This window comes from Oryza brachyantha, chromosome 1 (genome assembly GCF_000231095.2).
Source record: "Oryza brachyantha chromosome 1, ObraRS2, whole genome shotgun sequence".
NCBI classification, from domain to species: domain Eukaryota; kingdom Viridiplantae; phylum Streptophyta; class Magnoliopsida; order Poales; family Poaceae; genus Oryza; species Oryza brachyantha.
Genome location: NC_023163.2, coordinates 10156989 through 10301167, shown reverse-complemented (window position 1 = coordinate 10301167; position 144179 = coordinate 10156989). Strand labels below are relative to the sequence as shown.

At 41.5% G+C, this 144179-nt stretch overlaps 6 protein-coding genes and 1 long non-coding RNA gene across 14 annotated transcripts; 2 read left to right on the top strand and 5 right to left on the bottom strand.

Annotated features, from left to right (window-relative positions):
* Positions 1-3980: 3980 nt before the first annotated feature.
* On the bottom strand, positions 3981-6139 carry LOC102717857. 2 transcript variants are annotated; one of them, XM_006645805.3, is made up of 2 exons: positions 5918-6139; positions 3981-5666 (listed from the first exon to the last, which is right to left on the bottom strand). In XM_006645805.3, the coding sequence occupies exons 1-2, from the start codon at positions 5995-5997 to the stop codon at positions 4265-4267; spliced, it is 1482 nt and encodes a 493-aa protein (XP_006645868.1). In that variant the 5' UTR covers positions 5998-6139; the 3' UTR covers positions 3981-4264. The 2 variants fall into 2 exon arrangements, with proteins under 2 accessions (XP_006645868.1, XP_040385725.1); XM_040529791.1 differs by having other exon boundaries at positions 3981-5663.
* Positions 6140-41295: 35156 nt separating this feature from the next.
* LOC121053295 lies at positions 41296-42729 on the bottom strand. Its single transcript, XM_040520047.1, has 2 exons — positions 42649-42729; positions 41296-42435 (listed from the first exon to the last, which is right to left on the bottom strand). The coding sequence occupies exons 1-2, from the start codon at positions 42727-42729 to the stop codon at positions 41296-41298; spliced, it is 1221 nt and encodes a 406-aa protein (XP_040375981.1).
* A 6471-nt stretch (positions 42730-49200) lies between these two features.
* Positions 49201-50889, top strand: LOC121053294. The gene is made up of 3 exons (XM_040520045.1): positions 49201-49831; positions 50066-50512; positions 50576-50889. The coding sequence occupies exons 1-3, from the start codon at positions 49201-49203 to the stop codon at positions 50887-50889; spliced, it is 1392 nt and encodes a 463-aa protein (XP_040375979.1).
* A 16381-nt stretch (positions 50890-67270) lies between these two features.
* LOC107304988 lies at positions 67271-68626 on the bottom strand. Its single transcript, XM_015841184.2, has 3 exons — positions 68426-68626; positions 68083-68175; positions 67271-67782 (listed from the first exon to the last, which is right to left on the bottom strand). The coding sequence occupies exons 1-3, from the start codon at positions 68573-68575 to the stop codon at positions 67651-67653; spliced, it is 375 nt and encodes a 124-aa protein (XP_015696670.1). The 5' UTR covers positions 68576-68626; the 3' UTR covers positions 67271-67650.
* Positions 68627-91894: 23268 nt separating this feature from the next.
* On the bottom strand, positions 91895-92822 carry LOC107305037. The gene is made up of 3 exons (XR_001551154.1): positions 92572-92822; positions 92325-92472; positions 91895-92222 (listed from the first exon to the last, which is right to left on the bottom strand). It is a non-coding gene; the product is annotated as an uncharacterized LOC107305037 (long non-coding RNA).
* Positions 92823-95742: 2920 nt separating this feature from the next.
* On the top strand, positions 95743-106972 carry LOC107305604. Of its 6 annotated transcripts, XM_015843851.2 has the most exons (6): positions 95743-95869; positions 95951-96087; positions 97894-97982; positions 98070-98188; positions 104121-104197; positions 106377-106972. In XM_015843851.2, the coding sequence occupies exons 2-6, from the start codon at positions 96027-96029 to the stop codon at positions 106496-106498; spliced, it is 468 nt and encodes a 155-aa protein (XP_015699337.1). In that variant the 5' UTR covers positions 95743-95869; positions 95951-96026; the 3' UTR covers positions 106499-106972. The 6 variants fall into 6 exon arrangements, with proteins under 6 accessions (XP_015699337.1, XP_015699335.1, XP_015699336.1 ...); XM_015843849.2 differs by having other exon boundaries at positions 95743-96087; XM_015843850.2 differs by lacking the exon at positions 106377-106972 and adding an exon at positions 105996-106330 and having other exon boundaries at positions 95743-96087.
* On the bottom strand, positions 104966-109015 carry LOC102713129. Of its 2 annotated transcripts, none has more exons than XM_006644085.2 (5): positions 108981-109015; positions 108738-108911; positions 106293-106387; positions 105627-105730; positions 104966-105454 (listed from the first exon to the last, which is right to left on the bottom strand). In XM_006644085.2, the coding sequence occupies exons 1-5, from the start codon at positions 109006-109008 to the stop codon at positions 105277-105279; spliced, it is 579 nt and encodes a 192-aa protein (XP_006644148.2). In that variant the 5' UTR covers positions 109009-109015; the 3' UTR covers positions 104966-105276. The 2 variants fall into 2 exon arrangements, with proteins under 2 accessions (XP_006644148.2, XP_015699341.1); XM_015843855.1 differs by having other exon boundaries at positions 104966-105413.
* Positions 109016-144179: the final 35164 nt, after the last annotated feature.

The window sequence follows — 144179 nt, the reverse complement described above, 5'->3', positions numbered from 1 at the left end:
GATATATTAATAGAAAGATTACATAATTTTCTCTGGAATACTAATATATGCACTAAAAAAAAACCTATGGTCAGGGTAACTGTGAGGTAGTATATCATATATTGTGGACAGGCCGGTTAATCGGACGGAAAGAAACTGGCTACTTATATACAGGACTATGCATAATCAAACATCCTAAACAGGGGGCATATATAGATCATTAACTGTGGACTTCAGCTGAACGCGGTTCCAGCGGTACGACGAAGGTTTAAGGCCATTTTCATCATAATCATTAAGCAAAGTTGTGAACATGTTATCGGACCAAATTTTTGGACAACATATATATTATTCTAATCTAGACTTATGAAAAAATATGGCCTAGACTTAACACATGTAGTTAACTTAAATGAAACTATGTTCAACAAATTGGATCGTGAAACAGCATTTCTATGGACGCACATAATATAATTCATTTGAGACACATTAAAGACGGAGCTAATCTATGAAATTTATTAATACTAATGTTGACTGAACAAGATCAAACAAACGTAACAGAGAGCAGTAAATGATAAGAAAAAACCAAAATCCAAAATATTTTGCAGAATAAAAGATTATCAATATGTACCGATGAAGTTGACGGAACTTTGGTACCTCGAGTCACACCGCTCTTGTGCCACCCGATCGGACTGTCGGGACCCAGAAAAACAACGATAGATGAAAACAGACCATGTAGATTAAACAATATCAACTTAATTGCATCAAAAAGTGTTTACACAGTGCACCAACGACACTCCTTTTAAAATTTTTGATCTAAAATCAAAATCTAGTCTAAAACTCTAATTTTCTCTCATGTATGGTCGCGTTCTTTTGAGGGGTGGTAGGTTAAATTACCCCAGTACGGAAAACATATTAATAGATTAGTACATGATTAATTAATTATGAATTACTAAAAATATAAAATAGATTAATATGATTTTTTTAAAACAGGTTTCTTATAGAATTTTTTTATAAAATATACACCGTTTAACAGTTCAAGAAACGTACGGACAAAAAATGAGAGAGATTAGTTAATTTACCAGGGCAGCCGAACGCAACCTATGTCTAAAAAAACAAACTGGAAGTATACCTCTCGATACCTATTTATATAGAAAAAAAGTCCATTACCAATGAGAAATAGGACTCGTCGTCTTCGTGGGACTCATCTCTTAATTCCCAACAGTAATTAATTTTCTTTTCTTCCAAAAAAAGATCGGAGCTAACCTTGGCCAGGTCCGGCCCCCGCTCGATCGCATATACCAGCCACCATTCAACCTTCTACTTTGAGATATATTTGTTGCACGTTGACTCCGGTCAACAATACAAACACGGAGTACAGTCCGATGAAGCGAGATAGCTATTTGGGCCTTCGATCAACCACGTGACACCTGCACAGCCCAACTTCCAAGCAGAATAAACTACCTGCATGCTAAAGTACATGTCTACGGTAGCACTGCATATTTTTTCCCTTTTCATCCGGTTTTTGATCCGATTTACTTCGCTATTTATGGAATATAATATTTATGAAATATAATAATGTAAGGAAAATATTGTGGTTTCAGTGGGAATAGAGGGGAACCAATATTTAATGCCCCAAATGCGTGCACTTGAGTTCCATTATAGCAATTTTAGTGGCACATAGAGTGCTCCAGTTGAGAAAACAAATAAATCCATGGCAAATTACATATGACCAGAAGTATATATACTCCCTCTGTTTCACAATGTAAGTCTTTCTAGCATTGTCTAGATTCATATGGATGCTAATGAATTTAGACACATATATAAATTATATACATTCATCCATGAATGAATTTAGGCAAGACTAGAAAGACTTACACTATGAAACGGATGTCGTATTTATTATCAGCGTAACAAAATTAACGACTGATGGAGAAATATAGCTCCAGTCACTAATTGGAATCATACATATACTGATTTTTTTAATAAGATTGGTATGTCCGTGTGTAGCTATTTAAACAAATAGATAATGGAAGGTACATCTAAAACTACAGGAAGAAAGTTCTTGGTATAGAAGGTACATCTAAATGACTAAATCTGGATCAACAGATCAACAAACAATTTCTCAAGTATTCACAGCTGCACTAATTTGTATTCACATGACTGATTGCTACATAAGACCCAGGTTTCAAGATGTATCCACCTCAGAGCCACATGAAATAAAAAATTGATTAATAATTCTCTGGGCAAACAATATCCGATGAAACTAAAAGCCAAGGCACTGACTCAGTTCTGCACTTCTGCCCACAGTGACAAGCAACAAACATAGTTGATTACTAGACATTTGGATGCATGCAACCATTTGAGTTGCAACAAACATGGATTCTGAATTGTTTGACAGGAAAATCACCATCAACATTTGCAACAACATGCAAGCTGATTATGAGATAATTTGTACCTGCACCTATAATATAATAAGAGGAAGAACCACACCACAACATGTTAGCCCTATACAGACAGTCAAAACGGGCCTATGCAGGTGGTTGGATGGTCCACCTAGCACTTTTCACCTATACAAATACTTGTAAATAGTAGTTTTATTTTCGGTATTTATTCTATTAGGAAAGATAAGTGTTTGTATCTGTTTGGGTCGAATGTAGGGGTATAAATACAAAGCTCGTAGTTTGTCAATAAACTCGTTTAGGTGCATCACCACCTACTTTGACGGAGCAAGCTCTCAGCGCAATGTAAGTTCGTATTTGTCAACCCATCGAATTGATTAGATGTGACTTTCTCAGTTTGGTCCAATATTCTATCTAATTTATTTGGGGTTGGCGGTTGTTTTGATCTATATTCTAGTTTGGAGCAATAACTTATCCTTGATCATTGCTTATACTTGAATTTGGTTGGGTTTATTAATATGAATTGAGTAGATACGATTCTGTCTCGGTTTAGTCTGATTATTATTTGTGTTTATCTTAGTACATGCTCATACGTTAGATTGAATACTTGCACATTCATTTTGCCGGAGCTCTAGCCAGTAGAATCTTAGTGTTTCATCGGCTAGTCTATTAGGCTTACAGATTATTAATTCGTCTATGATTATATCGATTTTGATTGCTTACTATCTTGGTTAAGTCCGATCTATATTAATTTGGTCTAATCTAGTCATAGAAACAGTCCTGACATGTGTGGTCCAAAGAAACACTCTTGAACTATCTCGGTTGAGTCCAATCTTTTAGGTTGATTGGCTATCAATCAGTAGTTTGATTATTATATCAACTACTCAGACGATAGAGTACTTTTATATTTGTATATCATGAAATTCCTGTAAAGTTTATCGATACAATCTATCGGCTAGGGTCAAACTGACCCTACCCGATAGAGTACTAAAACGATATTGGCTATCTGACCGATAGAGTATTTAGGGTTAATATTTTTTACTATGTTTTCATATCTTGTCAGTCGTAGGGTCAAACTGACTGACACAATTCTTTCCATTTGAAAGAATCTAACAATTTAGGTCCTGCACCGAAGTGATTTAGGTCCTTCATGTGTAACATATTAACTTTTGACATTGTTTACGTTAAAAGTGGACCCGATGACATGTCACACATGAAGGCCTGGGGTCTCTTCTTAAATCGCTCCAGTGCCGGACCTAAATTCTTAAAATGCGTGGGCGTGCCAGTCAGTTTGATCTTGCAATTGACAAGATGAAGAATAAAACAAGTCAATCGGTTATCGAGCCGATAGGTAACAAATCTAGCCGATCGGATGTTGATGTAGTAGTGTTTATCCGATAGGCTGAACAATCGGCTGTTGAAAAGTTGGATCGACTACAAATCCGATACGGATATACTTGAATAACAATTAAAAAAACAATGAATCCTTTACTACGATTGGCCAAAACAACTAATATGTAAATCTCATAAGCCGATGCAGCATAAAATAATCATTGGTCGAAATAAAGTGTAAACATAATGCAGTAATGCAATCGGTTACTTCATTGATATAAATATAATGACTATGCAGGTTGACAAAGATCATCGGCTATGAACGACTGAAGATCTATCATGATCTATAAAATATCTAGCCCAACATACTAGGAATAATCTTAGAAGATTATACCTAGCAATGTCAGGGAAGATACTAAACAAATCTAGATTGCTATCAAGGCTTCTAGAAAAATAAAATAATAACCGATGTCTTCAGCCATCTGTATGATTAATATTCAATTCAAATATTTACGTAATAATAGCTCAAGCAACGTACAGGACGACAACCATTTGACTTAATTTGTAATGCCGAATATACTGTCAATATAGTCTCCAAGAGATTGAAAGGCAGGCGCAAAAAACCCCGTGGACGGCCGAGCTTCGTTTGAAAAACTTTCCGGAGGTGAACTTTGATCCTTGGGTACAAATCTGTCAGGGTTTCTCCTAGTCCTACCAACATTGTCACGAGGCTCCGGCTTACGATTCATGTTTACGGAAAGCGCGAATCCCACCAACACTGAAGCAATGGCAATGAAGGTGGCAATTAGATTACGAACCCATCCACCGATCAACATCAGAGCCAGCACAAGTGTTGCACTGAAGTAAATTCTGAATATCTTCAGCAACTCCTCCAAGTGGAGTGTTCTTTCGGGCCATTGCTGAAGCATCCACAAGTTGGCGTACGCAAGAACGGAGGAGGAGCTAGCCATACACAAGCAGCGCTTTCGCCAAGAGTCTACATGATCTCTCCCATACGAGCGTGAGACTATCAGGTATCCAAGAAGCCCGACAGCTGTGCTGAGAATGGCGACGGCTTCTGATCTGAAAGACAGGAAGAAATTGTCGGTGCTAACTGCAGTTGCAGGCCTGTCATGGTCGAAATGTGCAGTGAACCAGGCGAGCACTGCAGTGAGACCCGGGATGCAGGCTACGACGACATCTTCCCCCAGCCACTCTGCACCCATGGTGTGAGCTGTTACCAGTAGCAGAACAACGCAGGTCTTTTGCAGGACTGGAAGAACCTGAGCTGAACCGGGGCTGACTCCAGCAGCAGGCCATGCGGCAACCATCAGTGAGAGGGCGCCGACCGCGGAACTGAAGAACAGGAGGAACGGTGAGAAGACAATAGCGCGGTCTTGCTGCCAGTGCCCGTTGTCTGGATGCAGCGTTCTGCACGACAACAACTGCAACCAACACGGCAGCGTTGCCAACTTCAGAAGCTTCTCGGTGCTGTCAGCATTTAGCAGTAGCAGGGAAACTCTGCTGCTTCTTCTGTTCTGCTGCTGAAAGCAAGGACGGCTAAACCTCTCCAATGATTTGGCGCAGAGCACTGCGATAAAACCAAGCAGGATGGCTGGAATGATGAATACCCCGATGTACCTTCCGTTGATCAGAAGTAGGAGTGCATAATCTGCCATCAGTAGGGCAGCAGCGGTGAAGTAGATCTCCAAACCAACGAACTTGCTCATGGTAGAACGCAGCATCCGTAGGTACATGTTAGTGACAAACAAAAGGATGCTGAAATTGGCAAGGCACATAGAAATTGTACTCGCTGCAGCTTCAGAAGAGCGATTTGTCAACTTCGGATCTGCTTGTGAAATCATACAGTTAACGCCAATCGCTGATATCAAAAGCTGCTGGTAATCATGTAATGTTTTTGCCTGCCCTTCGAGCCACAGCAGATGGTCTGAGGAGCTGCTGTTGAGCCAAAGGAAACCGAATTACATCCGTTGTTAAAAATTTGGATTACAATAATCTTTCTAGCCTTGATAAGTAGCAGGTAATTATATGAAGGTTAGTTACCGATCGCTAATCACAAAGGAAATTCAATTGAAAGACAAATTAGATTGATAATTCAGAGTTTCAGACCATTCCTGTAGCTCGCAACAGAGCAACCACAAAACATAGATTTAACTTCAAATTAATTGGACATAAGTTTCAGTGTTTACCGTGTTGGAGTCCTTGCTGACTGCCTCATCGCTCTAGGTTGTTGGATCGTCGGTCTCTTCTTGGGCAAGAACACACTCATCCTCTAGCTTCAAGGAATTGATACATCTACAAGGCCAATCGAGACAGGAAGATGCAGTGGAAGGGAAGGGGCGGGGAGACTTAATTATTGATTTCTAAGTCTATCGTCAGTCGTAGATAATTGTGTTGGCTCATGGCTTCCCTTTTTGACTTTCCCTCGCTAGAGCTTGCTTTTGCGTTATCTTCACCATACGAAAACAAAATCACATCTACACCCTGTGCTACCACAAAATTAAGAATCGCCTGTCGAATACGAGAAGGGCTTTTTATTTGACCTCTTCCACCGTAGTACCCAAAATCACTTGTTCACCTTGTCTTTTTTTTATGCTTATAAATTTAAATTTAAATTCATACCATAAAATTTAAAGTTGATTTTGGATTTTTTCACTGAAATTTAATTTGTAACCTTAGCTTTTAGATCCTACTACCAGGTGTAGCTACTCCCTGTACGCTCATGATGAAAAATATTTTCATAACTATTTCTGTTCCCACCAAACAGAAAGTATGAACACTATTAAATCTCATGTGAATGATATAACTACATGTATAGAGTTTGTACTTTCTGTTGGAAGAGATAAGAAATATGTATAGAGGTGTTTCTGCACCTTAGACGTGAAGGGAGTAGCTATACCTGATAGTAGGATAGAGGCTTCCTATATATATATATATATATAAATATAAATTTTATTCACATATTATTTTCCATCTAAAAATATTAATACATTGAATTTTTCCATGAAAAAACAAAACGATCATACCCATTGTTACTTCGAACAACCTGGTTTTGCGGACATGTTGAATCTGTGTATATCCACATGGTCAGAACTAACATGCAAGATTTACCCATTCATATTATTTTATCTTAGAATTGTAGCTGTAGAATACATGTCCTAGGGGTATCCGTAGACTACATGTATACATACAGACGTAGGGGTGCTAAATAGGAATAAGATTATATCTGCATGGTATCAATTGGTGTTTAGTAATTGTCAGATTGCATGCCGCATATACCATATCCGAGTTATAACCAAATTATGATAGATCATAATGTTATCAGATTAGGACTCTACCTGTAGGCCCTATCCCCCACTATAAGGGGGACAGGGGCATCCCTTAGGGGATGACATATTCAGATCGACTATTGTGTGGTGATCTGGACAAAATCAAATACAATCGCCAAGCAGGAGTAGGGTATTGCAGGAGTAGGGTATTATCTCGTATACTGAAAGCCTGAATCTGGATAATCCTGTGGCTTCATCCTAACAATTGATCTTTGCGCTCGCTAGCCACCCTATATATATTATCAACGTCTAAATCGTCGACAATAGCAAATCAGTTCTTTTATATAAGAGTGAGTATAAGTGAGCTCTTCAAACTATCCACATCAGCTTTGTGGTTAGATAGAGGAGGGAGAAGAAATGTATGATACATAAACATTGTGCATATATGATAGGTGGGCAGGGATCAATGGTGTAATAATGGAACTATTTATGGGTAGGCTATTAGATTGCTAGTAGACGACGTGCACATTATTAAATTTTCCCTAATATATTTAGTCACTGATATCAAACTACTTTCAATTCAAACTTCCATTTAAACTTTTGATATTTTTTTTGAAATCATGTTAACTTGTCTTATCTGGCTCAAAAAATTTCAACTGATAGGCAAATAAGAATAATAGTGCTAGGGATGAGCCGTCTTTTACAAGTATAGGGGATAAATGGTCGTAATAAATTTGTTAGGGTTTAAGTGCTCTGAATATAATAGTTTTAGGGAGTAAAACGAAATATTTCCTTCATGTGATTGATGTAGAAGTGTATTTATTTCGTAGTATTAATTTTCTCTATGATAGCAATCCATCCATAGCTTATTCCTAACCCATTTCTAATTGAATTTGTCTTTGCAAGGTCACTGAAGTATATATGTGTACTACTCTCTTCACCTTTTTCATTTGACTGTTGATTTTCGAATCTAACCATTTATCTTATTAAAAATAGCATAATTATTAATTATTTATTATGAATCGATTATTACTGAAGATACTTTAAACATTACTTACAATTTTCTGTTTTTACAAAAAAAGTCTGATAAGATGAATGATCAAATAGATCTAAAAGTAAACGTCATAAATAAAAAAAAAAGAGAGAAGAAGTTTAGAACGTTTCTATAGCTTTGTTTACCATATTGGTTGATGTACCAGCCGAACCAACAACGGTTAGTATATTACAATTGAAAATAATTACTCATGAAAAGTCTTGACAGCAATGAATGGTCAACAAGACCCAATTTCATACTGAAACTGTTGATGCGTAAGGAGTAAACCAGTGTGCTACCGTAAAGCTACTAGAATCACAAATTGACCACAGGATCGTAAGCTAGCTAATTATCATGCTGATCCTCCTTCAGTCCTTCTAGTCAAACTGGAGCTTAAGAAAAGAAACAGAACGGGTTTCTTGATGAAGTCTAGCATGTCCAGTCAACCAACCAATCTACTGCAGATGGACGCCATGAGGAAGAGAATACAAGCTTTCACAGAAGGTGTCGTGCTAATGGTGTGCCCGGTTCTTCTGGCCGTCGCACTCAAGAAAGCCGACATGAAGGGCAAGGGCGGCGGATCGATCGTTGCTGGCAGCATCACCCCTCTCGCCGCCCTCACTCTCGAAGCCGGCCTGCTCCCGTTCCTCGGCCAGATCATAATCGTCTCCAGCCCACCGGCGGCGGCTGACGGACTCAGGGGCCTCCTGTTGCGCGCCTCGAAGCTCCTCCTCCACCTCTGTGCTCTCCTCCTCATGGCTCTCGCCTACGGCATCGTCCTTCTCATCGGCTTGGACAAGTACGTGAACTGCCTTGCCGGTCTGATTCTTGCGCCGTTGGTGCCTCTCACCCTGCGGCGCGGTTACCTGTGCACGCTCGACGAAGACGACGGCGGCGCGCGCGAACTCGAGAGCTCGGTGGATTTCTCGGCCACCGTCACGACGCTTCTGTTTCTGGGGCTGGAAGGGCTGGCGTTAGAGGGGCAGAGCAGCGCCGCGTGCCACGGGCTGGAGCGCCTGTTCGCGGCGTCCCTGGGCGTCACGTACCTTACCTGCGCGCTCGGCGTGTTCATCATGCTGCGAGGGACGGTGCCTCCGGCTGTCACCGGCGGAGACAGCGCCGCCAAGCCGTGGATCGTCGTTGAGTTGCTGAACATCGTGCTGGCCGCCGCCATCGCCTTGGTCGTCGTCCTCGTAACGGCGGCCTCGCTGAGGGAGCAGGCGTGGCTGGTGTTCGTCCCGCTAATACTGTCGTTCGTGACGTGGATGTACCGAGCTCTACTCTGCGGTGATGGCGGTGGCCCGGCGGTCGGCCGCACTGACGGCGCCGAGAAGCCTGATCCGGCTTCGCTGGAGCTGACCAAGGTCACGTTCACAGGGTTCTTGGCCGTCGCGGTGCCGACCTTCAGCAACACTCCGGTTGGCATCCCTACCCGAGGCTTCGTTGTCCTCAGTGCTGCGGCCGTAATATCGAGCCTTGGATGGAGGCTCCTCACGCACAACACGGCACCGCCGCCGGCCGTGGTCACCGCCGCCAATGTCGCGTCTTTCTTTGCTCATCTTTGCGTCGCCGCCGCCGTGGTCCCGTTTGCCACGCTGGCTGTCAACGCCATCAACTCAAGTGAGCCAGGTAGTTGTCGCCACTAATTATGCATGCAAGAGTACGCCAAAGCCGAACTGCTGAACAAATTCGTAGCTAAGCATTTGCCAATGATTTATCCTTTTCGTTCTGGGTGGGTTTGGTCGTATTTAAATTTCAAATTTCCGTCCTCGCGATCCAGTGGCACAGCTTCTTATGGCAGGTGCAAACACATACATACTCATGTGTGTAGTGTACTGTAGTGTGTAGTACTGTATAGTGTGTATGTGTACCTGTGTATACGCGTTCGTAAACCCAAAAAAAAAAAAACATTGGTTACACGATAGTAACACAATTGATTGTAATTAAAAATGTTATACACACTCACTAAGTACTATGATCATGTTGCAAACATAACAGTAAAAAAATAAAACAAAGACCGGGTCAATCAGCGTTGTATATTCAGAATACTAGGGATAACAAACAAGATGATATCATATTTCATACAAGACGATCGACATGAAGATCATACCGCCAAAACTAAAAGTCGATCTGAAAAGGTGTGACTGGTTTCATGGCCAGCTAGCTTAGCTACTCAGCGCGCCTTAAAAAGGTCACTTGCTCAGCCCGCGCCGGGGAAGCCATGCCGCAACGTATTCTGGGCCATCAACACGAAGGGAATTGCGGCGGCTGCGACGAACAGGTGTGCGAAAAAACTTGCGACCTTGGCAGAGGCAACGGCCGGAAGCTTGGTTCTGCACTCGGGAATAACGTGGGTCAGAAACCTCCACTCCACAGGATCCCCCAGATCGTACCGCAGCTGCCGTCAGGACAATGAACGCGTCGCTCGTGTGCCCTCTGACCGGGTAGCTACTACACCGTTAGGAAGCCCGTGAACGTGACCTTGGTCAGCTAGCTCCAGGGACGCCGACGGCTTACGTTGTTCTCCAGCATTGCCATCGCCAGCTGCAGCGCCCTCGCCATCATCATGCTGCCCCTCTGCGGCTGGCTTACGTCCTTGACTTGAGTACCGCCGCGCTAGCTGCTCCGACCTGTCGCCGGGTCCGACTTTAGCTAGAAAGATGGCGTACACGAGCAGCCTGACGAGCCACGGGGCAACCACCACCGCCACTGCGGCCTCTTCGGGCACCGGGAGCGCCATGACGACAATGGTGAACACGACGACGGCGACGAACGTGGCCAGCACGAAGCACGCCGCGTTGAGGATGCTTAAGGAGCTTGTTTCGGACCATATAAAGTTCTATCTAATATGCATAAGTATCCTGATTTAGTATAATCTTCAATTCTATGAGGCGGCTGCATATATATACTTCTTACTCTAAGGCAGCGTTCGAACCGGCCGGTTGGAAAAGCTACTTAGCCACACCGAAAACGATAAACGTAATTAGTATATGATTAATTAAGTATTACTTATTAAAAATTTGAAGAATGGATTTATTTGATCTTCTAAAATAATTTTTATATAGAAAATTTTTATACGAAATATACCATTTAGTAGTTTGAAAAGCGTGCTAACGAAAAGCCAGCCTTAGTTTATTTCAAGTGGATAAAACGAACGCACACTAAGTAAGACATTTTGGATGTCTAGTTGTCTTAGACTCCATCCTTTCGATACTGCTAAGGACAACAATTAGGAGTGACCACGGGACTAAATGTGTCCTCGTAGTCTTACCGTATCTCTGTTTAAAGCCTTTTGCAACTAGACGAGTCTTTTCCACGGATAGGAGGGCGACTCGTGTCAGGAGGCAGTGCAGCAGTGGAGACGGCTCCAGATCTTCTGTGCCGGCGGGATCGTGTGCGGCGCCGTCTTGGGCTGACTGAAACTCAGTACAGACATTAGAAAATAAATTTGAGGATGGATTAGTCACATGGTTAAATACTAGTTCATCCCCATTTAGCAAAAGAGATATCTGTGCCCGCAACCTAGCACCAGCATTTGGATGGAGTTTAGAGAACATAAAGGAATTCTCATCAAAGACAATGTCTCGTGAGATATAAAACCGACTAGAAGAAATTTTAAGGCATTCGAACCCTTTGTGCATATTGCTAAAGCAAGAAAAACACATTTTTTAGATCGGAATTGGAGTTTATGATTATTGTTGGGGCACAAGTTAGGGCAACACAAGCACACCCAAAAATTTGCAAGGAGGTATAACCAGGTTTTTGATGGAATAATTTTTCCAAAGGTATTTCATGCTGGATAACTCTGCTAGGTACTCTATTAATGAGATAAACTGCTACTTGGAATGCCGCATCCCAAAATTTCAGAGGCAGAGAAGCGTGTAATAGAAGGAAAAGGCCGACTTCAACGACATGTCTATGTTTTCTTTCTGCAGACCCATTCTGTTGATGAGTACAAGGACATGACACATGGTGAACAATACCAATTTTTGAAAAAAAGGAATTGAGAGACTAATATTCACCTCCCCAATCAGTTTGTATTGCCAGAATTTTTCTATCAAAGAGTCTTTCGACCACAGCCTAAAATTCTTGGAATTTTTCAAACACTTGAGATTTCTACTGCAAGAAATAAATCCAAGTGAATTTACTAAAGTCATCAATAAAACTCACATAATATTTCTTTCTCCTACAGACTCTGGAGCCGCACTCCACACATCAGAGAATATAAGATCAAGGGGATGCTTGGAGATGCTAGTAGAGATGGGAAAGGGTAATTGATGACTTTTGGCTTGTTGACAAGCTTTACAAACTGACTCACAAACTGAACTTGAACAAGGGAGATTATATTTATTAACTACTTGTCTAACGACTGAAGACGAGGGATGACGAAAGCAACTGTGCAATCTATCTAAAGATAATGTTTGAATGCTCCAGGCTTGCTTCAGTGATGCTTTCGACTGAGGATAAAGCATGCGCCATGACTGTCCTCTAAGAAGATTTCTCCTGGCGGCTCGATCCTTCATAGAGAAGTGATCACAATGGAGTTCAAGAAAGGCAGAGTTGTCAGAAACTAGCCGATGAACAGACACTAAATTTTTTTTAGCTTGAGGAAATAAAGAACATTATTAAGACGGATATTTTGATTGCTTGGGTATGAACATGTTAATACCAAAATTTGGTAAATTTCCTTATTGGATTCAGATAAGAAAAGGTGCAATCGCCGATAGAGATGTTATCTGGAAGAGTTCGAATTCAACAGAGAATCATGAAGACCAAGGCATGGCGGCATAAATTTATCTATTAATTAGAGTTAGTTAGGATTTTATCTCTAAGAGATTAGAGTCCGATTGGGACTTGTTTGTTTTCTTTTATCTATTAGAAACCATGTTGTGTTATAGATAGAGTTTGTTATTTCTTTTTATCTATTAGGAGTCGTGTCCGACACAGACTAGCATCCACCTGAGGGTATAAATATGTATGCCCAGGGTCATTGTAAATCATCTACACATCAATTAGATCAACTTCTTTCGGCACATCGCCACCCTCTTCCGAGGTTTCAACTCCGGCAGAACCTGGCACCTGACGCGGGGCTACATCGGCTCGATCTCCGATGGAGGGGTAAGTCCTACGTTCCGTCGAGCCACGGTAATCGCATCTGCTAGATTAGGACTGTCTCGGTTCGGTCCAATCTTCTAATTTGGTCGTGCGATTGCTAATTATCGTATCAGTTTCAACTTGAGTTACTTTTGTATCTTGAGTTGATCTGGTCGACCACTCTGGGCGATCTTACGTCGAGTTGATATTTTTTGTCTGACATATTCAATCTCGTACTGTCTCGGTTCTGTCCGATCTAGTAGCTTGTGTTTATCAGATGGTTTATATCAGATTGATGTATTCTGCTCATCGTTTTATCGGAGTACCAGCCGATAAGTTATCGGTCATCGGCTTGTTGGCTTGATGGCGATCTAGATCTGTTTAGTATCTTGCTTGACATGGCTAGGCGTAATCTTGAACTGTCTCGGTTGGGTCCGATCTTCTATGATTATTCCTAGTAAGCTAAGTTTGATATTTTATAGATCTTGGTCGTTTGTCAGTCGTTTATAGCCGATGATCTTTGCCGATCTACATGTTCATTATAGTTACATCAGTGAAGTAACCGATTGCCTTATCGTGTTATTTTCATACCAACCGGCTTGATTTAGTTAGATCGGCAGTTATCGGTGTTACATCGGCTTGCGAGAATTGCATGCAAATTGGTTTTAGCCGATCGTAATGCATGAATCATTGTTTATTCCAAGTAATTTGTTGGTTTATTTATTAGCCTTATCGATCTTCATTTTTCCTATAATCATATGTGCTCGATTGCATACTGTCTTGGTTAATTCCAATCTCTATACGTCTAGTTCGATCTGATTATAAGGGTTCGTCCGATCGACTAAGATTAATAAGTAACTTAGCGGATTACGTTGGTCTAATGTTTAATTTAACTCTATTTCTATCAAGTTTCTCGCCGATTGAAGCTTTTACAACCGATCATTCATCCTATCGGCTAACCGTTGCGGCATCAATATCCGATCGACTGGATATTTAGTCACCTATTGGCTCGATAGCCGATCGGCTTGTTTTACTGTTGATCTTGTCAGTTGCAGGATCAAACTGACTGGCACGCTCGCGCATCATACTAAGAATTTAGCTCCTGCACTGGAGCTGTCGAAGATTGACTCCTAGGCCTTCGTGTGTGACACGTCAACATTCACATTTTGATGTCAACACATTTTTGGCACATTCAATCTGATATAAACGATTGGTATGAAAATATTAGATCTAACACGACACAGTTTCTACTGAATAAAAGAAAACAACAAGTCTTGATCGGACTCTAATCTCTTAGGGATAAAATCCAAACTAACTCTAATTAATAGATAAATTTATGCCGCCATGCCCTGGTCTTTATGATTCCCTGTTGAATTCGAACTATTCCGGATAAAATCTTTATCGGCGATTGCACATTTTTTTATCCGAATCCAATAAGAAAATTTATCAAATTTTGGTGTTAACAGAACAGTAATAGAAACAATGTGACTTATATCCATACCTGCTCCACTTGCAGCGTGGATCTAATCTCCACCTTCATAGTTCTCCTTGACGGTGAGCTTGTCTAATTCTCTAGTGATATGATTGGTAGCCTCAGTGTGGATATACCAATTGGTATCAAAACCGTAGGATGGACTAGCGACGGCTGCTAAAACATGCTTTGGATCAGGTACATAATCTTCTTCATACCTATGCCAACACTCTGCAGCGGTGTGGCCCTTCTTGAATCATACTTGGCAGGTAGGGCGCCGATCTAGCCCTCCTGTTCCTCCTAGTGCGCTGCGACCACGTCCACGCCAACCTGAAGGATGATTGCCACCGCCACGGTCGCGACCACGGTTGCCTCCACCGCGGTTGCTATTGTTGCCATTGTATCCGCCTGAGCCACCACCGTGACTAGCCGAATTAACAAACCCGATTGCATCTTGTCCTCCATTATAGAGAGATCACTGGGTCTCATAGTTAAGAAGTTGCGAGTACAACTCCCCAAGCGAGACTGGTTCAACTCAGGCACAAACAGCTGAGACGACTTCACTGAAGTCCTGCCCGAGCCCGGTGATGATATACTGAAGAAGATCTTCATCATTCAGTGTGTGTTCACCGGCTGCCATCTCATTGCGAAGCCCCTTCTTCTTGGCAAAGTATTCAGTAATGGAAAGATTACCTTTCCTAGTTGTTGTCAACGCAATGCGAGTGTTGATTGATCTTGCGCGCGTGTGGGAGGAATACATCTGCTCAATGATTCCCCACGCTGCGGCAGCTGTTTCACACGTAGCAACCTGCACTAACACATCTCTAGTTAGAGAGGAGAGAAGATATCCTATGATCTAAGACCTGCTAATCTTGGGCTTCCCAATCTTCAAAAGCTGGGTTTGTTTGCTTGATTTCTTTGCCATCGACGATCGCCTTGACTTCTGCATCGGGCTTCTTCGTCGCGCTTGTCAGGTGTCCCTGCAGACGTGCTCCGTGAACAGCTGCACTGACTTGCGCCTTCCACATCATGTGATTTGTCTTCCCGAGTTTCTCTGAAACCGGGTGACCTTGGAGAGGATTGCTTGTCCCTGTGCTTGATGAAGACGTAGACGCCATGGCTCAAACAGTGGATGAGACTATGGCAGATTGATCTAGCTCTGATACGTATAAGATCATAGTTATGATTAATGTTTTGTGATGAATAATTGACTTATAAATTAATAGAATTTAGTTTCAAAACATTGTATGGGTTGGTGCGAATGTGTGTAACTAATGTGAGTCAGGTTGCGATATCTGTGCCCGAAAACGGTTGGTTTGTCTCTATGTGTAGGTAACTTGAGGACAACTGTATTCAATGGTGAGGACCATGACTAGATTCAGGGAGGAAGCGAGGTCTGGATGGTCGGGAAGCCATGTGATATGGTTGGATTAGAGTCCTGATCCAATATCAGTCAATGGCGGTAGGCTCGTGACTAGGCTTAGAAAGGAGCTGAGTTCCGGACGATCGAGAATGCCGAGTGACGATATTGAATACGAGTTGACACTTGATGGTGTACGAGGTGGCACCTGGTGGAGGAACACCGTGTGGGATGGAATCGTAACGGGCTTCACATATTGTATGTGAAGCACCGGAAAAATTGCGGAGTAAATCAATGGAGAAAAAGGAAAAAATATGAGCTACAGTACACGACACGGTTTACTGTACCGCGTGGTTAGTGTAGCGCAGAAGTGCAGAATTGATTTCCGATAAGAGATGAATCCAAGGAGTTCTACTCCTATATTTGGTGAGACTGTATTTGGTGAGACCGAGGGGTATGTCGTTAGTGTGTTTTTTTTTTGATTTAGTTGTTGATGCTAGATCGATGATTTTGAAAGGAGCGCTGTTGGTGCATTTTATAAATATCAGTTGAAGTAATAAAGTTTAGACAATTCAATTTACATATGTACTTTTATCTAATCAAGGTAATCTCAGGAGTGTTTTCGATCCTACAATACCAATACCATGTGATTTGAGGAAAACAACCGCACTAATCATGCGTGTGGCCTGCGCGTTGATATATATATATAGCTGAAATAGCCTCAGCCGTGGCTTACACGGGACGCCTCATCCGGGCTAGATTACAGGAGCTGTATTAGCTAACGAACTAACTAACTAACTAATCATATATATACATATGTCTATCTAGAACACATATATATTTCTATCTCAGATGCATCATTATATCATGTGCATGTGCACCGGAAGCATATATCTTCAACATGAACAAGAAGACTAGTTTCATAGTGGTGTATAGAAAGATACGACTATATATTAGCATAACTATATATGAGAATCGGCATCTAGCTAGTAAAAACAGAAGAAAATGAATAATTTCATAAATATGTGACTCTAGATTAAATGCTTTTCAGGATAGAGACAAATATATGTTGCATCTATTTATATAAATAAACATGTATTCCATGAGCAACTGTGACAATCGGTTGGGAAGTACTAATTCGTTGTGTCTATAACAATCTTCGATGTGACCCATGCATTCATCTACCTGATTATAATTTGGATTGTAAATCCTCTTTTCTTTTCCGGCCGACCAACGTTCTGATTTCTAGATCTTAAAGAGGGAACATATATGCATCATTCGACTATAATTCTAGAAACACAATTTTATGTGTTACACAACTAATATTGATTAATCTAGACAATTTACTTGAAAAAGGATTTTCTCTGGCGACCAAAATTTATTTCACCAGCAGCCGGCAGCGTTGTATGATATTGAAGGCATGTGAAGGCGTGTGCCATGTGGAATATCGAAGAGGAGAGAAATCATATGATCTGTTGTATTCTGCTGTATTCTGTTGTATGTTGTGCTGACCCTCGTGGATATATTTATAGGGTACATATGATAGACCCTCGTAGGTATATTTATAGGGTACATATGAGATAGAAACTTGGAGTACAAGATAAATATTTTATCGTTTCTCTCTAGGATTTTATTTTTATCTCTAGAGTTTCTATTGGACTCTGTTATCTCTAACCGTATGTATCTATATCTCTAACATTCCCCCTCAGTTGTAACGGGAGCAAAACGAACTATTCCGAGCAAAACGAACTATTACGATTGAATTTGAAATCTTGTGTTTCATCATTTTTTCTTCTTTGTTTATCCATCATCAATTGCATCTCTGATGGATAGTCCTCCACCTTAGTGACTGCGTCCCCTTCTGTGTCATCTCGGTCCTCCACCTTAGTGACTGCGTCCCTTTCTGTGTCGTCCCTTGTCTCTCTCCTCTATTCCCTCCCGCAGTCATAGCGGGAGTGTCATGGACCACTGATGACATGAACGCTTTTGACTGGAGTTGTCGATGATGATTTGTTGTAATGTATATCGAAGTAGTCGATCATGTGGTAGCCATGGTCGTTGTATACATAGTAGTTGATGTAGCCGCATATAGCTCAAGGCGAAAAAATTGAAGGTGGGGCTGTGATCATCGATGAGGCAGCTTGCAGATGTCAGAGGATGCCATTGGAAGCGTCTTTGTATATGTTAGAGGATGCCCGTGGGTCATCTTGCAGATATCAGAGAACGTTGTTGACGTCGGGTCACCAATTTTTGGTTGTACTCCGTACGCCGTGTAGGAGGTCATCATTGTAGTGATGCCAGGTTGATGCAGTATTTGCACGTCGTAGATGACGCGGTCGATGCCGTCGTCGATGAAACGTGTTGCAGAGATTTCTGTCAGAGGACGCAAGATGAATGTCCATTGTTGTGGACGAAGCGGCGTCGTGTTGTTCCTATTTGATGTAGACCATCGGTGGTGTATCGATGCATGTTGTTGGCGGACATGGAGGCTTGGTGAAGACATCGGTTGCTTGATGCAGTGTTTGCTTGTTGGTCGATTGATGTCGCCGCTACTCTGTTTCTGCCGCTAGAATTTGGGGATTTTGGAGCCAGAAGAAACTAATCTAATCTATAGATTGATATATGATGACTAAAAAGAAATTGATCTAATACTAATTATTAGGGAAAATCTAATCTCTGAATAATCTCCAGAGTTAGATAGCTAATTAAATGAAAAAAAAACAATGGAAGCATGCATTCTTGATACGTGGAAAAAGTTGACGATGGATGGAGACGTTGCCATCTTGCCGTGCTTGGTTGGATGGTGAGTTGCCGTGCTCTTCTCGCGCGTGCAACGCTGACGACAATGGATGGCTAGCGTCCTCGCTGGCTCGCGTCCTCGTCGACTTCCTATTGGATGGGCTCGCCGGCGGCGAGCTGCCGCTGGCGTGGACTCGAAATTGACGACTAGTATTGAGATCTAGGCTCTGATACCATGTGGAAAATATTGAAAAGGAGAGAAATCATATGATCGGTTGTATTTTGTTGTATATTGCACTGATCCTCGTGGGTATATTTTTAGGGTACATATGACATAGAAACTTGGAGTACAAGATAAATATTCTATCATATCTCTCTAGAATTTTATCTTTATCTCTAGAGTTTCTATTGGACTATGTTATCTCTAACCGTATGTATCTCTAACATGCCAGTCCATTTTACAGGAGGGCTCTTAAGATGTCACATGTGAAAATCCATATGAAAATGACGACTTTTTCTTCTTTTTGCTTTTTCCCTATTGCTTAAATCAATCATCGGGTTATGACATTCTCCCCTCCTCCAATACAATTCACCCTCAAATTCGTTCATGCTATAAGTTAAAAAACTAAAACAAGGAACTCAAAAACAATCCCTCATGTCACTGTTCTATGGTCATGAATTAATAAGTCGAGTTGCCCACACAATAAAATTTTTAATGTAACGGTATATTAAGAAAATTCATCCTAAGCGCCCTTTTCCCAATGAGCAGGAACACATGTTTTCAACAACTAAAACATTCATCGGACAATACAGTCCACGTTAGTGGGTTTGTAAACAAATCGAATATATTTTTCATCTACATTTAAGAACAACCATCAAATCACTTTATTGGATCAAAACAAAATAAAACTATGAAGTATACAATAAAAACCAAAATAAATTTGCTTGCAAACAAAATTGAAATATAAAAAAAAACTCATAAACTTTTTTACTGAAAAAAGAGTAAGGCAAGGAAATGGAATTTATTAACTATTTTGAATTATTTTCGAACACCGATCGTGAAATACATAGGTTTTCTTTTTTTTATAAAAAGATTAGACTGATAGGCAATGGCACATACATATGTAGTAAACCAAAATAGATTCGTCAAAAAAAAAACAATCGATAAAAATTTGTTCGCCACATGCCCACTACGAAAAACAGTCGAAGATCGTAACGAAGCCTAAGTTATATATTTAGAAATGATATTTTGCACATAAACAGGTTTAGAGTTTTTCTGAATCACCATTCATTTTTTAACATAAACAACCAATTTATTAAAGAACTATCACAAACACAAGTTTGAACAAAAAAAAAATGAAGGTGTGTCAACGGTAAAAGTTAAAATAGACGTTTAGTCCGAGATTTGTTTTTAGTTTCAAATCAGGAAAGTTTTTTTTCGTGTCACGAAGTAATGAACCCGGCCTAAGTCAGATCCAAAAATGTTTAAGAAGCAGACACCATGACTAAAACATGAAATAACATATCTTCATTTTTTTAATAAACCAGAAAACGACTCTACTCATGGCTAAGGTAAAATAATTATCAGCACTGCATTGAAAAAAAATCATATCACGGAATATATAAAAAAGAATTAACAGGCTAAACATAACCAATCTCGATTAAAAAAACATTTCCCTTCCCACGGTTACACAGCTCACATAGTTTACTTAAAAAATCAATTTCAACCAAATCATTCTACACGAAAAATGATTATATATGAGAATAAACAACCACAAAATTTCCCCATTGCAACGCCCGGAGTTTTGTCCTAAGCCTAAAATCGTAAAAAGAAATCCGTAAATAACAATTAGCTTAATTAACTAAGGAAGAATCCCCCTAAAAGAACTTAATTCAATTAAATCGAGGCTCGCAAATTGACTAACTGGATTTAAATTCAAATGACAGAAGTATAAAATTTGGCCAAACAAATTAATTTAAAACTCGGTAAAAGTGGGGTTTTCCTTTTTCCCTCCTTTTTCCTTTCTTTTTCCCTTCCTTCTCAAATTGGGCCGAAGTCCAATTTTCCTCCCTCCCTTTTCTTTTTCCCTTTTTCTTTTTCTTTCTCTCCCTCCCCGGGCCGGCCCAGCCGAGCCGGCCCACTCCCCCTCGGCCGGTCCAGCCGACCGGCCGCTCTCCCCCGCCCCGCGCACGCCCCGCCTGTGCCGCCGCCCGGCCCAGCTCGCCGCGTTCGCCGCGCCGAGTCCAACTCCGCGCCGCCGCCGCAACCGCCGCCGCCTCAACGACCGCCGCCGAGACCACGTCGTGCCCGACTCGGTCTCCAACCTCCGCCCACCCTAGCCGGTGCCGCCACCCTATAAATCCCGAGCCGCCGCGCGCCGTCGCCCACTTTCCCTCTTCGCTCGAGTCGCCGCCGCGCTGTCGCCGTTCGCCGCCACCGTTCAATCTCGCCGCCAGCCGCCGGTCGTCGACGTCCAGCTGTGTCACCGCCTCTGCGCCGCCGTCGCCGTCGGATTGCCGCCCCGTCGTCGTCGGTGGACATCCCCAGAGCCGCGCGTTCCCTCTCCGCCCGGTCGCCACAGCGCCTCGTCGCCTCGCCGTCGTTCGTCGATCTCCGCTGCCGTTGCCGATCTTCCGCTCCTACCCGCGTCGCCACCTCCGCCTCGATCTCGCCGACCCACCCGCGCGTTCGCCGCCGATGGTGAGCGTCTCCATCCTCCTCCCCTCTCTCTCCCCCTTCCCGGCCGACCGCCGCCGAGACGCACACCGTCGCCGGACGGGTGCGGAGCCCGTGCTCGCCGCCAGCTGCTGCGGTCGTCGTCGCCATCGCGACGCCGTCGTCTAGCCACCGTCACCTACGCTCGTGCGTGCCTGCGCCTGCCGCTCGCTCGCCGTCGCCGCGCCAGTCCGCTGTCGTCGCCTTGCTCGGTTGCGCCGCGTGTGCCGCCGTCTCGGTTGTCCGTCGTCGCCGGTCGCCGTCGTCGCTGTGCCGTGCATCGTCGCCGTTCTCGCCGCCGCCAGCTCCCGCCGCCGGCCGCGCTCACCTCCTCTCTGTTTCCCCCCTCATTGACGAGCGGGACCCCCCGTCAGTCACCCCGCGCCCCTCCTCCCTCTCTCCTCCCGTGGGACCCACGTGTCAGTCTCTCCCTCCCCCTCTCTCTCACCGACAGGTGGTCCCCACCTGTCAGCCGTCAGCCTCCTCTCTTCTCGCTGACGTCAGCAGCCCCATTAATTGCGCAATAATTGATTTAGGACTTTTCTGTTTAGCTTAAAAACCTAGAAAACTTCTAAAATTCATAAGTAATTCATTTAGTCTCCGTTTAGGTCCATTCAAATTTTATTAAATTCATAAAATTGTCAAGAATCCATTAAAAATAGTTTCTTTTGCTGTTTCAGTAGAGTTTGTGCCTGTTTATTTATTTTTGTGCTTTGTCGCTTAGATTCAGACCCCGCCGAAGAGCCGGTTTACTTCGAGATTGTCGTCGAAGTTCCCAAGGGCCAGAGCAAGGCAAGTGACACTCATCTTTGATCATATTGAACCCATTATTGCAAATTCCCCGCTTTATTAATTCAAATATGCAATGTTTTAATTAAAGTATTTACTGTATGTTATTTTCCGGGTAAACCTTATTATTATGCCGTTGTTTATCCAACTTTATTCACTGCTGGACCAGGGGTAAATTGATTAGAGTTAGGCCTAGGTTAATGCTTAGCCGTGCTTAGAACAAATAGCTCATGGGATCTCATTTAATCATGCTTAGTCCTGAATAGCTGATATATTGATTCATTACCCGGTTCGGGTTACTGTCAACTAAAATATTGATAAGGGTGGGCTGTGGGTGCATGATTTTGAGAGTCGCACCCATGGTAATTAAGGACCGGTTCACGGGAAACCCTGGAAGTAATTAAGTGCTAACCACATGCTGAAATGGGTAAGGTGGGATTTGAAGCATGACTTCTAACTATTTGACGTAACATGGCAAGGGTAGGCGTGATGGAGTATGGACGGACAATCGTGGTGTAACGAAAGCCTCTGCTGCTTCCGGATCTGCCAAGGCACAAGAGGGGACTGCCCGACTTGGTGTAAAGGAGGGGGTGAAACCTGAAGTGTGGTACGATTAAATAGGGAGGGTTGTGTAACGGGTCCTATCACGGTCTCCTTTCCGGTATACCATGGTGGTATGTTGGCGCACGTTCAAGTGTAGTGGAGTCGTGTCTTGTGGGTACAGTAGTACATCTCTGATCAGAGTATAAACTATTCGAATAGCCGTGCCCACGGTTACGGGCGAGCTCCCAGCCTCAGTGTGATTAGTGAACCTTTAATAACTTGAGTAATTGGTTTTCTCTCGGGACTACTGCAACGTGGTGTAACGTTGAGTAGCGGTTGGGCCTGTTGCAACGTGGTGTAACGTTGGACAGTGTTGTGGTACTTTACAATTGTTATTTACTTATGCTTTACTGTATTCAATTACCTTTATTCTTTTAATCTCTGTTATTTGTTTAACTGCTGCTTTATTGCAACTAACCCTAGCCTGTCCTTGTTAATCCCTATGCATCATTTATTTTCCCGCTTGTCCGTGTTACTTGTTGAGTACGGTGGTTTATACTCAGCCTTGCTTAACTTTCCCACCCCAGAGCTAGAAGTCGAGTCCGATGGAGGTGCCTCTCAGGAGTGAGCTGTTCCGCCGTCGAAGCGTTGCCTGTAGACTGGAGCCGTACCCGCTGGAGCTAGTCTACCTTTTTCTTTCCGCTGCATTTCCGCTAGAATAAGTGTAATTTTCAGTTGTTTCTAAGAACGCTGGTTATGTAATCAATATTGTCTTTTTGTGTACCCTGGCTGGTTCTGGATAGGGATTTAATACACAATTAAGTTCAGAAATTCGTGCGAGGAATTTCTGGGCGTGACACCCATCCACAGTCATTTTTGGAACTTTAGAAAAAGAGAAAAAACCTTAATACATGTGAACCCTGAATCCTAGGTTATGAGCAAAGAACATACATTCTCTTCGCACAGCAAACACTAGCAAAGGATGCTGGGCTCTTTACAAGGTTCTACACCATTCAAATATTTTGGCTACTTTTGTTCTTAAGGCAAGGCACACATAGACACATCAATGTATGACGAGATGACAGAGTAGATGGTTTGGGGCCAATCCATCCCATACTGAAACCATTAACTCGATACAAAGATAGTTTTATCATAACTAGCACTCGGGAAACCTCATTTGGCATTAAAAAATAGTTTTGTAGCCAAAAATCCCCTCCACTCAACCATTTAACAATGCTGCTATAGAAACTACAATAACTATTACTCCCTTCATTTTACGATGTAAGTGTTTCTAGTCTTGACTAGATTCATATGAATGTTAATGAATGTAGACATGTATATAAATTATATGCATCTATCGATTGATGAATTTAGGCAAAGACTTACAATATGAAACGGAGGTAGTATCAAACGACTATTGGGTTCAGTTTACTACATCACTTCTTCAATAGAAGAGATGCGAGCATAAGTTAGAGTCACAAACCATAGGATGCTATTACAATTCATCTGAAGGTAAATATGTCATTACAATTTTTCCTCTCCTAGAAATATGCCATTTTATACGCCTTGAGACCATTTGGCCCACATGCAGAGCAATGTATTTCTCTATCACCTAAAATACCCCTGCTCCATCTCTTCTTCTTCTTCTTCTTCTTCTTCTTCTTCTTCTTCTTCTTCTTCTTCTCTTGCAACGGAGGAAGATGCACAGACCACCGCCCACCCTCCCAGATCCCCTCACCCCACCTCGCCGCCGGTGCCACCGGGCCGTCGCCGTCCGCGAAGCCGATACCCCCGACGCCAGTGCCCCTAAATGCCGCTCCCCTGACTGCGCCGATCATCCTCCCACCTCGCCGCAGGCGTCGCCGGGCCGTCACCATCCGCGAAGCCAACACCCCCGACGCCGCCACCCGACTACGCCGGTCATCCTCCTGGTGGATCGCCTCGGCCCCCTCCTAGTCCCCGGCACGGTGCCCCCGACGCCAACGCCATTGGGCCGCCGCCGCCCCGGCCCCCGAAGCCAATGCCCCCCGACGCCGCCGCCCCTCCATGACGCCGCTCCCCGATTGCGCCAGCCACCCACGATCATCGCCGTCGCCGTCGCCACGCCGGTCACCCGCGGTCGTCGCCTCCGCCATCGGCCAAATGCGCTCAAGCCGGCGACTCAAGCACCGAGTAATAGGGGCATTTTGGCCAATACAAAAATATGTTGCTTTGCATGTGGGGCCAAATGGTCTCAAGGCGTATAAAATGACATATTTCTAGGAGAGGGAAAATTATAATGGAATATTTACAATTAGAGAAATTGTAATGGCATATTTGTAATGGCATAGATCTAATTAACCCTTGAATAAAAGTTTGTTATCACAAACACTCGTAGTTTCAATAAGGGGCTTTTTTTATTATTCTTGAAAAGTATCTTAAGGCACCAAGATTTTCAGTACAAATTTTTTTGTACCTTAAGGTACCACACTTTTTACGCTAAAAAGATTGGTACCTTGAGATAATTTTTCAAGAATGGTAAAAAAGCTCTTCAATAAGAGTTTAATATGGTTTTACGTGAACACTAATGTTCACATTGGACACTACCATAATAAATCAAAACAGAATACTAATTTTCCATTGTCTTCTAACTTCACATACAAACCAACATAATTTATTAAAAAATTAGAAGTACACTATAAACCAATATGCCTGACAATACAAGGGATTATTAATGAACGATCACCAAAGTATCCACACTCATGTATGAAACCACCATGGCTTGGATATCACCTACATTCAACTATTTAGTTTGCTAGGTCTATACCTTTGAGAAATGCGGTAGTACTAAGGTCATTTCATGGATATATATAACATGCCTCGGTCCTTAATCGACTAGGCGGTTCTGACCCTCCTGGAAACTATCCATGCTGTCCCCAAGTATTCAACATCCAAAACGGCATCGTGACGCTCATGATCGTCCCGACAATTAAAAGTGTTTGATATAAACATGACTAGATGCAACTACTAACGCATTCCTAAGAACTATCATAGTTGACTAGGGGCTCATAAATAATTATTCATAACAATGCAAGCGGGATAATCAATAAACAATGTTGGGTACATTAAGTGTAAGATTATAGTCATGATCAATATCTTGTGATGAACAATTGGCTTGTAAATTGATAGAATTTGGTTTGGAAACAATTGTGGTGTTCGTATGAGTGTGTGTAATTAATGTGGGTTAGGTTGCGATATCTGTACCCGGATACGGTTGGTTTGTCTCTATGTGTGCAGGAGACTTGAGGTCAATTGAGGTCTGGACGGCGAGGACCATGACTAGGTTCAGGGAGGAACTAAGGTCTGGATGGTCAGGATGCCATGTGACATGGTTGGACTAGAGTCGTGATTCTCTGAGGTCAATATCAGTCAACGGCGGTGTGATCGTGACTAAGCTCAGGGAGGAGCTGAGGTCCGGACAATCGAGAATGCCGGATAACGATGTTCAATATGAGGTGACACATGGTGGAGGAACACCGTGTGAGGTGGAATCGTAACGGGCTTCACATGTTGCTTGTGTAAGCGCCGGAAAATCGCGAAGTAAATCGGATAAGAAAAAAGAGGAAGTTGCTACATGAATCGGATATCTACAGTAGCACGGTACTGTAGCAAACTGGTTCGGGCACTGTATCGAACCGGATCGAATTACTGTAGCGGACCCGGAATACTATAGCAAATCGGGATACTGTAGCGGTCGTGTTACTGTAGCACCGAGATTTGGTTTTGGATTCTAATTGGAGATAATTTTGGAGATGAGTCCTACTAGGATAAGAAGTCTGATTCATAGTCAGAAAGATTTTGTTCATATAAATAGGTACCGGTATGCTCCCTGTATGCTTTTTGTGAGATTTAGAATTAGAAAATTAGAGTTGAATAGTTGTTGATTCTGGATCGATAATTTTGAGAGGAGCGCTGTTGGTGCGCTTTGTAAATTCTAGGCGATGCAATAAAGTCAAGTTAATTCGATCTACGTCTTCGGCTTTCATCTACTAGTGATTTTCTGGATTTCGACGATCTGATCGGCGGCATAGGAGTGGCGCGATCTGACGATCTGATCGGCGGCACAGGAGTGGCACGATCAAGGTAGCGGTGGCACAGGAGCGACGCGATTAAGATATTCTTCGACAGAGGTAATCTTTTATTCCGCGAAAGATTTTTGGATTTTGGTTTTCTCTACCATTCACCCCCTCTGGTAGACGTGGTTAACTCTGTTTCGATCCTACGTTAAGTTGATAATGAGCATTTGCATGCAATTTTATTTGTAAACAAAGCAGTTTTTAATATTGGTTCAACATGTTTAGAGGGTCGTAACTTGCCTTTCTTGAGTTCCTGCTGAGTCGGGTCCTCGGTTAATTACTCCTTCCCTTCACACTCGATAGAACGAGCAAAAAAAAAAGAAAAGGAAAAGGCAACACCAAATAAATACAAGGAGTCCAATAATAAAGCAAACATAAAAGTTGGGCATAAACCGAAGGTAGTTAGTCAAAATAAAAGGGACCGAAGAATTTATTAAATGAAATTAACGTTTTTTTTTTCCAAAATCTATTATGCAAGTTTAATTTGACATATAGTAACTATTGATGCCAAAAGTTAATCCTGACCTGTCACACATGTAGGCCTGAAACTCCTTTTAAGATCGCTTCAGTGCAGGACCTAATTTCTTAGAAAGTGCGGGCGTGTCAGTCAGTTTGATCCTGTAACTGATAAGATGAATAGTAAAATAATCCGAACGGTTGTTGAAAGCCGATCCAACGGGTTGATAATTATAAACTTATATTGCGAAGTTGAACCAACCTTGTGCCGAGGGCTCACTCCTATTGAAATAGATGTCGATGCGCTGAAAGCAATTGTATTGATCTGATGATTGTCGATGTTTTTACAAGCTACGGGGTTTGTATTTATACCCCTAAAACCAACTAGAAACGGATATATATTTGTATCTATTTTCTAACTTGTTACACACAGATTCTATCTTAACTACTAAAGCAGATACCGAAAATAAATATATTATTCACATAAATAGTTTCTATAAGGACTCTACTCCCTTTCCAAATCAATCTCTACCTTTTTCACATCTCAATCAGACTCTTTCTCTTAATCCAACTTGTTTCCATATCAGCCTATCTGATTCAGCCTCTAGCCAATAATCCGATTGATTTCGTTTCAGTCCAATTCGGTTAAACATTTCTGATTTTGTCTTTAACGGCTAAATCCAAATTTTGCCGTCAACACACCGATGCCGTGTCCTCGCACGGCTTGCCACCGCCACCGCCACCGCCGACACCCACGTCAACGCCAGTCACCGTTTCCGCCGCCACAATCCCCACCGTTGCTCGCCCCCGCCATCACCAATGCTCACTAGCGCTCGCACAAACAGTCGTAGGGAAAGGACGAAACACAATGAATTTTGGTTAGACTTATAAGAAGATAGTCGAGATTAATATTTTATGATTAGAATCAGGTAGGAGATGAGGTTTAGACGATCGAGGATCTCGGGTGATTATGTTGAACACAATGTGACATATGATGGAGGAACACCAGATGAGGATGGATGTGTAACAAACTTCACATATTGTGTGTACATGCAAGGAGCCTGAAAAAAATTGGAGTAAAATTGGCGAATAGTTGGTGAATAAATAAAGAAGAAAGGAGACTTGTTTATCTCTATATTTATAACGGATTTCACATACTGTAGTATGCACGTGTACGTGCGTTCATGGTGGGCTGCATGTCTGGTTCCCAGAAGGAAAGCAGTGCACGATCCAGGTGACTTGTTTGGCAGATGAAGTCCTTTTTTTGGTAAATTGAATTCGAATGTGAAAGGGAGTCCGATTTCAAAAAGATTAACAGAGACAAGGAAATAAATAATTGGGTCTCCTAATTCTTTAAGAAAGGTTTGAGATTCCTAATTTGTGTCATATGGAGGTATAAATAGAGCCTGACAGAATTAGTGTTTGTGACACATAGATGAGATAAAATTAGAATTTTATACTATTTGATTTTAGATCTAAAGTTTTTGAGAAGAGTGTTGTTGGTGTACTCTGTAAACACCGGTCGATGCAATAACGTTGAGATAGTTTCATCTACTGGTGATTTTCTCAGTTTTGGCTGGCTGCCTGGTGGCATAGGAGTGGTCTAACCGGACGTAACAAGGTTTCGTCAATTTCTTCGAGATAATCTTTTCTTCCATAATAGATTTTTGGGTTTTTGTTTCGGTGCCATTCACCCGCTCAGGTAGGTGGTAGGTTTGTTTGGTTTTATTTGATCCTACAAGACTAACTTTTACTTTTGTTGGGGGTGCAATCATCAATTTAGTTCAATAGACATCATGTTTCTCCGTTTGAACGTGAAAATTAGTTTAATAGATATCATGTTTGTCTGGTTGGTGATATTACTTTGTTTTTATATGTGTAAATATTTTTAAAGCTTGTTTTCGTTCGTTATTTTAGTACGGTACGAATAAAGTTCGTGCTTTAAAATAACAAATAGTTCTGTCGTAAAACATACATGATTAGCTCGAGAGTATCCTAATTTTACTGATTCAATAAATAGGTATCCCGATTTAATAAATAAATAACCAAGTAAAGTTATAATAGAAATAAATTTACTTTCTTCGAATATTTAGAGGGAGAAATAATAAAACAGAGGGGGTTCTCTGTTTCTCCCCCTGCCTCACCGAGTGGCTGGTGGCGGAACCAGGAAGGGGCGGGTGAACGGGTTGAGCTCAAGGCGACGACAAGGTCGGCTGGGGTTCATAGCAGTTTATGGGCCTGAGTGGGCCTGAGAGGTGGTTAATTAATCGAGGGCTTGCACGTGGCCATGGGCGAGGCGTCGGCATGACTTCTGACGTGCACTAGGGTTTTTGATCTTTCGAAAGATTTCGATAAACAATCAATTTGGACGGAGTCACGACACAGGTCGATCTAGCTTCTTGAGCCTCACAACCGCAGCAACATGTCTCCTCTGGTTACCACCGTGCCGGAACATAGATGGCCTCGCCGAGAAGGCGCTAATCCCTGTTTGTGAATCGAAGAACATAAACAAAAACAAAAAAGAAAGCAACCAAAATTGTAGATGAATGATTAAACTTACGAGTTGGGGTCTTACAAACCGATCAAGCGGCGAAACTGTTCTTAACAGAAATAATCTAGGCTAAACCCTTCACGCCCAGAAATTTACACCAATTTCTAAACAATAGCATGCATTAATCTCGGTCCAGGAATCAGCTCGAGTACACACTATGAAAAATTAATACATAGTTCCACGACTGAAAAATAAATAAAAATAATTATCTACCTAAATGCAGCGGAAAGAGAAACAGACTAAAACTCAACTAATCTTCAGCTGGCAATGACGACTCCACACCATAGGCATTCTCGACGGCGGACTGAACCTCACTTCCACCTTGCGGACAACCTTCTGACCGAAACTCTGGCACTTGCTATGGCACTTTCTCAGGTGAGGGAAAATTAAGTAAGGCTGAGTACAAACCACCGTACTCAACAAGTAACACCCAATAGAGGAAAAATAATGAATGCAATTGGGTATCAATGATAGGCTAAGGTTAAATTGCATAAAAGCGACATTTATAAGCAAAACAGTAGAATAAAATAGAATGAAAAGAAGTAAAGTAAATTACTTGAAAATAACCATTCACTGTTCAACGTTACACCACGTTGCAACAGGCCCAAACCACTATCGAACGTTACACCACGTAGCAATAGGGTCAACCCTCTACCCAACGTTAGACCACGTTGCGACAGACCCAAACCACTGTCAACATTACACTACATTGAGCAGGGTCAAACCAGTTCTATAATAAATCAAGTTGTTAAAGGTTCAACTAATCCTAGTGAATCTATCGGTTCGCCCAATAACCGCGGGCATGGCTATTCGAATAGTTTTACTCTGCAGAGGTGTACAACTTTACCCACAAGACATAGCTCCCAAGCATGTTACCATGCCCCAACGTATCACCGCGATACCTCAGTACGAAAACCATGATAAGACCTTTCACCTAACCCTCCCTAGACAATCGCACCGCACTTCAGGTTTCACCCCCTCCTTTACACCGAGTCGGGCAGTCCCCTCTTTTGTCTTGGTGAATCCGGAAGCAGCAGAGGCTTTCGTTACACCACGATTGCCCGTCCATACTCCATCACAGTCACCCTTGCCCTGGTATGTCGAATAGGGACAAGCTAGATTACGAGCCTCATCATTGCCTATTCTGGCTTGTGGTTAGTACGTATAAGACTTCGAGGGTTTCCTGAGAACCGGTCCTTAATTGCTATGGACGTGACTCTCAAAACCATGTACCCACAGCCCACCATAAGCAATATTTTAGTTGTATTAATCCACATCGGGAGATTATTAATGATCATAACCATGAAAGGTCTATCAAAGTATAATCAATAATTAAATAAGTGATAACAGGTGAGCTAGTTGGACTAAGCATGGCTAAGCATTGCCTAAGCCTATTTCTAGTCAAATTAACCCTGGGATAACAATAATAATGAATGGTAATCAACGGGTATAAAGGTAGTAGACCAATAGATAAATATAATAAATAGATTTGCATAAAACAATGCATGTTTGAATGTAAAGCGGGGAATTTTATAAACATAGGATCAATATGATCAAAGAAGGGTGCCAATTGCCTTGCTTAGACCCACGAAAAACTTCGGCGACGACTTTGGGAACGAACGGTGCTGCGACGGGATCAAAACCTACGATAAACAAGGCAAAACAAGCAAAAGCAGACTATAAAACTACTGAAACAGAGAAAGAAACTATTATTAATGGATTCTTGGCATTTTTTTGGATTTAATGAAACTTGAATGGGCTAAAACGGGGACTAGATGAATTAGTTGTGAATTTTAGAAGTTTTCTGGGTTTTTAAACTAAACAGAAAACCTTAACGAATTATTGCGTAATTAATTGGAGACGATGACGTTAGCGAGGAGAGAGGGAGAGTGCTGATGCATTGGGCCCACTTGACAGTGACTAAAGGAGAGGGGAGAGAGGGGACAGCCCTCGACAACGTGGGCCCCGGCTGTTAGTGACACAAGGGAGAGGAGGGGGTGAGAGGGGCTGACCAAAGGGGCCCACTCGAGGGAGACTGATGGACTGGGGCCCATAGGCCAGAGAGGGGTGAGGGGAGTTAGTGAGTGACAGGTGGGGCCCAAATGAGAGAGGAGAGAGGGAGTACTGACGGGTGGGCTCCACCCGCCAGTGGGGGAAAACAGAGAGAGCGTGCGAGGGGAAGCGCTGGCGCTCCGCCGATCAGCGCGGCGGGCGATGGCGATGCTGGGGCGGCGGGGCGAGTCGGCGGCGGACGACCGACAAATGCTGGAGGCTGGTGGGCGATGGCGCGGAGGTGGAGACCATTGGCATCGGCGGGTGGAGGGAGCGGCAGGGTAGCGCCGAGGCGATCGAAGCCGGTGGCTCGGCGGCGACGCACGAGAGCGGTAGCGCACAACGGCGGCTGAGGGGAAAACGAGGGAGGAGTAAGGGATGCGGCGACGACGACCGAGGAGGTGGCATCGTCGGCGCGGTGGAGGCCGGAGAGGAGGAAGGAGAGGGGAGAGACGACGCGAGGACGGTACCCGACGGCGGTGGCGACGGCGCACGACGAGCGCCGATGTGCTCGTGCATGGGCAGCGATGGCTTGAGGACGGCGGGGAGAGGGTGAGGCGATCGGAGGGGTGACGACGGCGACCAAAGCGTGCAAACGCACGGCGGCAGTGTCGGCTTGACGGTGATGGCCTGCGGGGAAAGGAAAGGAGGAGGAGGGCAAAAGGAGTGCGGGCTCATCGGCGGGGGACGACGGCGAGAAGGAGCGATGAGGGCGGCACGCACACGGCGCTAGGCGGTGGCACGACACTAGCGGCGAAGCGGAGAAGGAGGAGCGGCCGAACAGCGAGCGGTGGTGCACACTCGTGGTGGCATGAGGAAATAGAGGAAGGGAGGAGAGCGGGCTCACCAGGGAGGTGAAGCAATGACAGTGACGACGACCGCGTCGTGGCGGCAAGAGAGGGACGGGGGCGCGACGCGAGCGGTGATGTCCTGTGGCGGCGGCGGGCGGTGCTCGAACGGACAGGCGGCGGGGAGCATTGGCGATGGCGGCGCACTGCAGCAACGACGGCGCGAGGTGGCTATCGAGGAGGGGCGACGATGGCGCGACAGCGGCGACGACGAGATGCCGATGACGCTGCAGCGAGGACGGGGCGGCATTGAGGCGGCAACTGGGGTTGACGACGACGGCGCGAGATCGAAGGTGAGCCGTGGCGGTCGGCGACGCCCCAAGGCAGCGACGGTGTCGGGAAGATGATGACGGCGTGCGGTGGGCGGTGCAGAGAGGAGCGGTGCCCGGCGAAGAGGGGAAAAGGTGTCAGCAACACAAGGGGAGGTGGGACTTATAGGGGGAGGGGCGGCCGGCTAGGGCGGAGGTGGTTGGCGGCGGCGCCTGGGACACGGCCGACGGTTGCGGGGTGGCAGTTAGCGGGCGTGCGTCGGCCGGCGGCTGGGAAAAACGGCGCGACTGTTGGGCCGGTGGAACGAAGCGGCGTGAGTGCGTGCGGGCGGAGGGCGCGGCACGACGGTGTGACGCTAGCGGCGAGGCAACACGGCGCACGTGAGGAGGTAGCGCAGACGCAGCAAGGCAGCGGCTCGGCGCGACAGAGGCAGCGGCAGTGCATCGCAGTAGCACACCGGCGACGTTGGCAAGCGCGCGGCACACTGGCGCGGGCAAGGGTATGCGGCGCAGTGGGGCGCACGGGAGCTGTGGCGGCGAGGTGCGACCGGCGAGGCGGCTACCACAACGAGGGCGCGACCGGCGTGGCGTGTGGGTGCGGCGCAGCGTCGCGACGCGAGGGAGAAGCTGACGCCAGGGGATGAAGACGCCTCCGACAGGTGGGCCCCACCTTTCGGCGACCGAGGGAGAGGGGGAGGTGAGGCGGACCTCGGTCGCGGGTGTTGGGCCGCAGCCTGGCTCAGCCTAGGTGGGAAAGGGAGAGAAGAGGAGAGTGGGGTGAGTTGGGCTACAGTGGGTCGGAGAGGCGAGCTGGACCAGGAGGAGTGGGAGGCAACGGGGTCTTCGAGGGCGGGTTGGGCCGCGGGTCATGAAATTTCGAACAGAACGCGCCTCTGCACGGCAGAACCAAAACATGCACGAATCAGAGATTTGTACGACGAATCGGATCCGAAACGCAAAACCGTGCACCATTAGTGGAACAACGACAGGATCGAACGATCCGTTAAATCGAGATTTAACGACTCGCTAAGCTGAAACTAAACGACTTTAACGTAAAATCAATATACACTTATGAAATTGAATTTCATACTGTAAATCAATCTCACGCTAGCTAATTAGATTAGAAAACCTAAGCAATTACATGGTAGATTAATTTAGATTGATTCGCAGGAGCAAAACGTATGCGAATCTGAGGTCCGGTGGAGAGATCAGCGACAGATTGCTGTTGTTACTCATTGTTCGGCTAGAAAACCTAAACAATTAGACGATAGACTAATTTAGATTGATTCACAAGAATAAAATATGCGAACCTGAGATTCAGGGGAAGGAAACCGGCAGACGGCTGCAATGCTGCTCGCTGCTGGACAGGAGGCGGTAGGAGGTGCACGGGAGAGGGAGACGGGGAAAAAGGCAAGGCCCTAGGGGGGTATTTATAGGGGAGAGCTAGAGATAGATCTAGTCTCCTATTAAAAAGTGATATATAAAGTTTTAAAGGGATAAGCTTTAGAGTCCTAATTAATTAGGAATTGATTTACCGTGAGGAGGAGGTGGGGCTGTATGGCTCTGAGGGTGGGCTGGGGGTGGTGCACAAGGGGGAGAGGGAGAGATGTGCGATCCTAGTGGCAGGGGGAGGATCGCACGTGGCAGGGAGGGAGTTCGGCCAGGGAGGAATAAAAACAAGAAAAGAGAAAAAGAAAAGGGAAAAAGGAAGAAAGAAAGGAGGAAAAAAATGAAAACGGAAGGAGGAAAAAAATAAATTGCCTTCAACATTGCCTATTTTTATTAAGTTTATTTAAGCAAAATTTTATTCTCTGCAATTCAAATTTAAATCCTGTTAATAATTTAAAATGTTTTCTGGACATTTTAGAATATCCGAAAAGGTTCCAACTAGATTAAATTAAATTAATTTACACTGCTTTTCTCCTGAACTTTAATTAATAATTTATTTTTAAAGCATTATTTAATTATTTCATGGCTAGGGTAAAACTCAGGGCGTGACAAAACCCAACCCTAACCTAGGCGATGGCTACTGATATATAAAGGATAGAGACGTGCAAGACCCCCTGGAGGCGTCCCTAATGGACTCAGACAACATAGATGGCCCAAAAGGACCAAAGATGGTGACGCAACACTGGAACAGATTCTGGACGCCAACTTGTTTGGTCGATTTCCGTTTAATCGAAATGAATTTGACGTGGGACCAGATCCATTGGAAAGGTTATCTTCTTAGCTTTCCATCCATATAAAGAACGCCCCAATCCGAGCACGTATATGACCTGGGCGTTCGTTTTAGTGTAGACTGGTCGTGGACTCCGAACCGTGGTCGAAGTCGAATTGGTTTGGGCCTCCACCATGACTAGGACGAATCGTGGTCCTCCAGACCTCCAAGCATATCTCTAAATGTCTGCATGCCCTCTCCATGATTCCTAATCATAATACAATCATTAGTTAGCAATCTATTCTCCAAACCATACAAAGAAGAATAGAGGAACGAGCTCACCTCTAGATGTAATTGTCGTGTGTAAGCTGTTATGATAGGACCTTAAATATTCAACAGAGGTGTATCACGTGCATCGGAAGGAGCGATGACTTCGTCAACTTCGGAGACGGGTGCAGGTGGCCGGTAGATGCACGAGAAAATGGCATTGAAACTTTGTGGGCGGGATGCTTGCAGCAATACGACCAAACTATAACATTAATACTATACTAGATCAAATATCCTAGATCGAACAAGATCAAACAAACTTACCAGGAAGAGGTAAATGGTAAAAAAATTAAAATATAAAAATCTTTTACGAAAAAACATATTATCTGTACCGAGAAACCTAACGGAAACTTGGTACTTCGGTCGCACCACCCATGTATCGCCGATCATAGCCGACACCAAAAAAAATAATAGATAAAAACAGATTATGTCAGTTGAACTATCGCGACATAATTGCATTAAAAAAATATTTACAAAATATACGAACAGAGCTCCTCTTAAAACTTTAGATCTAAAATCAAAACCTAGTCTAAAACAATTTTATCTCGTCCATGTCTAAAAAACACAACTAGTGATACTCTTTGATATCTATTTATACCAAAAAGTTTATCACAAGACTTTTTATTCTGGTAGAAGTCATCTCTTAATTTCCAACACTTATTAATTTCATTTTCTTCAAAAAAAAAAGAGCTAACCTTGGCCTTGTCCGTCTCCTGTTCGATCGTGTATACCAGCCACGATTCAACCTTCTACTTTGAGATATATGTGTTGCACGTTGACTTCGGTCAACAATACAAACACGGAGAATAGTCCGAATAAGTGAACTAGCTATTTGGGCCTTTAACCACGTGACACATGCACAACCCAACTTCCAAGCCACTTCGCCACCACGGAGTTCACGCCGTCGCACCTTACGAGGACCTTCACATGCAAAACAAAGCAACATTGCATCAGGATATGCATGGTTGCCTCCAAGCGATGAAAAAATAATTAGTCTACATGAATCCAACTATTGTTCATCTCACACACATTTGCTCTTATCAATTACTAATCAGAGACATACTTGATCTTTACCAGATAAATCTAATGTTTCTAAAGCTAGAGCTATGCTACGTACCAAACAGAATCACCAGCTCCATAAACTTCTCAGCAGAGCTACTCCTGGGTGAAGCTAGTGGAGCAGAGCAGTGCCAAACAGGCCCTTATTGTTGCATTGCATTTCTTTTTCTTTTTCATCCCGTTTTGATCCGATCTACATAACTATTTTTCCGACGCTTATACACACGACATGTGAAGCCTCTTATAAAACCATTCCAACATGGTGTTACCTCCAATATTGTGTCATCTTCTATTTAACATCCTCGCTGGCATCCTCCGCCGTTTGGACTCTAGCTCCTGTATGAGCTAAGTCCCGATCCCACCGTCGACTAATGTTGACCTATAAGAATCCAAACTGTAGCTAGTCTAATGTCACATGTCATCCTGACCATCTATACCTCGGTTCCTTCATGAACCTGAAGCCACTTGTACACATAGAGATAAACCAATTGTTTTCTTGCACAGATATCGTAATCTGACTCACGTTACATACACACTCACACAACACCTCAAACATTTCTAAACCAATTTCTATTAATAAATCAATTTACAAGCCAATTGTTCTATTACAAAATATTATTCATGACTATGACCTTACATTCCTGTCATAGACAGAAAGCCATTCAAACTATATGTTTATCAAACATTTTAAAATTTTGCAAAAACTAAAAATAAAGCATTGCACTGAAGGAAAACTTGAAAAAATGATTTTCTGTTGATATCTCACAAGGGAATTTAAGGGCAAAGACAGATGAGAACAAGTGTATGATAGCTTTGGGACAATGTTAGAAATCTAAATGAAATTTTGGTTTTAACAATGCGGTAGATGTACACTTTATACTGACCTAAAACCCCATTTTGATCATTGGTACATGTAATGCTCTCAGTGTGTACAAGGCCTAGAATCCAAGCTAAACATGTCACTGCGAAATATAATAATGTAAACTAAATATTGTGGTTTCAGTGTGGAAATAGAGGGGAACCAATATTTATTGCCCAAAATGTGTGCACTTGAGTTCCATCATAGCAATTTTGGTGCACATAGAGTCCTCCAGATGAGAAAAAAAATAAAGCCATGGCAAATTATATATGACCAGCAGTATATATATTTATGATCAGCATAACAAATTTAACGCCTCATGGAGAAATCTAGCCCCAAGCACTAATTGGAATCATACATATACTGATTTTTAAATAAAAAATGAATACAAAGATTGATATGTCTGTGCATGTGTATGTAGCAAGTTAAACAAATAGAAGTAATTAACCATAATGCACCAACTAGTATGACTCATGACTCGGGACAAATCTAACAATCAAGAATTATCCACGTCAATCAAATGGCCTAGATGAAATCTACATACTCCACTGCCATGTATAGACAAATTCATTCTATATATCAGAAACTTTCTATAAAATATAAATATATATACTTTTCATTATATAGCTCTTATAGTTATGCTATATATTTTATGTGTATTTTTCCTTTTTTATGAATGATTTATGTGTATATTTCTATAATTACAAAAATAATAAATTTGTTTCTAGTTGAGTTTTAGAAATTTAGAAGATTAATCATTACACACACAATTAAATTTCTAAATTTTGTATGATTGAGATTTATGATTAGGTTTTTCTTTTACCTGACTTATGGTTACGGTGGATTTCTGTTAAATGATGATAAAAGAACGGTGTTGAATGGGATTGTACGAATTTGGCCAAATACTTCATTTTACATGAATTAGAAGACAGACCTCAATTGGATTGTATTATAAAAAGTCATATGCACGTTTCCAAAAAAATTTCTATATAGCATTTTTTAGTATACACGTGCCTTAATAGCATGGTGAATGGTAAATATATGACCATGAAATTCTTTTGGTTAAATATGAGTGATATAAATAAAATTGTAAAATGTCTAAAATATAAACTTTCTTTCAAGCAATTAATTTTGATCATCAAATGACATCATTCGTTAGCATATGTATGTTTGATCTATGACTTGAATCAAATTAAAGTGTAATTAGACATATTTTAGAATAAAATAATTAACTAACATGAAATTAATTGATGTATGAATATAAATATTATGATACCGTAGCGTTAGCACGGGTATATTGCTAGTAATAGAAGTGTTAAAGCCACAATTTGCTAAAATTGCTTAGTGGATTGGGTTATGGAAAGGGTGCAATCAGCTAATGGAAAGCTTATCCAGAGTTGTCTGAATTCAACTGGCAATCATGAAGACCAAGGCATGACGGTGTAACTTTATCTATTAACTAGAATTAGTTTAGGATTTTTCATTTACCTCTAAGAGAGTTTGTGTCCGATTCGGATTAGGTTTCCTTTTATGTTTAGGAAACATGTGCCTTATTCAATAGGTATTACATTTAGGGTCCGATCGGGACTTGTTTTTTTCCTTTTATCTATTACGAAGCATATGTAGTGTCCAATATGTACCAACATCCACACATGGGTATAAATATTTACACCCGAGGTCATGGTAAGATCATCTACATAATATAGATCAATTACGCTCGGTGCATCACTACCCTCTTCACCAAGGTTTCATTACTTGCGGAACTTGGCACCTGACGCGGGATTGCATCGTCTCGATCTCCTGTGGAGGGGTAGGTCCTAGGTTTCGCTGGTCCCGACGATCGTATCGGCTAGATAAGAACTGCTCCGATTCGGTCTGATCTTCTGATATGTTTGTACAGTTACTATTTATCATATTAGTTTCCGCTTAGGTTACTTCGTATCTTGAATTGATCTGGTCGACCACATTTGGCGATCTACGTTGGTTTGATATTTACTACATATTCAATCTAATATTGTCTTGGTTCAGTCTGATATTCATTATTTTATCGGAGTACCAGCCGATAAGTTATCAGTCATTGGCTCATCGGCTTAATAGCGATCTAGATTTGTTTAGTATCTACCTTGACATTGTTAGGTGTAATCTTAATCTGTCTCGTTTTGATCTGATCTTCTAAGATTATTTCAGTAAATTAGGCTAGATATTTTATAGATCTTATTCGACTATCAGTTGGTTATGGCCGATGATCTTTTCCAACAGAGTAGCCGATTGATTTATTTTTAACCATTTGAGTCTATTTCTATTGGGTTTTGTAGCCGATCCAAAGATTTAATAGCCGATTGCTCAGCCTATCGGCTAAATACTGCTTCATCAACATCCGTTCAGCTGGATTAGTAGTTACCTATCAGCTTGGTAGCCGATCGGCTTGTTTTATTCCTAATCTTGTCAGTTGCAGTATCAAACTAACTATCACACCAGCGCATTCTAAGAATGTAGGTCCTACATTAGAGCGATCTAAGAAAAAACTCCTAGGCCTTCGTGTGTAACCCATTATTGGGTCCACTTTTGACGTCAACAAGAAGTTACATCTCTTGGTTTAGAAGGTACATCTAAATGACTAAATCTGGATCAACATATCAACAAACAATTTCTCAAGTCATTACAGCTGCATTTGGATTCACATGACTGATGGCTAAATAAGACTCTGGGTCTCATGATGTATCCACCACAGCCACATGAAATAAAAAAATTGAGTAATAATTCTCTGGGCAAAAAATATCCGATGAAACTAAAAGCAAAGGCACTGATTCAGTTCTGCACTTCTGCATACAGTGACAAACAACAAACATAGTTGATTACAAGACATTTGGATGCAACCATCTGAGTTGCAAGAAACATGGTTTCTGAATTGTTTGACAGGAAAATGACCATCTCAACATTTGCGACAACATCTGAGTTGACTATGAGACAATTTATACCTACACCTATAATAAGAGAAAGAATCACACCATAACATATTAGTCTCATACAAACGATCAAACGGGCCTATGCAGGCAGTTGGATGGCCCGCCTAGCTTTTTTGACCTATAATAATAGGCCTAATCACAGGCAGGCCAAACCAACCACATAGAAATAGTGATTATTACATGCGGCTGCTTAAGTAGATCGTCTGGGATATTCACTCTTCACATGGAGCCCTCAAAAGATGCATGCCTGCAATAATCACTTTTTGTCGGCAGCCCTAACATACCGACCACATGCGATAGTATTCTCCGGAAAAATAAAAGTAATTATTTTCTCTCTTTTAATGGTTTGTATCATACATATGAACATATTTACACACATGTCATAGAAAGAATTCCAATAAACAATTAGCTATGTATATTAATAATGTAGGTATTTTTTAGTACTATTAAAGGGCAAAAAAAACTTTCAATTCTATGTATATCAAAGCAAGATTAATTGATTACATACACAAATTTTACCAACAGATCATTTTTTTTAAAGCCAACCAAAAGGCAAATAATGAAATTATATTGAAATGGCCAACAATTAAGAAATAACTAATGATTACATGATAGTAAGATTGAAGAATAAAATAAATGGAAGAAATATATAAAATAAATTAAATATAGCCTACAATTGAAATGAGCTGGCTATCTTATTAAATTATACACCACAATATAGAGATGTGCAATACAATATGATTGATGATAGATGTACACAGTGAGTTGAATAAACATAAGTCTGCATCACAATATAATTTTATTTCGATATTAGCCATGCAAATGCGTGGTTTATGCTGGTTATAATTTAAATCAGGGGTAAGACCGCAATTACCCGAATAGTTTTTTTTATGTTACATTGGAACCGGTGCTTTAGCATCCGGTGTGTCCTTTCTCTGGAGGGCATATACGGCCATAGCTGTGAATGGCACCGTTGCAATGGCAACACAGATATGGGTGCACAAGGAAGCGAAATTGGCCGTCTTCCCCATCTCGTAGTGCGTCAGGAGCCTCCAAGCGAAGCCTGAAACAATGGCCGATGCCGCGAAGATGAGAAACCAGTCGGTGGAGCTGCAGAGCGAACCGGTCCTGATGACTGGCACCGACACGGCCAGAAACCCGGTGAACGTGACCTTGGCCAGCTCCAGCGACGCCGGCTTTTCGTCCTCGCCGACGCCGCCGCTGCGGAGGCCCAAGGTGGCATCGTATACCCACACCATGAAGATGAGGAAGGGCGGTAGCAGCAGCGCTAGCAGCGCCCGTTGCTCGTCCAGGATCTCGTGCATGATAGACCACATGACCGCGGTGACGGCGAGAGCCATGACGACGTCGAACATCACGGCGAGGCTGGAAACGGTGATGGGACGCAGGAGAGGCGGGATCATGTCGAGGAGAACGAGCAACACGCCGAACACGCAAGCGACGAAGCTCGCTCCCAGTGGCGCCGCGAGACGATGCTGCCCTCCCTGAGGAACCTGCGCCTCCAGGGCTAGCCCTTCCAGCCCCAGGAACAGCAGCGCCGTGACACCGGCCAGGAACTCGAGCGACTTCTCCAGCCTCCCATCCAACGCATCATCGTCTACCGGGCCGACCGGTGCACGGCAGTAGACGACAGTACGAATCAGGACGCAGAGCCCGAGCACGACGCCAAAGGCCGGAAAAACGATAGCCCACCGTTCCGAGAGTATGAGGTGTATGATCCAGCTCGCGAGGCCGATGAGGCACACGGAGGACAACGGGACCAGGACGTTGGTTGCATTGGTAGGGAGTCTCCTCTCGCCATTGAAGAACCTCCTCGAGAAGCACAGAGCGAGGAAGGGGGCGGTGCCGAAGATCAGCGCGACGGCTGCCGCAACAAGCATAGTAATCGGGGCAGCCGTCCCGTGCTCCTCGCTCTTCAGGTCGACCTTCTTCAGCGCGATCGCGAGAATCACCGGGCACACCATGGTCACCACCGCCTCCGCAAACGAACGGGAGCGGTTCATAAGAGCATCCTGCGACAGTAATTTTTTTTTTTTTGCAAGAAGTTGAGACAACAACTAAAACAATAACTCCGCGGAATCTGAAGCGAGACAGTGTTAGGGAACAGTAGATCTAGCTGTGTATCAACTTTGTAAATTCCTAAATTTATTTGAAGGTTTATTATTTCCTTCTCTTCCTTTTTTTATGTAACATCAGTTGCGACGAAGTAAAGATAAGAGGCAAACATCTTTTGAATCTTGTGACCCTTCTAACGAACTAGAAGTAGTATTCTCTGCATCTGATTTATGCATGCTTTCTTGGTACATGTATTCCAACTGAAAGCTTTTCTAATATCAAATATGATTTATATAACACCATTGAACTTTAAGTTTAGGTTTGATCATTGGTTTTATTAAAAAATTATTAATTATTAATTATTTTTTAATAATTTGATTTATTATTATCGAAACATTAAGTATAACTTATAATTTTGCATATTTTGATAAAATTTTTAAATAACACAAATGGTTAAACAGAAATATAAAATTCAACGATATCGTATAAAAAACATAGAGGGCGTATAAAATAGGGAAAAAAAAAGATGCATGAGATGAATTCCTATGAATGAGGATTTGGCCTCCTTACCATGTCGAAACCCCAGCAATCAATCGAACACTAACACGGTACGGTCGCAGTTCTCTCTCGAAGGAATGGGTACAACAGAGACAAATTAACAGTGCCTAGCTGATCGCTTCAAGAAAAAACTCTCAACTTAGAGTGATCATATATATTCCCCAGAATGTTTGAGCAGAAGGGGCATATAAATACAAACAAGGGGATTCCAAGATTACAGACTAATACTCGGCTTGAGCTTTCAAGGTTTTAAGCTGCTTCCATGAATGGCACCGGAAACAGATCGATTTAAACTGAATGGCCCAGCCGCCCACGCGGTGTGCGCACTGAAACAAAGGAGCAGCCAAGACTTCGATTTAATAAAGTCAATGCCAGTGCTGCTGTGGAAAGTAGCGGAGCCAATTTGCAAAGCAGATACTGCAATACTACTTTAGATTATTTAGCACCAATTTGAATAAAAATTGACATAAATCTTAGAAAAGCTCAGTATGTTTGGTATTTTGTTCTACACAATAAAATCGAATCTACAATAGAACACGAACAAAACATTGATTAGCCTAAACTACAATTAATACAACAAGCTGGGTGCTGGCCTAGCCTTGTGTTTATCCCCTTTTTCCTATCTACGTCTAGATTACTGTACATGCCATAAACAACTTTGATTATAGTAACATGCATCCACTACTTAGGACCAGAGTTTCAGTCTCAAATTAAATTCCGGACTAAGACAGAAGTGGATCTTGGTATATTTATTCACTGGACCACTCCGTCATGCCACACATAGAACAGAAAATAGGACCAAGCCTGCGTTCTTTACTTAGATTATTCAAAGATTTTTTTCCTCGGCTTTTGCATATATGTTTTCCGAACTACTAAACGATGAAATTTTTGTAGAAAGTTTCTATATAAAAGTTCACCTTTCAAAAATAGATTTTTTACTTTATAGCAGTTAATTCTATTGTTTATACCATTTAATACGTATAAAAAAATTAGATATTTTCATTCTTCATCTTTACGTGAAAAAGAACATAACTCATTGTTTCTACAGATTCGATAATAACATCCCATCTAGAGGATGGGATCGTTAAATGATCTTTCCTCACCCTCTAGTCATCCTGAGCTTTTCACATCTGAAGGAGCAAACCAGGAACATTGCAGCTAGCAATCTGGCTCTCGTTGCAGTAGCACAGTAGCTAACAAAAATAAAGACAAAACAAGGTATGGATTCTAAGAAAACAATCACTGTCTAACTTTTGCACGTAGGGTTGTTTGGCAAAAGTCAATGTACCAATAACTACGAAACACAAGCTTGCATCTAAGACTGTAGATTATGTCTTAATTTCTAGGATATGCTCACTGCATCATTGTATATAGATTTTTAATAGTTAAATCTGAGGTACCTGACATGCATGTTGGTACAATTATAGAGTCATGTGACGCCTACCTTCTTTGAGATTTTTTTTCCAATGAAGGATACACATAGTACTTCTAGCCAACCTTCTAAATAATTATCGGCTCGATCACACCACTATGTATAACAAACTAAACATACACATGAACTTGTCACTAAGAAGGATGACATTGAAGTTTCTCGGAGGAGCAAGAGACAAATGACCGCTAATTCTTTTGGTGATGAATATATGAATCTCCTAATGCTAACTATTAGAAGGATGATGTCCATAGTGAAATGGATTCTAGTACTGCTAATGGGACTTGGGAAGTGACTGAGCGACTCTTCGGGTTTAAACCCGTGGAATGGAAGTGGATATTCAAAAACAAGTTTAGGCCTGACAATACAATTGAAAAGTACAAGGCTCATCTTGTTGCAAACGGCTATACGTACAAATAAGACGAAGACTTCTTTGACACTTTCCCTGGCAGCCTCACATGATCCTCTTGTTCATCAAATGAACGTTAAGACAACTTTTCTTAATGTAGCTGGATGATGAGATCATTATGGATCAACCTGATGGGTTTGTAGTGGAAGGTTAAGAAGGCAAGGTGTTCAAATTGTTGAAGTCCTTGTATGGTTTGAAACAAGCTCTCAAACAATGGCATGAGAAGTTTGATAGGACATTAACAAATGAAGGCTTTGGAGTCAATGAGATAGATAAATGTGTACACTATCATCATGGAGTCAATTTGTGTCTGTATGTTGATGACGTACTTATATTTGGAACAAATCCTTGAAGTGATTAATGAGGTTAAATCATTATTATCTTAAAATTTCGATAAGGATTTGAGAGTGGTTGATGTTAATTAGATGTGAGAAGGAATTACACTCTTGCAGTCCTATTATGTGGAGAGCAAGGCTTCTCCAACACCTTATGATCCTAGCTTGTTGCTTCGCAAGAACAGGACAACTATGAACCTCAATTGGAATATTACTCCCAAATCAGTGGCTCACTTATGTTCTATCTAAAACGTACGGCGAACTCGGGGCTTCAGTATACCATGTACCCTGCAGTACTAGATGTATGATGTTTATGAGATCAAAGCCACTAGTGAATATGTCTTCACAATCACACTACATGGTGGTGGTGTTTCATGGAGGGCTTGCAAACAGACCATTTTAACAAGGTCAACTATGAAAGCAGAGCTTACAGCACTAGTTAAGGCAGATTTGCTACATGACCTACTGATGGATCTGCCTATGGTTGAAAAACTAGTGCTGGTTATTCTTATGAATTCTCACAATCAAACGGCAAATGTTAAGGTAAATAGTTCTAACGATAACATGAAATTATCTAGACAATTGAAGTCTATCAGAAAATTAGGAAACTCTTATAATATTGGTTTACATCCAAACAGATAGAAACTTGGAAGATACCTTCAAGAAGGGACTATCACGGAGTGTGATAGACAATGCATTGAAGGAGATAAGTATGGAACCCATGTGAGTTATACTTTAGTTGTATCCCAACCGATTACGACCTAGGAAAGATAAGCCTTTAGTTAACAGGAGTAGAGTACCTTTCTAAAAACCCTCTCTTGGTGAAGATGCCTATACTCTCTTAAGTTGTAAGGCAGGTTGGCAATTGACTTAATATATTTTGTTGGTTTTAAATAGCAAAGGTAGTGTTCTATAGAGCATCCTTAAAAGAATACACCTATATGTGTTTGACTGTTAGTCACGGTCTATGGAGATTTTGGATGAATTTCCTAGAAAACTTATGAAAGATAGGGTTGTCAATGAGCCGAGCTTGAGTGAGCTTACCTATCTAGGCTCGAGGTCGACATAAGCTCGAATCGAGCCTAATGTGAAGACAATACCAAGCATTCGAGCTCTTAGGCAGGCTCGACTCGAGCTCAGTTAGGCTTGTGAACTTGGCTCGAGCTTGGTTAGAGAATATGATATAGTTTGTTTTGATGATATTTTTTGATAAAAACAATAATTTTATGTCAATAATATTAAATAAATTATAAATAAGATTTAAAATTAATATATAATACCAATACATCTTAATTTATCATTTTAATATATAATATATTCTTAATCTAATATCTCATCAAATAAAAAATAAAAATACCATATATATGTAAGCTTGAGCTCGGCTCAAGAAACTCGCGAGCTTTGAATTAGGATCAGGCTCAGCTCTTTAGGAGCTCGAGCCGAGCTCGAATCGAGCTTGAGATAGGCCGAGCTCGAGCAACGCACTGAGCTTCGAGCTTTTTTGTTAGGCCTAATGAAAGACTTTAGAGTATGACTTATACGCTCCACCTGAGAGGTAGTCTAATGACTGCCTAGTATCAAATAAGGCTAAGTGAAACTTTCTTATGCAACACTTTTAATTCAAGGCTTAGTCCATTATTCAAGTTGTGAGTAAGAGTAGCTTGGAGTTTTAGATGATGTTCAACCTTAACCGATCTCCATCGAACCGGTGGTATGCAAAAAAAAAAGCAAAAGACAAATCTATGTGGGATTTTAGATTTGGCAGAGGGTTGTTGAACTTAATATTGGGCTAAGGCCCATATCTATCTATACCTCTCTGTACTAATTGGGCACTTTCCAGGAGCTCCCACGGTAATCACAAACATCTAGAAATTGAATAGATGAATCGAGATATCATAACCATTGATTATTTGTATTAAAGTATAAATGAAATCTTTAAAGCCCAAACAGTTGAGTATATGGGCCACCACATATATGAACTTACTAGATCAATGTATCTATCGATGTCAACATATCCCTACTTTCTATAAAGTTAATGCCAATCTCTCTTCTCTCATAACGCCACATCACCTCAATTGTTTTTAGTCTTAGGATAATATACCAGACTGTAAATTAAGCAACATCATCTCAATTGTTTTTAGCCCTACTTTCTATAAAGTTAATGTCATTCTCTCTTCTCTCATGAAGTCACATCACCTCAATTGTTTTAGCCTTAGGATGATACATCAAGAGTGTAAATTAAGCCATATCATCTCAATTGTTTTAGCCTTAGGATGATACATCAAGGGTATAAATTAAGCCATATGTGGGATACCTAAACCGGGGCTATCCGGAGACTACACGAATACGTACGGTCAATAGGGTACCAAATAAGAAGGAGAATATATCTGTATGGTATCGGCTAGGAGTCTGGTATGTGCCGGATTCATGTCGTGTACTTCGGACCTGAGCCGTAACCGAATTGGGAGATATCTTAGTCTCGTTAGATTAGGATTCTATCATATCCGTAGCCTTGAGGGCAACAGAGATTCATCTACGCAGTACGATCGCCAAGCAAGAGTAAGGTATTATCTCGCCACATCGAGAGCATGAACCTGGGTAAACACTACTACAGAAAGCATTTTTCTGTACGAGGGGGTCAGTAGGTTACATGCGGGCGGCTTGTGGCAGCGCTTGGAAAAATCGCCCCCACGGGGGTGGGCTGACAAGCCGCATGCGAAAATATATTAACACATACGGCTGCTTAAGAGAGCCGCATACGATAATGTGGGCATTTTCGCAGGTGGGCGGCTTAAGAGCCCACATGCATTATCACATGTGGCTACTTAAGACACCGCCTGCGAAAATGCCCACATTATCGCATGCGGCTCTCTTAGGCAGCCGAATGTGTTAATGTATTTTCGCATGCGGCTAGCTTAAGTAGCCGTATGCGATGATCGGCCATATATGCTCATTGGGCCTCGCCGAAGCCCGAACTATTGCATTTGAGAACGAGGTTTTCTCTCTCTTGAAGCAAGCAAAAAATAGGGGGGGAGGTTTTCAACTCGAAATTTTTGCTTAAGCTCTATACGAAAGGTGAAGAACTCTATCTCCTCTTTCATTTGGCTCCATTTTTGTTAAATCTCGTTGGTGAAAACTGGAGTTTTTTTAAATAGTTTGACAAGGTTGTTCTAGCTAGTTTTTGCAAAATTTAGCTTTCAAATATATGTTTTGATGGGTAAATTTTGCATGTAAACACGCGTACATAGTAGTTACATGTATTGTTGTTGTTTTTTAAGGATAATTGCATTTAAATAATTGTATGGAATACCTGCTGTATATTTTTTGTATCTGTAGATTTTTGTCTTAATATAAATAGATGGATCGATCGTCTCTACGAAAGGTGAAGAACTCTATCTTGTCCTTCATTTGGCTCCATTTTTGTTAAATCACGTTGGTGGAAACTTGAGATTTTTTTAATATTTTGACAAGGTTTGTTATAGCTAGCTTTTGCAAAATCTAGCTTGCAAATATATATTTTGATGGTCAAAATTTGCTTGTAAACACATGTAAATACTAGTTACATGAATTGTTGTGGTTTTTTCTAGGGATAACTGTATTTAAATCAGATTGTAAGAAATGTCTACTGTCTATTACTTTTATTTTTATTTATAGTTCGTTGTCTTAATATAAATAGATGGATCGATCATCATGGATGTACGACATGCGAATTACCCAACCGATATTTATGAAGGAAGCATCTAAATTTATTGATCAGGCTAAGTCGCATGTATTGAGGGAGAATATGACCAAAATCTTTTGTCCATGTCATCATTACAATAATCAAAAATTATTTCTTAATCCTGGTAAAATATTCGGCCACATAATAGAGTACGGATTCACCGGCAATTACAAAGTTTGGACCTATCACGGGGAAGTGATTGATCCCCAAGCTGGTGATGAAGAGTTAAATTTCTATATGAATGAGGCAGAGAATTTCATAATCGAAGACATGTGCCATGAAAGAATGGAGGAAGATGTTTGCACTGATAATGAAGATTCCGATTGTGGTTTTGATTTAGAGGATATGCTACGCCATGTTGAACCAGAGGTGCTAACTGGTAGATCACGAGGGTTGGAGGCAGCGAAAGATCTTCTCTATGAGGAAACGAAGGGATGTGATAAGGATTTCACAGTGTTGCGTTCAGTGCTTGAGCTTTTGAGATTGAAAGCTAAGCATGGGTGGTCCGACACAAGTTTCAATGATCTCATGAGTTTGTTGCGTGTATTGATTCCTAAGCCTAACTTTATACCATCGAATACGTATCACGCGAAGAAACTCATTTGTCCTTTATCTCTTGGTGTTGAAAAGATTCATGCTTGCAAGAATCATTGCATTCTATATCGCAAAGAATATGCAGACTTGGAAAGTTGCCCAACGTGTGGCACAAGTCAGTACAAAACAGGAAATGAGCCCGTTGATACAGAGTGTATCAATACAGATTCTAATAAGGGTAAGCGTAGAAAGATTCCCTCAATGTTGATGTGGTACTTACCTATTAAGGACCGCCTGAAGCATTTGGACTCCAACCCGACTGATGCTGAGTTGATGAGATGGCATCAAGAGAGCCGGAAGACAGATGGTATGATTCGACATCCCGCCGACACTCGCCAATAAAAGACATTTGATGCAAAGCACCCAGAATTTGGTAATGATCCCAAGAATGTAAGGTTCAGATTGAGCACTGACGGAATGAACCCGTTTGGTGATTTAAGCAGCTCACACAGCACATGGCCAGTCCTTCTCACAATGTGTAATCTTCCAACATGGATATGTCAGAAACGAAAGTACATTCTTCTCACTATCCTCATACAAGGCCCAAAGCAACCAGGAATTGACATAGATGTTTTTCTTGAGCCTTTGATGGAGGACATGGAGGAGGTTCGGAAAGATAGGTTACGACTGTGGGATGAGTTTAAGCGGGAGCACTTTACTCTACATGTGATCATATTCGTTACCATCAATGATCTACCTGCAAACTTTTCATTATCTGGGCAGATTAAAGGAAAGACTGGATGTCTCATATGTTTGGATAAAACTTCGTACAAATACCTTATGTCGTCTATGAAGACAGTGTATATGCGACATCGACGGTTCTTGCCACAAAAACACAAGTACCGTAAGATGAAAAGATTGTTCGATAATACAGTGGAGAACGACACTGCTCCCAAAACACGAAGTGGTACATACGTGTATGAGATAACAAAGAAGATTAAGGTTGTATATGGCAAAGGAAAGAAAAAGACGGTTAAGAGGAAGAAAGGTGATGGTGACAAAGATACTACGTTGCCATTCAAGAAGCACTAAATTTTCTTCAGATACTTAGATTACTGGAAGGACCTAGAGATTCGTCATGCAATTGATGTTATGGACCTCGAGAAGAACATGTTTGACAGCAACATTGGCATCTTGCTAGACATCCCAAGCAAGACGAAGGATGGACTGAAGTCACGTAACGACCTTGCAGATTTGGACATAAGGCATGACCTTCACCCAGTAATGCTTCCAAATGGAAAGATTGAGATTCCTCCTGCTTGTTACTCCTTGACACTGGAAGAGAAAGAAGCATTCTGTAAATGTTTACAGGGGTTAGAGTGCCTACTGGTTTCTCATCGAATATCAGGAAGCTTGTCTCTGTGAAGGATTTGACCATTTCCGGATACAATGCACATGACTGCCATAGGCTGCTAATGGTATTCCTACCAATTGCAATAAGGGCAGTCAAGCCTGTCCATACCAAGGTGGTCATAACAAAGTTGTGCTACTTTTTCAACCGAATTTCACATAAGGTATTTGATCCTCTGGAATTAGGTCCCCTTTAGACTTTTGCAGTCGAGACTATCTGCCAGCTCGAGATGTATTTCCACCATCATATTTAGATATGATGGAGCATTTGATCGTTCACATCGTTCCTCAGATTATTGAACTTGGTCCCTTATACTTACATCAGATGTGGGCATACGAGCGTTACATGTCAATCCTCAAAGGCTATGTACGCAATCGTGCTCACCCCAAAGGATCAATGATAGAGGGATACACAACTGAAGAGGTAGTTGAATGTTGTATGGATTACGTAAAGGATGCTAATGCCATTGGGATTCCTACGAATCGACACGAAGGGAGATTGTCTTGAAGGGGTACTGTGTAAGATCATAGTCATGATCAACATTTTGTGATGAACAATTGGCTTGTAAATTGATAGAATTTGTTTAGGAAACGGTTATAGTGTTGGTGTGAGTGTGTGTGACTAATGTGGGTCAGGTTGCGATATCTGTGCCCGGAAGCAGTTAGTTTGTCTCTATGTGTGCAGGTGACTTGAGGTCAACTGTGGTCAATGGCGAGGACCATGACTAGGTTCAGGGAGGAGCTAAGGTCTGGATGGTCGGGATGTGGACCATGACTAAGTTCAGGGAGGAACTGAGGTCTGGATGGTCGGGATGCCATGTGACATGGTTGGATAGAGTCGTGATTCTCGGAGGTCAATATCGGTCAACGGTGGTGCGATCGTGACTACGCTCAGGGAGGAGCCGAGGTCCGGACGATCAAGAATGCCGGGTGACGATGTTGAATACGAGGTGAGACATGGTGGAGGAACACCGTGTGAGGTGGAATCGTAATGGGCTTCACATGTTGCTTGTGTAAGCGCCGGAAAATCGCGAAGTAAATCGGATAAGAAAAAGAGGAAGTTGCTACATGAATCAGATCGCTACAGTAGCGTGCTACTGTAGCAAACGGGTTCGGGCACTGTAGCGAACCGGATCGGATTACTGTATCGGACCCACAATACTGTAGCAAATTGGGATACTGTAGCGGCCGTGTTAATGTAGCACCGAGGTTTGGTTTTGAATTCTAATTGGAGATAATTTTGGAGATGAGTCCTACTAGGATAAAGAGTCTGATTCATAGTCAGAGAAAGATTTTGTTGATATAATAGGTACCGAGGGGTATGCCCCTGGTATGCTTTTTGGTAAGATTTAGAACTAAAAAATTAGAGAATAGTTGTTGATTCTAGATCGACAATTTTGTGTGAAATGTTAAATTGCAAATGTTAGTTGTTGATTTAGAACTCAACTACCGACACCACCGCGTGCCTCCTCCCCCACCACGTCGGTACTTTTTTTTCGAAAATTTATATGGAATGTTAAATTGCAAATGCATGTGGAATGTGAAATTTGGAATTTATATGAAATTGCGCAATGTGAAATTTGTATGGAATCCAAAATTGTGAATTGTGTGTTGTGCAATTGCGAATGTGAAATTGCGAACGTGAGATGTGAAATGTGGACTTGCGAACTATGTTAGTGTGGATGTTTTTTATCTGAAATTTTGATATGTGCATTGTCAGAGGGCGCATTGTGATTAGATGAATTATAGATAATTATTGTATGAATTGACTATGAATTATGAATTGTGATTAGATGAATTGTTGCTAATTATGTACAATAAATTCATGTCCATATTAGTAAATCTTACTGCTGGTACGAATTTGTACTGTTGGTAAAAATGGTTTAAACTAATTGTTGTGTTTAAAACGGTTGCACAGGATTATGACTATTCGAAAAAAGTGTTTGTACCGGATTATTCTTAATTAATTATAAAAATGCATGTCATGCAAGCTTATTACTACGTTACATGTAAAAGCTATACCTACATTTGACATCCTAGTAATTAATTAAAGCATAGACGCACGAAATTTAAAGCGTTGTTGATGTGTGTATATATATATATATTTGAGTAATTATATTATATTTTTGGTGTAACTTACTCTATTTTTTTATAATAAAAACGTGATTCCATATTTATAAATTGGTAGTTATGTTAATATGTCAGTTATGCTACTATCTAACTAATATAATAATTTCTTACGTCAAGTTCAAAGATGTCGAAAGATAAGTTTCTATCGACTGCACCAGTGGTGCCTGAAGAAGGGAACACTGAACAGAAAAGCGGTAGCAACAATCAAGCTGCCGCTTCTAGTGAAGAAACGTGGAAAACACCAACTGACCTGTTTCCTGAAATAACACAAGTTGCCCCTTGTCAGGATGATCCGGACTACGTACCTGTGGAACAGGCCGTAAGTGCTCAACAATGTTAGCATACGTTATTTACTAACTAGACAGCAAATGACCTAATGATAGAGAGTTACTCGTACTGTGCAGATGGTAGTCTGACGTCGCTTAAAACATAAAGCCGCGAGGACCAGGCGAGAGGAAGAACTCAAAACGTAAAGCCGCTAGGACCAGGCGAGAGGAAGAAGTTGATCAGATGGACGCTGCTACGTCTGCCTCGGGTACATCTGTGAGTGGGGCCGAAGGTGCTAAAAGAAGACGTGGTGCGAGAAGAAAGAATAAATTACCAAATGATATCTACAACGTCAGTGCTCTCGACCAGAATGGGAAGCCCGACGAGCCACCAATAGTGAGGTCTAGGTTCAGCAACACCTGTGGCACACTAGTCAGGACGCGTTGTCCTATTAATGTCAAATCGTGGAAAATGGTGGACGACAATCTGATGATGCTTCTCTGGAATGACTTGCAAAAGTATTTTGTGTATCCTCCTGGAGAAGAGGTACAGGGCAAAGAGTATGCACTTAAGAAGATGGGAGATCGATCGCGCTAGTGGAAGTCCGATCTAAATCGGGACTATGTTCAGAAGAATCTCCCTCCATTTAAGGAATATGGACAAATATCGCAGGCTGACTAGGATAAATTTGTTGCTGATCGTACAACACCCAAAGCATTAGCTTTGAGGAAGAAAATGTCAGACCTCGCGAAGAAGAACAAATATCCTCATAGATTGGGGTCGAGCGGCTATGCTGGGCACATCGATCAATGGTGGGAGGCCGAGCAAAGATTTGTAGCGGCCGGCAAACCTCTGCTAGTAGAGCCCATGGCGGAACGCAGCAAGAACTGGGTTTGGGCGCGTAGCACGGGTCAAGTCTCCTAGGAGGGAGATATACTATTTGAGACTCCCGACATAGAACAAGTGACAGCTAATTTGCAGCAAATCGTTCAGAAAGAAAAGGCCGGATAGTTCGTCCCACGGAGGGAGCATGACCAGCTTACTGTGGCATTGGGGACCGCCGAACACTCTGCTGAGTTAGGGGTTTGTCGTCGAAGACGAGTTGGAAGATAGGGTTTCCTGAGGACGCAGCAAGTTATAGGAAGAGAGACAAATACAAAGAACAACTATTAGAAAAAATCTATGCGCAAGTGAAGGAACACTTCTACTCGTCGGCAGCTGAAAACCCCACAGCTTTTCCAAGACTATTCCCTGAAGGCCAACGGACCGCCCAATCTCCACAGCAAACAACTCATGTACCGAGCAGTGTAGGCTCAGTGGAGACAACTTCCTTCTCCGTCGATGGTATAACTGGACCAACGCCGTGCTCACTCGTCATACCTTTCGACCGTGCGGGAAAGACCAAGGAGGTTGCCACTGGTTTAGCGATACCTAGGCGTCAATTCCACAACACCCAAATCCTTGATGATTATGCAAGAGTACAGGTCGCCAAGGTCCATAGCGACCATATTTCTATGAAACTAGACATCCCTGCGCCGGAAGGGATTGAACTTATCGACGATGCGGTAAATCAGTTTATCTTAGGGCACCGCCAAGACATAATCTTGACCACGGCCGTTATTGCAGCACCGGGATCTTCAACTCCATAGTCATTGCAACAAAAGACAGCTACCGCTCCTGCACCACCGTCACCTACTGGACGACCCTCGCCTTTAGGTCCAGCGTCACCCCCACCACTTAGGTGGCCCCCTCGCCAACCTACTCCACCCCTCTCCCCTCCACAACCAGCTGCTCCCCCCTCTCCTGCGCAATAGGCTACTCCCCCCACTCATGCAGAACAACCTGCTCCCCCCTCTCCTTCACAACAGGCTACTCCCACCTCCCCAGCTAAACAGCCTGGCCCCCCTCCTGTGCGACCAGTTCAGTCCTCTCCACCAACACCTCAATCTGCCTCGTAGAACAAGTGCCTATACTTGTAGGCACTAAATCCGAACCGATGTCAACTCCTTTGGAACCTCGTCGTTTGATTCCAAAGATGACATCGACCTATGCCCCAAAGAAGATTGATAAGGATAAGGAAAAGTTCATGTTTTCAGCGTTCAGAAATTCTGATAAGAGAAAAGAACTTGCGAACGTCATGATAGACAACCAGAAGTCGGTACTAGCTGCTCAAGGTGAAGTTCAATCTTGGTTATTTGCAGATGTGCCTGAAAGTTATGAGTATGGCAAGCCATTCTTGCCAACTTATCTTTTGAACGCTCTACCCTAGGAAATGAGAGCGATTTATGAATGGTATATCAAGGCTTCTAGGAAGGGCCTAGGTTTTATAAGCGCCGCCGTCCCGGAAGGAGCTTTCATGGGTGGACCAAATGGGATGTTCTTTATCTCTTTCCAAGACTTGTACGCCCTCTACAAGCTAGATAAAATGGACATGAATCTCATTGTGGCGTTCTGTTTGTAAGTCTGAACTCTTTTATATACTTTACACGTATTATCCCAAACAAACAAACGAAATCTCACTACTTCAAATTTCATTGTCCAGGATGCAATTTCATAAAGCCAATAGAACTGGAACATCGGTTGGATACCTTGATCCAACAAGAATCTGTAGAAAGCAACACACCGTTGAGCTGATTGCGCTGAATTGGCTGGCAAGACCACCTAGGAAAAGAAAGAATTTGTGCAGAACCTTCACAACAGGAAAAAGCTAGAACTAGCACATTACCTGACACTAGCAATGTTGGCCCACGCCGACAAAGATGTCTTAATGGTCCCTTACGCGTTGAAGTAAGCTCTCTGTAATTTATGTTAAACTAATAGTTCTTTGTGGATTTTTCTGTCTCTAATTAGCCTTTCTTAAATGCACAGATCACTACATTTTATTTCTTGTATATCCAAAAGAGCGGTTGATCATATCGTTGGACCCCGCACACTATGACAAGGATACATTAATGGAATTTCTCACTATTTTTAATTTGTAAGTGTTAAACATTTCATTAATATACATTGGTTGCGTCTACCGGTCTTCTATGTACGGAATAAACAATTGTTTTCTTCAAACAGAGCACACAAGTACTACCGCAAAATAGGCGGTCCAATACAGGATCCATCCAAGAAGAGGTTATCCGTCAGGACTGGCTGGCCGGTACTAACATATATTTACCAATTATTGAATTTATCGAACATTACGTATTTCATTATGTCTACTGAGATCTGTCTCTCGTAATTATATCACAGTGTCACAAACAACCACCAGGAACCAACTTGTGCGGATATTACGTGTGCAAAATGCTCAGAGTCAACGGGAGGTACAGAACAACAAGAGACCGCGTAAGTCGACAACCTCTTGTTTACAAAGAAAACCAGCTAGCTTGCACACACATATCACTTAGTACCATTCCATGTTCCTTTCTGTACGCAGATCCTGCAAATCCCCCGTCCTGTAGAACGATTCGACGACAAGACAATCTCGAACATGGGGGCCGACCTCTGCCGCTTCATTCATCGTGAAATTCCATGTCTGCATGCGAAAATCGATCTCCTCTCCCCCTCTCCTGGTTGCACCACGCCCACCTCCTCCCTATTGTGCCATCCTCCCTCCCCCTGCGCCCTCTCCCCCACTCCTGGCGGCATCCAACTCCCTCTTCCCCCTACCGTGGGATCTCCTCCAACTCCCCCCTGCCAGCCGTGAGTCAGCCCCCAACTCTCTCCCTCAAGGTTCCCTAGCCGAACAGCGAGGAACAACAGCAATCCGTCACGGATCTCTCCATCAAATCTTAGGTTCACATCCATTTTATTCTTGCGAATCAATCTAAATTCATCTACCATTTAATTGTTTAGGTTTCCTAGCTGAACAGCGAGGAACGACAGCAATCTGTCATTGACCACTCCACCAAATCTCAGGTTCGCATACGTTTTACTCTTGCGAATCAATCTATTTTTGATCTACAGTGTAATTGCTTAGATTTTCTAATCTATTAGCTAGCGTGAGATTGATCTACAGTATGAAATTCAATTTCGTAAGTGTAGATTGATTTTACGTTAAAGTTGTTTAGTTTCTAGTTTAGCGAGTCGTTAAATCTCGATTTAAAGGGTCACTAACTTCTGCTGTTGTCCCACTAACAGTTCCTGGTTCGTGTTTCGGATCTAATTCGTCGTGCGAATCTCTGATTCGTGCACGATTTGGTTCGCAAATTTCCCGAGCCGCGGCCCAACCCGCGCTCAAAGTCTCCATCGCCTCCTTCGACCCACTCTTTTTCCCTCTCCTCCCAGCCAAGCAGGTCGCCGGCCCACTCCCATTCGGCCATCCCCTCGCTTCCACCCCAGCCTGCTCTCCTCCCGTCCTTCCTTCCCTCCCTTCCCACTCTGGGCCGGCCGAAGGCCACAGCACAGACGCCACCTCGCTCGCGCCAAGTCTGGCTCGACTCCCTCTCCTTCTCCGAGCCACTGATAGATGGGGACCACCTGTCAACCCCAACTTCCACCTCCAGCCGGCGCCTACACCCGCGCGCGTCGCGCTTGTGTCTGCACCGCCGCACCGCGCCACCGTGGTTGCTCGCCCCGGTCGCGCCTCACCGCCGGCCACTGCTTCCTCGACCTCCCTGCGCTTCGCCGCCTCTCTTGCCCGCGCCAACACCATCTCTAGCAGTGTCGCGCCCCACCCTACGCGCCACTCGCCCGCACCGCGTCGTGCAGCCGTCACCGCGCGTGCACCCTACTCGCGCCGGCGCAACCACCATCTCCGCATTCCCCGGGTGTCGCCGAATCCGCCCACCGCCAACAACCCCGCAACCGTCGGATGCGATCCACGCATCCGGTGCTAACCACCTCCCCGCCTCCTCCGCGTCCGCGCCGGTCATCACAACCACCTCCCGCACACGCCAGCCGCCACCATAAATCCCCCCAGCCGCTATGGCTCCCCTTTTGCCCTCTCGAGCCACCACTGCCCTCGCCGCCACTCCGCGTCGTCGTCCATCATGGGACGCCGATCCCCGCCGGGCACCGCTCCTGTTCACACCACCCACCATGCACCGTTGTCGTCTTCCCGACATCGTCGCCGCCTCGGGACGTCACCAATCACCGCCCGCGTGTTAGTCCTCGCGCCCTCGCCGCCGCGGTGCTGCCCCATCCTCACCGCCGGACGTCACCGCGTGTGCCACCGCCTCACCGACGCGCCCTTGCCTTCGTCGCTGCCGGTGAGCAACTCCACTCCCCTCTCCCCCTCGCCTTCCCGCGCCACCACGCCGCCCTCGGGTCGACGCCGCTCCGCGTTGTCGTTACCGTCGTCGTTGTCTGCACAGTGAGCTCCTCTCCCCTTCCTCCTCCCTCTCTCCCTCGGCGCTCACCGTCACGCTGCCCGACATCGTGTCGTCGCACCGCCGACACTGCGCCCCTTCCCCGTCCGCTTACTTTCCTCCTCTCGCCGCCTCCACACGTGCAAGCCGTCACCGCCACCATCGCTAGCCGACACGCTACCGGCCGTCGCCACCGTCCCCCCTTCTCTCCTCTCCGTCGCGTCGCCCCGCGCCGCTCGGCCACCGTCCGACCGAGGCCGTCGCATCTCTCTCCCCGGCTCCCTTCTCGGCTCCTCCCTTCCCCTCTCTCTTCCCTCCTCGGCTCGTGCTCACGCCGCTGCTTTTCCCCTCGGCTGCCGCCAAGCCGCTTCGCACCGCCACCCGTCACCCCTCGCCGGTTGCCGTCGGCCATCGCCTCCGCTGCCGCCGCCGCCGGTCACCGTCGAGCCCGCGTCACCGCCTCTCCTCATCGCCTGAGCCTACGCGCCGCTTGTCGCCTCCCTGTCCCTGCTCGGGTCACTGCATACCGTCGTCGGCCGCCGCCGTCCACCGCCGTCGCCTTGCACCGCCGGTCTCCACCGTTGTCGCCTCCCGGTCACGCCGCTCGGCCGAGCCATCTCCTCCCCCTCCTCTGTTCTCTCTCAGTGCCTCGCTAGGCCCACCCGTCACTCTCTCCCTCTCTCACCCGAGTTGTGGGCCCGCTCTGCCAACTCACTCCCTCTCCTCTCTCTCCTTGTCAATGACTAGTGGGCCCCGCTTGTCATACTCCCTTTTCCCTCCGTCATGCCATTGACCAGTGGGCCCCAGCCGTCAGTGTCTTCTCTCTCTCCTTGCTGATGTCAGCGAGATTTATTGCACAATAAATCAATAAGGTTTTCCTGTTTAGTTTAAAACACAGTTAAACTTTTAAAATTCATAACTAATTCATCTAGTCTCCATTTAGGCCATTCAAGTCTCATTAAATCCAAAAAAATACCAAGAATCCATTAAAAATAGTTTCTTTCTCTGTTTCAGTAGTTTTATAGCCTGTTTTTGCCTGTTTACTCTGTTTGTCGTAGGTTTTTCATCCGTCGAAGAGTTGTTCGTTCTCGAAGCTGTCGCCGAAGTTTCTCGTGGGTATAAGCAAGGTAAGTGGCACCCTTCTTTGATCATATTGATCCCATGATTATAAAATTCCCCGCTTTACATTCAAACATGCATTGTTTTATGTAAATCTATTTATTGTATCTATTTATTGGGCAATTACCTTTATACCCGTTGATTCTCATTTATTATTATTGTCATCTCAGGGTTAATTTGACTAGAAATAGGCTTAGTCAATGCTTAGTCATGCTTAGTTCAACTAGCTCACCAATTATCATTTATTTAATTATTGATTAGACTTTGATAGACCTTTAATGGTTGTGATCATGGTTAATTTCCCGATGTGGATTAAATACAGCTAAAATATTGCTATGGTGGGCTGTGGGTGGATGGTTTTGAGAGTCGTGCCCATGGCAATTAATGACCGGTTCTTGGGAAAGCCTGGAAGTCTTACATGTACTAACCACAAGCCAGAATGAGCAATGGTGAGACTCGTAATCTAGCTTGTCCCTATTCGACGTACCAAGGCAAGGGTGAGCGTGATGGAGTATGGACGGGCAATCGTGGTGTAACGAAAGCCTCTGCTGCTTCTGGATTCACAAGGCACAAGAGGGGACTGTCCGACTTGGTGTAAAGGCGAGGGTGAAACCTGAAGCGCGGTACGATTGTCTAGGGAGGGTTAGGTGAAAGGTCTTATCATGGTTTCCGTACTGAGGTATCGTGGTGATATGTTGGGGCATGGTAACATGCTTGGGAGCCATGTCTTGTGGGTAAAGTTGTACACCTCTGCAGAGTAAAACTATTCGAATAGCCGTGCCCGCGGTTATTGGGCGAACTGACAGATTCACTGAGATTAGTTGAACCTTTAATAACTTGCTTAATTTTGGAACTGGTTTGACCCTGCGCAATGTGGTGTAACGTTGGCAGTGGTTTGGGTCTGTCGCAACGTGGTTTAACGTTGGGCAGAGGGTTGACCCTATCGCTACGTGGTGTAACGTCCGATAGTGGTTTAGGCCTGTTGCAACAGGGTGTAACGTTGAACAGTGAATGGTTATTTTAACTCTTTACTTTATTTTTATTTTAGTCTATTTTATTTACTGTTTTGCTAAATTACTACCGTTTGTGTAATTTAACCTTAGCCTATCCTTGATACCCTATTGAATTCATTATTCCCCTCTCTTGGGTGTAACTCGTTAAGTACAGTGGGTTGTACTCAGCCTTGCTTATTTTTTCCCCACCAGAGCAAGTGCCAGAGCCTGTATCAGAAGAAGGTTGTTCCCAAGGTTGAAGTGAGGTTCAGTCCGCCGTCGAGAATGCCTGTGGTGTGGAGCCGTCATCGCCAGCTGAAGCTGAAGATTAGATGGTTTAGTTTGTTTTCCTTTTCCGCTGCATTTCGATAGTTAATTGTTTTTATATGTTTTTATGTCGTGGAACTGTGTATTAATTTGTCATAGTATGTACACGGGCTAATTCCTGGACCGAGATTAATGCATGCTATTGTTCAAAAATTGTTGTAAATTTCTGGGCGTGACAGTTCATGTACACAGCCGCATGCAAAAGTCCATTTTCGCATGCGGTTGTCTTAGTTGGTCGCAGACGAAGATCGGTCTTTGCATGCAGTTAGGCTGACCGCATGCGCAAATGGTGATCTTTGCAGACCTTTTCGCGCATGCGGGCGGGCCAACCGCATGCGAAGATGGTTTTGGCCCATATGCAAAAATGCTTTCTGTAGTAGTGAAATCGTCTCCCTCTTCATCTTTACCATCGAATTCTCAGCCCGATAGCCACCCTATAAGTTTATTACCAACATCAGACACCACATCATCTCAATTGTTTTTCCTTAGGATGATACATCAAGTGTGTAAATTACATCTCTTTATATTATCTTAATTATTTTTAGCCTTTGATGCCTGATGCCATGAGCCCATGATGCCGAACGGCGGTGATCGATCTCAGCATCGTATGGCATATCCATCCACACGTAGATCAAATCCCAAGCGTCATATTGGCGAGGGAACGCGTGAAGCACGCTGATGCCATGATCCCGACGTTCAACTGAAAATATATGATTTAGGATCTAGGCTCAACAAAGTATGACGTGAAATTACTAACTCTGCATGCATATCGGTCATCAAATCTATTTTAGCTCAAGATTGTTTATAGCAAACACTATATTAAAATTGCCAATGGGCCACATGAGATGGGTGCCTATTAATCTGGATGTGTTTAATTATTAAATTAAAAAAATTGAAAGTAATGGAATAAAATATTAAATATGGAATTAGAGTTTTTTGTGAAACTATATACCTTTTGAAATTTAAAACAAAGTGTATACATCAAATAAAAATCTTAATAACTAATGTACTGCAACCATTATTAAAATTTCATAAGAATATTGGTCGTGCAATACAAGGGTTTATGGCTAGCAAAGATTAATTCTTTGGAAGACTACAAATAAAAGTCCACGTCATGGAATGGCATTCAATAGGGTTTAGTACCATCTTACCTATTCTAGGAGAGTGAGGTCTTATAAGGGATGCTCTCCTAGCCACTTAAGGCATGTGTGGTGGAGAGAACAAGAGGAACACACGTGCACTCGCTCACATCACCTAGCAAGCACATAAATGGTCTGCCAAATTTGTTCCTAGTCCTTGTGCATACTCAGCTTCCTTTTACAGTTAATTTGTTTTGCTACAATTTGGTTTGCTTTTATCTGATTAATCTGGTACATGGCGCAACTTATCCAGCTCGGTTACGTGAAGTGAAGATCGTGAAGGTTCCCTGATCATGCATCATGTTATATCAAAATAAACTGAGCCAGCGTCTCGTCGGAAAAGCCAGATAGCAAAACAAATTAGGGATTTGCCTCATCCTCTCTAGTACACCGTCGCTTGTAATCTACTATGTCCTACTCGCTGGTATGTACCGGGGATCGAGAGAGCAGGTCTTTGAATCTTCGCCTTTCATGTCCTACACTAGCAGAAGGCGGTGATAAGGTTTTCTGTAGCGAGTTGTGCGATTGCTGGCTATTCTTCCATAATGGCTAGTCTTCCTTTACGCTCGAGGACTACGCGCTGACGAAAACATCAGGTACCGTGTGTGTTGTTCCTATGGTGCACGCTATTTCTTTTTAACAAGATCTTTAACAGAACCAGAACACTTGGTATATGTTTAGTATGTTTGTTATATTCGGTTTATTCATGTTTTACTGTGAAGTTTACATGTATAGATCGTACAACGTGATTATCGTAATTTACATTGTTAATATCATGATTTATTTATAAAATAAACTAAATCAGTATGTGCTTATGTATTCAACACTTATGTCCTTCATCGCACAAAGAACTGAGATTTTCATTCATAGGCTTTTATAAAATTAGTTTTTAACGGTCCAAAAATCAGGGTGTTACATAGATAGACTGAAGTAGTACACGATTAATGTTGTACTGTATCGTGGAATAGACTAATGCTGCTGCATGTAAATGACTAATGCTGCTGCATGTAATGTTTTAAGCTGCACCAAATATGGATTGATGGTAATATGTGGTTTACTGGACGCAAGTCATTGCCAAATTATTGCCCGCCGGAGAACCTGATAAGTAATAAAGGTTGGGAAAAGATCAACATCATGAGAGTCATTATTTGACTTTTTGTAGGAACAAAACCAAATTGCATATTTATAGATAGAAAATAATTTATAAATATAATTTTTATATACGTGTTTTTAGTTATCTATGGGCAAAAGGCGAAAGATAAACTATGTTTATAATAAATGCTAAAATTAACTTTAAATTTATGGTTAAAAATTTAAATTTTGATTTGTAAGCAGATAGAAAATGATGAGGCTGTAATTCCATCGAAGCTTCAAACGATGACTAATGGACAAGGAAATAACTTCAAATCAGTTTTGTTATTTAACGTGCCGAAAGCCAAAACCAGGTAACCACGAAGCTTCATAAGTGTCTGATTCTGATCTTTAGCCTCTGTCGTTCTCTATATGAAAAGCCATGCAAGTAGTAATTTTACTATTATTAAGAAGATACCAGAAGGTATTACTATTTTGTACGTAAAATTTAGTATCTCTTGATACTTAGATAGATACTACTAGAGGGACACAGCCAAAGGTTACCAACATAATCCATCCGTTACCTTGTTTCTGAATACGCTCTCCGGTGTTGTCCTTGATCTGCCAATGCGACATTTGAATCCGTCGTCCGTGGAAATTGCCGGTTAGAACAAGAAATATGATAACTTAGTATTTCGGGAAGCTACAGATCCACAGGAAAATTATACTGCCAAACTAGAAGGCCCCACACTCGTGGGGCCATGGAGAGTAGGCGAAGTGGAGTGGAGGTTGGCGTAAGAATCCACCCAGAGAAAAACCGAGACAGGATGGGAATGCGAACCTTCGACCACAATGGTTTGCAAGTTGCAACCACCCACCTATGACCTGGTCATTAATTTCTCTATTACTGCTTGAAAGCAAACTTGTGTCTCCTGCTCTGTCCCCTCTCTGCCACCATCTGTGCAGTATATAGGCTCACACCTCCCTACATCCATCTATGTATAACCACAATAGCGCAAGTCTCCAACCTCCATATATATCCCGAATTGAAGAGGTTGCCGTCATTCCAGGCTCTGGGCTTAGCTTCGATCGGGCAGAATTCCCGACGCCTCGATCCGGAGTCTCAAAATCAAATTGGACAAGGTATGCAATATGTTGCTTTTCTGTTCGTCATCTACGTACTGGACCATGCACCTGGCAAATCTAGTACGCCTATAAGACTGCAGTACGTAACTATATGGGGTGATTTTATTGGATCGACCCCTTTTCTGTGTATGTCAACAACTCAAGATTGGGCTGTGTTCATCGCGTAATTCTGTTTGTAGGTCTCCATAGGTTAGTATTAGCTTTAAGAGGAATTTGTGTTAATTGTTCCTTTTTAATTTTTCTAGACGTACATCAGTCTTGATTAATATGGAGACGAAGAACTCAAGCCGCACGTCCTCATATTCGCCGCTTCTGCAGCACATCATACCAGGCGTCGGCTGTTTTCTGAATCTAGGAGCGACCGAGGAGTACAGCGACCAAACCGCTGTCGTCCAAGTAATCAAGCTCGCTGTTCTCTTGCTTCTGATCGGCAACACGTACCTGCGCTCCTATGTTGCTGATGACCTGCCACACAAGCATTTCGATCAGTTTCGTCGTCCTGGCGAGAAGCCTAACTATTATCCCAACATCCATGTGTACATCGAAACGGCCATCATGGTGGTGGAATCCTACTTGTCGCTTCTCATCATCAACGCGAGGTTCATCGTGCTGGTGTTCTTCCCACTCGTCGCGCTCGGCTTCATCATTACGTTGCGCAGTGCGCTGAAAAGCCGCGGCAATGGCGACGGCGACGCTGCAGCGGGCTCAGGCAGTACAGGTGCTGTCCTCACAGACGACGACGACAGGAAGGGCGAGACGGCATGGGAGGAAGCCGAGCAGCTCATGCCGATGTCGGGAGGGCCGTACCTGGTGCTAGCCATGACGGGATGGCTAAGCCCAGATAACTTCGCCGTCTCCCAGTTCCTCCTCTTCCTCAGCACCATTCTTGGAACGCTGATGCTGATGATGATTCGGCTGCCCGCCGACGGCGGCGTCGCTCCGGGCGTCCGGCAAGGGTCGGAGCTGCTCCGCAAGACCTCGCTCGTGGTGCTGCTCGTGGCTGTCCACGCCATGGCCGCTGAGCTCTTTCGCGAGAACGTCATGTTGTTCTTCATGCCGGAGCTTGTCCCTGGGCTGCTCTGGTTCAGCCTTAACATCGACCGTGGCAGCCCGGTTGTCACCGTGGACACGATTAAATCCAACAGAAGCGGACTTATCTTCCTCGGCGCAGGGGCGGCGGCGGCGGTCGGCACGGCGTACTTGGCGGCCTCCATGGATGAGTCCGGTGTCTCCAGGTGCATGATCATTTCGGTGTCCTGCGCTGTCTCGGGGCTTCTAGTTCTCTGTGTCGTTTTCACGCTGCGTCAGTGGCCGGAAAAACGCACGGCCACTGCCACCAGTGGTGTCTCATACTTGGAGGAGGCCGTCATCCTACTCAAGTTTTGGGCAATCTTTCTGCTTGTAGTAGCCGCTGCATCGCTTGTGTCAGCATCGGTGGCTGCTGTCCGGCTAGGTCTCCATGAAAAAGCGGGTTCTGCACTGGGCATATTTCTCAAAGAGTACTATGTCTGATATGGCATTTGTCATCGTGGTTTTCGTAGAATAACTACAAGCCTACTAGTAATGTGTCTGTGCTAACGCTACGGTGTTAACTATATTAATTGTTAAATTTATTATCATATAAAATACAATTATATATATATCAAATATTACAATGTAAAGTGCAAATAGTATGATCGTACATGTAAATAGTATGATCGTACGTGTGTGTATATATATATCATTAGCATTAGCAATACACTTAATGATATCTCGTGCACCAACATGCATGTTGCTTTTACACTCATTTTCTTGGCATGCCAATAGATGTATCAATGAATCCTCAGCTCATAGACATCTACTCAGAACATCTCCAAGAGAATGGCTAAATTTTGACTCTCTAAATCATAATTTAGCCATTCATTTTAGTTTTGGCAACTTGAATTCATATAGCATCTCCAAGAGACTATCTATCCCCACTCTCCAAATCCTGGCAAGGAGAGGATGACAAGTGGATCCCACCCACGTGGGACCCACGGATAGCAATTGTGCAAGTGGGGGAATGAGTTGCTAGATTTGGCCATTGAGCACTCAAGTTTAGTCATTCAAATGGCATGGCAAGTCATATAGTCATTCTTTTGGAGCACAATTTTTATGTAAAATTGTCAAATTTAACTATAGCAAATGAGATGGTCATTCTCTTGGAGTTGCTCTCGTACATTTATTTGTAAATTAGAATGTTATGCACTATTATGAATAATAAAAGAAAATGCTTTGATGTCAACCTTGAAAGCAAAATATTCACTCTATTTTATACTGCAGAAAATGGATTTGATGAAATCTGACCATGTAATTGACAGAACAAGATAATCACCAAATAAACCATAATATACTCCCAGTTTCACCTGAAAGTATTTTTGGATCTAGAGATACCAAGAGTCAAGAATTCTTGGAGTTCTACTAATCAAACTCTCGAATGGAAGAAAAGTATAAATCTATAAATATAAGATCTGCAAAATGCAGTCAGAACAAAAATAAATGAAACATAAACAGGACATACAATACTTAACCCATAAACCAGAATAGTACTCCAACTCCCAATTTTAACCAGAAAAGGCAAGCACAAAAACGCCCCCTCCACATCAATAAAAATATGAAAAAACCAACCTGTACAAAATCTTGTAGACAAACTACTACATACTCCAGGTAAATATCTCATAGTAGTAGTAGACTACTCAATACTCCAGGTAAATATCTTAGAGCTGGGAGGTCTATCTCTCCAGGTAAATCATATGTTAATTTCCCAGATTATATAGGTCCAGTTCCGAATGGTTCAGACTTTCAACAGAAGAAATGCAGTGTTACCAACAACGACTGTTAGTGACACCCAGAAATTAACTGAAGCTGTGTATAGGGGACGATGGACTTGGCATAGAAAGATAAATCATTAGCATCATAGCATGTTCTTAGGCACATAGATCACTGGAACACTGTCACTTATACATTGCTAGCATAGAAAATAATGTAATATTATAGCATGAACTATCATGTTGCCAATAATGATACATGAGTGATGAACAATACGAGCCTTTCTTCACATCTTTCTTTATCATATTTTATCTCCAACCGTACAAAGAATATCTGAAGAATGCTCATGAGAACAAGCTATGGCCCAGAAATGCCAACAACGGAAGTTACAAGTGTTGTGTGTGGCTTGGCCAAATCAACTCTGGATATCTGTCCAGTTTCTTCTTCATTCACAATGTACCATTTTGTCCACAACTTCGTATAGCTTGATCAACAGAAATGGTGCTATTTACCAGCCGAGAGCATCTTTTGAAGCTGAATCACCTGCTGCTGTTGCTCTACTGGCAACAAACTCAACTGCTCGGGTGTCAATTGCAGGACTTGCTGCAGAAGAGCCGACTCAACATCGGGTGTGAGCTGCAGCAGAGCAAGAAGCATTGTACTTTTGAGCACACGATAATTATATAACAGTTCAGAAATTCTGTGCAAAAACTCAATGCAATTTCACAAAAATAAAAACATATGTTTATAACTTCAGATAAGTCCTTTGTCTAAAGACTGTCAACAGTCCTACTGAAAATCATATTTTAAAGGACAAAAATAACAGGAAACGCTTCGGGTGAAATTATAGGGAGTACCTGAGACACTTCTGCTTTACTTTATAAAATTAACAGAACATCGATTACAAAATGCTCCTTTAGAAGCAAAGAAAAATACCTGAGGAAGATGTGGATTTGTCAATGGTAGTTGTTGTATACTTGCTGGCATAGCTGGTGGCCTAGGGTGATGTGGCATGAATGGGGGTTGAACCTGCGATATCAGGCTTCCTGAGGTAGCAAGCGGTGGAGGGGGAACACTGGAAGAAGAGCAATTTTACGGTCCAACAAAAAGTACCTCGAGATACTGGTACCTCGCGGTACCAAATTGTTTCTGATCGTTAGATCAGACAGTGAGTTCCTCAAGATACCGGTACCTCGCAGTACCAAATTGTTTCTGATTGTTAGATCTAACAGTACACATCGTACTCAACTAAATCCATTGATGAGAAATAATATGGTACCTCGAGATACTTTTTGTTGGACCGGAGCAAATCTCCTGGAAGAAGCACTGAGGGGCTGACTTCCATGTTGAAATATCGTGGCTGCTGGCTGAGATGAATGCTGATACTGAGGAAAATTTTGCAGCTGTGCAGTTGGGTCCTGCAAGACATTTGGGTTTGGCAAGCTTGTTGACGGTCTAGGAGAACGGTGTTGGGGACGGCTCGGCGACGGCGGGGATGGAGAGGCCAGCGGCGGCGGGGGTGATGGCGAGGCGATGGCGTCGAGGACCACAAGGCGACGGGGATGGAGAGGACGGCGCCGGGGACGGCTCGGCAAAAGCGGGGACGGAGAGGCCGGCGGCAGCCGGGATGGAGAGGGTGGCGACGGCGGGGATGATGGCGAGGCAACGGCGCCGGGGACCGCGAGGCGACGGGGATGGAGAGGACAGCGATGGAGAGGCCAGCGGCGGCAGGGGTGATGGCCTCGCTACGGCGGCGGCGGGGATGGCGAGGCCGCGGCGGAGGTGATGAAGAGGCGATGGCGCCGGGGACAATCGCGTGGTCGGATGGCGCGGCGAGGCGGTGTCGTGGTGGACGGCGTCAATCGCGTGATGCATGTTTTAGGTTGAGGGGAAAGGGGAAATACAACAGGCTAATAAAGGAAAGAGCACCAATAGAAGGAAACCGTTTGATTTGAATGACATGATATCAGCCGTTGAATTTGTCCCATAAGTAAATTCTATTGGTGCACTAAAGAGTAAAAGAGTAGATAAGTGATTAATTAATTTATATTCTTTTGGACGAAATAGATAATCTAGTTTTATTGTAAACATTTCCTGGATGATCCTTATTAACGATGTAAACAAGGGTTCTATTCGGTAGTTTTGGCCTTTTTTAATTTAACATCCTTAAAATGTAACTTAAAGTTACCGATAAGTTTACTGTAAAATTTTAATATTTTAAGATATTAAATTTGTACATTAAAAAATAGGTACCTCGAGATATTTTTGGAATGATAATAAAAAACTGTTAGAAAATAGATACACAATGAATATACAGATTTAACGTGAAAACCCTCGCGCGAAAAAACCACGGTCTCTATAAGGAAATGATTACAATACAAGAAAACATAATGAGCCATCGCACTTTTCCCTTATAGCTTACAAAAGATATATAAAGGAGAAATCAAAGAGATTTAATAGCAAAAGACCATAGTTTTATTACCAAACTTTATGAGTCCTAAAGAAAAAAATTAAAAATCATATTTGAAAACAAATAATATAATTCAAATATATTGCATATTTGTAATTCAGATTATATCTCCGCCAAGTCATTTACGTACGGCGTGATCTGATTCTCACTTGCGTAACGGACGCGCCTCGCCTACCGATCAACTGGCCATTTGTACACGTTATATGCATGGTGGAATAGTTGTTGTGGTATTCGAGGTATTTCTCAAATCGGTGTTACTATAAAATACAGATTGTTTTTTTTTCCTATACATGATGTCACGTAATCTCTCCATCCCAAAAAATAAATCAATTTTTCAGTTTTTTATCAAACATTTGACCATCCGTTTTATTTAAAAAAATTTCAAGAAATTTTTTAAAAAATATTAATCATAAAATCCAATTCATGTTTTATCATCTAATAAAAATAAAATTATTAATCATAAAATTTTTTTTAATAAGACGAAGAGTTAAAAATTTATCTAAAAACTAAAAAGTTGATTTGTTTTGAAACAGAGAGAGCACGGATGTAAGATGTAAGCGGGCGAACCCGCGAACCCACTTGGAGCAGGCCGTCAACCTACTCAAGTTTTGGGCAATCTTTCTGCTTGTAGTAGCCGCTGCATCGCTTGTGTCAGCTTCGGTGGCTGCTGTCCGGCTAGGTATCGATGAACAAGCGGGTCCTGCACTGGGCATATTTCTGAATGAATACTGCGTCTCATGTGGCGTTTGTCATCGTGGTTTTCGTAGATTAACTACAAGCCTATAGGTGATTAATTAATTTAGATTTTTTTAGCGAAATAGATAATCAAATTTTATTGTAAACATTTCCTGAATGATCTTATTAACGATGTAAACAAGGGTACTATTTGGACAACCGAACCATAATTTTTATTGCTAAAGTAAGGTTTCAGAAATTCAGACTCGTTGGGTAGTTTATTGGTGAACAGTCATGTTAGGAAAATGGCCCTTTTTAGCGTCCTTTGAACATACCTTAACTTACCAATAAGTTTACCGTAAAATTTTGATAACTTAAGATACTAAATTTGTACACTGATAGATATAATACCTTGAGGTATTTTTTAAATGATGATAAAAAAATACCTAGGAAAATAGATACACAATGAATATACATATTTAACGTGAAAACCTTCACACGGAAAAACCATAGGTACCAGCAATAACCACTGCGTAGAGATTATTACAACAAATGGAATTACACTTGGCCATCACACATCTCCCATACAGCTTACAAAAGATATATAAGAAAGAAATCAAAGAGTCCTAAAGAAAATGATTAGAAATCATATTAGAAAACTAATAATATAATCTAAATATATCACATAGTGTTCAGATCATATCTTTTCCCAGTCATTTACATACAACGTGATCTGATTGTCACTTGCGTAACCGACCCGCCCACTGATCGACTGGCCATTCGTAGACGATGTTATATGCATGGTGGTATAGTCGTTGTGGTATCTGAGGTATTTCTCAAATCGGTCTTGCTATAAAAATACAGATTTGTTTTATGTCTTCGTACGTACGTCGTCACACGCGGCCTTCTGTTTGCACGCGTGGGCCCATCTTGGTTGTTTCATCCGTCGTCGGTTAATGCTACAAATGTTTGTCTAACAGATCCTACGATCATCCTGGATTAAATTGCCACGCTGACTAGAGGATGTGATCCCACTTAAACAGGATACGCCATGAACAAGATGATGCGTGGTGAAGTGCGGGTGAGGCATGGAATGCGGACGGAGATCGGCGCCAGCCACTGGAGGGGAGCAGCGCGACACGCGCAAACAGGGGAGGCAGCGCCGGTTCCCAATACGTCCTAGTATAAGAACATGAAAATGCCAAGGTCGTTTAAGCTAAAGGAGGGACTACATACCGTCTTTTCAACATTGAAAAGAACAATCCAAGCGCATTGCCATGATAACCACATTCCACAAATCCCCCGATCAGGGCATTCTAGCTAGGGCACCACATCCTTCTTCCCCGTCGTCACGAACAGCTGGTGCGCATACTCCACCGACCCTCACCTCGGGTGCATGTCCATGAGCGCGCGCTGCATACTCCAGCGTCTACCACGGGAGCCCATTCTTGACGTAGCCGGACACCATGGCTGTCGAGGACAGGACACTCCTGCTCGGCATTCCGTCGAACACCTTGCGGAGGCGGCAACGTCACCGAACCGCGCGTAGAAGATGATGAGCTTGGTGCAAAGGTGCAGGTCCGGAGAAATTGCGGGCGCGATGACGACCCTGCTGTGGACTGACTTGCCTTGCCGGAGGGCGCCGGAGCTGATGCAGCTCTGGAGCAGCGAAGAGTTGATTGTGCCGGTGGGTCTCCCTCACGAGGAGCGCCATCTGCTCGCGCATCTCTCCCTCCGCGGAGAAGTTTCAATCTCTCTCCCGAATCAGCGACTCAGTAGGCTACCACTGCAGAGAATGAGAGAAACCAGACTGGCGATTTGACGTCATTAGCCACCGAAAAGCATTGGCGGTACCGCCCAGGGCCGTTCCTGGGCCACGGCGGAAAGGGCGATGCCCTAGCCCATAAACACAAGGGGCCCCAATATATATATATATATACATATGTATATAACTGTGTGAAAACAGGCCAAAAAGTATACTACCTCCATCCCAAAATGTTTGATAACATTGATTTATTTATATGAGATTTGCTACAGTCCAACAAAAAGTAACTCGAGATACCGATACCTCGCGATACCAAAATATTTCTGATCGTTAGATCTAACAGTGCATGTCCTAATCAGCTAGATCCAATGGTGGGAAACGGTTTGCTAACTCGAGGAACCGGTACCTCCAGATACTTTTTGTTATACCAGACCAAATCTCTTTTTATATACGTTTGACCATTTATCTTATTTATTTTTTAAAAAAATATGTAAAGTCATATATATACATAAAAGTATATTTAGCAATAAATAAAATGATATAATAATTAATAGTTATATAAGTTTTTTATAGAAGACAAATAGTCAAACGTATATAAAAAAATTAATGGGATAAACGGAGCACTTCATTGCAGGCTAGGCCAAATAGGTCATCAGCCAAACATACTTCATACTTAATCCCAAAGCCGCCCTACGCCGTGTGTGTGGCCTCCCCACCGACCGGGCACCGCCTGCGCCCCGAGCCATCGTGTCCTCCTACGCTGGCGCCGCTTGGCCAAGCCGCCGCCAGCCCCGGCCGCACCCCCTGCGTATGCTGCCACAACACACGCCCTACTGCCTCCACCTCGGGCTCCTCCGGTGCCTGCGCCGCTCGCCCCACCGCCGGCCTCGGTCGGCGCCTCCCTTGCCGCCTCCTTCCCCGCGTGCGACAAATAGACAGAGAAGAGAGAGCATGGGAGCAAGAAAAAAACGAGAAGGAAAGAGAGGAATTTACTTTAATTGTCTAAATTAAAATAGCTTTTAAAAATAACTTATGCATCAAATAAAAATAGTAAATTACGGTCAACGTTCAATTGAAACTCTGTTGTGCAATTTTCAATCAAGTTATCTAAGTCCTACTCCCTTTGTTTTTTATTTGATGCAACCAAATTATAAAAAATAAAATATCAAAGAAAAAACACAAAGAAATTTGAGATTGTGTAAAAAAACTAAATTTTAGATTTTATAAAAAACACTCAAAAATAAGAATGTGTAGAAAAATACAAAAGTTTCTACACAAATTATTCTGTATAGAGAAAAACACAAAAAAATTAATTTGAGATTGTGTAGAAAAGCACACACAAAAATGAGAAAGTGTAAAAGAATAACAAAATTTTACACAAAAAATGAAAAAAGTCCACAAAATTTTAGAATGTGTAAAGAAGTAAAAAAAATCTTTCTACAAATAAAGAATACAAAAGCTACTTTTATTTGCTCACGCAGGTGTTTGACAACTGCGCAAGAAGCAATTATTATACCATATTTTTAAGGTACAGAGGAACTATTTTTTGTAAAGATCACATACTCAGGCTCTGTTCAGTATATGTTCGTTAACCGGAGCGAAAAATGATTAATACATGATTAATTAATTATTAATTATAAAAAATTAAAAAAATAGATTAATCTAAATTTTTAAAGTACCTTTTATATATAACTTGGTCTTAGAGCTGCTGGTACTTGTGATCTCATTTGAGTTCAATTTTCTCTTTTGACCAAGCTTCTTGTTGTTGAGCTTGCGCTTATGCGTAACCATCACAGGGTTAGAGTTTTTCTTGATACTTTACTCGACACCCATTAGCACCCATTCAATTTGGTCATGGTCTAGATGGAGAGGTGTTCGGGAGAGCATTGAACGGTAAATATTTAAAGTACTACCCGAGTGTATGGATAAATTTGTGATCGGCTATGCCGATTATCGCAAAAGCCGATACAGCTAAGTATCGCCTTAAGATGGCCGGTGTTAATACAACGCCCTTAGACCAAAAATCTTACCACACAAATTGATCATATCTCTCAACAATGGGTCAATTACAGCTAAAAGCATGGGTTATATTACTGCTAGCCGAGGCCGAGAAAAGTACCAAGTGGTGTTACAAGCGAATAGCGGAGACAAAGTCAAGCAATTACAAGCCCAAATGTTTCTTCTAGGCGTTAATCGCATGCAGGCGAATATCATCGGCGTCTGGGATAATCTTTAAGTCGTCAGCGTCAGTATCGGGGATTGCCTTCAGGGATCGACGGATATAAATGGCGGTTTGGACAGCCGACTTCAAGTCTTGCTCTTGGGTAGCAGTCGCTGATGCCAGGTTGGCCAACCTTTCTTCCTCGGCGACAAGACTCGCCATGACTCTGGCCTGCTGTACCTCTAAGTCAGCTTTCTGCATTTTCAAGTTAGCAATAACGACCGACATTCTAGGCGGAGTCGATTGAAGTTCGTCCAGCTGGGCTTTCTCGGTAACATGCAGCCTTGTCCCGATCAGCTTGTACCTTCGCCTGAGCTGATACTTGGGAGGCACGATCGGTGATCCGTTGGCGGGCTCGGAGCACAGGAAGCCGATGGGATTCAATGTAGCCCACTGGGGCGATCGCGTCTATCAAGTCGTCGGGCAACTTGTCTTGTATTTCTTCAATCCTTGACCTGATCGGACCAGCATCGTTGATCAGCGTGTTGACCGGGTAGTCCAATCTGACCAGGATGTCAGTTCCTAGAGGTCGGCAGGCAGGGTGGCAGGAGTGTCGACTTCAGCTTCAAGCGGACCAATGTATTGGCCGATATCGAAGGAGAAGAAGTCGCCTAAGTCCTAGGATAAAGACGACAAGTGAGGAGAAACGTGGAAAATATGGGATAGCAGATGGTGGAGGAGTTTACCTACGCTACGGAATTTGGGTCGGCCGGCTAGGCAAGTGCGGTCGTCGGCACAACATCCGAGGTTGGATCGACTGGTGGCATGGATGTATCGGTGGCCATAGGAAGCTGACACGATGCAAGGGACGAGTGTTAACCACAGACGCAGATCCCAGTACCAGAAAAGTCATCGGATAATTACCTGTGCTGAAGTCGTTGCTCGCCGCAAAGGTAGATGGACCACCATTTTCTTCTTCGTGCCAGCCCTCAGAGTTGGGCCGACTGCCGTGGGCACGAGAGCCGGGCTTGCTGGAGCAGGCAGCCACGTCAGCAACATGAGCCGGGTCAGCAACCTCGATCGGCACGAGGGCAGCATCAGCTGATGGCTTGGCAGGTGACTATTTGGAAAGGAAAGTCTGTAAAGCAACCGGTAAGATAGAATGATGAATCGGCTGAAGAAAATGATTACCTACTGGGAAAGAAAGAAAAGGGTGATCACCTGTTGCTTGGCCTCGGTGTCAGAATACTCGTCGGCTGTGGCATCAATAGCAGCATCCACATTAGCCGATGTAGCTTCCATGTGGATGGCCTCTGCAGTTATCTTCAGTTTTTTCTTCGGGGCCCTCTCAGATTTCTTGCTTCGCTTAGGTGTTCTGATTGGACTGGGTGGCCCCGAAAACTTCTTGATGTATTCGCTCGGGGAAGGGGCGCCATGACCCAAGGTTGGGAGAGTCGATGTCAAATACTCGATCAGCATACCACTCCTGCTGATGGCAGGGACTGCAAGGGTAGGCTGCAAAGTGAAAAGTTAGTAACTGCATGAAAATCAAAAGATTTGAGGGGTGAAATAACGAAATTGGGAAGTTACCTCAGAATCAGAGTATTCATAATCGGAGTCGATCCGATTATAGAAAAAACCAACTGCAGCCGAGAAGAGGTGCTAATGCAGTTCTTCCCACCAGCCAGTGTAAGCATCCAGGACAGTGATTCCAAAGTCGAATGAGGTCATCCACCCAAACAGGATTACTTCGGCCATCTTGTTGATCTTGTTAAGGTCTAAAGCCGAAGTCAGCTGGCCCCTCATCTCAATCTTACCAAAAAAGAACATATCGGCAGGAAGCTTACCGCACCCAAACTGGCGAGGTGCGACGGCCGGGTGATAGAACTCATAAGATGGTCGGGCCAATTGTCCAGAGTAGAAACTAACTGGTAGCAGGCAGGGGGTGACGGCAAAATCAAAATTTTCCAACGCAGGCGTTAGGGTTTGGTCCGAGATAGCACAACTTGAAGATATGAGCTAGAAGGACTGCTGACATCCGGTGACCAGGGAAAGAGGAGATCACTTCACCATATGACATGCATCTCCTGGTCTCTGTTGGCTCTGATTCCAACTAAGATAAAGAAGGGTAGCTGTGCTAGTTGAAGGCCGATAGTTCTAAAACCCTAGAGAAGTATAGCCGAAGCCACAGCTGAAGAAACCATCAGTATCCAGCAATATGACCAACCGGCTAGCCGATGGATAGCATGCAGGACACTTGGTGCAGCATGTGATAGACTGCCCCAAGGAGGTACTGACCGAGGGGTATGGCGTTTCCATATTAGTAGTAGGGCCTAAGGTTTGCCCACAGAACACAAATTACTCTAACCAAAGGTTGAGGAAGGCACTGTGCTCCCTATGATCGGCTGTCCCAGAGTCCTTGCGGTGTGTTTCGATGTATTTCAACAAGCCTCCAATGTTCTTGGTTTGCAGCTGATGCCTGAAGTTTCTTCTCAGATTCAAAGGATTTACGGGAGCCATAATGTTCAGGCCGGTTAGAATTAGTACGTCCATAAGGGTTGGGGTAAGTATCCCGTGGCCGAACACAAAAACATTTAGGGCGTCAGACCAAAAGTAAGAGGCAGCTGCAAGGAGGGGTTCATCTTTTCCATCTCTGATAATCTCAACCCTATGCAGTGTCCGATATCCAATTCTTCCCTCTAGACAACATATGTCTTATGAAGCCGATTATACCAATCTCTCCAACCAGTCAAAGAGGTGGGGAAGGATCTGAAGGATTGGGTCCAATCGGAGGTATTCAATCTGGCGTTTTTAAATGGTATTCTATTGGCTTCAGAGTAGATGATTTTTGTGGCATTAGGGTTCCCCATGGGTCCAAGGAAGTAAAATCTAGGGTTTGGGCTAGTGATCATAATTTGGTTTTTAAGATGCTAAAAAGAAGGTAGTACGAAAATGGCCAATCAACGATCAGATGATTGAGCGGGAAGGCTTTAACAGTAAACCCTAGGCGAAGAAAACAGAGTACCCGATGGCGGAAAGCAAAAATGAAGCCAGGGCAGAAGATTTACCTCTAGGATCTCGTAAGGCATGTTGGGCGACGAAGTTGGGGAGGCCATTGATGATGATGAGCGGTGGAACACGGCGATGAAGTCAATGGAGCAATCCGAGCGGCGGGATTCCTGAGCATAGGATGGAAATGCGCCTCGACAGCTGTGAGGATTCCTAGTAGGGGAGTTGAGTGCAGCGAAAGCAGAGAGCACGCGGGAGAATCGCAAGAGCTCGAGAGGGAAGAAGAGGGCCATGGTGAGAATGGCTAAGTCTGGGAGAAGAAGAAGAAGCTTATGAAGTAAGCCAACGGGAAGACGACCGTTAGCACAGTGCGCTAAAACAGGGGGATCATTACACTGTACTGTTGCAACAAGGGGAGCCGATAGCGGAATCGGTTACAAAAGAAGAAATTTCGGAACAATGAATTATTTCGAAATTAGAGGGCATGTGTTTATGCCAGATTTTGGCAAATTACCGTTATGGATTGAAACACAACTAAAGACTGAATCGGACAAGAAAGGGCAAATCGTCTAGAGGTAGGAGATTGGAAGCGGTATGGATGCAGCCGATAGAGTCCGAATCGGACAGGAAGTGGAGTCCGATTGGGTCTGGAGTTTACAGATAGATTCAGTGTTAGTTGTAAGTCTGCGTAATTTAATTAAGATTTATCTTAGAGTTTGTTTAGGATTTTTATATTTAATTAAAGTCCGGATACTACATGGTAGTTAGTAACAGATTCTTATCCGGTTAGGTTAGTTAACACCCGAGGGTATAAATATGTGTGCCCAGGGTCATAGTAAAATCATCTTCAGATAATCAACTTCGGCGCATTGCCAAAATCTTTGACTTGCTTAGGCTTTTGGCGCGGTTTGTCAGCTTCGCAATGTAAGTTTATGTTTGTCAAAACACATCGATCAACTAGAACAGGACCTTCTCGGTTTTATCCGATCTCCTGCCTGGTTGACCGGCGGGCTAAGTCTGACGTCCTGCCGGGTTGATCGGTGGCTGAGTTTTGTTACTGCTTTAATCTGTTTTGGCTTGAAGTAGTAGTAGTTCTCGATCAAATCCTCGTGAGTTCTTCTGTTTGATTTGTGAGCATGACTCTAGTCAACTTGATTCTGTCTCGGTTCAGTCCGATCAATCTGTTTGGCTGGGTTCGTGTTATCAGATTAGATGGGGGGCTCGTGAGGGTTTATCGTAGAGTTTTAGCCAACATTATCCCAAGTAATGTGTTGATTTATTTGTTAGATCCGTCAATCTTCATATTTCTATGATTATATCATACCAGATCGCATATTGTCTTAGTTAGGTCCGATCTATGTATGTTCAGTGTGATCTACTGGTAGGAATCTATCCGGTCGGCTGGGTTTAACGAATAAATTGATAGATTACGCTAGTTTGCTATCATGTCACTCGTGTGATGCAATACTTTGTTGATTTCGTACATTGTTATATCTAGATCTGTACTGTCTCGGTTAGGTTCGATCTTCTAGATCTGGTATGAGTATGTATGCGGTTGATTATTATTGTTTTATGCTAGTAATTAGTATAGTGTTCCAGTTTATATTAAATTCCATATTTTGTCTCCTATCGGCTGTCGATTTTATCTGTGATAAGTGCTGAATCGGTCCGATCGGCTGATTAATCTTAAGACTATCTCGGTTGAGTCCGATCTTTTCAGATTAATTGGTTGGTTCGTCTATTTGGTATTTATCTTGCTTCTGACTCAGCCGATTGAGCATATTTACGCATGCTATCATGATTGAAATTCTTGTAAAGCTGATCGTCTAGTTCATCGGCTAGGGTCTTGAGACGGTATCGGATGTCCTGCCGATAGCGATTTCGGGGTTAACTGTTTTCTATGTTATATCTTGTCAGTCACAGGATCAAATTGACTGGCATGCCCAGCAATTCTAACAATTATGTCATGCACTGGAGTGCCGTAAGATTAACTCCCAGGCCTACGTGTGTGACCGTTATTACTATTTTCAGCGTCAACAACTATATAGCTTGCAATTCTATAGAGCCATGTATAGATGACACCATTATTGAAGTGTAAAAGTATTTTTATAACCTGGGGTATAAAACAAACCGAAAAGTAGTTTATAAGGTTGAGTGGTGATGCAAAATTTTTTGAGGAAATAAAATGTGTATTTAAAATTTTTTGAGCAGCATTTTGCCGGTCCATGCATTTCCACGGGAGAACAATAACCAAAACAAGTGAATGACACAAAGGCTTCGATTCATTTAAGTAATGTGTCATATGAAAGAGGGCATAATAGGGAATACAAATTGGAGAATGTATGCCCAGGATAGAACGACAACAAAGGGCATCACAATCATCAATGTGTTTATAACAAAAAATGATTGAAGTAAACTGCGCAAGTACATAGGAATTGCACGTGAGAATAACAAGCAACGAGTGCATAAAGACATTTTAGCGAGCAAGGGCACTCACAATGTTACAAACTATATTGGTTTCTATACTCTAGGATATCGTGTCAAGAAACTATATTCCACAATTCAACTTTTGTATCTTATTATCACATGTCCCACTTGTCTCTCTCACATGTAGTCTTGTTTTACGTAGATAGACACTAGGTCTCAATCTAGAACTAGTTTCTTCATTTTTGTGTCTCTCTCTTCAATAAATGACCTGCCACATCAGCAATTTGCTTACATGGCAATGCAATAAATGGAGATATATAGAATCTATCCTTGGTACTGCATTGGGAGTGCCCTTAGGGCAATGGACGAACCACAGATATAGTTTTGCTCTAGATTTTCATGTCTTTAATTAGTACATTCAATCTAAACATGCGCCACTGGATAGATAAAACATAGTACCTCCGTTTCATATGGTAAGACTTTTTAGTTTTGTCTAGATTCATCCATTGATGAATATATATAATTTGTATATATCTCTAGATTCATTAATATCTATATAAATCTAGATAAGATTAGAAAATTTTACATTATAAAATGAAACGGATGGAGTATTATAACTGATGCATCGAGCAATTATAGTTCCGGGACAGGGAGGACACAAACTCATGTTGACGTCGAAACAGCTTTCATGGTGATATGTCGGGGATGTTTTGGCCGGCTGCCCATAAAAACGGAGATGGACACTGCGTGGACGGCTTTCTGTTTCTTCGCTGCTGGGATTCTGCTTTATAGATAAAAAACCGTCGCGAGTTTTGGTGCACTGCGAGGCGGAATTAGACACGTGGGACACACCGATGGGAACTCGAACGAAATACCAAATCACCGATGAAAATATCTGCAATCACTTATACAGAACCATTTTTTCCGGCTGATCAAAACTAAATTTCGCAAGCGGGTAGAACTAGAGATGGCAACGAGCCCCGTGTCCAAAGCCTATTGGGTTTTTACTCTATTAGGAACGAGTGCGTTTCAAATATCTCACCGATATGTTAACAGAAAAAACCTTCACCTAGCGGGTATCACGAGTGCGGATACGTTCTCCCGATACCTGAATCCGTTAACCCGTGGGTTCAAAATACCCGTGGGCCGGCCAATACTGTGAGTATGAAGATGGCCCTATGCCTACTACCATAGATGTTGGAAACCATAGGTATAAAACAAATTTCAGAATAAGTCAACTAGTTGTTCGCCGATTACGCCCTACTCCATCTTCCTTCTAGGTGGGTGGTAGATAGCCAGTCTGTACTCGACTCCTTCTTTCGACTCCTTCCTCTCCCTTGTTGACGGTGCACCACCACCGGCGCTCTTTCACAGGCACACCGCGCGCCAGCACGGCCCTCTCGCCTTGCTCGGCATGTTGGCACTCCTGCATGGGACATATCAGCAACATTAGTGGCCTCCCTCTCTCTGCTCGGCGGCACGCTGGTGTACTCGACCGCCGTCCCTTCCAAACCGTTACAGCTAGCGCCCAAACCGCGCGGCCCATGCTGGACTGCCCAACAGGTACCCATCACCCGTGTGGGTGCGGGTATGGGGGAACTTTGTGCCCAGACAGGTGTGGGTATTTTCGTGGACGAATTTAGTTTCAATGGTGTGGCTATAGGGTGTGGGAACCTATCGGGTGTATACTCGTTGCCATCTCTATGTAGAACATAGCTGCCTAGTAGCAGGTGCCACAATCATCATCGTTTTTCTACATTTTAGGTGCCAAAACAAGAAATATATTTTTATCTTTAGAAAGCACCTATGCATACTCACGAATATCAGATTCACCCGCATATATACTTACATCACACTATCAAACACATAGAAAAAATACTGTCTTTTTAATTTCACCTTTCTAAACTCGTAATGGTTATATTTTTATTTAAATAACGTTAAATGAAAAGGTAATAATTACCAATGTAGAGCACTTTTTTCTTCAGAGGTCGTTTAAAATGTAGATGTGAGATTTTGTAAAAATAATTTTGGCATATTATAATGAATATTTGGGCCTTTGAACAATCTCAAATAAAAGATTATCAACTACAATTTTATGAATCTTGTCAAGACCTATAATTTTCATATAAAATCACCTTCATCCCATTTCACATAAAAAAATAGGTGTAGATATGTATTATTTTAAAATTTTATTTTTGCAGACTGCCTCTGAATTTTTTTTTCATAGGGACCTCCCAGTAGCCTGCCTATGAAAGTACCATTATTTTTTTAGGCAGTTCTTTTGTTGACTGTATTTTCGATAATAAGTTTTCGTAGGTGGACCGTTCGTCACATATTGTCTAGCTAACGGTCCACTTGGATTTTAGAGAGCCGGTCATCCACAAGGACCATTTTGTTGTAGGGAATATTTTTTGCGAGACCGTTCTTCGGACCTGGTGATATTGATGTGTGCGCACGTTCCTGAAGTCCACTGTCATGCATGTGCATCCTGTCGGCTAGCCAGGTCTATATGTGGCCTTATCATGCAAAGTCAAAGATTAATATATTAAATGCATATACGATAGAATTGAGTTGGCGTACGTGTCCGCAACTCAATTTTTCATCAATCCGACTCTTTGAGGATCATGTGTCGGCTAGCCAGGTCTATATGTCGTTGTGACCCTGTCCCCAGAAATCCTATGTCGTGATCGACTACTCTGCCGACCATTTTCTCTCTCTCCTTGTGTAAGCCAAAACATAAAATTATAATTTTAAAAGTTAATTGTGGAGATAAATTTGTTTTTTCCTCTTAAACTATCTTGGAGTATTGGCTTTCAAGATTCGTAGCTTAGATATAAAATTTTTACTTATAAATTATTTTCATGGTTGCTTCATTCATTACAAATGCTAGGTTTTTACTTGATTATTATAAACTATTGTAGCATGCTTCGTAAGTTCAATTCATATGTTTTTTGGAAAGATTTCATCATCAAAATTTTCTTATTTTTAATCAACTTCTCATTTTTCTAATATTTTATGTATTAGTTTGTACGATCGACAAATGATAATGAACTTAGATTGATCCGTTATGTTATCATCGTCCATCGATCGTTACTTTAAGATGCACACGGTGAATGAAAATTATGCATTTCCTCAGTCGATGGCCATTCGGTTAGATTCATAGAACGACTTTGTAATGTACTTCAGGACACAGTGTCAAACACAAATTCAAAAGTAATATCTCACTCTGTTTTCTCTCTCTTGTTCTGCTTTGTTGGGATATATAGCAAAGCAAAAAGTCTTTCACGACGAAAACGTGCGGTTGTTTCAAACCACTATGATAGGTTTGCTAGTAATAGTTGATCGAAAATGAACAGGAGCAGTTTATTAATTTTGACCTACAAAATGAATGGCGGCTTGGTGCAATATACAATTTACTACTCTTCTTCATTATGTAGTCCTTTGTTTAATTAATTAGAGAAGCAAAGGTACACTCAAACCAGAAACGTTGTGACACATAGACTACGGATGGACTTCTACAGTGGCATGGTAGGGGACCATGATTCAAGTGTACGAGTAATGAATATTTTTATGGCATTTATAATTGTTAGTTCTGACATAAATAACTAGCATGGTGGTCTGTACAAATTACGCAACTATCATTGTTATAATTTTTTTTTGTATGATAGCATATACTTTCACATTTTTGTTGTCAGAAAATACTTAAAACTGCAATATAATTTTAAACACCAGCCTAACTTGAGTAAACTTATATGTCTTATATTCTGATTAATAAAGCAAAATTCCAATGTCCATAAAGCAAGTATGCTGGATATTTATTATTCTCTTAATAATAAAACAAATAAAAGATATATAAACTTGATGTCATATTTTTACTATCTTTACGCTATTAGTGACATCTTATCTTTACGCTATTATTGACATCTTCTAACTATCTGATCTTTATGACATTCTCCCTGGTATTAAAAATAACATATTATAATGTATATTCGTAACAATTTATAATCTATTTTAAACAATAAAATATCCATCATTCTTAATTCTTATTTATTATTGGTTTTTCATATATTATTTTATTTTTGCTGCTCATGATTTAGACTCTGGGAACTCCATTGTCACATATGTACAGGTTTGTGGATTAAATCTCAACTATTAGTTATACTTTTATGTAGATTAGATGATTAAGTTATGTTCATCTATCTTAGAAACTATATGTGGGGCTCCGAGGAGAACATCCATTTAATATAAGTAAAAACATGAACTCTTATCTCAAAATCATTCATTAATTATCCATATTTAAAACATTTCTAAATTGTAATCCGATAAGAACTATTTTCTGAATAATATTTCATTTGCACTAGAACTTAAGATATTGCAAATTATACTACTATGGGATCTTTATCTTAACTATTTATTTTTTATCTATACTTCAAGTATTTCTAAATTGTAATCTTTTCTCCAAAATTTATTGTTTAATCCGAATTATAGATATTATTTTTTCCAGAATATTTCTCTTGATATTATTTATTTTTAATCTATATTTTAGATGTATTAAATTATATCTATACCTGAACTCTTGTCTCAACATATATTATTTTAGTTTTAATTCCAATTTCTGATTTTTATAAAATAGTTTTCTATGTGGAATCTTATTTCAATTTTCTTTATTGTTTTGAGTGCTACACATTTTACACTGTATTTTTCTTGGACTTTATTTTTGAAATTCATGTGGGAATTTCTAAATTGTGAGAGTGAACTTGGCGGCTACTTTTTTTGTATGAATAAGTCGAAATGGGTGTAATTTAGCACATTAACTTATAAAATGTTTATTTCAGTAGATGAATTTGAGATGTTGATGCAATTTAGTATATATACTTATAAATGCTTATTTGACTACACGAACCTGCGTAGTGTGTGTGGACTAAGTCTACTGATCTACCATGACTAACCTTGCAAAGTAAGACATTGATTAGAACGTTACATAGAAATGCATATAAGAAGAGCTTGTGTTGGTGGCATGTTAAACATAAGCTTGACAATATAAATCTAGCATTGACATATTAACATCATATGTCGAATACCAAATTTCTTTCGGCAAACCAATGCAAATTCTAATTAGTATCACTCCAAAAAGCTAGAAGAAAATCATTTTTTTACAATTAACTAGTTGCACGACTTATGTCAACACAAATAACATATATACTTTCCATTCTTTAAAATAGTAAATCCTTAAATTGAAGAAAATCCCCATAAAAATTGCAACAATAGTTTCAGCTTTATATACTAGAATACTTACCATGAGTGGCGATAGTGTCCTAGACAACCGGTAACTTAGAAAATTTAGCTCTAGTGTGCCATCTTGACCTTTGTTCGCATGTACTACAAAAGTTCATGCACAAGTGCTTTGCAAGTTTTATCATTGGATTATACCCACCTCAAAAGTTCATGGAGCACCAGTGTAATTTACTCTTTTTTATTACTAAATCAATATAGATGTGCTTGTTTGTTTTTTGTCTAGTAGGGGAAGAAGGTCCATTTATATATACATGCAAGTGTTTCTAATTCATTAGCCCTAGTAGAAGTTTAAGATATATGATAATTCTTGTGTACTAATATTTTGAAGAAGTTGATTATATCACAGCGAAAAGATATTTGGTGTGCTATTTTGTGGTGATGTACAAACTCTGTAATTACTTCCGATATTTGTGTTTTGCTGAGTATATGTATTTATTGCCATGGAACCTACTTGTGTACACCTCAGAAATGGATAAATTAAGGGACAATTTCATTCTCTCCCCTGCTTTGATGTCTAATATTGACTTTGCCCGTGTTTTTCAAGGTTTTTATTTTTGCCTATGATTTTCTGAACTAAAGCCACAATCTGCCCCTCTTTTGGATGAACAATAGTAACGATGTTCAGTCAGCGATAAAAGTACATTATTAGCCTTACTCAAAATTTGCATTTTTAGCCCTATATATTTCATCAATTCCGTTTTTGCCCTCCATTCTACATCAAAAGCAGTATATGGCCTTGTTGTATACCTGTTCAACTGCTATCAGCTACTGCTATGAACCGAACAGTTGCACTCTTTGATTTGTATTGTTTATTCCTGCTTTAGTTTAACATAACACTGAATTTTTAGAAAGCAACTGACAGTACTTTACCATAAATTGGATACAATTTTAACAACATTTAGAAATAACATAGATAAATATTACACAACTAGCATTTCTAGTATAGATTGTAGCCAACATAGTATCATAAATTGCACCATATCGTAGCGAATAGAAACACATATATTACAAGTCGAGATTAGTACCAACACCAGTAGCACATATGGCAATGTTCTACCCTGGAGGTAAGTCTTTACCCCCACCATCCGACATGCTGAAATATGAACAAACTCTAACAACTAGTTTGAACTCATTCATAATTGGCCAACAAATCATGGAAAAATACACACTTATCTAATTTCTCATATTGTCGTATAAACTAAGCTGAGAAACAACCACACAAGAATAACACAAAGTTATACCTGCTGGCCTTTTCCATTAAAATTTACTCCTCCAAAATTTCCTCCATGGCTTTTCTTTACTGCATCTGCATTCACTGACCTTGCCATAAATATTTACAAGAAATCAACAATGAAGCACTCAACAAAAACATAGATCCTCATTAAATACAATTATATAGTAAAACCCTAGAAAATCCTAGGGTACTGGACTGGCTCACATTCCACTTGGAGATACCACTGTCATCTCTCCTCCCAGCTACCGTTGCCGCACGCGCCTGGTCTACCGCCGCCTGCCCTCCTAGCTACCACCGGTGCTTGAAGCTATCGTCACCATCTCCCCTACCAGCTCTGCCTACCCTCCCAGCCGCTGCCACCTCCCCTCCCCTCACAGAGCCGCTTGCCCTCCCAGCCGCCTCCACCTCCCCTAATAGCCACCGCTGTCGCTTGGAGCATGCGCTAACAACTGCCCACCCAGCGCCACTGCAGCCCAGTGATGAGGAAATCAGTCCTTTGGATATACAGAATAATCCTTCGTTGGTCATTCAAGCTCCACGACAATTGAATTTACAGGTCAACTCGTTTCTAAGTTTTTCTTTATATGATTTTGAGAATAGATTGCTACCTAAAGATTATATTATGATTAGGAATAATGGAGACGACAAGAAGACACTTAGGGAGGGACTTAGAGGCGTGGAGGACCAGCAAGGATGTCGAAATCAAGATGGAGCCCCAAACCAAGTTGACTTTAAGTACGATTCGAAGTCCAGGACCAGTCTGCACTAAAATTGGCACCTAGGTCGCATACGAGCTCGCATTGGGGCGTTCTTTATGTGGATTGAAACCTAACAAGATATACTTTCCTATGGTTCTGGTCCCATATCCAAATTCGTTACAAGTCAATAGGAACCATCCGAACAAATTGACGTCCAGAATCTATCATGGAGCTGCGTCACCGAATTTTGGGCCTTTGGGTCGTTTGTCGTGTTGGAGTCCATTAGGGTTGCGTCAAGGGTGTTGCACAACCCTGAACTCTATACATTAGTTGCCGCCACCTTAGTTAGGATTTGGGTTTTGTTTAGATTAATCTGTCTAGAACTGTTTCACGAACAGTTTCACCGTTTGTTCGGTTTGTGACTTTAACTTGTGAGTTTAATCATTCATCTATAATTTGGTTGCAATCTATCTTGTTCTTGTTTATGTTCTTGGATTGACAAGTAGGGGTTAGTCTTCTCGGCGAGGTTAACCAAGTTTCGACACGGTTGATAACCAGAGGAGATGTTGTGCTATGATTTCGGTGCTCAAGGGCATGTTCGTTTAGAAGTCGGATCGAGTTGTGTCGTGACTCCACCAAATTGAGTGATTATTAGAACCTTTTGGAAGATCAGGAACCATTGCACGCATCATAGGGCCTTTGTCACCTGGTTCAATCTAGAGAAGACTCACTATGAGGAAAAGTTCTTTTCGTTCTCCCCTCCCTCTCCCATTGTTTTGCTATAGTTTGTAAATTTATTATTTTTTCATATTCTTAAATTTCACTAGCTATTAGGGAGTCACGAACGTCTGTCCAAAAGAAGGATAGACTGTGGTTTCAGTTTAAAAGAAACTAGGGAAAAATAAAAACCCTAAAAAACGAGGACAAAATCAATTTTAGACATTAAAACAGGGGTACAAACGAAATTTTGTCCATTTAATTCTCACATAGGTTAAAACCAAATCATTTTCATGGTGCATACTAAAGAACTATAGATACGAACTTGCTGCTACAAATAGATTTGTGAAATCTATTTGGAAAATTGGCATTTAAGGAAAATAACCATAAGCGTTCCTTGCTATTACCCTTGCAATCGCTAATTTTCGTGATGGTTTGCTGAGTACTTTTGTACTCATTATTCCTCTATATAAATCTCTAGCAAAGTGTTGAAGAGAAGCATTTGTTAGTAAGCTTACGTACATAACAGGATGTCGAAGCGCTGTCTATTTTCTAGGTGTCGTTTACCCCAGTCGGCTGCCTGTGGCATGTCAGCTTGGCCCTCCTGTTTCCTTTTGTCTTCTGGTATTGTTCTTTGATAAGGTATTGGTGTAACCTATTATTGTAAGTAACACTTTAGGCTTGTTTCTTTCGTGATATGCTATGATTCAGCTATGTACGCGTGTATCTTGAAAAAGTACGAGGAGCTATCCTGTTTTTAGTGTAAAATTTCGTATATGCAGTTACTTGTACCTGGAAGCTAACAAAATTTATTCTCAAAATTTTGGTATATAGAAATACTTGTTATATTATGAGTAATTCTACAGAAGGTAATAGGAGGTATCATATTTTAAATTTTCAAGTACAAAACTTTGATAAATCTATTTAATTTGTACTACGAGTTAAAAAAAATTGACCGTAAATTTTACTACCTCTGCTTTATAATGTAAGATGTTTGATTTTTTTTACAATATTTGATCATTCGTCTTATTCAAAAATTTAGTACAAATATAAAAATGACAAGTTATGTTTAAAGTTATTTTAATAATAAAGTAAGTCACAAGCAAAATAAATAATATTTTTATAATTTTTTGAATAAAACAAATGGTCAAATATTATAAGAAAAAAGTTAAACATCTTATATTACAATTAGGTAAACATATTGTCTCCTGGCAGGGGAATTCGGTTTTGGTATTTAGATTGACAATCCCACCGTATGGTCGTACGACTATTCGATATATATATACACACACATCGGTTTCCTTCGCTTTAGTTTCGTATTAAGTCAAAATTTTTAAGTTTAACTAAATTTATAAAAGAATTCAACATCCATAACAACTAATTTGATACATTTGTGTAACAGAATATTTTGTACACTGTATTTTCTAAGAAAAATCTATCCATAATGATGCTTCTCTGAAATTTAGTCAAATTCACACCGTAATAACCGGATCTGAACAAATAGTTAATAATTACAGCATTTTAGCTTGTCAGAATCATTAAATGCTATGTGCAGCCGAGTCAATGACGTTCGTTCATGGAAACACATGGGCTTCTACTACTATTAATTAAGGGTGAATAGCTCCATTGAACATTCAAATTTCACATAAGGCTCAGTTTAGTCCTTGACATTTAATCTATTCATTTTACTCCTGTAAGTTTTAATTTTAATTTAAACTTGTCGTTAGACCCACTTAGAAATCGTATGGTTAAACCTAATCAACATATCTCATGACAAATGATTGTTATACCCCTCATTCACATATATCTAAGAAAAAGAAAAAATAAGCCTCACTATTTATGCAGTAAAACTATATCTTTTGGAAACTTTATATATACCCAACTTTCTATTAGACATACATCCAATAAGAATATGATGATATTTTCTTGAAAATTTGTGGATAATGAATTTTTGTATATGCACAATATTTTTTTGTAAAGATGAAAATAATTATTTACTTCCAAGGTATGCAGAGTAAAGCTAAACTCTCATGTGCATTTGATAAAATAATGGAGAGTACATATACAATGCTATTTATTTATTTTTTTTCTAGTGTATGCAATTCCAAGCTAAGGGCAAATGCGATATTTTCTAATACAAATATTGAGTGTGATTAGCCATGTGGCACATCATGTGGATCCAAGTACGATTTTAAGCCAAAGCAAATAATTGGAGGATGTGTATGAACAAAATAAAAAGCTCAAGCACTAAATGGAGCATTCAATAAAACTTAAGGGACTAGATTAGATATTCACCTATTAATTAACTACAATTTGAGGTTATCAACTCATATATATGCGCCATCGATCAGAGGTTTAATCTCATCCAACATCACCTATGTGGAAGCCAGGGATGCGAATCTCGGCGCGGTAACTTGCCGAGATGCGATGTGGTTAGTGCTGGCTGAGAGGTTTTTAATTTAGATTTGGAATATAGCAGGTACTATATATTATATACTTAATTCAATTTCGTGCAGACCTGTATCGATACACATATTTGACCATTAATCTTGTTCAAAATTTTGTGTCAACATACCGTAAAGTACTTTGAGTTGTAAGTAAAATATATTTAGTAATATATTTAATTATAATAAAATAAATAATAATTACATATGTTTTTTAATAAATTGAACGGTCAAACGGTATAATCAATTTAAACATAAAAAAATCTTTTATACCATACGAGTACAAAAGATTACATATGAATTCTTACGAGAGCACCAATATAATGTCAACCCTAGCAATCAATCTGTTGGCAAATACATATATATTTAATACAAATGTCAGGTTAGTGGACCTAGACATTCGTGCCTTAAGCCGTAAATTAAAAGTTTATATAGTGTAATAGAATTTTGTGGGTCTACTATTGTGCAAATTGCATATATGCATCATGGCTATGGACGACGAGTCCCGGCCAGGCACAGGCCGGAGATCAACGATATGCTAGGTTGATCATGGAGGCATGCATGACCAGCTAAGCCTTTCCATTGGGCAAAGCCTTCCGGTATGTTCCTAGCTACTTCTCTTTACATCCGAAGATTAATTCATCACCCTACGCTTACTATATACACATATATCATCTTTTTCTTCCTTGTTTATCAACGGCTTTTAGTTCATCACCCTACGGTTTTCTGCTGTTTTTGTTTTCCCTTCGGTTGCTTATCAATGGTAAATACTGAATTAACGATCATATCTATCATCTGGATCATCTTTTAATTCGTTGTTCGTAAGGTGAAATAGGGACCCAGATAAGAGCTCCGCGACAGTAATATATGTAATACGTTATCCATTCATATTCTGGTTAGAAGCTTTTATAGATTGTGTGATGTCTCCATTACTCCAGTCATTGTAGATACGATGTGTCCCTCCTTTTACAGTGTTAACTGTTCATCATGATGCGTTGGTTTTCTCTGCTGTCTTGTGTTCCACGAGTGCTTATGACGATGGTGTATTTTATCTCAGATTTAGGAACCCAAGCAAAATTTGTTATGAAAGTGTGGTACTGAGGGCAGTTTCGAAACATTTGGTTTGGTCCTAGCTCAGCAAAATATATGGGAATCGATGGTTCATCTATTTGATGTGGTGATGGCTGGACTTGAGAGGGTCAATCTTCATGGTTCAAGTCGTACTGTCAATGGTTTACACACACATACACACACAGCTACCTACACTTTGATAGAGGTTTTAGTTAAGAGAATCACGAATTTATTGCTTGATTCAATCTGTTGAGAATTCCTAGGGCCAACATGAGGGTGTACATATGTGCGCTTGCTGTGTGAGAGTAGGATTTTTAGTATTTTTTAACATTTTTCTTATTTCTTTAATTTTTGAAACTAACAATCTAAAAATATATTTCCAAATCTAAACGTTTCGGCTTTGTCAGTCTAGCTGGAGTGACAGAAGAATATGTCCACGCCAGTCATGTGCCGGTGTTATTTTGTCACTCAGCAGGGTGACATGGACAAAAAGTGTTAGCTTTAGAAATGAGTTTCAAAGGGGTTTAGTTTTCAAATTAGCAATAGAAATTTGAAAGAAAAAATAAAAAATCGTGAGTGAGGGGTGAGGGGTGAGGGGTGAGAAGGAGAAGATATATCAGCACAAATAATGTCAATACCGTATTGGAATACATTAGATATGCAAACAAATATGAATTATTTCAAATAATAAGGATTGAATAGATGACAAGAATATACAGAGCTAAATTTTTCTTTGAACATGGAAACCATCCATGAAAATAGTAAACACTCACAGCACGGCAGGTAATTAGGTCATTTGATCAAAATATTCATCATTTTACGAAAAGAGATGAGCAATTAAGCTCAACATGTACAACCAGGGCCGGTCCTCACATTTAGTGGGCCTAGGGGCAAAACAAAGATGGAGGCCCTCACATACAAAAAAAAAAAATCTTTCCATTTTTTTCTTTTTTCACTTCCAGATGAATACTTCATAATTCTAGATGATATTTTAGAAGCAACAGTAGTACCTTTGATGTGCAAATTGATCAAAATCTGATAATCTGAAACTGTGCTAATGAAACATCAATACCTCAGTCCTCAAACTTTGTTCTCTGAAAAGAAAAACACCTGAAAATATATCATGTAGTATTTAGAAACTTTGCAAAATAACAGAAATCACATAGTTCTACATACACAATATATTATAGGCTTGTAGCCAAGAAATTGTACCAATGGAGCAGCGGACCGAATCACCAAAGACTGCAGACGATCACAGATCGGCTAATCTGAATGACTGCAATCTGAATCACTGAAACTGAATGAAATCTTTAGCAGAGGGGAAAACGAATTTGCAGGAACTAGCACTGCAAGTCAGGGGCTGGGGTTCCCCAGGCATGGATTGGTATTTAAGGATTCAACAGGAAATTAAAGAAAGAAATCAGAGAGGAGAGTATACTGCATCTGCATGTCTGCATACCATGGATGCAACGGGTAACAGGAGTTGATTTGGAGTAGATTCGTTGCAAACTGCAGACAAGTAGCTGGAGATCGATAAAATTGGATGATTTCCCTCCATTAATCCTGCCGGCATGGCACTTCAAGCGAAGAGGCGGCGTTATCTGCGCTTGTTTTGGGAAGAAACAAACAGAGAACCTGAGAACGAACAGAATCGCCTGGGGAACATCACACGTCAGAATGACCGACGAGGCGAGGACGATTCACGTTCTACGGCCGGATGGATCATACTGGGCCATATTTGTTCATTAGGCCAAATACAATTATATTGAATTGGTTATATATATATATATATATATATATATATATATATATATATATATATATATATATATATATATATATATATATATATATATATATACATATACATATACATATATACATACATATACATGTATGGGCTGGGGGCCTATCTCCTGGGGGGCTCAGGGCGGTCGCCCCGACAGACCTGGCTCAGGGCCGGCCCTGTGTACAACATATAAAATACCTAACAAAAATAAGTCAGTGTATAATAGTGCACTCGGTGTGGTCAGTATAAAAATAAGTTGATATTTTGTAACGAAAATAAATCAGTGTAGAATAGTGTACTCTGTTCTTTTGGAGCCCTGGCTTTAAACATAAGTTTACACATTGTGCGATTTTTTTGTTTGTTGGATCGTAGGAGCATGCATCTTCTGAGTAGTTCCATGGTAAGCTAGCTCTACAAGAGTACAAGCAGAATGGTATTGTCATATAAACCTTATTCAATAGTAGCGGCATGAATTGTGACAGGACCAAGAACAATCACCCACCAAAAAGTGACTTGTTTCTATTAGAGAGACATTTCCTATTCGTCCCGGTCCTGACTCCTGAACAGGAGGAGGGAAATTGAGCTAAAATACCGTTTTCTCCAAGCCAAACGTGACTAATTAATGAGATTTTCTATTGTTTGGCAAACAATCACCAAGTACGCAGTTTATCCTTCGAATGTGTATGGTGAGTGGGGTTGTTTATCGTTGCATCCGCAGCAGGAAAGTCATTTATAAACTGCTGAATTATAGTGTGCTAATGTTTCTTCTTTCATCCTGAAAAACTACGGTAGAACAAAATCATATATTCTCCCTCTCATAAATTACAGTGTGCTAATGTTCGCTCCCGTAAACACACACAATTTGGAAAACTGGAGTTGTAAGGATCGCCATGATTTTTTGCATGCATGCTTACAACCATGCATATCGACAGGTTTTGCTAATGAACCTAAATAAGATCAAGACGGAAAACTGAGAGAAGAAACAATTCTTATCACATCCCACTAAATTCATTATATATATATATATAGATATATATATATATAAAGTTATATCATAAAATAAACTGGGAAATTCTATAAAAAATATAGATCTTAATTCCTTGTTTACCAGCTCGGGAACAACACCAACAATGCCTCATCTAGCTCGGGAACGGAAGAGTTCTCAGGGTATGGTCTCAATATAACTCCAGTGCTAAATATGTTTCTTGTAGATGCTTTTATTATGATTAGCATACTCATGTTTAGCACAATTACAAGATCAATACGCTTAGAAGTCGTGATCAATATTTTATTTTTTTGGATTAAAATACGCTGAGTAACGACCAAATTTTGAACAATCCAAATACTTTCTAGGTCTTTTTTGGTACTTGACTTTGCTGCAACCTTAAAACCACGTGCTTTTGATGGTTCGAAGTAGGGTTGATGAAATCGCGGTAGGGGCATACGACTTTAGGTGGAATTAAAAAACATTGAGGATATTTGAACAAAAATATATTTGGTAGAGATTGATTTGTACTGATGCTTGGTGAAAGAAATACATGAAAAACAAGTTTAAACACAAGAACAAGTGAAAACAATAAAATGCATTGTGCAAGGGCAGTCCAACCGTGGTAATTGTGGTTTTTATTGCCGAAGCCATGCGGTTTGGTAGAGATTGATTTGTACTGATGCTTGGTGAAAGAAATACATGAAAAACAAGTTTAAACACAAGAACAAGTGAAAACAATAAAATGCATTGTGCAAGGGCAGTCCAACCGTGGTAATTGTGGTTTTTATTTCCGAAGCCATGCGGTTTGGGCGTCAGCACCTTAATGGCACCTTTACCACCCCTAAAACCGTGATAACCGTCATTTATTTGGTTTCTTCCATAAAACTGATTATTTGTAGTTTCTAATTTATGTATTTAAAATGTATCTAAATGCTTTAGGTGTGTGCATGCTTTGATTATGTAATTGATATGTAGACATTTTATAATAATTGCTTGTAGGAAGACGGTTAATTTCTAGTCTAGCTATCATGTTATAATAATTGTTCGCATATACAAGGTTGTGTGGAAAATGTGAAATGAAGTTGGTAGTCAGTATGTGAATTATTTGTAGCTATCTAGGCAAATGTTTGTACGTTGTAGGGTCAAGGTTATATGAAAGATCAAAATCATAGTTGCTACTTGTTGGAATTATCTATAGGTATAGATTTATAATTTTGGGATTTGATTTTTGGCTCTATCTTGGATATGCACTTTAGGTCCATTACTTAGTTGATTTTCGGTTTTACCTGCATATGATTTAAATAATTGGTGCACATTCCGTTCTCCTAACTGGACAGCTCTGTTATATATTAATTTCTTCAAGTTCGACATGGGGAGATGAGGTCGCAAACACGATTTTATATTTCCTGATACTAATTGGAACAAGAATTACATAATGATACCCCAAATTTCTCCTTCCGCTGACTTTTTGAAGAGCTAATATATATTAAACTTTTGCTTGTTAAGTTAGAAAACCGAAAGATTCGATGGTATTGGTAGCATACCTCAGCAATGTGCGCGACAACTAATAACAACGCGGAAACAGTAGTAGATGCTAGAGCATGGTATTGTTTAACCAAACGTTTGTTTCAGCTTAGACTATTATAATCTGAATTATAGAAAATAATCTAAAACAAACTATTAGATAATTATTAGATTACCGTGATAGCTAATAATAATTTAGGTCACCGATTTCTGCAATATGATAAATAAAATCTTTTTTAGATTATTAGGATGCTAAATACCAAATAACCTGGAATACATTTATACAATATATTAATCTTGCCCTAATTAACCATTTAACCTTGCCCTAATTAACCACGCACCTGCCGCAACAAGCTAGAGCCGTCGGGGGCAATCCGCATCGAAGCGCTCGCAGATCTTGCGGTGCTAGCTGCTGCGGGAAACCCTAGCTCGGAGATCTTCGCGCTGCTGCCGCGGGTCCGTACATATGGGGACTCCGAGTAAGCTTTGCGTTTCTTTCGATGCATCTGTGCCGCGATCCAATCAGTTCGCCCTCAGGGCTATTAAGCGTTTAGCAACGGGGAAATATGAGGAGATCTGCGTACTAGTCGGCGTGGATCGGGCCTACGAAAGCATGGTTTCGGATGATCCCGTACTCACTCGGGTTATCTCTTCTCTGAGGAGGAACCGTACAGGTTTGCGATCGGAGTTTTTTTTTCCTTTTCTATTTCATTCCGCAGATCAATCTGGATGTTCTTGGTTTCCGTACCTTCATTGCTACGAGGTTCGTGAGATGGTATACAATTTCTGTTTTAAAAAGATCAATTGTCGTTGATTCCGGACCAGGGCACGCAGTCCTAAATTTCTGGGTAATTAACCTAATTTTTTGATTGTTCAACATCGGACAAAGAGGACATGTTTCCACATCATATTGAATTCTTCGATTTATCTGGTAGCTCTGTTGGCAATTTCATATGTAGTTCACCGGACATATATGTGCAGTTGCCTATACATGCAATGACAGATCTAAAGCGGGGCTATAGGGGCTTGAGCCCGCTACAAGCTGGATACGAAGGAGATTGAGAGTAAAATGAGAGGGGGAGGAAGGAGAAGACAATAAATACCACTCTATCAAAATCGTTCATTGGCCACTGGTTATGCACGTAGTATCCAAATCATGTATACACGGTGTTCAAATCACCAATTAATAGGATATTAATCATGTTATCTAATTATATGCACTGTCTAACTAGTCATAGATTAGTGACACTGTTGCCATGACCATCTTTACCAATCCCATATGAGGGACTGCCACAGCAGTATTACAAAATACGCCCGAACTATTCTGATACCTAAGCCCGATATGGATCCATTTATAGATATTGAATTGTCATGGGCATGTTGTCCATGTTCTAACAATCCGTTGCGTGGGCACGTCTCCCATGGTTCAAACACAATGCATTTCGTGGGAATGTTATATATATATACAAGTTTCTGATATGGTCTTTCTAAAACAAGTTTTTTTAATTTGTAGTAATTAATTCATCCATTATATCCTCAAATAGCTATAAAAAAATTATACAATCCTTCCTCCTCTGAATCTAAAAGCACCACTTTAATCCCTACCGGGTTTATAAAAACCAACACTGATGAGCCGACAAGGATACCCTTTATATACAACTATCCGTATTAACCAAACTTAATGAATTTCTCACCAGCCATGTGATGGGAACTCTTGGTATTTTGTACGTCTTTATCCCGTCAAATACAAGTAACAGCCCTATATTTCATGCATGTATTGATCGACATGCAATTAACTCCAGTACAATGCACATTGATTACTTCGTTGGTGAAGGGACACCTAATTACTTAATCCCACACCGATAGTAATTTAACATCAATTTATTCAAAATTGCAAAAACACATATACAAACTTAATTATAGGCGTTTCCATTTTCATTACTTAATTTTATGCTGTAGCTAGGATTCAAGGAATTTCGTTATTTATTCTATTATATATATGTAGAGCAATTTTATAATCTTTGAGAAGGTACCATGAGGTAACAAAATTTTAGTGTAAAATCTGGCACCTCCTAGTACCTAGGTACAGATATCAAAATTTTACACTAAAATTTTAGTATCTCTTAGTACCTAATAAAATTGCTCATATATGTATTATTTCAAAAAGGGAGACACATACATGTCTACATGTTCCTAATTAATATAATTTCATTCTGTTCGTTAGTTATTTTTCATTTTGTTTGATCATCCTATATCATTTTATCGACGTACTGTTATGTATGAAATATCATATATATAACAGATCAGGATCGACAACTATGTTACAAACATATTTTATATGTTAAAAACTTGTGAAATTCTTATTTGTTGTCACGTAAACCTATGTTTACATAAGCTGTGATGTTTAAATTTTTATTGTTCGGAATTGAAATTATTTACTTCGTTCAAGGATTGATTTATACTCATCTTTAATTAATCAGTGTGGGTGCAACTTAAAGATCTAGACCACCTCCAAGGATGGTTTAATTGGTCCCGTGATTTCCAGAAAATGCTGATGAGCTCAATCACGGTAAATTCTTTAATGTACTTACAATGTCTGAAAGTTTCCTTACTTTATCTGATCTCTGATTTATTAATTCATTTTAACATCGTGCAGCACAATGTCAAAGTAATTCTACATGACGAAGATATAATACAGGACATGATTATTAAAGAAATTAGTGACGATAAGCTTCACCGTTCATATTTGCTATTTTCTAACGAGAATATTACAAGGTAAATGATTTAAAATATGTTAATAGTTTAGTTTTAGTACTTGTTTTCTTAGTACAGTTGATGGATTGGAAGACTATGTTACATCTACTATCATATGTAGCCAACGTTTGGTTTTTAGGCATTTTTAATGTTGATGCACGTCCCTGCTTGTTGGAGCATCCAATTATTCTATTAGAATTGGCATCCAAATTTCTGCTGAACCATGCAACCATATCCACCTGGCTTGGATCATCCAATGTAAGGTGGTGTACGGGTGAGGTTGTGCCTCAGTTGAATGGTTTGAATAAGTTCAAGTTGGACCATATTGAAAGTTCATGGAATAAAGTGAAATGGTTAGACGAATTTAAGGACCTATTGTGCATTTAACTATATCACATGTTTAGCTTGGTTACCTGAAAATAATATAATGTTATTCTATCGCTGCAAAAGGCTCTTGAGGAGTTCCGATTATTTGTATTGTAAATCGCAACTAAAATTGACAGTATTGCATTGAGAGAGTGAAAAGTCATAAATAATCTACAATGATTCGTTTTATGTCCGTGGTAGAAATTTAACTGCATGCTGTCATATGCAAAAAGCCCATAGTTGGGCGTTGTTTTAGAATTTTTATGTGTTTGTATGTACCCCATGGCAACCACAATTCAGGGCTGATACCACTGCAAATAATAAGTTAGACGGCCAGTAGTGCCAATTAAGTTATGACTCCATCAGTTTCATCTTATAAGGGTTTATGGTTATGTCTAAATTCATGTGTTGATTGATTAACGTATATTGTTTATATATATATATATATCTCAATTTATTACCATCCATATTAATCTAGACAAATTTACAAAACACTATATTGTGAAACTAAAGTAGGACCATACAAAAGTTACAACTTACTATAGGGAATAAAAGAGGTCTTTTACTTTCACTTGGCATATCCAGCTGTTATTCTTACCCTACCATTATAATTGGTAATTCTTGCATTTCCCGTGGTCTTAGTGACAAGCACGGGTGCATGGGGGCTTGGGGTTTTGTAGTCAAGAATGAATACGATGGGCCCCAGCAGCAAAGTTAAAATTAAGGACGTACGTAGCTTCCTTCTTCTGTAGTATCAATAAAAAAAGGAAACGATCGTGTATGAAATAATATCCCGATTTTATATATAATAGTTGCACATCCAATTAACAATGCGAAAAATAAAAATGTACTTGTTCTCAAGTCCAGAGAACTGAACTTAAACGCCAATTAATTTGTACAGCGTTGAAGTTTTAATTAATACTTGCCGATCTTGATGTATAGTTTAGATAACAATAAAATTTGTATATTTGTGTCATTTGGTGCCTTGTTAAGTTTCATGCCATATAGAAAACCACTCTAGATTTCATTATAGCGTACAATGGCCCGTATGCTTATAGTACGTATCTCATTGCACAGTATCTAAAACAGTGAATACTACACCAGGTTGTCATGATTAATTAATTTTCATATGTTAGAACTTGTGTCGATATGTTACAACAGGACTTAGAATTGTACTTAATAAAGATGTATGGCGAGTTAGCATCATTATCTGTAACTTGGTACCAACGGGAGTTATCATACGGAAATACACCACTTATAGCAAGGATAACAAGGTTCGGGGTACAGGACAGTTCGACTGGCTGGACAAAGGGAGCTAGATTGATAGGGTGTTCATCCTTACATTTGTTTGTTACCCTAATGACTACGCAATGCCGGCCATGGGCCGGGACATTGATTAGTTTGTGACATTCTGGAGTACATCCGGTTTCTTGACGGCGTGCATGAATATACTATTTGAATGACAATATTATTTTATCCTTACATATTCTGATTGTGCAGTGCTTGAATCAGTAATTAATAGATACCAGAAGGGTCAAAAATAATGCCCTAGGTGTTATGTTACGGTGGGAACTAGAGTTCTGATAGTTATATCCAATGACTTAACATCATTAAATGTACCATAAATTAAAAGATAGACACTAATATAAGTAGGATAGCATGGCGGTACTATGTTGGTGGGGGAACGAATGTTTTTTGAAACTCTATTTTACTATATTTTTCTCGGTTTTTACACGTAATTAAATAGCTATCCCTAAATTAGATAATCTTGATCTTTTAGCAATAAAGAACATGGCCGTGCTATTAACAAATATTGCATCGATGTGGCTATGTCATAGCGAGCCAGAGGTTGGTTTATAGCGTTATTTAATATTTTTTCGTTTTAAAATATAACTATTTAAATGAGATAAGGCATATTCTACATCGATCTTAGAATTATGAAACAATTAAATTTGTTGATATTTTTTTGACGGATGGAGGATGTATATAGCGGGTTCATCACGTCTTGCATGACCATTTATTAATTGCATGTAAATGAAAATATGTAGGGTTCCGCTGCTTTAATTTGGTTACTACATGCAGCTTTTGTGGATCAGGTATCTGCCAAAGACAGTGTTAAAGTTGATGTTATAACTTTTTGTTGGCATTTAATATCTAGCACTAACGTGTGAGATAGGTATATATATTGTCGAACTAAAATGAAAAGCTCATAAACTTTCATAGTGTTCTTCACTATAGACATGGTGAGATTTCTCGCTGCATTGAAAATAAAGTGAATTATTAGTGCATGATTAATTAAGTATTATGGTAAAAAATACACCGATTTAACTCTTTGCAAAATATGCTCATGGAAAAAGCTGAACCAGCCCCAGCCAACTTCTTTCCCAGACACTTCCTTATTAATGTTCCTTCGGATTCCATTGTTGGTAGTATAAGAAATATAATTTTAAGGAATTGTTTGGTTGATGCCTAAGCTTAGGCAAGTTATGGCATGTGGCAAAAGTATGGCTAAGAAATAGTTAGCCATAAGTATGGTAAGGGGTGGCTAGCGAGGCGTAAAGATCAATGGTTAGGATGAAAACACAGTGTTACCTAGGTTCAGGCTCTCAGTATACGAGATAATACTCTACTCCTGCTTGACGATTGTATTCTATTGTGTACAGATCAACTAGAGAATAACCTATCTGAATATGTTGTGTCCCCATGAGGGGTGCCCTTATCCCCCTTATATAATGGGGGATAGAGTTTATAGATATGGTAGAGTCCTGATCTGATTAGACTAAGATCTATCCTAATTCGGTTACAACTCAGATCCGGCATGCAATCCGGCAGTTACCAAACTCTGGTTTTTCACATACATATATAATTGCTTTCCTATTCGGTAATCTCCTACCACACATATATGTATAGTATACAGATACCCCTAGTCCAGGTATTCCACAAAACTCATAGCATGAGATAATTTCGGGCGAGAGAAAACCATGGCATACATCAAAGAACCAACAGCACTAGGATATGTATCCTTTGACATATATTCTATATCCTTATGAGTACTAGCACATTTTAAAGTTGATAATTTAAAGTGATGTGCAATTGGAGTACTAACAGAATTTGCATCATGCATATTGAAACGCTGAAGAACCTTCTTAATATAACTTTGCTGACTAAGAAACAACAAATCAGAATTTCGGTCTCAAGTAATTTCCATACCTAGAATTTTATTAGCAGCACCAAGATCCTCCATATCAAACTCACTACTCAATTGTTTCTTCAATGTAGTGATTTCTCCCTTGCTCTTGGTAGCAATCAGCATATCATCAACATATAACAGTAAGTATATAGGTGATCCATTAACAAATTTAATGTACACACAACTATCATATTCAAACATCTTAAAGTCATGTGACAAGTAACTGAATCGAACCTTTTATACCATCCACGAGCAGACTGTTTCAAATCATATAAGGATCTTTTCAATTTGCAAACATAATCCTCCTTACCAGGCACTACAAACTCTTCTGGCTGGTTCATGTATATCTCCTCCTCTGTCTATATAAAAATACAGTTTTCACATGTAACTGCTCAAGCTTAAGATCATGCATAGCAACAATACCGAAAAAAGTACAAATTGAACTATGCTTTAAAACTGAAGAGAACCAATCATTATAGTCAATACCAAAAATCTGACTAAAGCCTTTTGCTACTAACCTTGTCTTAAACTTTTGAGGCTTACTTAGAGACAAACCCTCCATTCTTTTGAAAATCCATTTGCAACGGACAAACTTCTTCTATTTTGACTAGCGAACAAGCTTCCAGGTGTCATTCAACTCACGAGATTGAATCTCGTCCTGTATAGCTGAGATCCACTTCTCATGATCTCTAGAAACAACAGCTTCAGTGTATGTAACTGGCTCATCGGTATTCTCCATCTGTTTAGCACAACTCAAAGCATAATGAACCATATTGCATTCCTCAAATAAATGGACTGGTGGTCCACAACTCCTCTTTGGTATACTATGTGTAATAGATTGATCCTATGGCTACAAAACAGGGGGTGAGTGTTGAACATTATCATGAGCATCATTATTAACAATTTCAGTTTCATGAACATCTACGTGCTCCTCCTCCATGCTTATATGTTGATGTTCCTCATCAGAACTATCTGGTATGACATTTGTGGACAAGTTGTCATTAAACATAATAGATTCATTAAAAAAAACACTCCTACTCGTCAAAGTATTTTTAGTATCAAGATTCCATAACTTATATCATTTTAATGTTGAACCATAACCCAGAAACATACACTTAAGAACTATAATTTTCCATTATCAACATGAGCATAGGCCATGTAGCCAAAAACTCTCAACTGTGAATAATCGGCAAGCTTACCCGACCATACCTCAATTGGAGTTTTCTTATTGAGTGTGATAGAGGGCGACCTATTGATCAAGTAGCATGCGGTGTTGGCAGATTGTGCCCAAAAACATCTGTTCATTTGAGCGTTGGACGACATGCAACAAGCCTTCCATATGATGGTCCTATTCATGCGCTCTGCCACACCATTTTGTGCAATGTGTATAGGATGGTGTGATGTCTAACAATGCCTTCAAGTAATCATTAAAAGCATCTAGACAAAATTCACCACCATTGTCGGTACAAAGGACTTTCACCTTCCTTCCAGTCTGTCTTTCTATCGTAACTTTCCACTCTTTAAAAGCAGCAAAAGTTTCATCTCTATATTTTAGGAAATAAGGTGACACTCTTATAGAATAATCATAAAAAATGGTAAGCATGTAATGAGCACCACCATGACAGACCTTACGAGAAGGCCCCCACAAATCAGCATGTATATAATCAAATATACCTTTGGTATGATGAACTGAGTTATTGAATTGTACCCTCTTGTGCTTACCAAAAATACAGTGCTCACAGAACTTCATGTTACCCTGAGTACAACCCACAAGTAGGTTTCTCTTCATCAATTCTGCCATACCAAGTTCACTCATGTGTCCAGGACACATATGCCAAATATTAGTCTTATTAGGTTCATTATTAGAAACATCAGCAACGGTAGCAGAACCATATAAAGTACTTCCTCTAAGTGCATATAACATTGCAGAATTCAGATCACCTATCATATAAACGAGAGAACCTTATGTTACCTTTACAACTTCATTTGAACCAGAGCATTTGTATCCTTCTGCATCAAGTGTGCTAAGAGAAATGAGATTTCTAGCCAACCCTCGTATGTGTCTCACATCTTTCAGCGTGCGTGTCAAACCATCATGTGTCTTGATCTGAATGGAGCCAATGCCCACAATCTCATGTGGGTTATCATCTCCCATACGCACAACATCTCCATTCTGCACAGACTTGTAAGAACTTAACCAATCTTTTGTTTATGCAGATGTGAAACGAACCTGTAGTATCTAGTATTCATTCATCAAAACTAGCAAAAACAACAAGACAGTCTCCTGAATCAGAGTTTTCAGCACCGGATACAACATAGGCCTTACCATCTGATTTCCTTTTCTCCTTATTTTGCAACTTCCAACATTCTTTGATGAAGTGATTTTTCTTCTTGCAGTACTTGCAAAACTTTTTATCTCTGGACTTCAAATGGCCTCTACTATTCTGGTTCTTCTCACGATCATTGCTGTCACTGTAAGTTTTCTACTCAGATCTGCCTAGGACCTACAATGCTTCGCCCTTTGAGGATGACATGTCCGACTGAACCATAGTACTCATCTTTTCCTTGTTCTGTAGTGCCTCATAAACTTTCAAAAGGGTTAGTTCATCATGACTTAATAGTGTGGTGTTACGGAAATTACATATGAACTAGGGAGTGAGCATAACAATAAGAAACATAATCTTCGTCATCAAACTTTACCTCCATCAACTCTAGGTCGGAAACGATCTCCTTGAAGATCAATATGTGATTCAACATTGAACCACCCTCGTGCCACTTGTTCGAGAACAACTTCATCTTCATATGCATCTTATTGCTTAGATCCTTAGATATGCAGATCGATTTCAACCAAAGTTCCAGTAGTTCATTCCTGCAATACTTCTTGTAAAATATCATTAGATAGATAAAGTTAAATTAGCGATACAGCCTCATGATCCCGCCGCTTCTCTTTAGCAGTCCAATCAGCCTTCCTCTTGCTGAAGCTTTCCAGCGCCTCATCAAGATTCAAGGATTGTGCCAGACCAGCCCGCATCTTAACTTGCCATGCTAAGAATCTTGTCTTGTAATCTAGCAGCGGTAGATCATACTTCATCGATGACATTGCGGAACCCTAATATGCAACGCTCTGATACCACTTTTAGGAAATGATCGGCAAATAAATGATGAACACATTATATCAATCACAGAAGATACGAAATTTAACGTGGAAAATCTTCCTAAAGCAGGAGAGAAAAAACCATGGGCGCCAGCCAGCAAATATCTTCACTATATTGGGATAATGTTACAACACCGCACGGCAGCTTACAAAATGAACTCAGTATAAAAAAATATTACAATATCGATCTAAGAACAAATGTCTTCCGTTTTAAGCATAACAAAAACATGGAACTTCACTCTTCTAGACTCGTCTCGAATGATGAACATATATTTCACGCCAAAAACTGAAGCTTCTTGAAGCAGGCCGCACAAATAAACGAAATCGATACTCATCAAAGAATTAGAGAAACAAAACCCATATCCAATAGGAGATGCTATTTCGAACATATAAGTGTGTTCATATAGTGCTCCATGCCCCAACCCTAACGTTGCTCGATGAAGAACGGAGGGAGCCTGACAAACTGTGTATGAATTCGTCTGCAAGACTTGCATCCACAAACACACAACGAACGGATCTACCACTGGGCTTCACACCTGTTATAGTAATTAAAATCTGTCCGTTGGGATCATCAATGCTGAAAAGAGCGCACATTAGTTTAGTAGCTATAACTTTCAAAGGATTGAGTAGAGAACATATTTTTACCAGAACTGTAGGGCATGTTTACGAAACATATAGAATACACTGAACAGTAGTATACAGGAGGACAATATATAGGTATAGCAAATTAATTAGCTATACCAACTTACACTCTCAAATTGGATATTTTTTCCTTTGCAAGATGAATTTTTATTGACTTCTCGGCAGCATGACGAACTGTCACGTCGCTATACAGCAGCGCATATACATTCTTCTGCAAAAGATCAAACACATTACGGATGTTGTATAGATATAATGATCAAAGATACGATGAATATTTCCCTTCTTCTTTTTATGTGGACGGATAGCCAAATGTGACTGAAGCATTCATGCACACTTATTAAAAAAGTGGAAATTTGGCAGACATTTTACCAAATTGTCGAGTCATCTTCACAAATTCTCTGTTTTTATGTATTGTTATATTTTTAAAAAATGCCTTAATGAAACATCTTCAAATATGCTTTTTGAATGCTCTGCAGGCTGCAGCATTGTGCTATAAGGAAAACATTAATTCCAATAGCTTAGCTATTACCATCGGCAAAAGAGTTTCGACCATTGATTTAGAGTTTTAATACTAGTGGAAAAATAGTTTACTAATAAAATATGGTGGATGTGCTGGTATAAATAGATCTTATTTATTTAATTAGACAAAATAAATGGTCTAAATTATTTACTGTGGGTGCTGTAGAACACCTTTAACTCCAGTCAGAACAAATAATTCACTTTTAGTTCAGATATTTTTTTTTATTGGAAGGAGAGCATCATCTATTTGTTACCTTTTCATAACGATATATGCTGTGGTGTATCCTGGTCCAATTGGTGCCAAACATCTCCTTTAGCTCAGACTCGAAATATTTCAGGGAAACAAGAGCTGCACAGCATAAAAGATCAAAGTAAGTGCACATGGCGGAACCGTCAGGTGGATCCTATCTATAACATCCTATATCTCGATGACTCGATGGGACTGGACGGCTCTTTCTGATGTGGAACGGATCTTCAACTGAAGCCCTGAAGTTCTGAAGATTGGTCCATTTCCCTTCGGTTATCAAGACATCCCTAGAATTAGCAGCCTCACCTTAGCAGCTCAGGTCTTCGTACGAAATTGATACTTGGCAACTTGGGCGATTCAGATACTAAAAAACTGGGGAAAAAAACAGATACATGTACATACTACGAGCAATTCTTATGGAATATAATTAATTAACTGACCACAAACTACTGTACCCGAAAGTCCTTGAGAGTAGTTATTAAGCGTCCACATTTAATTGCTTCTCTGCTCTGGAATAAGGACCAGGGAGTAAGTAGAACACGATAAAATAAAAATAAAAAATATATCCGCACTTTAGATGAGACCAAAAAAGGAAAGAGAGATGACACACTAAAAATTTCACATCGGTATTTCGTTACATCTGATTTCACGTACTCCCTCCGTTTCGCAATGTAAGTCTTTCTAGCATTGTTTAGATTCATATAGATGCTAATGAATCTAGACATATATATAAATTATATACAATCATCAACCAATTAATTTAGACAAACCTAAAAAGACTTATAATATAAAACGATGGTATTAAACATTAAGCAATGCTGGTAAGACCAAGCACCTCATCAAACGATTAAAAGTTAGTACATCTTCAAAGGTGATGATGAAATAAACAGAGTATTCTTGAGGATGAGTTAGGATAGAGTTCTCAAGCACCTATGGTATCACTAGAAAATGATGAATGCATGGCTCAAAAGATGGAGTTTAAGGGCATGCTCACTACTTCAAACCCTAAATTCTAGCTAAAGAGTGGAGTTATGGGGTTCATCATTTTTTATCACTATAGCCTACTCCACTCTTTCTTGTTGATACAGTTAAGCTGTTTGGTTTGTTCCCAGCTATATAAAAGATAAGTCTGACAATGTAAAACTGGTCAAAATCTCATTATTGACAATTAATTGAGTACATGTGGATGTGGTTGTAGTATGAATTTTTGTAATGCTTCTAAATTTATGTCACACCACGGTCTATTGTCTACATACTTACAGCAGTACGAGTGCATAACTGGTATTTCCGAAAGAAAGAAAGTAAGTAATAAAGTGAGTCGGTACGCTCCAGAGATTGGGATGAACAGTCTAGATAGAAAGGACATAAAGTGAAAAGTCAACAAAAGAAATAATTATGGCTTCCAAAGAAAAAGAAATAACTACTAGACGTGTACCGATTTTTATTTGAGTCGAGACCATCGTATAAATTATTCTGGAGAGTACTCATATTATCTGTAAGATCATATGGAAAAGAAAGACATATCCGTCAGTAGAATTGGCGATGAAACTATATATTTGAATTTGATGACGAAAAATAAGCAGTATGTATATGTACGTTGTCTCCCTCAAATAGGAGAATCATAATGAATGTTACGAAATTAACATATATGTGGAGATCTGGTAGGATAATTTCCTTTGAATTCTTCAGACCATCGCATATCCAGTATGTGAGTAAAATATCTGTCTGTTACAATAGTAAGAAAGGAAAAATCGGAGCCCCTGTTCACTATAGTGGGTTAGATATAACCATGTTAATTAGAGGGAAAAATACTTCTCTGTTCCTTAATATAAGCACGTTGATCCAATACCAGGTTACTATATTTTACAACGGAGGGGTATACAGTGGGGCCATGTTTCGTATAGATCATTATGACCCGGATCCTCTATATAGTTTTATATCAAATGTTGTTTTATCAATGGAAACTAATAGCTGTGTATAAAATTTATTACCATCTATGTGCATTGAAAGAAAGAGCTAGAAAGTCTATTGTATATAAAATTTTATTATATCAATAAAAAGTAAGCTAAGAGTAATATGTCGAATTCAAATTACTTTCAGAATCTATAACATATACAACTATCAATCGAAATCAGAAGCTGATAAAAAATACTACATTAAACCCATCTATCTTAAAAATCAAGCTGCATGGAAATGTAAAATTCATAATTTTCTACCAATCTATGTAGACGGAGGCCCTGTCCTTTCTCGGAAAATTTCAGATTTGCTAGATCATTTGATTTTATCATACTACTTTAGGATATGAATAACTAAATCAAATACTGTCCAGTTATAAAGTTGCTTAAGAAAGATCAGATGATAAGTTTTTAGGTACAATACACCATCTACAAGTTCAGGAAGCATCCGCACGACAAACGAATCATCAATAGTAGGTAAATCAAAGAAAACTTACCACAATTCCACTCCTCCAGGGATCCCTGCACCCTTTCCTCCACAGGGTTTCCTGTATGAGCGGAAGAGCACTTTTGGACTTGTCGAACGAAGAAATAGATCCTCTTCTCTCCTTTCACCCCGTTCTTGGAGAACAATGACCAGCGGGGCCTCATCTTCTCCGGTTCTCCACGGGCTAACACCAAATTAGCCTGCTTCCTTTCTCTCAAGGAATATGAAGGGTTATTCTTGAAAGGCGGTGTACCTTGCCCGGGGCCGTGGAGACGCGCCATGGACGCGAAGCCAACGCGGCGAAGCAATGCCCAACTACGGTCTATTTGGCGAGCCAGCAGGAGGCCAACAACGTACTGGTATGTTAACGCGGCGAAGCAATGCCCCAACTACTGGTATGTTAACGAGTTCGGTACAATCTCGTTTCCTGGAAGCTGAAGCCGCCTGCAAGCTGTTGCTGAACCACGTCTTTTACCTGGTCATACTGCTTGGTGGAGTAGAGACTTGGGACCTGCTTTCGTGGGCCAGCCCACTGCATGGGAGGCCGGCACGGATGAAGGCACGGCCCGTATACAGGCTGGGCTCGTGCCTGGGATGTTGAAACGATGGGCGGCACGGCACGAAAACGAAAAGGCCAGTGCAGGCGCGCGCGGCACTGCCATTTCGATTTTTTTTACTTTTCAAAACATTTTTTTTTAGTTTATACGTGTAAAGTTTGCATGTATAAATTTATATATAGAGAGTGATATATATATAAAGTTCATATAATTTGTACGTTTGAAATTTTATATGTCTAAAGTTCATATAACTAAACTTTATTTATATACATGTACAATATATGTACACTGTACATAGAGAAAAACGAGTGCGCGGAGGTGCGTGTCCGTGCATGCATTAGACACACCCAGCACAGTCTGGCTTGACTATTGGGTTGACCTAGCCCAGCCCGACACAGAAAAGGCCCACTAGGCCATAACAACCCAAGCCACAAAAAGCCCTAAGGCCCTGGACAGCACAAAAAGCCCGATGGCCTGATAACAGGACGGAAAGACCTGATATGTTTAAGTTAAAAAATCCACTAAAGGTCCCAAACCTATAGGTGAGTCTGGTTTTTGTCCTTTAACCAGAATATAAAAATATTTACCCGTAAACTCGTATAATCCGTTTAAAAAATATCTCTCGACAATATTGACTTATTTTATAACTATTTTTTATTGACGTGACATACAGTGGGGTCCCACATGTTAGTTTTTTATTTTTCTCTCTCTCTTCTCCCTTCTCCTCTCTGTCCGGGCTGGGCGCGGACAGCGGGCATCCACGAGGAGGTGGGAGCGGACGGTGGGGAGCTGGGTGAGGACGGACTCCATGGCCGAGAAGAGGCGCGCGGTGGTGAGCTTGCAGGCGATGATGTCATAGCAGCGGACAATGGCGGACCGGGGCGTCGGAGAGAGGAGAGCCCCACCGCAACCACTCACCGTCGCAACTACTCTCTGGAAGGTTCGGGAGTCTGCTTGGTTCGTGGTTGATTCGGTTGGGTGCAGGCCGCCGTGTTGGATTGGATTGCTTCGCTTGCTCGAGGTAATTAAACCGGGATTTGCTCGGTTCAAGTCATGCTGAACTAAAGATCTAGAATGCATAAACAGAACAAGAAACCACCAGCGGCGGTAGGCGCCTCGACGGCCCGCCGCCACCGCTGCCAACCTCTCCGCTTCCCCGCTTCCCCACTCCTCTCCTCTGCGTGCATCCACGGTGCCCATGCGACACCGCACCTCGCCGTCGGCGCGACGCCGTGCGGTTTCACGGAGGCAACAGCAAACTAGAGCTGATGCCGAGGAGTAGAGCTGGACATGGCGGCTGCCGGCCGGTGATGTAACAACCTTGCCATCATCCTCCGTCACGCCCACGCCCACACAAGTTGTGGCGCCAAAGTGGAAACAGGCCAAAGGAGCGCAGTGCAGCGCGATGAGACGCCGAGCGCACACGCTGTGTTCGACGGAATGCTCCCCCCAACCTGCACCAATGGCACCCTCCTCCATCAAGCTTCCAGATAAGTGACTCTCACCTATAGCTAGCCAAACGGGCCAACGGGCCAAGCACGGCCCGAGCACGGAGTCGGCACGGCCGGTTAGGCACGAATACTGTAGCGGGCCGTGCCGTGCTAGCCCATGTGTTGCTTCCTCGACCCAAGCAAGGCCCAAGAAGAAACCAGGCCATGTCGTGCCGGCACGAGCCCGTCAGTGGCACGTGGGCCAGCGGCCGGGCCGTCAGCACGCGCTAGCCCAGCGTCCCAGCCATGGGCCAACGCAATAGTGCCAGCACATGCGTGCAGCCAAGCAGAAGCAGCAAGTTGCATGCAAATTAAAAAGCCATGTATTGATGCATGCATTAACTGATTAGCAGATAGCTAGCTAATGGTCGGATGACACGTGGTGGGCCCTGGGGGTTTGGAATTTGAAAACAAGCGCAGCCGCTTATTAGTTTGCAGCCGTTCGCCGAAACTCAGGATAAAAATTCTCAAAACTATACTGCAAAAGATTAGCACAAACTAGAGAACAAGAGCCAATAGATGAGAGATTTGGATGAAGCAGGAAGTTAAAGGTGGTTGTCCTATTTATAGTAAAATTTATCGTATTTTTTTGGTATTTTTTCAGATTTTTTACTGCAATGGCATGGCTCCTACCGAGCTGCCTATCGCATGGTGCTTCTGCCCGCCTCGACGCAGCCAGCCAACCAATGACTCCAGCCACCGCCCGCCTCGCCAATAGCACATCCACCATGCATGCATGCGCATGCGTCTGCCGTCTGTGTTTTGCCCTTCCCAACGCGTCGCTGAGCCGCTCTGCGCCTATGCCGCTCCGCCTGACGCCCACGCGTCCGCCCCAACACGGCATCGGCGCAAACCACGCATCACGTAACGCGCCCATTCGCCCGTCATGCCGTAGTGCCACACGCATGTTCGGCCTGCATCAATCGGTCCGTGCCGGACCAGCCATGCTTCGTGCCGTGCTCGTGCCGGTCCGCTATAGGAAATGGGCCGTGCCGTGCTGGCCCATCGTGCCACACCTTCGGCCCAGGCACGACACGTCTAATTGGGTCGTGCCGACATGGCCCACCTCCTTTTGTGCCCGTGCTAGCCCATATCGATTATTGTAGCACCGTGCCTGGGCCGGCCCGATAAGGCACGGCCCATTTGGCCAGCACTACTCTCACCCCAGTCGTTCAAATCCAAGTTGTCGCCGTTTCTTTCTCTGTTCTATATCTAGATCTCTGCTCCTTTTGTCTTCGGTCTGGTTTTTTGCTCCTTTTGTCCTCTCGGTTTTTGTTCGTTTCGTTGGCCATGCTCCCGTGTCATCTTGGCATTCTGCCCAGGCAGGGAACATCCTTCTCCCTTCCATCGTCCTGACCTTTCAAGACCTTCATACTATCCAATTACCATACTGGAACATGTGATCCCATCAACAAAAACCTGAGAACGGCTGTGACTCTAACAGCAACAATACAATCCGAAGGCATTGCGCTGTCACCGGCAAGAGTCGCCTCCCTCCTCTCTGGCAAGTTCGGAGCATACCCTAAAGCCTTCTGCGTCCACCAAGCTGACCAAAGCACTTTCAAATTCAAAGTAGTATCAAAAGATGCGGCTAATGAAATACCGCTACGTGGAGGGCTCTCGTCAGGTTGCATACACATAACATTCTCTCAGCCCTGCAACAAGCATAACTTTTCAGCTTCTTTCCTGCCACACTCATTTCTGGAAAGATGTGACAAACCAAACCATATCCCAGGATCACAACAAATGTCGTATCCTAGATTGCAGCATCATAAGACCACCGATGCTACTACCAAACCACAAGCTGTCAGTAGCAAATGATCCTGCATGGATATGCCCCCAATCGAACCCGATCAGGTTCACTCATGAATCTAACAGATACCACTTTACACCCTCTTTCCTCGCAATGCAATCAAAATGACAAACAGACAAACTCCTCGGTTCCAGCACCCATGCAATACGTCCAAGCAGCCAACTCTGGTAACCAAAACATTCTCAAACGACCTTACCCCATCCAGCCCAATTCCTATATAAATGCCCTTAGGTGTCCAGCCTCCAACAACACAAGCATTCTCCACAAAGACATCGGCTAGTTTACCCCAACAAGCCCAAGAACCTACACCAAAGATGCTATCGATGCCTCTCCTACTCCCATCTCAAGCCCAGTTGTAGAGACCCAAAAATTTGCTGGTTCTACAGAAACTTGGGACAACGTCGTCACAACAGCCCCCTGTTCACTAAAACTACAACCAGAAGCCTTTCACACCACGACCACCACCACTCAAGCTCAAGCCGGCACACCATGGAGCTGGCAATCCCAGAACGCCTAGTCTCACTTGACGTCCACTGCCCACCAGCAAAAGACCAAAACTCACTTGTTGCAGCAATCTCAATTGATCCACCTTTGCTGAACCCAGTTCCCTAGCTCCGACGAGTCTTCAACAGCAATCTGAGCAGGGCACGGGTGCGTTTTTCTGTGGGAGGTGTCGGCCAGACCTTCTGTGTTTCCCTACGACAAGAGGACCAAGACAGAGCATTCAGAATGAGTCCAATCAGAGAGGAAGGTCATCAAGTTTCCATCTATCCCCACAACAGAGGTGAAAATGCATTCACATTTGATTATCGCTACATTGTCTGCATTACCCTGGAGAAGTTTCCTCTAGAATTTTCGCACAGGAGAGGGATTGCAACTTGTCTGTCTGGTTTCGCAAATTTGGTCAACATAGACCACGCTTACTTACATGGTCATGTGTTTGCTGCCATTTTTGCCATGATCAAAGTAGAGTCCTTAGAGCACATCCCGCATCACTTAGCTTCCCACAAAGCAGATGAGACTAGTGTGTTTGCTAACATTTTTATTAATGAAATCTGGGAATATAATTCTTCCACCCCATCGCCACCACCACAGCCACCTCGCTACAGATATTAATGTAGGCCCTCCTCCTCCGCACCACCACAACAAAACCAGAACCCAATTCGCACCCCAACAACCAATGCCAACAAAGCCACCCCCATCAGCACACAAAGCTCTTCCCGAACAATTTGAAGAAGCTTAGATCGGCTAGACAATATGACGCTAAGGGCAAAACATGATCTAGCTAGAAACAACAATCCCAGACTGCATGATCTTCTAGCCTTCTTGTCCCTTTCACCCAAACTGCCATTGGAAGCTTTCCCGGTGCGCACACTGCATGCAACAGTTTTCTTTGAACAAGGGGCTTACAAAATGACAGTTTGCTTAAGCCCCTAGTAGAACTTTCCAATCCCGAATCTATGTTAGACAAATTGACAACTTAGATGAACCTACATTCCCTTGCTACAACATAACTACCAGAAATAGACTACCGCTACCACAAGAACACTTCTCTACATACTGCTACCACAAGATGACAACAGTCTAGGTCTTCTACCAAAAATAGACTACCGCTACTCAACCAAAAACGTGATCCCAGCACAACCCATAGCAGCAGAAGTCACTCTCCTCTCCCTAACACCATTGAAGGAACAACCAGTTATAAAACACATCCCCATGCAACAAACCCTAGCACTCCTTCACACAGAACCACCCATCATCTTACTATCTCCACCAATTTGCACCCTACCACCAAAATTTCTCCCCCAGCACACCCCAAGCCAAACAGACATGGGCACCCACCTCCTAATGGCAATCACTCCACTTGAAGAAGGACCATGCTTTCTGATAAAGAAACCTCTACAAGAACTAGCAAGCTACTATGAAAAGAAGAAAAAAGAGAAGCTGGAAGCACAAGAAGAGCTAAAGAGATTTCTCACTGCTCTTGATGATCCACGAACAGCTCAATTGTTCCCCATTGAGAACAACCCTGTGCTACCAGACCTAAATATCACGGTTTACGTGAGAAGAAGCTCAAGGATAAAAGAAGCATACAACGGTGAACGCATAGACCCAATACTGAGATCAAGCCAACGAATCACTGATGCCACGCCAGCCAGCTCAAACTCAGGAAACTCAAGCAAAGGACAAGCGAGGCCAAGAAAGAAAATTAAGAAGCTTGAAGACATAGTGCCGCTACCAATCAATAGCATGGCTGATCCCACCAGCAAGAAAACAATCAAGCAGCTTGCAGAACTCTGTGGCCTAAAGGAAAGCGCAATTATCAAGGAGGCGGCCAAGAAGGTTATCAATGCTAATGAGTAACATGTTTCGGTACTTGGCGGCATCACTAGTTCTAAAATTAGTGGGCCATGTATCCGCTGGCGGCCTCTTCAAGGCTCGACCATGCTTAGATTTCGGCCCGACCATGCCTAGATTTCCTTATCCTGCTTTCCTCCAAACCTGGGCCAAATGGCTTATCCGAGGCACAGGAGCTAGTTCTTAATTTCTTTTTATTTTGGTGGTTTCTATCTTAATCAGCAGGGTCCTCTTCAAGGAACGTTCTATCTTTAACTTGTTTCTTTGCTGCAAATGGTTGTTTACCTATTCTGTTTTTGACTCCTCTACTTCCACTTTAAAGCGACAACTTGTGATTTCTTTTGACTTTTGGGGGTCTTTTTCTCCCACAAACCTCCCTCGTTAGAGAAACACAACAATCTCATGAGAATCGTTACCTGGAATGTAAGAGTCCTAGGAGATAAAGAAAAGAGAGCATCAGTCTACTCCACCCTACTAGAACACAAACCAGACATAGCATGTTTGCTAGAAACAAAACTTCAGCATATAAATAGACTCCTAGCCACCTCCTTCCTTCCACCAGACCTGAGAACATACCATTACCAACCTTCAACAGGAAGTTCAGGAGGCCTAATCATACCTTGGCAGGATTCCAGATTCCAAGCTACCCTTGTTGACCTAGAAACCTCCTCGATAACCTATAGATTCAGCTCAAGATTAGACCAAACAAACTTCCAGGTAACTAACATATATGCACCCCACAATGACCCAGAAAGACTAGACTTCTTTACCACACTCTCAAACATTAGAACAACCAATCAAGGACCATGGATGTGCATTGGCAACTTCAACATTTATAGGTATGCACATGAAAAAAACAATAACAATCTCAACTTTAGGGGAATGGAAGATTTCAATTCTTGGATCAACAGCGAGAGTCTAGTGGACCTAGAAATCCCAAACAAAAAGTACACTAGGACAAATAAAAGAAGAAACTGCACTTTAGTCAAACTGGATAGAATCCTTATAGACACAGATTGGACCCAAGCCTCCCCAGAGTCACTAGCAAAAGCCCTTCCAACAACCACCTTTGACCATACACCTATTCTGGCCACTATCTCCAAAAATGTCCCACGCTCAAACATATTCCGGTTAGAAAACTACTGGCTACACATCTTCCAATTCATTTCCTTAGCTGAATCAGAGACACTAGGCAAACAGACCCAGTAACTCGGTTCAACCACAAAATCAGACGGCTAAGAGCACAAAGAAGAGCTTGGATCAGGGCAAACAAAAGCTTACCGAATCTACTAAACAACAATAAGTCCACTGCACAATATCTAGATAACATTGAAGAATGGAGGCAGCTAACCAACTTAGAATTCTGCCTTAGATAGAACATACAAAAGAAAATCAAAGAACTGACCTGGTTCACAACACTCAAATGGAAAAGACGGGCTAGAATTCGCTACTGCACTCTAGCAGACAAAAATACAAAGTTCTACCAAACAGTAGCCACAATCAGCAGACAAGAACACCATTAAAGTAATCACAGAAGACGATGTGGAGAACTTTGATAACTCAAAAAAGTTAGAGATAGCAACATCCTATTTCACCCAGATCTTCAGTGAAACCTTAGTTTCTCATAGCAGTATATCTCTAGTAGACCTTTACCAAGAAGAGGCTAATCTTGAGGATCTACATACCAACTTCTCAATAGATGAAATAAAGAGGGTAATAACACAAGCCCCAAACAACAAGAGGCCAGGACCTGATGGCCTCACAAATGAGTTCCATAAAAAAATTCAACATATTCTTCTACCAGACCTTTGGGACATCTTTCAACGCTTCTATGATAACAGAACCATTCTCAAAGGAGTCAACAGACCATACATAACCCTGCTGCCAAAAAAGGCAAACCCACACAACATAAAAGACTTCAGACCGATTTCCCTGCTACACAGTCTACCCAAGCTGCAAAGCAAGGTCCTGGCCAACAGACTACACAAGCTGCAAAGCAAGGTCCTGGCCAACAGACTACAAACACACATACTAGAACTAATTGATCCAATGCAATCAGGGTTTGTCAAAAACAGATTCATCACAGAGAACTTCATCATGGCTTCTGCAATGGTCCAATACGCACTAAAAAGGAAAAAACCCATGCTAGTTCTCAAATTGGGCTTCCACAAGGCGTTTGACACAGTCAGTTGGGATGCTATCATATTGGTACTACAGCACAGAGATTTTCCTAACAAATGGATGGACTGGATAAGAACACTCCTATATACTGGCAGTGCACAGGTAATGCTAAACGGGACGATAGGACATGTAATTCAGTATAAGAGAGGAGTACGCCAAGGCGACCCACTATCACCATACCTTTTCATCCTCATTGCAGACGTGCTACAAAAGATGATACAAAAGACATACCAAGACAGCACCTTAACACACCCACTGACAACTGGAACTCCACCAATTCTTCAGTATGCCGACGATACCTTACTACTATTAAAAGGCACTGCCCAACAAGCAACTGCAACAAAGCAGCTATTGGACTCTTTTGTAAGGTTCTTAGGATTAACAATCAATTACCACAAAAGTACCTTAGTACCAATCCATATGAACCCAACGGAAGCATAGGAAGCAGCACAAGTCCTACAATGTCCACTAAGTGCACTACTATGTAACTACTTAGGACTACCACTGACCACAACCAAAATTTCTCACAACATGCAAAAATAAACAAAATTGTTAGCCGACTAGCTACCACTATCATCAGGTGGAAGAATAACAATGATAATCTCAGTCATCTCAGCTATACCAACATACTACATGTCATGTTGCTCATGGCCAGACAAATCAATTGAAGAAATTGACAAACTCAGAAGGGCTTTCTTATGGAAAGGTGAGAAAAAAATTAAGGGAGGGCAATGCCTAGTCACCTGGAAAACAGTGCTGTTATCCAAACAATAAGGAGGTTTAAGTATTAAAGATCTAAAGGCACACAATATAGCACTGCTAATGAAAACTGCAAACAGGATCTTAACAGAAAGCGATCAGCCATTAGGAAAGTGGTTAAAATCAAATACAAGCAGAACAGTATACCAACAGAAGTGAAAGCTACTGACACTCTTGTCTAAAAATTGATGAACGCCAACATCCAAAGGTTAATCCTTGTAACAACAACTGTATTGGGAAGAGGAAGCACAATACTATTTTGGAAAGATAACTGGACCAATAATAGACTCATGCACACCTTCCCCATTCTGTTTTCATATGCACTTGATAAAGATTGCACAATTCTCTCACAATTCTAGAACCAGACTTGGACCATAAAACTGCACCAAAACCTATCTACCCAAGCACAAACAAAGTTAAAGGAACTGCAGCTGATCATCAATGACTACTATCCTGATGATTCAACTCCAGATGAAAGACAATTGCTACATCCCACCACGTAGACAACAACTTCAAGTCCATACTATATGACAACTTACCATGGATCACTCTAGCACCCATCAAGATATATTTGGATTACTGTCATACCAAACACCTGCAAAGTCTTCCTCTGGCTAGCCTTCAAAGACAGATTAAACACAAAGGCAAATATGGCGAAAAAGAAATGGAACGATAACCCGCATTGTGACCTTTGTCCGGCACTAGAAACAGTAGATCATATCATCCTTAGATGCAAGGCAGCAACAGAACTATGGGCAATTCTACAACCAACAAGAACATCCAACACATCAACCTCGGTGTGCAACTTTATGGACACAATAACAGAAAAAGCAACAGATAGACATGCATTGAACCTATCTAGTTCGCAGCATGTGCATACACACTCTGGAAAACAAGGAACAAAAGAGTGTTTGAGCAACAAATACAAACTTTACTAGAAACACTGCGGCAGATCAAAGATACTATTGATTTATGGGGCCACCGTGCAAACAACTCAACCAGAAGGATGATGAACCAATGGACTGTTCGGCACCTTTAACTTTTGCAAGTTATCTTCTTCCTTTAAACTCTTGCTACTTTGTTTATGTAACTGAAAGAAGCTGGAAACTCTTATTTCCCTGTATATTCCCCCCTCCCCGTTCTGTATTCCAAATTGTAACACCAACCCATTTTATCATTAAAATTGATACAAGGTAGAGTCTCTTCTACCTTATTCAAAAAATATTAAACCTGGATTTTCCAGCGATTTTGTTACGAGTTTAATCGCGATGCTTTGCTCTACTCTGTCTGGCCTAGATTATTTACTCCCTTGTAGCAATAACTTTTTCCGTTTGATTTTTGGAGAGGTTTTTCGAGTTTTTATTTTACCAATGGAATTGCACAGCCTCGGCTGCTCTGCTCTGTTTTACTGTGCGGATTTAACTCCGTTCTGCTCTCGGATTGGATGGATCATGGATGCGAAACTGTTAGATTGATTGTGGTTATCTGTTGCCCTCCTTTCCTTATCCCCTCCGATATTGTTCTATAAGTCGGTTGTGGTGGATATGGAAAGCATGGGCCTATATGTACTCTAAAATGTTGATGATTCAATCTATCGTGTTGAGCATATCACACTTTCATGGTATCAGATTGGTTTCTTTCCTTGCTTCCGCATCTTCTTGAGCCGACCGGCACACCTTGCAGCAGCCATGGCTTCTCCCCCCTCTCTCACTGCTGACTCTGTCCTTGATGACACTATCAAGATCATCGTCGACGTTGTCCGCTCTTCTTTCTAACCAGCCCCTTGCCCTCAGATTGACGACGCCACAACAAGGGTTGTTGCTGGCGATGCCGCCAAACGCGCTGCGACCGTGGCCCGGGCAGCCCTTGGCCCTATGCTGCTCGACCTCTTCCAGAAGGCCACCGCTGCTGCCCTAGCTGCTGATGACGCTGTCTCCTCCGCGTTGCCTCCGCCGGTTCCTCCCGCAACGTCGCCAACGACTGTCATCCACGCGTCTACATCAACGCCGCCTCCGGGTTGTCCTCCGACAACTCCGACACCTCTCCCACCTGTGTTTCTGGCGCTCCTTGCACGTCTCGGCATCAACACCTACACCGCGTCGTCCGCTCCTCCACAGGAAGTCGCCATGCCACCGTCGGCTCTCGACGCCGACGCCGTCGCCGCCCTCCACAACCAAGCCATCGTTGTCCTCAACGTGAAGGCGGTTGTCCCCGTCACTCTCGACCTCGACGCCGACATCTACTCTCGCTGGCACGGCCTGTTCCTCATCGCGCTCGGCAAATATATATGCCTTTCAGGACCATGTCTTCTCCGACGTGCCTCCCGCCGATCACGCCAACTGGGCACAGATGGACTACGTCGTCCTCGGCTGGCTTTACAGCTCCATCTCTTCCACTCTCATGCAGGAGGTGGGACAGCATCATCATCTACGTCGTTCCAGTGGAACGGGCCTCCATAGTGGGATCCACAGGTGCTCGCAAGCGCATACAACACGACCACATTGACTACTCTGCCTTCTAGTGATTGGTACATGGACTCAGGTGCTACTTCTCATATGACGTCTGACACCGGTACCCTCTCCACATCCCAAAGCCCACCCACAATTCTTCCTCTCATATTATTGTTGGCAATGGGTCCTTTCTTCCTATTACTTCCGTTGGTCATTCCTTTTTACACTATCCTAATCATTCCTTTGTGCTTAAGAATGTTCTCGTTTCTCCTGAGATTATTAAGAATCTTATTTCTTCCCATCGTTTCTCTCATGATAATTGGTGTTCCGTTGAACTTGACCCCTTTGGTCTCTGTGAAGGATTACCCAACCAAGGCCGAGATCGTCAGGTGCAATAGTTCCGGTGACCTCTATCTTTTTTCAGCGGCTGCATACTCCTCGACGGCTTCTGCACGTGCCTTTGTCGCTTCCTCCACCAACACCGACCTATGGCATCGTCGCCTTGGCCACCTTGGTCATGAGGCTCTCGCTCTTTTGGCGCAGGCGTCTGTCATCCCACCACCTAAAGTCACCACCTTGCTTTGTCATGTACGTGAGTTAGGTCGCCATGTGCGTCTTCCCTTCCCTTCCCTAGTTCTACTCAGACAAAGGCAAATTTTGATTTAGTACATTGTGATTTGTGGACATCACCCATCCCTAGTGTGTCTGGATTTAAATATTATCTCGTCATTCTTGATGATTGCTCGCATTATGTGTGGGCCTTCCCTCTTCGTTTTAAATCCGATACTTTTTCTACCCTATCTCATTTTTTTCTACCCTATCTCATTTTTTCGCCTTTGTGAAGACCCAGTTTGCCACGACCATTCGCAGCATTCAGTGTGACAATGGTAGAGAATTTGACAACTCCTCCGCCCGCTCCTTTTTCCTCACCAATGGTGTCTCCTTGCGGATGTCTTGCCCCCACACCTTCCCACAGAACGGTAAGGCTGAGCGCATGCTACGCTTCTCTTAACAACATCACTCGCTCACTGCTTTTTCAGGCTTCCCTTCCCGCTCGCTATTGGGTTGAGGCCCTTCACACCGCCACACATCCCACAAAAACCCTCCAACATCATACACCCTTCTTTGCCCTCCATGGTGCACACCCCTCTTACTCCCACCTCTGAGTATTCGGTTGCAAGTGTTACCCTAACCTATCCGCCACCGCTCCCCACAAATTAGCCCCATGTTCCACTCCATGTGTGTTCCTTGGCTGTCCCCTCCATCATAAAGGGTAACGGTGTTTACACCTTGCCACAAACCAGGTAATCACCTCACGACATGTGGTGTTTGATGAGATGATTTTTCCTTTTCTTGAGATGACTAACACTGCAGTTGCTCCTGATTTGGATTTTCTTGAGGATTTCTCAGGTCCTCTCCCGGCGCCGATTGGACGTCACCACCGCCCTGACCACATTGGTCCGGCGGCCCACGACTCCAACTCCAGCAGGCCGGCCCGTGACTCCACCTCCAGTCAGCCGGCCTCCCCGCACGGCTTCCTGCCTGGGCCTGCCTCGCCTCCCGCTAGGCCGCCTAGCCCCGCAGCCTCCTGGTCGGGCGGTGTGCCGACTGGGCCTGCCATGTCTCCGGTTTGGTCGGCCCAAGCACCGAGTGGGCCGCCTGTGCCCTCACCAGCCCAATCGACCGGCGCGTGTCTTGGGTGTTGAATAGTCTCATATTGGTTGTGGAGGGGCAAAGGGCCTAGGACATAAGTGGAGGAGCCTCTCACCTTATTGGCTAGCTTTTGGGTGGGAAAAGTCCTTTACGATCCTACACTGGGCTGCCTCTCGCTCGGTTGGTCGGCCCACCACCCAAGCTGGCTCCGGCTGCACCTCTTCGGCCTCCACCGACTGGCGCCCCCACACGCGCTCGGAGTGCACGTGTGGCCGGCGTCTGATGCCTCCTACGATTGATGGATTCTACTGTAAACATGGCCATGCGAGAGAGCTGATTTCTGCTGCTTTGTCACGGTATTCTGTTCAGGGCGACAACAGCTGGCATTCGTTCGTGGTGGTGCTGTGCTCGCTGTCTTCGCATAGGCAAGTTCTATTTTGTCTTTTTGGTTCATAATGCAAATGGTTCACATGCCACGAGTCTGTACATGGGCCGGCTGCCGGCTTCAGCGATGGTGACACAGTGGTTGCCACAGCCCACATCCAGCCTGTTGTAGCTTCTAGCCACACCCACGTTTCACCACCACTGCCCAAAACTGTGGTGATGACTGCCGTAGCTTCCCCGCTGCCGTCCTAGGGTTCGAGGACTTGAGGTCACCTTCGGGTGAAGCGTCGATGAGGGCACATAGTATCGCTTCGCCTTTGACCGAATCGGCCACCTTCAGGACCTTCACGGTGCAAACCACTCGAATCGAGTGGCTTTAACTGTCACGTAAACTGAGACCACAACTACTCATACAGTGCAAGTGGCTTACGAAGTGTCTTCTATTTATATATTAGCCCCTACAAAATTTATATTTCAGCCCTCATATTTTTTTCTAATTTATTTACAAACTGGTATTTTTACATTAAACACCTTCACAACCTGTAATAAATTTAAAAACACTCTATCTGCCTCACTCCTCACTCTCTCATCTCCCTTGCGGAGGGCGGCGGTGGGTAGCAGCGGGGGTTGCGCGCTGGAGTTCGCGGCGGAGCTCGGGTGGAGCCGGTGGTGGCAGGCAGCAGCGGGGGTGGTGGAGCTCAGGGTCGTGGCGGGCGGTAACAAGGGGTGCGTACCGGAGCTTAGGGCAGAGGGCGGCATTGGGGGCGCTAGAGGGTGGAACTGGGGATGAGGCGCTAGTTTGCCAATGGCCCCATCACGTCCTCTTCCTGACGCTTCTCTGATGAAGACGTCGTTCTTCTGTTGGACACTGGTGGCTTAGCAGGGATGCTCGATTTTGAGCTGCATTGGGTACATGCTGAGCTGGCTTTGTTGAGCCACTGGACACATCGTCCGACCGTGAGAGCCCCCATTGGCTCAGAGCTTCACCTTCACGCGGTCAAGGTTAAATGTTGTTGCTACCAAATGCTGTCACCGAACATTTGATTTTGTTTTACCAGATTATTTACTTATTTTCCATTTTAGCCATACGTGTTCACACTTTACGTGTGAGATTGTGAGTTATTCACCAATTTATATAAAAATCTCCACACATTCATTTTAGCACACCTCTTTTTTCAACAAATTCTCCCATCTCTTCTTTATCTTCCATAAAAAAAGAGAGGCGATACTCGCAAGCAGGCCGTCAAGAGCGTATGTGAGCTAATCGGCTGCACAGGACCCCTAATTTTAGGGCCCCGTACCCCCACCTATTTTCCTTACGGGCCTCTGCCGTAGTGTCTGTTCAATTTCTCGCTTGTAGCTTGGTACGCGTCGCTACGTCTCAATCAAGATCGTGACCACGTGATGCACACGCACACATAGGGTGATTTGTCGATTTTCTGCTGCTGCTGGCTGGGCACGCGGCACGCGCTGTGCTGGGTGCTGTGGGCTGGCTGCTTGCGCCTGGTTGTATGTCAGTTTTTTGCCTGTTGCCCGCACAACTACACATGTTTTTTTGCGTGAGTGCATTCCTACTCAGCTGCTTCAGCAATTCAGTGCTCCCGCCTCAATCAATTCATCATATTAGTGATTAGACATAAGGTAATTTACTAATTTAAATCAAATTTGCATTTACCAATTGCAATTGATATCTCACTTGCATTCTACTCCATGGATTCGCGACAATTGCAATTCAAAATGATGTCTTGGATAATATTAATTATGAAGATATAATTAAAGATTTTATTTCAAGGAACACTAGACGGATTATGCTTTTCAGTAGAACGTAAGGTCAGTGCTATCGTTATTCTTTCAGCATTAATGTTTCATATATCTTTTGAATACTCAATACTGTATAAGTAACATATATTAATTTTCTATACTTTAGGGCCCCAACTTACATTTTGTTCCGGGGCCTCAAATTCCCGGAGATGGCCCTACTCGCAAGAGGTTGACCTCCTCGTTGAGACCATCACAAAAGTGTCACCACATGGCCTTCTCATAGGTCCGTTGATGCCTGTCAGCTCAGCAATAGATGACTATGGGATGGATGATCGCCATTTGGATGGTCAAGAAGGAAACGCAGATGGTCAGTTCGGTCAATCCACCCCTAAGGCCAACTTCTCTCCCATGACACGACCTAGCCCACGCCAAATAAAGAAGCCATGCTATCTGTTGGAAGAATAAAGTGTTGGTCAGGTGATGGTTGAGGGTGAAATGGTAACATGTGCTACATGTAAACATTGTAGAAAAACTTGTTCTGCATCTCTAGTTAGGGAATAGGGCATATCAATCGGCATTATTTGACCTATCTCAAGAAGAAGGCGCCGACGGGAACGGGAACAGGCCAGACACAAATGAGCTTCAGCCCTAATGGTGTAGTAAGTATATGGACCTATGATCCAAGAGTAGCTCGATATTAGGTTGCTAAGTTTATTGTTGCAAAAGTTCTTGCAATTAGGATGCACGAAAGCAAAAGTTCTTTCAATACTACTAGTTTTTCATGTGCTATGACATTTGATATTTGGATAGCAAGGCACCAAAGAACCTCTCTCTTATCTTAGTGTCGTTGTGCACTGCATTGACAATAATCAATTGTTAAATAAGAGGGCAATAGGATTCAAACTCATGGTGTCACGCATGGGACAAGCTATTGCAACCACAATCCTACAAGTATTGCAAGAATTTAATTTACAATCTAGGGTTGTTTCTGTTACTCTTGATAATGCATCAGCAAACACAATAGTCATGATGATTTTGGAGCGTCAACTAGAGATTCATGTGTCACACCATCAACCTCATCGTTCGGTCATGTACTAATGTTATTGATAATATATTGATTCTAATGCATAAAACCTAGTTATTTTTGATTTTATTGCATGTGACCTATCTATTTGTTTTGGGAGCAATTTTACAATCCTACAAAAAGTACCTCGAGGTACCAATACCTCGTGGTACCAAATCATTTCTGATCATTGGATCTAACAGTGCACATTCTACTCAGCTAGATTCAATGGTGAGAAATGATTTGGTATCTCGAGGTACCGGTTCCTCGAGGTACATTTTGATGGACCGGAGCAAATCTCTTGTTTTGCAGGTGTGAGTGTCATCAATAACTTGTTGAAAAAATTTGCTAAGTTGTTTGTTTCATTGAGGGAACACAACGGTGAAAGCGAGGTCCCACGACCATTGTAAAGAAAAGAATAAACCAGGGTGAATGTTTGGCATTGATGCCAAACATAGGTGGAACACAACATATCTCTTGTTGTTTCACGTGATAAGGTATGAGGAATTAATTTCTATTTTCATCAATTCAATGCATATTAGAATAGAAGATGCCGATAAGCATGGTGATGTGATGGTAAGATTTTGACTCTGACTGAGAAAGAATGGAAAATCGGAAACCCATGTGCGTAAATTTCTAAAATCCTTTGATAATGCTTCAGTTCCATGATAAAAAAATTCCTGTCCTAACTATTATTTGGTGCTTGAGTTGATTTGAAAGTTATCACTTGTTTTTTATGAAAACCAGAATGACATCTATAATTGTTTAACCTATGGAAGCATTGTTTCTCAAATACTTCACTGTTCTTCTCTACCTTTATTCACTTGCTTTGGTACTTAATCCTCAAAACAAAGTGAAAAACAGGGAGATTGCATTCAGATCAATAGGTGATGCAATAGGTCTTGATTATTTTGAAGCTTTCCAACATGCTACTAGTGAGCTTAATAGGTTTTATTTGTCTGTACTGAGCTAAGCTTGGTGCTGCTCCTTGAATTCCAAAGGAGATCCGACAAAAGAAAACAAGCAAATCATGCCGCAAGTTTGTGGTAGAAGTTCAAAATGGACCAAGCCTCTCCCTCCTCAGGAAACAAGTGAAATTGGAACCTGGATTCAGATCTTAGCAACTACCTTAGTACCAATCACACCGGTCATGATCCGATGATTGATGGTGATGATGTTGATCTCCTTGCATGGTAAAGAGAGAGAGAGCGATTCTTTGGTTCTGGCATGCTCTATCTGTCTGGGGCACGCTTATAGCCTGACTGGAAGATTATTAAAAAACGGATGTCATGCCTAGCACCCAAGACAGATATGGCAATCTTTTTTCTTAAGGGAAAAGCTATGTGACGGTGTCCCGTTGGAACAGGACACCTTCCCATTAAAATGTACTGAGCAACATTATGTATGGTCTGTTGTATGGTCACACAAGACTCTTTATTTTATATTTATAAAGACCTTTTATTTTTTATTTTAATAATTATTACTAATGGTATATCAGGTGGTATCAACATAATATCAGTTGGTACGAACTGCGTACTAGGTGATACCGCCTAGTATTAGTTGGTACCAACTAAATATCTACTTTTACCACAAGAGTATCAGTTGGTATTAGCTCCTATTGCTCTAACCGTAAGCTATGGAAATTCTAGCTCGCACCCGCTCAGACCCGTCAGCGAGGCCCGAGTGAACTCAGTGGTCAGCCCCAGACGTTAGAGGTCTTTCGCTTTTGCCAGATCTATAGAGATATTATGATTCCTCCATCCTAGATTCCCTTGCCTCGGAAATGATATCGGTGACGGTTAGGTATCATGTTTAGTACCTCATAGGAATTATCCCGTTCTAAAACAGGATACCGTATAGTAGGAAACCCAGAGAAGATGGAAGTGAACGAACGAACATAACACTATCTATGGACCGAGAGATTGCTGATGCACTAGCATACACATTGGGGGAAATATCAGGGCCAGAGACAGAGGGTGGTCCTAGGACCACCCAAAAAATACCAACTTAAGTAAATAAATATATATATATATATATATATATATATATAAATATAAAAATACCATTTATTAGCACATGCAATTTACACATTTGATCATTTTTATATTTTTATTATATTATATATATCGTATGTTATATTTGTGATAATTATGTAAGTTGGACCACCTAAATAAAAATCCTACATATGCCCAAGGGGAAACTGTCTTAGGGATTGTGATGATGGTGCAATCCTACTCAGTAATTAATGATGTAATCACGTAAATTAGTTGTTTACTATTTTTTCATTATGGGGTAAGGCGTGAGGCAACAACTATATATTTCGATTATCAATGTATATTTACAACATTTGAAAAAATTCTTGTGTACATATTTTATGGAACAATTAGGTCATATACGCACTCTGTTGGTTTCATTTTCCATCGATTTTTTCAGATTTTCCAGATTGATTTCATTTTCCCTCTGGTCATGCACTGTTGGCAGCGAAACGGTCTGATAATTGGATGAAAACTCTGATAGTCTGATAGTTGCAAGCTTCCAGTCTTCTGCCCTCTGGTTTACACCAAGTCAGCAACATTCCAACAATACAATCAGAACACCTTCACTGAGCCGTGCAGACTGGAAAGGGTGAGAAGCAGTGCCGAACTGCATTACTGCAACTCTGCAAGGGTTGAGTCGCGGAGAGACAGTGCCAAGGCCGAACTACCGGCGATCTCATCGACGACGATGACGGCAACATCCATGGCTGTGAGCCTGCACCTCGCCGGCTCCTGTCGTCAACAACCTGTGCTCTCGGTATGTATCACACTACCAAACACTACAGCCTGTGTCCGGCTCTCAGCGCGACCTCCCGTGAGGAGCGGCTGCAGATGCGGACTGGCGAAGGTGGCAGGGGGAAGAGCCAAGATGCAGAGGCGGCTGTGGCCGTCGATGCGGGCTGGTCGCGGGGAGAGTGTTAAGATGCAGTCGAGATGAGCATACCTTTGTCACTGACCTATAGATTTAGGTTCCGTTGAGCCCATGTGTCTCTTCATCTGTAGAGGAACCTGATCCGGGAGGGGCGGTGGTGGCCGGCATCAGGGTACGGTATTTGTCAAATGTGCGTGGTGGAGAGGTGTGCTAGAGATGGTGGGGGCTCCTAAGAAGAGGAAGCACGCTGAGCTACCGGTGCTTCCTAGAGCCACAAGTGACACCACGGTGGCTTCGCAGGATCAACGCCATCAGTGCATCAACACGGCACAACATCAAAAACATCACCGCGGCATCAGCAACTAGCGGTCGAGGTTGCCAGAGACACCTAGACCAAATTACATGGGCCGTGCTTGTGCCGGCGAGACCCGAATAGGCCTGGCCTACCTTTGGGCCATCTGCTCCCGGCACAGCCAAATTCGGCATGAAGGATGATTGGTCATGTCGTGCTAGCCCCACAAGGCCTAAGACCTAAGTCCAATGTCTACTGTCTGGCCTAAACGTGAAACATACAGGGGGCCATGGTCCATGATCAACAACTTTAATTATGTAAATTTATTTTAAGATAGAAATTTATTTATCTATATTCCAAATTATACTTATACATAACCTCTTTTCTGCATAATAATTAATTTTTAATTCAAATTTTAAATACTTCTAAGTTATATTTATATGTAGACTCTTTCTCTTAATTTTTACTTTTTAAGCGGAATTTTAGATGTTTCTAAATTATATTTATAGATGATCTCTTCCTCGATATCAATTAATTGAAAATTTTTAATCCGAAATTTGGGTTTTTTAAAATGTATTTACACATGTACTCTTTTATTTTTCTTTATTTTTAGTTCCAAAATTGTATATTTAATCAGATTCTGGATGTTTCCAAATTGTATTTATAGACGGTCTCTTCCCTCAATATAAACTATTTTAAATTTTTTATTCCGAAATTTAGGTTTTTAAACCGTATGATCTAGATATATCATGATTTAGATTTAACAGCGTAGATTTTTTTTTCTTGACAGATAGATACAACTCGAAAACCAATTGTATGCACCATATCATCACACTAATCATATTTGTAAGTTGATCCGTGGCCGAAACAAATAATTGTGCGTATCCAATTACGGTACTGATTCTTTTCATTGTCCGACTAAAAAACTGATATTTTTCTTTTTTCTCTCTCTTATACTACAGTCTTTTTTTTCCGACTGATCTTTTTTGTTTCTCACACTTACTTTGGATTAATTTTAAAATTTCTAGCTAACGTGATGTATATTTTCTTATTACTTTATATATATATAACAGATTAGCTATATCATAGGCTACACTATTTTTTCACAATCTTTTTCACACTTACGTAGTTAACGCAACTCACTTACGTATTTAATCACAGCAGGCAAACCACAAGAATTGCAGGACCTCATCAGCTCACGCTCGCGACAGGGTCAACCATCGAGATGGAGCTCCGGTGCACGGATACGGAGGCCCTCGCCAGTCGCCACCGGCAATCCCGCATGGCGTCACCAGCTTACATCGTCACCGAGGACCGATCCCTTTGCTCCAATCCTCCAACAATCTCCACTGAGCTTGTGCGGAGACTTTCTGTGTACAAGTTAGGGGTAGGAATGAGCAACGTAGATAGATAGGTTATTTCGTGACCCTACTTAATTGTTAAAAAAATTTTAGCTCAAAACTCTATAAAATTTTATTTTTAATCTATTTTAAATTCAGTCTTTAAATTTTGTAGGCAAAATGGCTCGACCTATTACCATCCCTAGTACAAGTTACTTTAAAAAAATCAAATAAATCCATTTATCAATCTTTTAATAATTAATACTTAATTAAATATATCCTAATTATGATTTTCGTTTCTCATATCCTAATTCTGAATTGGTCGGGTACGTTTTTCTACAATCTGAACTGAGTGTTTCAAAATACTGAAGTACTATCCGTCATTGAACAAAGAAAAAGAAAAATAGACAGCACCTCGTAAAATATGTGCGCGTACTCTGAACCTGATGTAAGCAACTTTGATCATAAACATGAATTTCTCTGACATTTACTGTTTTACAGCCCACGCCTTTGCAATTATAAGGATAAACGGAACGGTTAACGCTTGAAAAATAATTTATAGATCAAATTTTTATATATGTATTCTTAACTGTGATAAGCAAAGGCAGAAAAATAAATTATAAAAAAACTCAAAATTAACTAGAAATTTATATTTTAAAAGTTTAACTTATAGGTATATAAGCATAAACATATGCTTTACTTATGATAGTATGTCCAACGACGACCTGCATATATATTCCACGGTGTAAAATTCCATTATATTACACAATTGTAGGGTCTGTTCGGAACGCTTCAATCTTTCTGCTGTCGCTTCAACGAACAGCAAGTTGCATTTTAACCTAACTTGTGACATAGTATCAGTATCATCAATCATTATCTAAAAAAATATCAGTATCATCAATATTAGATGAACCCTCGCCATCCATTGTAAGGTTCGTTATAGACACCTTAGCTGTATCGGACGTTCTCATTAACATCCACTCCCTTCGTTAAATAATTCCTCTGATTTTAATACACGGTGACATTTAATTTTGAATATATGATTAACCATTCGTCTTATTAGAAAAACTTGCATAATTATTATTTATTTTGTTATCATTTGATTTATTATTAATCATATTTTAAGCATACCTTACATTTTTACATATTTGTACATATTTTTAATCTGATAAATGATTAAATATTTGCGGAAAAGTTAATAGTCAGGTACTTAAAAACTGGAGAGAGAGTATAAGCCATTGATAATTTTAGAAGAAATCGTTGCTTATAACTTTTGATTAACACTTAAACTATATTATTAGGGTCCATATAGTGATCAAATGTTTGAAAATTTTAATTCCATCAAATAAATTCAGGCACCGCCGTTGGATGATAATTTGAAGACGTGCATGCAAGTCAAAAAGCTAATAGACTCTCTCCCCAAGCCCCACGCGTGTGTTTGACAGAAGAATAAAAAATCAAACGTTTGATAAATAGCAAAAGTGATATTATTAATATAGGTGTTTAGTGGTACATTTGTAATATCGTTATATTCGTATTTGAAACCAGTTTCGCAGGTTCATCAGATCATCCATTCGAGAATATAGCTACCGATTTACGTCTGTACACGCTCTCCATGCATTGAAGAATATAGCTATATTTGTCTCTACAGGGTATATATTCGTATTCGCGATGTTACATTGAATAATAATACAATAAAACATGTTATTTTAAATAAAAAGAGTCACATATTATAACAATTTGTTTAATAATAAAGATAGTACCCCTCCCTTTCGTATTATAATTAATACTTTTGCTTCTATCTAGATTCATCCATGATTCAACATGTATGTTGTGTGCGAAGATTTTATTAACAATGTAGAATAGAGGAAGTAACATCATTGTTAAGTGATCAATCTTTTTTTATTATTTTATTATTAAACATAAAAGTTTAAAATATTTGATGATAGTTATATTTTGGAACTAAGATAGTAAAGGAAATTAAAAAATGAATATATAATATAAAAACCATGTAGAAAACTAACGAGCTTTAAAATTTAGGAGTATATATACAATTTTTTTTACTGCAAACAGTAGGGAACGGCCCTATGGTATATTATTTTTTTGTAAATTTACAGAAGCTAGGGTTACAAAAAGCAATGTATACTTCGACACAAAGAATAGTCTAAAGTGTTGCACCCTAGCTTGCTTCGGCTCAGCAAATTGTCTTTATATATGTGGGCAGCTCGAAATCTGAACCAGTCGTTGAACGCATTATTCTTATGGAGAACATGGCAACAGGGACTTATATGGTTGGATTTAATATGGCAGAACAAACAACTGCAATAATCGTACTCCTGTCATGTTAGTCGAATATGATGTTTGTCCCAAAACTGTGGTCATGTTCAGGTTAATTGTTTCAGGGTCGGTTTATTTATAAGCCACGTCTAATTTTAAATTTTAGAAAATGATTTAGAAACCAGCATAGAGTGTTCTTTTTTTTGTCAATATTCCTCATTCAGCCTAATTGAATCTTAGATCTCTGGAAATAAAAATACCTTGGCTTTATTCTTTAACAAATGATTTTATTTCCCAAATGTAATCTTATTTGACTTTTTTTTTACGAGAGTTCTACAGTTTTAAACTTTAAAGTTTCATCTTAACTTTAAAAATATTTTTCAAGGCCTTTTCATTTGCCTTAGTGATCATAAACAAACAGAGCTAGGCAACGATTATGACTACAGCCCTGTTCTTTACTGGAGATGTAGACGGATACTTCACCGGTTTTCATAAGCAAGTTTATCAAACTGCTAAATTAGTATGATTTTTTTTAAAAAAATCAAGGTCGGAAAATTCTTCAACAAATTAAATAATTCTATTTTTTGTTTTTAATAGATTATATTTAATTAAATATGTGCTCATGGCTGGTGACATGGAAAATCCCACCCAAATAAGAACGGGGCTATGTTTAATTGTTTACATGTATGAAATAAATTGCATGTTTAATACCTAACAATGAGACCGTGTCTCTCCTTGCTCGTGCTTTCACAACTATTCACTAGTGTAGAAAGGATAATGATATAACAAGAGTTGACCACGATGCAGGCGCTAATTTAAAGTCTTGGGTCAACTGTTGTGCTGCGGATTGTATTGATAGCTGTGTAGTGGTTAGTCCAGCAGTTGTACATATATATATAGCTGGGGCACACTGCAACTTTGGACAACTCAATTCTTATCGATCTTGTGCAAAACCCATCAGAACATATGTTGCCGAAGATACGAGCCGCGTGAGTGACCGCAGGTTAGTATGTATGAGGTTTATTTCTCCAATATTTGTGACAGGAAATATCCATAATTGATATCCATAATTGATATCCATAATTAAGCCTATGATATCCATAATTGAGAATATCTTATGTAAGTTGTTGCAGGTTGGTATATAGTCCGTAAACATCGCCAAAATCGACTGCTCTGCTCGTGTACATTCGCGTCAAGATATCATGGCTAAACAAGTACGATTCATCTCATATATGATCGATAGAAAGCTAAACGGATTGGTTTTTTATAGATAGATGCACTATAAAAACCAGTTTTAACAGCACCTTCTTTCCATTGCTTCCTCCAATTTCATAACTATGGTGGTTTTGGACAAGAGTATATTCAAAATTTTAACATTTTGACTATTACTAATTTTTAAATATGTGGTTTGAAATTGTAAGGCCAACATGCATTGATAAGTCATGAACTATATTTTAATAAAACTAATTAATATATATATAGTAATAAAAAATTAAGTTCACAAATAGATTTACAATATCACGTAACCATCCAAACCGATAATAAATATTAAGCCGGAGGGAGTAAGGCCGGGCTTACATCATTCAAAACTGTAAAAGTTTTGCCAGTTTGAAGTACTTTTTGGTAAAATGGATCTAAACACTAGGATAAACAAATGGCAACCTTGTATTTGGTACTTGATAATCTGGACTAGCAAATTTCGCCCAAAAATGCATCGGGACGCGGACCACCTCTCCTGGACGCGTAACTTTTTCAAAAAAAAAGACAACTTTTGCATGTCTCTAAACACCAACTTGCAAAATGCAATGCCAACTTTTGCCACCAACACTTTTGCCATTTGCTATTTGCCATTCTAAATGCCTCTAAACAGGGGCTAAGGGCTTGTATGTTCTCTTTTTAGTCCATGTCACATCAAATGTTTGGACACTAATTAGAAGTATTAAAAATAACTATTAATAAAACCCACCTCATTCTCTGGACTATTTCGCGAGATGAATCTATTGAGTATAATCAGTCCATGATTAGCGAATGTGATGCCACAGTAAATATTTGCTAATCATGGCTTAATTAGGCTTAAAAAAATTGTCTAATAAAATAGTCTTTATTTATGCAATTAGTTTTGTTTATCAGTCTATATTTAATACTCTGAATTAACGTCGAAACATTCGATATGACAATGGATAAAAAAGTCCATGGATCAAAAACAGCCACTAATACTGTAGCATCACATTCGCTAATAATGGACTAATTAGGCTCAATAGATTCATCTCGTGAAATAGTCCAAAGCATGAGGTGAGTTTTATTGATAGTCTATATTTAATACTTCTAATTAGTATTCAAATATTCGATGTGACAGGGACTAACAAAAGTAGGAGGGATCCAAATACCCCTCTAAGTAGACGCGTATATCCAATAACAAGAAACGATGACTCTTAAGTCAACCATAACTAAAAGTGACCTCAATTCTAGAAACGGTCGACCTAAGTGCCCGTTCTACAGAAAGCGATTTAGATGATTTTTATCGCATCTAAATGGTTTGTAAAATTAGAATTTTTTTCCTCGCTAGTTTGGCACTAAAAAATTTCAGAAGATAGAAATTGATTTATGTAGGATCGAAACAGATTTAAACGCGCTTATCAGAGAGGGTAAATGGTAGGTAAAACCAAAACCCAAAAATCTTTTAGCGGAAATAAAATATTACCTCTGGTTAGCCGCTCCTGCGATTACCTCTGGTAACGCCGTCGTATGCCGCCAATCTGGTTACGCCGCTCCTGATATTAACTTGATCGCGCCGCTCCTGTGCCACCAATCAGATCGTCGAGATCCAGAGAAATATCGATAGCTGAAAGCAGAACATGTAGATTAATACTCTCAACTTTATTGCCTCAACTGGTATTTTCAAAGTACAACAACACTCCTTTCTAAATTGTTGATCTAGAATCAACAACTATTCTCTAATTTTCTAGTTCAAATCTCACACAAAAAACACACCGGGGGCATACCCCTTGGCACCTATTTATATCAACAAAATCTATCTCTGACTAGGAATCAGACTCCTTATCCTAGTATGACTCATCTTCAAAAATTATCTCCAATTACAATCCAACTTTCCAAAATCAAGTCCCTACAGTAGCCCGATTTGCTAGTGTTCGAACTGGTTGCTACAGTACCCGCGTCACTGTAGCAATCCGATTCATGTACCACCTTCCTCTTTTTTCTTATCCGATTTACTTCACGATTTTCCGATGCTTGCACATGCAACATGAAGCCCATTACGACACCATCCCTTCTTATCCGATTTACTTCACGATTTTCCGATGCTTGCACATGCAACATGAAGCCCATTACGACACCATCCCGCAACATGAAGCCCGTTACGACACCATCCCACACGGTGTTCCTCCTCCACCAGATATGTTAAACTAGTCAGGCTCTTATACCAATTATAGGATCGTAAAGCGTCTTTCCCACCTCAAAAGCTAGCCATTGAGGTGAGGGGCTCCCCCTTATATCCTAGGTCCATTGCCCCTACACAACCAATGTGGGACTATTCAATAATTTACACATATGGAAATATCTTTGGACCGACGTATTTTACCGGCGATTACCTTTAAAAAACCATCCGCAAAAGTTACTTCCATATACGGCCAAATTGACCCATTCTCGTACACCTTTAGTTGCAGGTGACTGTTCCTCCTGGTGTTGCTTGTAATTATAAACTAAATTTTAATTTTTTTAACTCTAAATTTGTAGTTAATTTTGGCGTTTTTTTACCGGAGTTTATTTTTCAGTCTTGACTTTTAGATATACGTATATAATTTTTTTATTCACAAATTATTTTTTGTTTACAACTATGTTGTTAGGCTTTTTCAATAAAAAAATACAATCAATCAGCGCAGTTTTTATAGTAATGCAGAATGCGTAGTTGTCATTGCAAACAACTTGCACTTTTAATAATATTGAATATGTAACATGACATCTAATTCAAACAACTTACATTTTTCTAATATTGAATCAATTTCATTTAGCTTATTAACCGTAGCCAAAATATAAACACTAGAACTTAATTTCAAAATTCGTTGCGACTTTTTCACAATAATCTATTTTTCATGCAATGACTTTTAAACTACTAATAACAAACAACACACATTTGGAAGTTGTATACGTTTATTGTTCTTTCTTCGTTGTTTCTATATCGAGCTTATCAGCTCTACCTTCAACCACCTAAAACCATGACAATTAATTATTATAGGTAGTTAGCAACCGCTGTATTGACCATGTTATTTCTATTTTTATTACAAATATTGTTAAATATTCCAAATGACATATATTTAGAAGTTGGACTAACAAAGACTTCACATCATTACAGCTTGCCAGATAACAATTTTGAATTTTGATTAATCGAATAATTTATCAACTTTCATGATGTCATACCTGAAAATTTAATCAATTTCCAAATAGTAATGTGTATTAAGTACAACTCTAGGACCAGCCCATGTACACATACTAGACAAATTAATAACAACAACCATTGTCTTATCTTATGTAAGCAAATAAATAAATACAGTCTTATAAATGTAGCAGAACGGAAAAAACTAATTCTAGTGGTAGTGACTTACATTCATCATTGAGCGTAGAAATGACATGTCTTCTGAAAGAACTTTATCTGAATCATAGCCTACTTATGTGTGGATTTGCAATATTGAGTCAAATACCATACTCATACTCAATAAGTCACACCGACTAATGCAATTTATGGACATGGAGTACAACATGAAACAACATTTTCAAAGCGTTTATTTAGTAAAGGCAAAATATTTATATTTATTAATCAATATTGAAGCAAACACTGTCTAATGTTACACCACACTACATCAAACCCAACCATCCATTAGTATTATGCTAAACCACACATCAATAGCTTCACCCACCTATACTATCAAATTATTACCCCATGTTCATTTATTATAAATGATTGAGACTAATCATGACAAATCTTGATCAATCACCTATAACCACGAGCGTGACTGTTTAAAGAGTTTTACATTGATCAGAGATATATAACATTACCCACAAGACAAAGCCTGAACATAAGTACGTACCCGTAAGCATGTATGTCATCACAACATCATGACGATGGTCTGTGACATAACCGTCCGCATAACCCACTCCTAAATATTCACAGCACACAGATGTTGCACCTCTCACATAGACACCTTGTCGGTTAGGCTAACCCCTTGGGTATCACCCTTGAAGGTATCACCCAACTCAACCCTTGAAGGTTGATCACACAGCCAATCAACCCTTGAAGGTATCACCCAACTCCATCCCGCAAACCATCGCCACAGTGTTTAGAAGAGGAGAAAGGTATACTTCTAGTCCAACCATCGCCAACACTAGCTTGCAGTGGTGCACGGTGGCGACAGCGGTGACACAAGGCAAAGGCGATGGTGGAGCTAAGATGGCAGCAGCACTAGGGCAACCAATGGCACTGCCGAAGGGCATAGCGGGTGGTGGCTTGGGGCTGGGGAAAAACAGCGACCTCGGTTCTCATTTTATACTGTGGAACCTAGACTCAGAAGAGGATTCGGCAGTGATGGCGTAGTCCAACTCGAGAGGGGCAAGGAAACGAAACGAGTGGGAGGGGCTCATCTGGCCACGGATGGGGTGATGGCTTGGGCTTACCAAGGAAATGGAAAGTCTCCTTTTAATAAATATTAATTAGGAATAATTTTGAATGATTCATAATTATTGGTATTGCTCTAAAATTTCCAGGAAAAATCATGTTAATGTATTTGGGCGCAAAGAATACATGAAAACTATTCTTAGCCATTAATCCTTTTATTTAACATAATTGCCTCTTGAATTAATAAATAATTTCCTTAATTCCTTTTACTTTATGACTTAGCCCAGGGAAAAGCTTAAATGGGCCAAGCCCACTAACTCCATGCCTAATAGGCCATAACAAGCTGTCACCATGCCTAATAAGACCTGAACCTTTCAGCCAAAGGCTTGCCTAGCAAGTATGCATGGCAATGGCACAAGCCGGGCATAGGTAGTGCAAAGCCATGTAGGAACCCTATATTTTTCTTTGCCCGCCCGTAGGGAACAAGGTTAGAAGGTATAACTTTGTGCCTATACGCAAGCCCATCGGGCATGTGTATGGCACAAATTTAGCCTCAACAGTGGAAGTAGAAATGATGGACTGCCTCACACAATTTTTCCTGAGACTGCTCCTCTAACTAATAGAAACATATAGCCAAATGTTGATTTTCTTGAATCAACACATCTGGGATAGTCCGAATAAAAAAAAAGCCCATGATTTCAAGATGATTCGATCTTCCGTATGTTAGCATCTAATCCTTGGTGCCTTGTAAGCACCGGAGAATTTTCATTGTAGCTTTTCAATGATCCATTAAAGAATTACTTTGATATCGGCCAAGTATTATTACTGTCAGTGAAATAAAAACTAGTATTTCTGTTTGTTCGGGATTAGGGACCTTGGTTGACATGTCATCCCGATAATAGCAGTAAAATGAAAATACTTGCAAAGCTTCGATGGAAGGGTGCAAGGGTCATGCCTCGGATGTGGTGCCTGGGGCACCACCGTCCATCCTTGCACAATGCTTTCCACAGGATCCCTCGAGGAGGGTGTGAAGACATACAAGATTTACATATGCAAGCAACGTGGCTGGATGGTAGCGGGTAGGGATCATGCCCGGGGCATACATCACGAGGCACCAGTGCCCGCCTCCTCGCACAATGCTTTAGACAAAATCCCTCGAGGTGGGTGTAGAGACGTGCATGACTTACATCTAGAACAACCGTACATGTGTAACTATTGTTACACAGGGCCCGTGACTGTAGTGGCCCCCATCCTTTTACCTTAGTGCTCCATCTCCTTATGAGTAAGAAGATGGTTGACACCTACAAAATATACATATGTAGGAAACACTTGGTGCCATTGCCCAAGTGGTACACCAGCAGTGAGTATGCTATGTGTCCATCATAAACTCCCTCATCAACAATGTATTCGAAAAGCTCGGTTAACTCAACTCAACATCCTATCGAAGAACATGGGGGTACTAGGAGCCCAGGGTGATGGCAAGGGCCGGAGCACTCCACTCACACGCTCCTGTGCATACATAATGCCCCAGGACATGCTATGACAATCCTGATGAGGATAGAAATGTGTAGTTAAGGCATAGGGTGCCACCAGCAGGAGATATTGGATAGTAAACTTGATGACACATTCAGGAGCAACAATGTCCCATTGACCTCTAGGAGACACTTGAAGGTGTGATATGATTTAAGATAATGTGATAACTACATGTAGTTGGGAGGGAGCGGAGCCTAAAGCCACCAGGAACACCACCTCACTTGGCAGGATAATAACTGAGCAAACGTGACACGGCATGGAAAGGAGCAACTGCCCAACTCGGCCGGCAAGGATCTTGTGCTACATAGTTCCGACAACACTAAGAGCATGCGAGGATTGGTGTCATGGACCGAAGGACTAACCAGCAATGAGGCCCTCGGTTGGGGCTCCCGGAACAAAGCAGCGATGACAGCAAGTTTAGGTGAACCATGTAATGACATGATTTTGCCAAAGTAAATCATGAGAAGACTCCTTATTACTTTGGAATAGAAAATGAGGGGTTTATCTGTACCAAAGACAACACTCGTAAGCCATGCACATCACTCCCATCTAGTCCAAAGAACACCGGGGTAGGGTATTAAGCAACCGTCCAACCCGAACCTATATAAAACTATGTGTTCTATAGGCTTTAAGCCACACTCACTCCTTGGTCAAACCTTCCAAGGGGAGGTCACACACTTCCCCATTGTGGGAATAAGGTACTCCAACTACTACGATAAAACTAATATCTGGTCTAGTACATGTAGAGGTATACATTAGACTCCAAGCAACTAATCATGTGGAGTTGATTCGGTCACCTTTGGTTCAATGCCATTTGTGCATTTCACAAAATGTATATCCTTCTGTCTAGATCTATTCCTACGGTGCAGTTATCCATTCCGAACCTCACTAAAATTTTATCAATATATCCTTTCTGGGAGAATCCTAGTACACCTAGTTTTATGTCACGTAATATTTCTATGTCTAATAATTTTCTCTGCATTGAACAAAGATTCTGCAAACTTTTCATCAAGATTGAAAAGATACAAGTCATCCATTAAAACACTAGATCCATAAGGGAGCTTATTGTTACATAAGGAAAACCTATTTTTTCCAATCTCACGCTTAATACCTATCCTATCCAACTTATTAACAGAATCAAAATTTCTAGCACATTTAGGAACATAAAGGTAATTCTCTAAATCCATGTAGAAGTCGTTATTCATTATCAAACGGTACATCCCAATTCCGTCAATTTGTGCCATCAGTACATCATTCTACTACCAACACACAAGACCTTTTCAGTTCATCTTATTAGTTGGATCGAAAGGAATCCCTGAGTAATACGTGCAACATGAGTAGTAGTGCCCCAATCTAATTAAGCACTACGTATTACTTGGTACTTCTATAAGGTTAGATTCAAAACATACAGAGACATAATACAAAGTTGTCACCTAAGAGTTATAGATCGACTAGGTAGAACTGGTACATATATTAATATATATTCCAAACCATATTACTTTGTACTAGTTCATTTGAATCTCGGAAATATTAATTAAATCACCTAAGAACTAGAGATCGGCCAAGTAGAAATGGTATATATTAATCTTAAGTTTAGAATTATTAAACCAACAAAACCCAATAATTCAGAGTCCATAATGATTACAGCATCGTACTAATTAATTCCAAATCTCATGATTGTCAAGTCAGAAAGGAACTATGGATACAGATAAGTGCGATTCTGCAATAGTTAATGCTAATTTTCTAATGATTAAACCACGCAAAACCTATGATTAGGAGTCCAAACTGAGTACATCATGGTATTTATTAATTTTGAGTTTAATACATTTCATAAGTGGTTGCACATAATTTTATATATTTAGATTAATATGTTTGTTTGGCATTTTTAATTAGTGTTAGAATTTACAGTGTTTTGTACCCTTGGAATATCGTAAGGCATGCACCAGAGGCATCCTTGAATTACATAAAGATTTGGTTTCATATTTGTAGGAATTAACACAGATGCGCTCGATGTTTTCTCAACAATGTGCCTATATTTGAAAAAAAAAAATAGTCCCCATTCATTTGGGCTTACGCGTGAATTTATAAACCAAAAGCCCTACCTCTAAACAAACATTTTTGTTGTTCGGCTCTTTTTCAAAGCCACAAGCCATATTTACGTTGTTAAGCCAAATTAATCTAGATTCAAATAGTTCTTTTTCGCTTGAAAGACATTGGCTTATAAAAAATGTAAACCAAAAAATTAGCTTGAAAACGGAATCCAATAAACCTAAGCAAATAAATGGTTTTTTTATTAGGTTAAAAATTTTCTACCTGTAAGTTGTAGGTAGATCTGCCCCTGTATATCGATATCTACTTTATACAAATTGGGTAGACTTCCACGTTAAATAAGAAAATTTAACGCATTGATTAGATGGGTCACATTATCTTCACTATAGATAGTGTAAAAAACCGTACTAAAAGTTACGGAGTAAATTTACATTGTAACAGCTTAGCTTAACTGCGATGGCTTTTATGCTATCAGCTGTTTATTGTTATATTTGTTTAATTAACCGATTGGGTTCTGCTCAATAACATGTTAACTTAATTCAAATGTTGATTAATGTAGCCGCCTGGCCCGTTGGACTTGACTAAACGGTCACAGTACGTGACAGTGGACAAGCAGCTACTCCTCTACTTCAAGAAATCATCGTCCGGAATCATCTTCCCTATGCTTTTAGGTTTCCTTCCGATCGCGTTCTGCCGGGGCACCAGAAACCCAACCATCGCCTTCAGCTTCTTCGCTCTGCTCTGCCTCGTTCTCAACACAGCACCGCTACTGTTTGCCGGCAAGCTGAGGCGCCACAAGTGCACGAACCGATCCGAGAACCCCGAAGGTGGCGACCAAGAGGTTCCCAAGGAATCCGATCGCCGCCATATACGCGGGCTATGCGTCGCAGCGTTCGTCTCCAATATCGTCCTCATGGTCACCGCGGCCTGCCTCACGGCGGTGCTCAACATCAGCTACCTCTACCTCGCCGCGCCGGTGGTTCTTCTCATCGGAGCTCCCTATGTGTACCACATAGAGCACTCCTTACGGAACTCCATGGTATGGGGCGTGCTGCAGTACGAGGAGCTGCAGGACGATCTCAAGTACTTCTTCGACGTCTCATCGGAAGTAACACAGGCTGCTTTCCTAGGCTTGCCGGCGATGCTCTTCAGCCAGCTGAGGAGCACCAACTGCAAGCTCAGCGTCCAAGTCAGGGCGCCCGAGGTGCTGACCATGTACACCGTCCTCTTCGGCCTGTTCACCATGCTTGTATGCTTGGTGCCCATGGGGGCCGATTTCATAAAAGCGAGGGAGAGATTTGTCAAGGTTTTCATCAGGTGCTCTTCCTACGTGCTGCTTGCGCTCATCGCCGTCGTGGCGACCTTGGCAGCCATGGAGATCCTGCAGGGCTACGTGGTGCTGGCTTTCGTCTTCATGCTGGGCGCGTGCATCTGGGGCCTGTTTTGGAAGGAGTGCAGAACTCCGCGGCCGTCGGAGAAGCCGTCGTCCTCGCCGTCGGGCGGCTCTGAGACGGGAAGCGGGAGAGACGCGGTGGTGATGCGCAGCCGTTCGCTGGTGTGGTTCGGGTTCTGTCCGGCCATCTTTGGGGTGCTGATGGCCTCCTACTCCAGGAGCGTCAGTGACGGTGGCGCGGACATCAGCAAGCTATACAAGACCTGCGTGTTTTTCATGTATGTCGCGCTCATCTCCAACCTCGGCAGGATGCTGCTCGTCCACGAGGTCCATGAAGACGACGGTGCTCAGGATAAACCGTCGATTTTACTCGTGTCCGGGGTGGTGAACGTTTGCCTCATGGCAGTCACCGTCTTCCTGGTGGTACTCATGGCTCTTCTGCAGCCTCAGCAGATACAGAACACCTTCGTGTTAGCTTGACATGGATAGTAGTAGTCGTATGCACAGCCTTTGTAGGCACTTTCACGACAAGGAATTCGGAGGCAGTAGCTAGATTTTATATCAACTACGTATAAATCTGTGTGTAATTAAAATATCGCTTTTGCTATTCTGCAGGCGCCTGAAAATTTGCGTTTTCTCAGTCGTTGGATCTGAGTTATGATCCATGCCCGCGGCAGACTTTGGCGCGTTGCAAATCAAGTCCGAATCAGTCACATGCTTTAGTTTTGTTCCGGCCTGTTAACCTGCACCATCCACCCAAGCCATCGGTTTGTTTTCTTCCTCATGCAGCATCACATTTTTTTTCCCCATTCGCAGCTGTTCGTACGGGTAGAGCACTCGATCGATTCTTCTACTACCGAAAGCATGGTGATTCCACTACTACTGAAAGCATTTTTGCATGTGGGCCGAAACCATCTTCACATGCAGTTGGCCTGTCCGCATGCGCGAAAAGGTCTGCAAAGATCACCATTTGCGCATATGGCTGGGACTGCCAGTTAAGACGACTGTATACGGAAATGGATTTTTGCATGCGGCTGCTTACATGGGCCACATGCGAAGATGTATTTTCACATTCGGACATGGATTTTCCCATGCGGCTGCTTACATACGAAATGTTATTTTTGCATGCGGTGTGTTAGGTCGACCACATGGGAAAATTCACGTCCGAATAGTAAATTTAATATTTATTCTAGCCTTTTAGGAGATGTGTCTCGTATTTAATATTAAATTATTTAGGCATTTATTATCGTATTTCGGAATAGTAAGCATATCAGATAGTAGGATTGTTGTTATTACTGGAAGAAACATCAAATACATAACCAAATGTATAATTTAATTACATATGAAATGTTACATATGCCACAGTTGAATAATCAAATGTATAATTAGTATACATGTCATTGCATACGTTCGTTCTCCCACTCTCTGAGAGATTTAAATTTGTCATCCAATGCGAGTTCACTCTCCTTGTCATAGAAGAGACCTCTTGCGTTGCAGATATCATGACAAATGAACTAGTAGAGGTCAGCCCCACATTCTAGATACTCTTCTCATCGAATCGTTCTT

Coding starts and splice junctions, on each gene's coding strand:
- LOC102717857 (XM_006645805.3), bottom strand. CDS start 5,997: ATGAGTGTGTTCTTGCCCAAGAAGAGACCGACGATCCAACAACCTAGA. Junction 5,667..5,917: donor TCAGCAAGGACTCCAACACG/GTAAACACTGAA, acceptor TTGGCTCAACAG/CAGCTCCTCAGACCATCTGC.
- LOC121053295 (XM_040520047.1), bottom strand. CDS start 42,729: ATGTACCAAGAAAGCATGCATAAATCAGATGCAGAGAATACTACTTCT. Junction 42,436..42,648: donor GGTCACAAGATTCAAAAGAT/GTTTGCCTCTTA, acceptor TTACTGTCGCAG/GATGCTCTTATGAACCGCTC.
- LOC121053294 (XM_040520045.1), top strand. CDS start 49,201: ATGTGCCATGAAAGAATGGAGGAAGATGTTTGCACTGATAATGAAGAT. Junction 49,832..50,065: donor AGAGAGCCGGAAGACAGATG/GTATGATTCGAC, acceptor TCCTCATACAAG/GCCCAAAGCAACCAGGAATT. Junction 50,513..50,575: donor GACGGTTAAGAGGAAGAAAG/GTGATGGTGACA, acceptor TCAGATACTTAG/ATTACTGGAAGGACCTAGAG.
- LOC107304988 (XM_015841184.2), bottom strand. CDS start 68,575: ATGTCTTGCAGGACCCAACTGCACAGCTGCAAAATTTTCCTCAGTATC. Junction 68,176..68,425: donor CCAACAAAAAGTATCTCGAG/GTACCATATTAT, acceptor CTGATATCGCAG/GTTCAACCCCCATTCATGCC. Junction 67,783..68,082: donor CAAATCCACATCTTCCTCAG/GTATTTTTCTTT, acceptor GCTCTGCTGCAG/CTCACACCCGATGTTGAGTC.
- LOC107305604 (XM_015843849.2), top strand. CDS start 95,880: ATGGGGACTCCGAGTAAGCTTTGCGTTTCTTTCGATGCATCTGTGCCG. Junction 96,088..97,893: donor TCTGAGGAGGAACCGTACAG/GTTTGCGATCGG, acceptor TTAATTAATCAG/TGTGGGTGCAACTTAAAGAT. Junction 98,189..104,120: donor TCTAACGAGAATATTACAAG/GTAAATGATTTA, acceptor TTCTTCTTGCAG/TACTTGCAAAACTTTTTATC.
- LOC102713129 (XM_006644085.2), bottom strand. CDS start 109,008: ATGGCGCGTCTCCACGGCCCCGGGCAAG. Junction 106,388..108,737: donor CCTGGAGGAGTGGAATTGTG/GTAAGTTTTCTT, acceptor TATGCTGTGCAG/CTCTTGTTTCCCTGAAATAT. Junction 105,455..105,626: donor AAAATATCCAATTTGAGAGT/GTAAGTTGGTAT, acceptor CGCTCTTTTCAG/CATTGATGATCCCAACGGAC.